Genomic DNA, 141,410 nt, shown 5'->3' with positions numbered 1-141,410 from the left:
CTAATTGCAATTTCACCATGTGCCACAGGCAGTAGTGACGGGTCCTCCTGGGGTGAGGGGAGGGGGGGCATCCTGGAGCCTTTCCCTCTGCCCCTGTGCCTTTGACGCCAGGGCCCGGGCTCTAAGGCCTTCCTCCCGTCTCATCTCCACGGGATCCACCTGCTCCTGGGGTCACCCCCTCGGAGGGGGGGGTGTCTTGTAGAAACAACTTTAAAAAGCCACGTGGATTCTAGGTGGTGAGCCGTGTTGCTGTGTCTAAAGCGGGGGGCCTGCTGCGGCTGCACCCATTTTATTCCTAAATAATTTAACTATATTCAAAGATAATCTGATGTTATTGTAGGAAAGTGTATTTCTAATAAATTCCACTTGATCTGGCTGAATCAATTCAGGCAGTGCATAATTGAGTCTGTTAGCAAGGACTTTAGCAAGAATTTCACAATCAGTGTTAATTAAGAAGATGGGACAATAATTTGTGCATAATTCCGGATCTTTTCTTGGCTTGTGAATCAAAGTAATAAGAGCGGCGCTCAGGCTGGTGGTGGGATAGTGTCATTAGGTGCTGATTTATAAGTACTTAGAAAGGTTTAATTTCATTTTGCTCCAAGCAGGGCCTCCCTGCCCCCACTCTCTCCGGCCGGGTGAGGCGCGGAATTGGCCCTCGTCTCCGCTTCCTGGCTGCCGGGGCTGACCTCCTGCTTCTCCTGTCTCCTTCCATCCTCCAGATGAGCACCTTACACTCATTTGTCCATGCTTCTTTTTTTCCTCTTCTAATCCTTTCTGAATTATTTGAAGCCGAGGACTCTAGGCTACTGATACTGTCTGTGCATGCACGCAAGCGTGAGTGCCCATCTTTGTGCACACGTGCATGTGCGTGGGAATGTTCAGGACGTCAGCACACAGGGCCGCGGGAAGCGTCTCCACCGGCCTTGCACGACGCCTCCGGGTGGGTGTGCAGCGACGGCCCTGGCCGCCCTGCTCCGTGCTCTGCTCCTGCTTGGCGATCGACCAGTACGGAACACACGCGCGTGTCAGGGTGACACACAGCCACAGGACGGGCCACAGGCGGCACGGAGCACTGGGAAGACCCTGGGTTGATGTCACCTGTCGGCTGTTGGATGTCAGGTGCGCCGCTGAGCTTCTCTGAGCCTCATCTTCCCCTGCGGGCGCGGCAGGAGATGCTCTTGACCCGCAGAGGGAATTGCAGGTCCTTGGCTCCGTGAAAGGCTCACCCAGGCCTAAGGCTCCTGCTCCGGCGGGCTTGCTCGGCCTAAGCCCGAGGCCAGCTCCGGCTTGTTCTCCACCGCCTGCTGACCGGAGGCCCGCCATCCAGGGGCGCCTACCCCGCGGGCAAGGCCGTCTGCACCGGCTCCGGAGGCTGAGCTGCCAGGGGTGGGGGTAGGGGTGGGGAGGCAGCGGGACTGGAAGGGAGGGCTGCTGTCTTCTTCCTGTCCCTCTTCAAACCCCAATGTGTCCAATGTGTAGATACCCTTGGGGATGGTCCAGAACAATCTCATGCTTTTTTCCCAAGGGGAAATGAAGGTTCGGAGGTGACCTCACAGGTTCAAGGCCACGTGGGCAGTGCCAGAGCTGGGGTCACCTCGGTGTCAGAGCCGTGCCCTTCCCGGTGCCTTGTGCATCGCAGGCTCCGGTCACTGGCTTGGGGTGTGACTGCTTGACGTCAGGAGCCGGGCTCGCTGGGCATGCACCCCCTCCTTCTCCCCCCCCCCCCGCCCGCACAGGGGCGGGAGATGACCCCCGGGCTGTGGCCGGGGTCCTGGCATCATGGCGAGATGATTCCACATGGAGATCCCACTTGCACGCGTGTGTGTGCGTGCACATGTCCAATGTGTGTTTACACACTCGTTCCCACCTATACATGCTGCTGCGAGACCTCTTAATAAAAACCCAATTAGTCTTTCTTTAACTTCCCTCCGGATGCTTAAATACCACCTCCCCAAGCACAATACAAGGCCTCTGGTTGTCTGTTTCAATCAGGCATTCAAGTAGCATCTTGACTTGTATACGATCTCGCATCATAGAATGCTGACATCCTTAATAATAGCAATTAGTAATCAGTTGTTTCTTAAGTAGTTTGATTACACGAGTTACCAAATGGTACCGTTGCTGCATGTGGGGGCAAGATGGGTCTGCCAGCCCTCCCCCGGGCCGCGCGTTCCCCCCTCTCTGGGCTCCGGGTGGCTCGTGAGCCAACTGGGGAGGAAAGACGCGAGGACACAGCGCCGCCGTCACTGATGCGATCCGCGAGCGGCTCTGGCGGGAAGCGGAACGAGCTCATTCTTTGCAGAGGAGACCACGCCGTCGGCAGCAGTGTCGTCTGTGCTCTGTGCCGACCCCGAGGCGTGAACAGCCGCAGCCAGGCCTGCTGGGGGATGAGGCTCCCGCGGGACTCTGGGTACCGAGGGGTGCGGGGCCGGGTCCCGCCTCGGGGAGGCGCGCGTGGCTTTGAATGTCTGATGGGCAACACCTCCTGCCCCCGAGGCCGCTGTGGCCTCCGGAGATGTGTGCTGCACATGGGGGTGGGGGGGTGGGGGTGGGGGGGCCCTCAGATCAGGAATCGGATCACTGGGGTGGACGCTCTGAAGGGATTCATGGGGGCCTCACACGGCCCACGGTAGAACCTACCAGAAGGGTTGTTTGAAACGCATTGCCAGTCTGTGGCTTCCTTTATTTCCTTTGTCGAGTGTGGGGCTTGAACTCGGGGCCAGCGTCTCCTCACGACAAGCGTGCCAGGGCCTTGGGGTGCCCTCACCCACAGCAGGACGGACTCCTGGGGCGCCCGTGGCTCCGTTAGAATGCCAGCACCCAGCCCGGTGCCCGTGCCGCCCCCAGCCCCCTCGGTGCTCGCTCCCGGGCGCTGCCCCCCCGCAGGGCGGGGTCCCCGAGCGGACACACCTGTCACCGCCCGGCAGTGCTGCGTGGAGCAGGGACGGCGTGGACGACAGTGACTCGCGGTGTTCACAGAGGGAATCGGGGTGTCCAACCCCGTCCCTCCGCTTGCCGGGCGGGTGCGTGGCGGGACATGGGGACGGGGCGCTGCCCCACACAGCGCGGCGGAGGGGGGCGGGGGGCAGGGCCGCAGGCTGGGGGGGACGGGGCGTCAGCAGGAGGCGCCCTACCCCGTCCCTGAAGGGGCCAGAGGGGCGGCGGGGTGCAGACGGGTGCCGGGCCACGGCGGGGCGGGGGGGACGTGGCCAAACCACAGAAGCCATTGGGGAGGAAGCAGGTGAAGACCCCGTCTTCTCTTTCCCTTCTAGCACTTTCCACGCGCTCTAGCCGGTTAACCAGCGCGATGTGAGGCACGGCAGGGAGCGTGGCCAGCCCCGCGAGGGGGGCGCAGGGTGGGGCCCGGGACGGGCGTGGAGAGCACAGCCCCGCGCTCCACGGCGGGTCTCCGGCCGCCTCCCACGTGTGCATGGGTACACGCGCACACGACGTTCACACGGGCACACGCATACATGCGCATCTGCACAGGCGTGCCATGCAGGTGTGCGAGTGTGTGCGTGTGTAAAGCACATCTGCATGTATCTGCGTGGCTGAGGAGAGCCCCAGTGTGCGCCTAGCAGTACGCGTGTGCGCACACACGCAGACGTGTGTGCGTGTGTCAGCCTCTGCGTCTGGACACGGTGGGGCGCGCCGGTGACAGGAAGCCCGAGGTGGCGACTGCAGTCCAGGCGGATGGGTGGGAAGCAAGACCCTGTCCTAAAACGGGAGGTGTGGCTCACAGGCAGCACAGGCCCCGAGTTCAAGCCCCGGCGCCGCCCCGTGGGTCCCGCAACCTCACAGAGGTGGCCCAAAGCCCCAGAGCCACGCCCACGACGCCTGCCGACGCACAGCACCTACGCTGATGGCTGACACGCCAGGGCCGGGTCGCCCTGTCAGCCTGTGCACAAGCAGCCATCGCCGTGTCTCCAGAACGCCCACGGGCGTGGCGCAAGCACCCCCATCCCGCTCCCCACCCCCAGGTCCTCTTGGTTCTGTTTCCCTGGAGGACCCCAACTGAGGACTTTGCAGGTTCTGTTCCACCCACCGTGGTGGCCCCAGGCCCTGCGGCTCTTTCTGGCGTCCATTCTTCCTCCGCCAGTGCAGCAACGCCAGGCCTTTCGTAGCCATGGCGATGGCCACGGCTGCGGGTGAATCCTGTTGGTTCTTTGTATTTGTCTCCATTGTTGCCTGCTTGATTTCCCAGCCTCCCTTGCAACACAGTTCTGTCCAGGGAGAGTGGGTCTGGGGTTGGGGTGGGCAGGGAGAGGGACAAGGCCTAACTATGCAGCCCAAGCTGTCCTTGAGCTTTGGAATGTTCTTCCCAGGGCTGGGACTACAGGCATGTACCGCCATGCTCAGCTGACCTCTGGTGGTTTCTTTGGCTGAAGGCTTAGGGTTTCCAGTGAGGTGTTTAGAATTTGGATTTTCAAGCCCAGTGAGGTGCAGCACCCAATGCTTTCTCGATTTCAGAAGAAATCCAGCACATTTTGTAAACCCCAAGAGCGGGAGAGTAGTGACCGCAGGAAAATAGCCACAATTGGGGTGAGGGGGTTTGAAGGAATACAATGAGCATTATTGGAGCCCGCTTCCAAACTCCAAATCAGAAGGGAGGAAAAGACGCAGAAGCTCTTGTTAGGCAGATAATAAGATGACAAAGCCTCGCTGATCTTAATTACCACGCTATCTGCTGGGTGTTCAATCAGCGGCACATACCCTATGCTAATTATTCCGGCTAATTTTGTTATAATGTAATTCTTTATCAACCCTGCTATGTATAAATTAGGAATTGAAATGTAACTAACACAAATTATATTTAGGGCAACATGAATTTCTTTATTTCAGTACAAAATCTCTTATCTCTGGTTCCTTTCTTTCCTTTTTTGGGGGGTGATTATTTCCCTGGCCCCTTTCTCCTGGATTCCCCGCCCCCCCCCGCCCGCCTGAGCCCCGCATCTGAGAGAAAGGAACCCCAGTACCCATTCCTCTCCCTTCCCTGCCTGCAAATTACAGATTTGACTTTCTCCTCCAGCAATTGTCCTTGAGAGAGGCAAAATCCATTTAAGCAATCAATGCAGACAGATTCTGGCTGTCTCCGAGTCAGACAGAGGTCCCTTCATTGTTCTGTCTTAGGGGTCTGTTTTGGCAGTCCTGGGGTTTGAACTCGGGGTCTCACAGGTGTGAGGAGCGCCGCCACTCAGCCAGCCCTGTTTCGAATCCCTGCACCGGCAACCTCCACGTGGGGACGGGGCCTTCCCTCTCAGCAGATGCCGAGACCCCAGCAGGCCCCACTGGCTGCCATCCCGGCTACTCAGGAGGCTGGCATTTGAGGACCACAGTCCAAAGCCAGCCTGGCCAGCAAAGTCCCGCAGCCCCTGATCTCTAATTCACCACCGAAAAAGTGGATCTGTGGCTCAAGTGGCAGAGCGCCGGCCTTGAGCAAGAAAAGCTCAGGGACAGCGCCCAGGCCCTGAGTTCAAACCCCAGGACAGGCACAAAAACCAAATCAAACCAAACAAAGGGAATCCGGAAGGGGCTAAGCTGTGTAGGCAGGTTCTGTCTCCTAAGGTGCAGTGAAGGTTCCGAGGAGGCGGGGCTTAGAGCGCAGAGCGAAGCCGGGGCGTCCGGGAAACGCAGCTCTTTCCACAGGGGATCTCGAGGCGAGGGGGCCCCGGCCGCATTCGACACCCGTGGAGTTCCAGCCACTGTGACAGGGCAGGAGAAAGAAACAAGAACAGAACAAATCCCCAGAAACCCCACAAAAACCAAATGATCTATTATTTCAATAGATGGCTACAGCTATTTAGAAAAAATAAGCAGACCAACCAGATACAACGGGGGGGGGGGGTGTCATTGTGACAAGTCCACACATGTATAGAAGACATCAAAAATCAGCTCCGCCCCCCCACCCACTCTCTTATTCCTTCCTTCTTAAAATGGTTCCAACAGGTCTCACTGTTTTATTTTCATACATGCAGACAAACTTCTTCAATGGTATCCATCCTCATTCACCCTCCTGAGCTACAATGGGGGTTTTTCTTTTGTGGTTCTAAGGTTGGAACCCAGAACCTCATGATGCTTATTTGTTTGGTTGGCACTCTACCATGTGAGCCACACCGCCAGCCCAGCTTTTTGCGGGTAGAATCTGACAGACTTTTCTGCCCCAGCTGGCTTTGAGCCATGACCCTTGGGGTCCTAGGACTCTGAGTCGCTGGGGTGACATGTGTACCGTCCTAGGAGAGCTACAGTAATCCTTAAAGTAGAAGGTGGCAAGAGAATTCTGGGAAAAGGGACCAAAGACACTTACAGTTTATTGTGAAACAAAATATCAAGAACTCTGTCCGAGGAATACTAGGAAATGCAGACAGAGAGAAGATACCGAGCTACAGCTGCAGTCGCGGGGGGCAGCGTGCTGAGGGGGTCCGGGGAAGGGGGGTTTGTACCCCTTTGGCGGGTAGGAATTTCTGGAGAGCAGAATGTATAATAGGATTTTGCTTTTGGTAAAGCATATGAAATTATGTGGCGAGAAAGATGGGAAGGACAAATCTAAACTATGAGCAACGGCTCCGGTTAAGTGAGCACCGGGATTTTGTCTGCGTGTGACAGGAACATCGTGTGAATTTTGTGATCACGTTATTTGTTCAGGATTGGGACTTGAACCCAGGGACTTGGACATGCCCGCCCCGTGTCCTCCCCCAGAACCATAGCCCCGTGACTGTAATAGTTGTTTATTCTAAATTAATTTGTTTTGGCAGTACTGGGGTTGTGTTTGTGAGGCAGGCACTGCACCGCTCGAGTCACGCCCGCTGTTCTTTTTTGCTTTCATTATTTTTCAGATAGGCTCTTGCATTTTGGCCCTCAACTGGCCTCGGCTCATGGCCTTCTTACCTATGACTCCTGCCTGGCTGGAATTACAGGCGTAAGTGACTATAGCCAGTTCCTGTCGTGAGATGGGGGTCTGGCTAAGCTTTTGCTTGGACTGACTGATTCAAACCTTGATCTTGGGATTCTCGACTTGCGATGGTTCTAAAAAGTGATATAATCCGGCTGGGCATGGTGGGTTACACCTGCCGTTCCAGCCACACAGGAAGTGTAGGAAGCAATCACAGCCCGGAGCAAGCCTCAGGCAAACACAACACCTTATTTGAAAAAAAAAATAAAGCAAAAGGAAAAAGACTGAGGGTGTGGTTCAAGTAGTAGAACACTTCTCTAGCAAGCAGGAGGTCCTGAGTTCAAATCCCAGCACTGCCACCCTCAAATGAGTTTCTTTCTTTGTTTAATAATTTACTTCTGCTTGTGATTCGGCCGAATGCCTGTCACTTGTGGAGCACTGGCTGTGATACTGTATTGATTACTTTTCTTACCACCTACAACACACCTGACAGGAAGCTGGAATGTCGGGGTCTTTAGCGCCCCGCGCTCCCCCGACCTGTGGGAGAGACGGGGAAGGCACGCCCCGACCAGATGAGCCAAGCAAGGAAAGGGCCAGCAGGCCGCCCGCACCCAGCCCTCCCTCACCGGAGGACAATCGGACGGCCTGGGAGTCAAGTCGAACCAAGATCTCGTTTATTGGGGAAGTGCGTGCCACTAATATAAGGCACAGGAGCCGATCAGGTCTAAGATCGGCAGGAAGGGGAGGGGTGAGCTGTCCATCAAGGGCGGAAGAGCCGGGGGGGCGTCACCGCCCACAGAACCGCCTCCGGGTTATCACCAAAGACGCTTGCAGCAGCTGCGCGTTGTTGTGGGGCGCCGCCATCTTAGCCACACGTGGCCCCAAGACTGAGAAACAGGCGGGGCCGGCTCGTTGACTTCCAAGGGTGCCCCACACTGGAAGGGAGGAGTTATTTATTTTAGCTTAGGGCATTTACTTTGGCTCTGTGGAGAGCAGAGCATCATGGAGGCAGGAGGAGGTGCCTGCTGGCTGGGTCCTGGCTGGCTGTGTTAAGGGGGCGTGGGGGGAGGAGAAAGGGGGGAGGACAACTGTGCTGATTCAGAAGAGACAATGATTCAAAACTGGCCTGGGTAGACAGGGTCTTAGGATTATCGAGACTAGACACCCACCATTTGGATCACTGTGAGCTCTTTCTCTCATGAGATTTTTCCTGGGAGGGGGCCACTGGAGCCCATTCAAGACACCCACAAGAGGGAATGGATGGGGGCTCCCCCCCTGTCATCGTGGCTACTCAGGCAGCTGAGATCTGAGGATCAAGGTTCAAAGTCAGCCTGGGCAGGAAAGTCTGTGAGACTCTTATCTACAATGAGCCACAGAAAAGCCAGAAGTGGAGCTGTGGTTCAAGTGGTAGAGTGCCAACCCTGAGCAGAAACGTTCAGGGATAGCATCCAGGCCCTGAGTTCAAGCCCTAGGACCGGCACAAAAACAAAAACAGACAAAAACTGGAATCACATCAAGAGGGACTGGCTGGGTCAGGAACGAGGCGCTGGGCGGCGGGCACTGCGGAGCCCGGGAAAGCTTCCGGCGGTGGAACATTTCACAGCGTGGACGTTTGTTCGGTTGGCAGTGAAGCAGAAATCTTGTTGCGAGGCTGAGCCCCCATGGTGATCAAGCTTTGGGAAACAGCGCGTGTTTATTAGGAAAAACATAGGAGAGCCTGTATTTAATTCTATCCTGTTAACTCACCTGCACTGATCTCTTCCATAGGGGCGCGCGGGGCGGGTGGAGACGCGTCCAGTGTGTGCGCAGTGCAGGAAGGAGAGACGGCTTGGTGGTGGCGAGGCTGGGCGCCGCACGGCTGACGCACCCGATGCGCCGAGAGAGCCCCGGGCAGAAGGGCTGCAGCCTCCCAAACCTCTCCATGGGGCCGGCGGTGAGCCTTTGACCCTTTGACCCTTTGACCCTTTGACCCAAATCAGAGCCACCCACGGGCAAAAGAGACCACTCCTTTGTGCAACAGAAGCTGGAGGCCGGCCTCCCCCGCCCCGGTGCCCTGTGACACTGGCACGGGCGGTCTGGACGACCAGGGGTGGAAGAGAAACGACCGCTGGCCACAGCAAGAGGCTTGAGGGGTGGGAGGAGGCTTTCGATCCGGGTCTCAAGGGATGCGCAGAGGTTTGGAAGGGAGCAAAGATGTGCGTGGGGAGGGTGTCTGGAGGTGCTGGGATTACAGGTGTGTGCCACCACCCCCGGCAGGTAGGAATGCTTTGGTTCAGATGGAGGGAAGAGTGGCTGGTAGGATGTGGAGGAGAGCAGGTGTGCAGACCAGGCCGGTGGAGTGGAAGGCCCCACGCCTCACGCCCGTGTCAGTCTGCAGCTCTTCAACTCTTCAGCTCCGTGGGGGGAAAGTTCGTGGGATGAGCAGTGCGTGTGCGTGTGCGCGCGCTCGTGCGTGTGCTTGGGAAGGTTAATCTGACCGATTTATTGGCAGGAGAGGAGAGAGGACTCGGGGAATAGAAGACTCCCACGTCCCAGCCATCTAGAGAAAGCAGCCAGCAAGTGGCAAAACAATGGGATTAAACAATCCATGTGATTATGCATTTAAACTTCTAATTTTAAATCCAGCACCCTAATTAAGCATAAATTATTTTGCCATTCAAATGTATTCTGGCTGCCGGGCTGGGGTGAGGAGGGCGGAGGGAAGTCACCGTGGGGAACCGTCAGAACGGCCTGCACTTGCAGCGGGAGGATTCCCGGGCCCTGCCACATCCTGGGCCTCCACCTCCAGATGCGTGCTCTTCTGGAAAGTTCTGCCGTCTGAGAGGTGTCGTGATTTTCAGGCTGTGGTCAGGTCTCGACGGAGGCCCGTCCTCCCTCCTTGCATCTCCAGCTTGCCGAGGGCGGCTGGGCGAGCAGGAGGAGGCCGCGTCTGTGGCTGGAGCAGTGACGGCCCGTGTGTCGCCCTGGGGTCTCCCAAGTGCCAACAAGGCTATGCAGGGCACACAGCGGGTCCTCGGCCGCTCAGGAGGGGGCACCGCGCCCCCCTGGGCAGGAGGGGGCGCCGCAGCACCAGCCGCCAGTCCAGAGCTGTGCAGGGGAGGCTAGATAGAGCCGGGGAGGGAGCACGGGAGGAGAGGGCACGGGAGGAGGGGGCACGAGAGGAGGGAGCATGGGAGGAAGAAGGGGAAGCACAGAAAGAGGGGGATCACAGGAGGAGGGGGAGGAGGAGGGACACAGAAGGGAGAACACAGGAGGAGGGGGAGCTCAGGAGGAGGGTGCTCCCCTGCTGTGTGTCTGGGACTCGTGGTCTGCAGAGCTGCCCTGTGGGCCGCCCAGTTCTCTCACCCATCCTCTGTGGCACCCAAGGCCCCATCGAGGTGGGTGACAGGGCCTGGCGCACTGGGTGGGGGTGGGAGGGAGCTGGATGCCCCGGGAGGGATGTCCCCAGCGTCTCCTGAGGATGGATGCTGGAGCAAAGTGGTTACCGTTGCACGGGACAAGTGTGCGCATGTGCCTTTCTGGTTCTGGGCAGTGTAAGGATGGGCAGGTGGAGACTCTGGGGTACCCAGCCTTCCCCTGGGGCTTGCAGTGAAGCCAGGGGACTCCTGGACAGCCTGGAATCCAGACAGCACTGAGGGCACTCCTGGAGGGGCCGGGGTAGTGGAGAGGTCACAGAGCCCGGTGGAGAGGTCACAGAGCCCGGTGGAAAGGTCACAGAGCCCGGTGGAGAGGTCACAGAGCCCGGTGGAAAGGTCACAGAACGCAGTAGAGAGGTCACAGAGTGCGTTGTGGGCTTGTGGTCTATTCCAGAGAGCAGGGAGGAGCCGCGCCCAGCAGGGCAAGGACAGAGGGCGCAGCACACGGCGGGAAACGCAGTCAACCATCTTCTGCCCATGCAGCAGTGAATGAGTGCGAATGCCGCGCGTGCTCATGGAGTGTGCGCCGGTGTGGGAGACAGAAAGCACACCTGCCCGAGGAGACGTGTGCCAAAAGGACAGAAGGGCACGGAGGGGACCCGAGGCCGGTGGCCGTGGTTTGGTGAGGGTTGGCAAGGACGCCTGTGGTTGGGGGACACGGGAGCCAACGCTGAGGGGAGGGGGGAAGGCAGCGGTGCGGGGCTGAGGGCGGAGCCCAGAAGAACATTCTGGGAAGAAATGACTCTGGAAGGTGAAAGTGCTGGACCAGCGCGGACCAAGGCTTTGGGGGAGACGGTGTCCCTGAGAATCACGAAGCTCTGGGGTTCTGGGCATCTAAGGGGAAAGGGAGGGAGGGAAATCTTTGCTGTTGTGAGCGTATATAGTCTTGAAAACATCTTCCTGCCAAAATGAAAGCGATATGAGCGCATTGAATCAGTGTGTCCTGATCCGACACCTTCAGCGAGATCAGGCAGTAGAAGCAGTAGAAACGGAAGCACAGGAGGAAAGCGCGAGGCCCCAGGCAGGTGCCAGCCCCTCTGCTATTCCGTGGCCGTCACGGCAGCGTCTGCGAGCAGAGCCAGGAAGGAAGCAGAGGTTGTGCAAGGGTTGGGTCACCCACCATTCATGGAGGGCCAGACCATGGTGTCCCCCTGAACTGCCCTTTGAGGACCTCGGTTAACGCACAGGAGAGACTTGGAGAATGGTGCTGGTGCAGATCACTCCAGTCTTGTTAAAGTTGCTTAGGATATCTTGCTAATTGGATTAAAAAAAAAGAGACTACAATAAACAATGAACCACCATCATATGTATCTACACAAACACACAGAACCCCAAAATTCTAATGTGGGTAAAAATGTGGTGCCCGGCATACACATACTTGGCTGACTGAGTTTAAATTGGAATTGCCCTGGATATTTGCTAATGCTGAAACCACAAGCTTTAGGATGTGGAAAGAGCCTTTGGCTCTTGAGCCATTTTGCACCCACCCATGTTTATTTGTATGTGCGTCGCCTCCATTATTAAGTTTTAAGTGTTATTTGCTTTTATGTAATTCTGAGTCTCCTATCAGACAATGCATAAAAATGTTTTCTTCTCTCTGTGGGCTATCTTTTCACTCCCCTACTGTGTGTGTGTGTGTGTGTGTGTGTGTGTGTGTGCGCGTGCGCGTGTGTGCACACATGCCCTGGTTCTGGGGCTTGAATTCAGGGTCTGGGCGCTGTTCCTGAGCTTTAGTGCTCAAGGCTTGTGCTCTACCACTTGAGCCAAAGCTCCATTTCCGATTTTTGGCAGTTAATTGGAAATAAGAGTCTCATGGACTTTCTTGCCTGGACTGGCTTTGAACCACGATCCTCAGATCTCAGTCTTCTGAGTAGCTAGGATTACAGGCGTGAGCCACTGGCACCCGGCTACCGTTGCTTTTTAAAAGTGATATCCTAACCATGATTGTTGACTACTTTGAAATGACAGGAAAAATGTATACAGTAGTGAAGCCATAAAGTCTGGAAAATGAGAATTCAGGCGTGGACTGGTGAGACGCTCTGTGGTAGAGAGAAGCCAGCTTTGTGCAAACCAAGGCCTGCTAGGGTCTGCTCACAGTGCACAGCTAGGCTTTCTTCTCTTAGGCCTCTTTCTGGCCTTTCATGCTGGCTTACTTGGGCTGCAATGCGTCCATGTTCATTTCTCACTAGTCTAAGGCATTCTGCCTCACCAAGGGTTTCAGTCAGGAAAACTGACATCTGTATTTCTTTCTGTATCTTTGTTCCTCTCCCCAAAGATTCAAGCAACCACTTGCTTCCTCCAAGGTAAAAAATACATCAGAGCTCCTGAGTGTTCACCTTTCTAATGAAGTGTCTTATTTGCCTAATTGCACACACACACACACACACACACACACACACACACACACACACACAACGGGTGAGAATGAACTCCTGGAACGCAGTGTCTCTGCCTTCCAGGAAAGGTGACTTGATCAAAGGACAATCTGGTTTGTTGCTGTTTCATCTTTGAGTTTCTGAGCCTGCCACACCGACTTCGCAAGCCAGCTGTGTCCGGCTGTGTCCAGCTGTGTCTGGCTGTGTCCGGTTGTGACAGGACGCATGAGCCTGGCTGAGGGCTGGGTTGTGCTGTCCACTTGGCCTGATGGATCGCTGCCATGGCGTCTGACATTTGGTCCCTTGAGATCGTGCATGGCAGAGAACAGGGGATGAGCGTCGCTTGCTGGCTCCGACCACAGTGTTTTCTCAATGCTCAGTGACTCATGCGTGACTCTGGTCTTTGACCCTTGATCGTCAGAGACATAGGCGGAGTAAGGGAGGAGACACGGACTTGGAGCAGCACTTGATGGACACACGAGCTGGAGCAGGTCATTGTTCTCCAGCAAGGTGGACGAGAGGTCACCAAACGTGGACGTGGTTCACACACCGCTCCACGCTCCCCGAGCTGGAGCTGGGCAGTTCCCAAGGCCACCTGCCAATCGTGCAAATGCGTGGCATAATGCAAACCCACGGCCTCGCCTGCCAGCCTGGTTGTGAGTGGGCGTGGGGCCCGTGGGGTCCTTGTCCCCATCACGGAGCTGTGTCCCCACACCGTCCCCATCACAGAGCCGTGTCCTTGCTCACACCACCTGTGTGTAAATCACCACCAAAGCGGAAAGAGGCTCTGCTCCTCCTCATTCCAGAACGTCCTCCCATTCTCACGCCCCGTCATACAGTAGGGGACCCCTAAGAGCATGGGGGGAGTGAGGCTGCGGTGGGATTGATCATGGGGGGGCTGTCTCAAGTCGAGTCCTATCCTCTGAAGGAGAGCCCGTCCGTCCAGTGCATGCGGCCCTGACCTTGGACGGCTCAGGACGCCAGGAGAAGACATGTAGACAGATCCATCTACTGGACTCTCGCTGGGTGCTGTGGCTCGTCATCTTCAGCACCCCGCATGAGGAACCCCTACAGAAGGCCCTGTCCTGTGTCCCCGCTTCCCACAGGGCCCGGGGCTTTCACCTGTGGGAAGGGAGACTGAAAACAGCACCACCCTGGAGAATGGGAGGGCTTGGGGAGGAACAGGGTGGAAGCCAGCCATGGAAGCTCTCCGCTCCAAGGCAGCTCTGTTTGCAGGGTGCCATGAAGGGGCTCCTAGAAGGGGGACCCGTTCTATTCTAGCTCCTATTTCCAGGCCTCTCAGTGGTTGTGGAGAGGGCGTCTCCGAGCGCCTTCCGTTTGTCACCCTGTCTGTGCGTGCGTCATTAAGAACGCTTCCTGTTACTGAGTGTCTCCTCTGGTCAGTCCTGCTCATTGCAGGACTGTCTGCCTGGACCACTGTCCTGAGAGACATCACGCTTTCTCACAGGTGTGGACATGTGAAGAACACACAGAGTCAGGGGTGTGGGAGCGGTAGACGCCCCCGAGTAGGCTACCACCGACTTCACTTACATGTCCAGCCGGTTCTCCTCTTCATGACTGAATGTGCTTATCTAGAATGGCTCCATCACCTTTGCACTTCGAACAGATGTCTGCCAAGCCGGCCACACGAGTGCCTGCTCCTCCCCGGGCAGTGCTTGCACACGTCCACTTGGGGGCACTGTGGTGCAGAGGTTGGCCATGTCCGGGGGCAGGTGGGCTGCCCACCACCTCCTCTGAGCTCCTTCCTGGAGGACTGAGCGCAGGGCGTGCTCGCGGCAAGCTTGCTGCTGGCTTTAGGAAGCCAGGCCCAGGGAGTGGCAGCAGAGATTCTCCAAGGTCCGTGTGCCCTTAGCACTGGTCGATCTCCGAGGGCCCCATTGTTCCCCTCTCTTGCCCAGGAGAGAAGGCAGCTCCGGGCGCAACGTGGCCGACGGCCGCCTCGGCCCACGCGGGCCACGCTCCTGGCAGTCCTGAAGGTCTTCCCTCCCCGCACTCGGCGCCACCCCGCTGCAGGGACAGGCACGGGACCGTGATGGCTGTGGTTTCACCAGCTCATTAATATAAGCATTATTTAATCCCGGCGGTGCAGGAAGCCTTTCTGTGGAAGAGAATGTGTTCTGCACCATTCAAAGGCCCTTGATGCCAACAGGAAGGTAAAAAGACTCTGCATAGGGCAGAAATAATTTGCAAGACCAACTTGGGGTAGAGTGCTCTCGAATGAACTCCAGTGGTCCCACACGCTCAGAGGGCCGGACGGGCAGCTCCATGGAAGGGCTGCGTGACAAAAGGCCCTGGTTGGGGGCATTATAATTTGCTCGAGTCAGTTGTCAAGTCTTCATATTTTCAACTATGTGAAGAGAAATACTGATGTGGCAGGACTGGGCATTGTGTTTAAGTTAAATACACACAAAAGCAGCGTGAGGTGATTTGGGATGTCTTGTGGGGGAGAATGTAATTAAAAGCACTTTCCAGAAGCCTTTGAAGTGTGGGGCTAACTGTTTTACAGAAAGGTGAAGTCCCCATCAGCTGCTCGGCCGGTCGGGACGCCGGTGCATTGAGAAAGTTGCGGCGGCAGAATCAATTACTTTGCACCCGGAGTAGAAGCTGTCTTTCGGGAGGGCGGGCGGCGTCTCAGCTCTGGCTGCTCGAGTCACCCGAGCCTCACGCACGGGTGGGGCCGAGCGCCGCGGAAGCGGGTCGTAGGAAGCCCGTGCCCTGGAGAGCCCTCGTGGTTGGTGGGGAACCACGCCAGCACAGCTCTGCCCGACGGCTACGCAGTGAGGCCACCCCGCCCCCGCACACAGGAGGCCTCCGCTCGCTGCGTGGACGTGGACCGTCAGCTGGGGCCACGCCGGGCCTTTGTCCTTGGGGTTCCCCGGGGAGCAGTGGGCCTCCCCCTCCCCCCTTGTGTCCCCGGGACCTGCGGGTGTGTGCGTCAGCTTTTCCTGCTGCAGCCGGGGCGTCCCCTGACTCGCCGGGCGCAGGAACAGGATGTTTTCAGGGAGCACACAGTCAGCAGGCGGGGAGCACCTGCCCTCGAGACTCCACATCTGCTGTAGCCCCAAGGGGTGGCTGCAGGCCCAGGGCCACGCGGGCCCGGGCTCCTGCCACCTGCCCACCGAGGCCGTGGAGGCTCAGGACCGTGGGATACCTGCACGTGTGTGTGTGTGCTGCCGTGTAGACACAAACCTGCGTGTGTGTGGTGTGTGTATGCGTGTGCACGTCTGAGATGTGTGTATCTGTGCTTTCTTTTACTCATGTAAGCACATGCGCGTCTGTGGTGTTGGATGTGTGTGGTGTGTGTGTGTGTAGCATGTGGTTTGTGGTGTATGTGCGTGTGTGTGTAGCATGTGGTTTGTGGTGTATATGTGTGTGTGTGGCATGTGGTTTGTGGTGTGTGTGTGTAGCATGTGGTTTGTGGTGTGTGTGTAGCATGTGGTTTGTGGTATATGTGTGTGTAGCATGTGGTTTGTGGTGTATGTGTGTGTGTGTGTAGCATGTGGTTTGTGGTGTATGTGTGTGTGTAGCATGTGGTTTGTGGTGTATGTGTGTGTGTAGCATGTGGTTTGTGGTGTATGTGCGTGTGTGTGGCATGTGGTTTGTGGTGTGTGTGTAGCATGTGGTTTGTGGTGTGTGTGTGTAGCATGTGGTTTGTGGTGTATGTGTGTGTGTAGCATGTGGTTTGTGGTGTATGTGCGTGTGTGTGTGGCATGTGGTTTGTGGTGTATGTGCGTGTGTGTGTAGCATGTGGGTTGTGGTGTGTGTGTGTGTGTGGCATGTGGTTTGTGGTGTATGTGCGTGTGTGTAGCATGTGGTTTGTGGTGTGTGTGTGTAGCATGTGGTTTGTGGTGTGTGTGTGTGTAGCATGTGGTTTGTGGTGTATGTGTGTGTGTGTAGCATGTGGTTTGTGGTGTATGTGTGTGTGTAGCATGTGGTTTGTGGTGTATGTGCGTGTGTGTGTGGCATGTGGTTTGTGGTGTGTGTGTAGCATGTGGTTTGTGGTGTGTGTGTGTAGCATGTGGTTTGTGGTGTATGTGTGTGTGTAGCATGTGGTTTGTGGTGTATGTGCGTGTGTGTGTGGCATGTGGTTTGTGGTGTATGTGCGTGTGTGTGTAGCATGTGGTTTGTGGTGTGTGTGTGTAGCATGTGGTTTGTGGTGTATGTGTGTGTGTAGCATGTGGTTTGTGGTGTATGTGTGTGTGTAGCATGTGGTTTGTGGTGTGTGTGCGTGTGTGTGTAGCATGTGGTTTGTGGTGTATGTGCGTGTGTGTGTGGCATGTGGTTTGTGGTGTGTGTGTGTAGCATGTGGTTTGTGGTGTATGTGTGTGTGTAGCATGTGGTTTGTGGTGTATGTGCGTGTGTGTGTGGCATGTGGTTTGTGGTGTATGTGCGTGTGTGTGTAGCATGTGGGTTGTGGTGTGTGTGTGTGTGTGGCATGTGGTTTGTGGTGTATGTGCGTGTGTGTAGCATGTGGTTTGTGGTGTGTGTGTGTAGCATGTGGTTTGTGGTGTGTGTGTGTGTAGCATGTGGTTTGTGGTGTATGTGTGTGTGTGTAGCATGTGGTTTGTGGTGTATGTGTGTGTGTAGCATGTGGTTTGTGGTGTATGTGCGTGTGTGTGTGGCATGTGGTTTGTGGTGTGTGTGTAGCATGTGGTTTGTGGTGTGTGTGTGTAGCATGTGGTTTGTGGTGTATGTGTGTGTGTAGCATGTGGTTTGTGGTGTATGTGCGTGTGTGTGTGGCATGTGGTTTGTGGTGTATGTGCGTGTGTGTGTAGCATGTGGTTTGTGGTGTGTGTGTGTAGCATGTGGTTTGTGGTGTATGTGTGTGTGTAGCATGTGGTTTGTGGTGTATGTGTGTGTGTAGCATGTGGTTTGTGGTGTGTGTGCGTGTGTGTGTAGCATGTGGTTTGTGGTGTATGTGCGTGTGTGTGTGGCATGTGGTTTGTGGTGTGTGTGTGTAGCATGTGGTTTGTGGTGTGTGTGTAGCATGTGGTTTGTGGTGTATGTGCGTGTGTGTGTAGCATGTGGTTTGTGGTGTATGTGCGTGTGTGTGTAGCATGTGGTTTGTGGTGTATGTGCGTGTGTGTAGAATGTGGTTTGTGGTGTATGTGTGTGTGTGTGGCATGTGGTTTGTGGTGTATGTGTGTGTGTGTAGCATGTGGTTTGTGGTGTATGTGTGTGTGTAGCATGTGGTTTGTGGTGTATGCGTGTGTGTAGCATGTGGTTTGTGGTGTGTGTGTGTGTAGCATGTGGTTTGTGGTGTGTGTGTGTAGCATGTGGTTTGTGGTGTATGTGCGTGTGTGTGTAGCATGTGGTTTGTGGTGTATGTGTGTGTGTAGCATGTGGTTTGTGGTGTATGTGCGTGTGTGTGTGGCATGTGGTTTGTGGTGTATGTGCGTGTGTGTGTGTAGCATGTGGTTTGTGGTGTATGCGTGTGTGTGTGTAGCATGTGGTTTGTGGTGTATGTGTGTGTGTGTAGCATGTGGTTTGTGGTGTGTGTGTGTATAGCATGTGGTTTGTGGTGTATGTGCGTGTGTGTGTAGCATGTGGTTTGTGGTGTGTGTGTGTGTGTGTGCGCGCGTGTGTGTTGCTGTGGCTCAGTTACTCAGCCTGGCCCACGGTGCTTCCCGGCAGTCTGCTGGGTGCTCTCGAGGCGGCCTGCTCGGGAGGCCGGAGCTGGACTGGGCCGGGCCTGCAGAGAGGGGGCGGGCTTTCCAGGCCCACGCATGCGGGGGCACGTGGGACCCCCGAGTGGCCCTCGAGGGGCGGAGAGCTGCCCCGACTCCCTCCCCTCCCCCCCCCCCCGCACTTGGCATCTTCGTTTTCTGCGTGCAGGGATCTTGCTGTGGCTTCTGCTCTGCGGGGCGGCGCCTGCTTTTGTGGCTCAGGCATCAACCACGGGACGGTGAACGGCAGAGCGAGGTCCAGCGCCCACGGGGCCCCGAGGGTGGAGCACGGCCTGCCCGGCACGCGCGAGGCCCCGGGTGTGAGTGTGTGTGGAGCACTGCCTGCCCGGCACGCGCGGGGCCCCGAGTGTGTGGAGCACTGCCTGCCCGGCACGCGCGAGGCCCCGGGTGTGAGTGTGTGTGGAGCACTGCCTGCCTGGCACGCGCGGGGCCCCGAGTGTGAGTGTGTGTGGAGCACGGCCTGCCCGGCACGCGCGGGGCCCCGAGGGTGGAGCACGGCCTGCCCGGCACGCGCGGGGCCCCGAGTGTGTGGAGCACGGCCTGCCCGGCACGCGCGGGGGTCCGGGTTTGATTCCTGCACTGCGGGGGAAGACGCACTCAACACCACAGCCCCGCGTGTGCGCCTGGTGGGCCGGCTAGCGTGGGGCTCTGAGCGTGGGTCCGCGACAGCCCCTGCTCCACCCCACGGGGCCCGGCGGCGCGGGGCGGGACACTGTGTGGAAAGTGAAGCACACAGCGTGTGGGCAGGGGCGGAAGGGCGCGCCCGGGAGGGGGAGGGAGGGGTGACGGGGCTCAAGATTGCGCTCGTCACCTGACGCTCGTCCCTGGGTCCCCTCTGTGCGTCACCTTCGCAGTGAGCATGGAACACTGGGAACACTGGCTGCGGACCTGGAAGGGCTTCGTCCTCGGCCCGCGCTCGCAGGAAGAGGAAGCGGTTGGTTGCGTTTAGCCGTGTCGGGTGGATCGCTGGGTAATGGGTCCGTCACGTGACCACAAGGCCGGGGTGCAGGGAGATGTGACTGCCCCGCTCTTCCGAGTGACTGCTCCCCAAAGCTCCCCCACCCCACCCCCGCCGGAAAGGCCCTCGCTGGACGTCCGTGGGGCGCCAAGCTCTCCTCGGCGGCACGCTACCCACTAGGGGCCTGCGGCCCACGCCCCACGTCCGGCCGTGCAGAGGCGCTGGGGCGTGGGCAGACCCGCCACTGGGGCGGGATCGCCCTCCTCCTCCTCCTCCTCCGTGTGGGATGAAGGTGGGGGCAAGTGACCTTCAGGCCGGGTCAGGCACCACGGCGGGATCGGACTTTGCAACTTGCAAGAGACCATTAGTGTGTGTGTGTGTGTGTGTGTGTGTGTGTGTGTGTAACAGTGTGCATGGCAGCTTTCACACTGCGTAGCATTGTGCAGTGTCGGTGTGATCGTGTGCTCACATCTTGGGAGGCTGAGATGCAGACACCGGTGTGTGTGCCCAAGGGTGTGTGTGTGTGTGTCTGTGTGGTGTGTGTGTGTCACAGAACCCAGCAGCCTGCGCGGGCCTGCCGCGGGGCATCGTGGGAGCAGGCGCTCGCCATCCTCGTCGCCTGGGGGGGGGGTGCAGCTGTCAGGCAGGGCTCACCCAGAGCCACTGTGCACAGCACTTCCCCGGGGAGGCGGGGGGCCGCAGCGGGGCACAGCCGGGCGGGCGCAGCACAGCGGGAAGCGAGAGCCCGGGCCTGGGCGGAGACCGGGCCCACGGGACGGCGGCTCCGAAGCTGCCGCAGTTCCCGTTCCCTCCCGTGAGGACGGGCGTCAGCCCTCCCGGCCTGGGGGTCCAGCCCCGGGTGTGAACTCGGCGCCCCGCCTCTGAGCCGCCGCTGCCCCTGAGCCCCTTGGGGAGGGGGGAGCCCCGGAGGCTCTCAGAGGCGGCGTCTCGAGCGGTGCTGCTTCCTCCTCCTCTCCTCCGTCTCTGCGCTAGCGCTCTGCCACGTGAGCCGCAGCTCCGCTTCGGGCTTTTGGTGATTAATTGGAGATCAGTCTCAACACTTCGTTGCCAGGGCTGGCTGTGAATCCCGACACTCAGACCTCAGCCTCCCGAGTACCCAGGATGACGGCGGGAGCCACCAGTGCCACTTTTCATTTCTTTATCTGAGCTTTTTATACTTTGCATCGAACCCATGGTTTGTTGCCAGTCCTGGGGCTTGAACTCGGGGCCTGGGCGCTGTCCCTGAGCTTTTGTGCTCAAGGCTAGCGCTCTACCACGTGAGCCACAGCTCCGCTTCTGGCTTTTGGTGATTAATCGGAGAGATGGGGTCATGGACTTTTCTGTCTGGTTGGCTTCACATCTCAGCCTCCTGAGTAGCTGGGATTACAGGCGTGAGCCACTGGTGCCGGCACACTGAGCCCACTTATGGTTTTCATAGGGTCCTTGTCCTGCCAACGGTTGGGTGTTAACCCAGCTAGTGACTGGGTGCTCCTGTCACCTGTCCCCAGCATTGCGCACATTACTGGAGGGCTCTGGACTTCCCGAGTGCTGGCGTCAACGTTAGGAGGTCGGAACAGCTCAGATAAGCCATCACTGAGTCGGTCTAAGGACAACAGCTTTATTCCATTATAAAACATATCTTACTAGGGCAGAGAATTAATGTGTTAAAACATGTGCGAGGTAATGTACAGTGTGGAGCCCCGATGACGGACTCACGGCTTACTAGCTGTCAAATGCGAAGACTTCCTACCAGGTTCTAGATTTGACACTAGTGCTGATGAGCGTCGAACTCGAAAAGTGTGTGTGTGTGTGTGTGGGGGGGTGTGGGTGTGTAAAAAAGTGAATTTCAGTTCTAGACAAACCTGACGTGGATCCAGGAGCCATCCCGCAGGGGAGGCGGTTGCTGTGGACGCGGGCTCGGTGCGCGGCCGCTGCAGGGGGGGGGCGGGGCCGGGGGCCAGCGGGCCGCGCTTTCCCGCGTCTCGGGCGGCGTGGAGGGCGGGGCCGCACCAGTCCCAGGCTCTCAAAGGCCGCGTCTCGGAGAGGCACTACTTCCTCTTCTTCTCCTTCTTTCCTTTCTTCTTCCCTTTGCCCTTCTCTTTCTCCTTGCCAGCCAAGTTCAAGGCCGACAGGCGTCTCTTCCCCAGAGGGGTCTTCGCATACCAGTTCTGAGAAGAAAGACACGGTTGGGGAAGGATGAGCAAGGAGCCCCCTTCCAAAGCGAAGGCAGGCCCCGGGGAGGCGGCGCGGGCAGCTGTCCACGCGGGCCATCGCGCCGCACGCCAGCTCCGCCTACCCGACTTCCTGCTCTAGATTTCCGCAGGACCTGAAACTTTACCCAGGGGCTCTGTCGTTTCAGAGAATCACAGAGAACCACTGGGGTCCACACTTCTGCTTCCTGGGCACACGGCTGTGTCCCCGGGGGATGCATCTCCTCCGAGTGTGACAGGGCCGTGTGGTGGATGCACTGTGCAGTTACCGCGTCTCCCGAGGGGACTGCACTGCGCTACGGGTCAGTGGGTGTGCAGGGGAGCCTCAGTGTCCGTGTTTGCACGGCCCCGTGGGTCTGTGAGAGGGAACCTCAGGGCTTACGGACTCTGAGAATCTTCTGTCTAGTGTGACCTGTCCAGTTGCTTCGTGAAGTGCCCACCATTTGCTTCCTCTTGTCTTCTGGGTGCTCTTTAGCTGGATATAAAGACTGCAAGGGTAGTTTATTTCTCCTCAGTACTTTCCAGGTACTGGCATCTGTTGCTGTCAAAGGAGATGGCTGACTGTCCAGCTGCTCTTTCTTTTCTTTTCTTTGTTTTTTTTGCCAGTCCTGGGGCTTGGATTTAGGGCCTGGGCTCTGTCCCTAAGCCTCGCTGCGCTCAAGGCTAGCACTCTACCTCTTGAGCCACAGCGCCACTTCTGGCCTTTTCTGTGTATGCGGGTGCTGAGGAATCGAACCCAGGGCTTCATGCACGCTAGGCAAGCACTCTACCGCTAGGCCACATTCCCAGCCCAGCTGCTATTTCTTTGCAGGTAATCTGGGCGTTTCTAAGCTGGGTGACCTTATGATTTCCTGTAACATACCTGGGTAATGGATTTATTTTTAATGTGTTACCTCAGGAAAATCCTAGCATACATTTCTTCAAATAATTGTTGTTCTGCTATTTTTTTTTCTTTTCTTCTGTCTAGAACGTCTGTTAGTTGAATGCTGTTGTCTTCAAGCTTGTGTTCTGGGGAGCTGAATTTTACATCTGTGGATTCTGTTTTCCTATATGGTTTTCTGAGGGGTGTCCTAGACTGTCCTGTAGCCCACTGGCATGTTCTCCGGTCATGTCCATCTAGAACCCTCTAGGCCACTGGCGAGCTCTCCGGTCATGTCCATCTGGAGCTCATTACTCTCGCTTTTTCCCCCTGAAAGTTAACTACTGTAATATTTATTATTCAGCGTCTGTGTGCCTTTGTTTAAAACTCTGTACATTTCTGATGGAAGTCCCGTATTCACTTAATTTCTTGACAGTCTTAATTATGCTCATGTAAACACTGTTTTGTCTACTTGTACTTTACATTAGATTTTCAAAGTTCTGATTTTTCACATTCACTTTGAGTGTAAAGCTTCATTTTGTCTCTCTCACACTCCTTTTTCCTTCCCCAGCAATTCTGCAATTCCTTCTCAAGGACTTCACTAGGGTAACTCAGGACGACCTGCCTAGCTCGAGGCCAGGAGACCGGCAAGCTCACCGCAACGCTGCTACACAAGGTAACGCAGTTATGGGCTCCGTGTAGGGACTAGGATGTGGGCATCTTTGAGGGGCCACTATTCTGCCTCCTCTACCTCTCTGTAGCTCAAGCTCCTTACTTCAAAACGGAGGGCTGTGGGAGCCATGAGAATTATGATTACACGATTAACACTCAATAGTTCCGTCTTGCCATTTCTCCGGGGTAACTGTGTTTAGTCACAAGCAACTACAGTAGTGCATGGGGCTCACGTAACTCAGAAAATGGATGGCGCTCTTGCATCCATCCGTCTCTGCTCTATAAATGTATCACTTAGCAAATCTATTCGACATAAGCAGTGGTGGAGGGTCACTTCCTGTCTCTGAGAAATGAGGAGAAAAAAGAAAAAAGGAGAAAAATGAAGAGAGCGATGCAGTTTTGGAAGAATGTATGTCAGGAGTGTATGTTCTCTCACTCCGAGGTAAGAGCTCCTCTTCTTCTTGAACAGTTAACTCAGCCCTCAAACACCGGCCAAAGATGAAGAAACCCCCAGAGGTCCCTCAAAACATAAAAAAAACTTACATCGAGGTTTTAATACCTGAAACCTAATTCCCCAAAACCAGGAGGAAAAGCAATAGTTTAGGAGAGAGAATGTAATGGAGAATTTCAGAAAATAATATGATCCTTCACTGTAAGAGGATACATATTAGCAATTAATACAAACACAGCCTTAAGCCAGAAATTGCACAGAATGCTAAATACTAATTAAACAGAATATTCATTCAAACACTTGGCAAACACTTGGTTGGAGTTAAAAATGTTCCCCCCCCCCCACCTTGGCTTTTCTTGTTTGATTAGAGCTGAGTTCGGAAAAATATGGCCGATGGGACGAGCCTCTCCTGTGATCTGTTTTTGCAAATAAGGTTTCATTGGAGCCAAACCGGAAGCGCTGCTTCACGTAGCCCGCAAAGCTGCTCTCGGAACGTGCCGCGGAGTCGGGCAGCTACGGCAGAGGCTGGGCGGCCCTCAGGGCCTGACCTGCAGCCCAACCCACTGGGGTCCCCACGACTCTCACCGTCCCCAGAGGCGTCCGGGGAAGAGTGGAGAAGCCACGCAGTGAGAAGGGGAGTTTCCTGATGTGGAGCGGGCTCTGAGAGGCGACAGCTGGTGAGAACCGAGGAGCCAGCCCAAAGGCAGACCTCAAGGCTCCTGTAGGTCTGAAATGTTTGGCGAGAACATGCCAGAATGTGCTCGAGAACCAGCACCGCAGGGCTTTCTGAGTTCCCATGTAGTTTTCCACTACAAGGACACAGAAAACTGAGCCGTGAAGTCTTTCGTGGCAAATACGGGGCCCAATAGCATTAGCATGAGCGTAGACTAAAGCGACTTCGTGTTTACTATCCGGACCCTCTCCCAAATAGGAAACTCTTGTTCCCTGATGAGAGAAGGCCGGGGCAAGTGTGTGTGTGTGTGTGTGTGTGTGTGTGTGTGTGTGTGTGTGTGTCACAGAGAGAGAGAGAAGAAGGTAGGGAGAGAGAGATTGCTACCTCAAAGCCATTTCGCTCTTCAATTTGATAATCTACGATCTGTCAGCCTGTAAGGTTATGGGCTATGGTTTTTCTAAAAATTGGAAGATGAGTGCTTTATTGCCGAGGCTTAAAGGCTTTTGTGATTAAAAACGGCCCACATGCTGAAATTTCATCGTACGCGGCTGAGTTCAAATTCACGGAGCGCGGGTGCGAGGCCAGGCAGTCCTGGGGCGGGGGTGTGCGGCGGGGGTCCCCCCTCCAGGGGTCCGGCTTACCTTGAAGCTCTCCTCCTCCTCTCTGTACACGGGGCTCATGCTGGCCATGGCTGTGATGAACTCCACCGCGGTCAGCGGCTTGCGGCTTTGCTGCCGGACCCTGCGGTCGGTGAGCACGGTCTTGACCACCTCCACTATGTGTCCCTGGGTGAAGCCGTCGGTGACCTTGGCTAGGCAGCTGATGTTCAGGGCGTTGCTGAGGACCCCCCCGCTGCGCTGAATGATCTTCTTCCACAGCACTGGTGCGGCAGGATGGCAGAAGCGGGAGAAGGGTTAGACACCCCGGGCAGCACGGAGCGCGCAGCCATTCCCGCAGTCACCGCGTACCGGAGCGAGCGCACTGCCTAACGCCCCGCCCCGCCCCGTCCGTCCGTCCGTCCGTCCGTCCCGCCCGTGCTCCGCGCTGAGCTCGGGCTCCACGTGGTCTCCTCTGTAAAGCGCGGGTGGGAAGACTCGCCACACAGCGCCCGAGGACGGTGCAGCCCGGGTGGGAAGACTCGCCACACAGCGCCCGAGGACGGTGCAGCCCGCGCAGGGCAGGTCTCCTGCACCTCGTGAGGCCGCAAAACGTGCCAGGGAGAGGCCGGGCGTGACGACCCAGAACAACGATGACAACAGGGACAGCACGGGGGGGGGGGCACAGCCGCTACAGGACAAGGGCTCAGCCTCCTCTCCTGTGGGGGGTGTGTCCTATGGTGGGTGTGTCCTGTGGTAGGTGTGTACTATGGTGGGTGTGTCCTGTGGTAGGTGTGTCCTATGGTGGGTATGTCCTATGGTGGGTATGTCCTATGGTGGGTATGTCCTATGGTGGGTGTGTCCTGTGGTAGGTGTGTCCTATGGTGAGTGTATCCTCCTGTGGTGGGTGTGTCTTGTGGTAGGTGTGTCCTATGGTGGGTGTGTCCTCCTGTGGTGTGTAAGGTCCTCTCCCTGAGGGCTCCATGTAGAAGCCCCCACCTCACTAAGTCTCCACCCAGTTACCTGGGTAACCTGCAGACCTGGAGGCAGTTACCTCCCCTTTCCCTGAGGTCACCTCCTAATCCACCTGGTCACTAGATATAAGGCAGGGCTGGGTGGGGGTCGCTCGCTCTCTCCCTTCTCTCCGGCCATGGATCATCTTGGCCACAGGCCAGCAGTTCGGTAATAAACTTTCTCTCCTGCCTGAATACCGTGTGGTGTTCTCCTTTACTGGCTACCTACTTTAAAAACCTAACATGGTGGGTGTGTCCTATGGTGGGTGTGTCCTCCTGTGGTAGGTGTGTCCTATGGTAGGTGTGTCCTGTGGTGGGTGTGTCCTATGGTGGGTGTGTCATGTGGTGGGTGTGTCCTATGATGGGTGTGTTCTCCTGTGGTAGGTGTGTCCTATGGTGGGTGTGTCCTGTGGTGGGTGTGTCCTCCTGTGGTAGGTGTGTCCTATGGTGGGTGTGTCCTGTGGTAGGCGTGTCCTCCTGTGGTGGGTGTGTTTTTCTCTGTACTGCTACCATTTCAGTCAGTTACTGGTCATCATGTCTTGTAATTTCCTAGCACTGAAACATGAGCACAGAATGAGAACAGAATATCTGTAAGCACATTTGTATGGCAGATTACAGCAGACCAGGAGGATTCTTACTTAAACACGGAGCTAGAAACTAGACACCCCAGGAAAAGCAGCAAAAGGCAACAGCAAGTAGAGCGCACCGTCCCTAGCAAACACTACTTCTGTCCAAACTTGTAACATCTACAGAAAGGACTCACAAGTCTGAGTGGAGACCTGGCAGCTGAAAGGGGACATGGAGAGGGAGGGGGAGAGCGAGAGAGCGAGCGAGCGCACACACATGCCTGGTGAAGTGCCCAAAGCCAGGGTGCCCCGAGATGCAGAGGCAAGGACTCAGAGCATGGATGTGCATGGGTGGAGTTCCCAATGCGGCACGAGACAGGACCCTCGGTGAGGGCTCACCGCTGCCCGGAGGCCCTCTCTCCCTCTTCACCACTAGGTTGTAATGACCACAGCCTTGAAATTCCCTGCCCAGCCATTCTGCCCCCCCTGCCAGGAGTCTCTGAACCCGACGGCTCATCCGTGCCGGAATCCGGGCAAGTACCCACCGGTGTAGGGGAGGGTGCAGCACCCACCGTCCACATGTACGGTGCTGGGTGTTCCCGTAGTTTGGGTCGCGACTCCTCAACGCATAGAAATCACTGATTTCTTTGAGGAGGTGCAGGAAGAGCGGAGCAGGGGGGTCCCAGCTGGGGAGGGAATGGCAGCCGGCAGAGGAGGGCAGGGGCAGGGGCTGGCGTCCTCCTGTGGAGGACGAGCTTCGTGAAGCAGCTTTTGTAGGAACGGCACCCATGGCTTTCTCAAAGCTCCCCCCTCCCCCCCCCCCCCCCCGTTGGGAGCAGACATGATTTCCTAGAATCAAACCGTGTCCGAGGGGGAAGACGGGAGTTAGGGCCGTCTTCTCAAGCCAGAAGGAAGCGGGGCGGGGAGGGAAGGATCCGTGCCTAACCGACGTGAGGACGTGAGGACCTGGGGTCTGCCGAAGGCCGACGCGTCTCCAGTGTAAGCTGAGCAGCGTGATGTGACCAAGGAGCCAAGCACGGGGGCGTCCCCGACGGCTGTGCGCCCTGGGCATGCGCAGAGCAGCGCTGACGGCGCCGTGCGCATCCCGGCGTGCGCAGTGCAGCACCGAAGGCTGTGCGCCCTGGACATGCGCAGAGCAGCGCCGACGGCGCCGTGCGCATCCCGGCGTGCGCAGTGCAGCACCGAAGGCTGTGCGCCCTGGGCATGCGCAGAGCAGCGCTGACGGCGCCGTGCGCATCCCGGCGTGCGCAGTGCAGCACCGAAGGCTGCGTCCTGGGCATGCGCAGAGCAGCGCCGACGGCGCCGTGAGCATCCCGGCGTGCGCAGTGCATCACCGAAGGCTGCGCCCTGGGCATGCGCAGAGCAGCGCCGACGGCGCCGTGAGCATCCCGGCGTGCGCAGTGCAGCACCGAAGGCTGCGCCCTGGGCATGCGCAGAGCAGCGCTGACGGCGCCGTGCGCATCCCGGCGTGCGCAGTGCAGCACCGAAGGCTGTGCGCCCTGGGCATGCGCAGAGCAGCGCCGACGGCGCCGTGAGCATCCCGGCGTGTGCAGTGCAGCACCGAAGGCTGTGCGCCCTGGACATGCGCAGAGCAGCGCCGACGGCGCCGTGCGCATCCCGGCGTGCGCAGTGCAGCACCGAAGGCTGTGCGCCCTGGACATGCGCAGAGCAGCGCCGACGGCGCCGTGCGCATCCCGGCGTGTGCAGTGCAGCACCGAAGGCTGTGCGCCCTGGACATGCGCAGAGCAGCGCCGACGGCGCCGTGAGCATCCCGGCGTGCGCAGTGCAGCACCGAAGGCTGTGCGCCCTGGGCATGCGCAGAGCAGCGCTGACGGCGCCGTGCGCATCCCGGCGTGCGCAGTGCAGCACCGAAGGCTGTGCGCCCTGGGCATGCGCAGAGCAGCGCCGACGGCGCCGTGCGCATCCCGGCGTGCGCAGTGCAGCACCGAAGGCTGCGTCCTGGGCGTGCCGTGGGCAGCCCCGAGCCCCGTGCACGCTGAGCACGCGCAGACCTCATGGTGTTTCCTCGAGGGCGGGCTCCTGGGAACCAGGCGCTGGTGGCTGCCAAGGGCTAGGCGCACACACACCGAGGTTCTGCAGCCTGCGTGTGTGTGCATGTGTGGGTGCTGCCACGATGCGAGAGTTGCCCAGCTGTGAGGGCCCCTTGGTGGGGGGCTCTATCGGGTGGGAAGGCCCCCTGCGTTCCTCTTTGCTTTCCCGGCCTGGGCTCCCCTCATCGCCTGGATGTCCCCAGCTGGCTCCCGCCGGCCGGCTCACGGGACGGAGGCTCCGAGCATTTCCCAGAAGGGGGAGAGGTGAGTAAGACAATCTGGGTGATCTTCTGACTCATAGCAGCCTTGAGTTCCAGACAGTTCTGAAGACACAACGGGGACCCAACCCATCCAACGCTGGGCCCGGTGGGGCCGGTGATGAATTGGGTCATTAGCCAGACAGACCCCAGGGAAGAGAGGCCAGCGGAGGGGACCATTAGGACTGTGGAGAGGAGGCTTCTGGGCACCAGGCAAGACATTAATCAACTGGGGGTGGGGGGGGGTTCTTTGCAGAGCTAGCTTGATTCGGAGGCTATGAGGGAGGAAGACACGGGCTTGTGTTTGGTAAGCCTTGAGGGCTATGCACCCTCAGGCTGGGCCCCCGGTCTTCACACCGGCACTCCCCCACCCAGCACTTGATGAGTGGGGTCGTGACTGGCTCCACACCTCCGGAGCTCGGCTGCTGGTGGACGGATGGCCCAGCAATGGCTCAGCCATGGATCGACAGCCCTTAAATGACGGGCAGGAAGAGACCATTCTGATCACAGCCAGGCAGCAGTAGTCCTTTTTCAAGATGGATGCCCAGCCACTGTGGCTATGAAAGCTGGGGAGCATTCATGATGTCAGCAAGAGCGGCAGCTGGACAGATCACCACCCGGAGAAAAAAATAGGTCCGGAGCACGTGGCTTAGCAGACAGGGCCTTTGGCTGATGGGAGGTGATTTCTGCCAGGTTCTCAGCTGCCCACGGGAAAAGGGCTGCTTCTCCTTCCTCTCTCAGGATGATGTGACACGGGGCAGAGGCCCAGGAAGGAACCCATAGCACAACTGAGTCTTTAAAGTGCCCAGCATTGATCAAGAGAACAAAACAGCCCACACCAACGGCTTCATCTCCAAAGGGCCGAGAATTTCATCACAGAACAGAAAGAAACCACTCAACCCACAGTCAAGAGTAATGCCCTAGCCTCCTCAAATCAATATCATCTTACCTCGATTCATTAAAGTCACTTACAATGTGTGCGATAAAAAAGGATAGGAGAGAGAGAGAGACTGACAGAGGGGGAGGGGGAGAGGGAGGGGGAGGGGGAGGGAGGGGGAGAGGGAAGCGGAGAGGGAGGGGGAGGGAGGATGAATGGCATATGGGAAGGAGAGTGGGAACGTCCTGCCGGGCCAGGGCATCCTTAGTGGCAGAAGCAATGGCCCTGCCAGGGGCCGCAGCTTCCCTGTACTGCCTCTCCACTGTCCCCATCCCTGTGCCATCTTGCCGTAGCCCCTCTCCATTGCTTTGTTGCCTTACTAACGCCCTCACTGGCCTCTCCGAGCTGGGTGGGAGCAGTGGTCCTCAGGGCCATTGAGACTCAGGCGGCACAAGTGTCGGCTCTTTTAGGTCTCGTCCCTAAGATCTCCAACGACACGCTCCAAGCCTTCTTCCTCCAGTGGCCGACTACAGAACCCAGCGTGGGCTTGCGTGGCCCTCCCCTGTGGCCAGGCCCTGGATGGAGGGACACAATGGGGCCCAAAGCCTCCTGTGCTTTCTGTAGGGCACGGATTTGCCGAGCCCAGAGCACGGTTTATCAAGACAGAAGGAGCACCCATTGCAGGCAGAGGGGGTAACAAGCAGGCAGTACGCAGTGTGTGGGGTGGAGGGTTGTTCTCTAAGCAAGTCACGGTGACCAGAACTCAAAGGCACAGAGGGCCACGTATCCCTTTTGTTTTGGTGGTGCCGCTGTGGTTGGAGAAGGAGCATGAGAATCTGAGACTGAGCTCGTGGTTTGCCTTGCCACCATGGATCATAGCCACGACTGCCACGGAGACGCCATTGATCATAACCACTACTGCCACGGAGACACCATTGATCACAGCCACTACTGCCACGGAGACGCCATTGATCATAACCACTACTGCCATGGAGACGCCATTGATCATAGCCACGACTGCCACGGAGACGCCATTGATCACAGCCACTACTGCCACGGAGACACCACTGATCATAGCCACTACTGCCACGGAGACCGTACCATCTCCCGCATTGACGTGTGGCCCCCGCTGTGGCTGCCTCTCTCTGCACTGTCACCCCCAGAGTGTTCGCACTGCCCCACCACCTCTACGAAGCCCCTCAGCGTGGCCACAGCCATCTCCACGCCCCCCCCCAGCACTACCCCTCAGCACTACCACTGCCACTGTGCGGCCCATGAGGGGCCTTGCAGGAGCCACGGTCGTGGCCTCACATCCTGTGTCCTCGGCTGTCGGTGAAGGTGGCTGGCCCTGTCCTTCTCCTCGACCACAGAGAGGAGGGACGCCGTGGGGCGAGACCACAGAGCCTCGTGGGCCTCAGTCTCCCGAGGCTTCTTGCGTGCTCAGGAGGCGTGCCCTCTTGGAGCCCGGCCGCTGGGTGTGCAAAGCTGTGTGGTGAACGAGGGCGGGGCGGTCCACGGTCGTGTTCGGGGCCCCCGGTGGCCAGTACCACTCCCGACACGAGCGCGTGCTACCCCCACGCCCCGCCCTGTGCCGTGCTCGGGAGGCTGCAGCCCCGGCTGGGGACGAGCTCGGCTCGGGCGCTCGACCCTCTGCTCCGCCGGGCAGGGAGTGGCAGCAAACGGCCGCCAGCAGCCCCCGCTCGCCACTCCCCACCCGCCATTCTCGTCTCGTCTCCGTCACCTCCCCCACAGTGCCAACGCGCATGTCCTCGAGGGGGCCCGTGTGGAGCTGACATAGGGCCACGACAGCGCTGCGGAGCTCGTCGAGAGGGGAGGTTTACACGGTCCCCACACTTCCTACTTCAGAGCTGAAAAGAGGGGGGCTCAGGTCAACCTGGTGAGGGCAAACGGGGCTCTATCACCAAATTCTACCACTGTCCAAGCACCGCCTGTCATCTATCACTGTGCTCTATCGCTGTGCTCTACAGCTGTGCTCTCTCGCTGTGCCCTATCACCGTGCTCCATCACTGTGCTCTATCACTGTACCCTATGCTCTATCACTGTTCCCTATCACTATGCTCTATGCTCTATCACTGTGCTCTATTGCTGTGCCCTATCACTGTACCCTATCGCTGTGCTCTATCGCTGTACCCTATCACTGTTCAAGCACCATTCTTCGTGTGGCTTCACCCCTGTTTTGTGGCACTAGATGAGTGATACTCATCTATCTGTCAAAAGAAAAACCAGGACTGGGCACGGCGACTGGCGCTGTAACCTCCGCTGTGTGGGAAGCGGGGACAGGGAGGTTTGCTCTGAAGCCACCTTGGGCAAACAAGTTAGCAAGACCTCGTGTTGCATCGTGCAAGCTGTTGTGGAAGTGTGCGTCTGTGTGATCCCAGCTGTGTGGGAGGCATCAGTTTGAGAACAGCTTGAGGAAAACGTGGGTGACCCCATCTGCAAAATAACCAAAGCTCCGCAGGGCCGAGGCCGGGCCCAGCAGTGCAGTCCCTGCCTGGCAAGAAAGGACGGGAGCGGTCAGCCCCCACGGGCCTTCTGTCACTACCAGAGCCAAGTGTCATAACCCTAGCCAGTTCCCTTCACCTCGGGTAAAGAAAACGTGTCCACACAGCCGAGATTTCCCCTTCACGAGAGCAACCATCCCAGGAATAGCCATTTAGGCCAAGGCCGTCCCTCCCCACGCCCTCCCTCCCCACGCCCGCCCACCTCCGGCAGGGTCTCGGGACACTCACCGTATCTGGAAGCATAGTCTGGCCTGGGAACCAAAATAATTTTTTGGTAAACCTTGCAAAAAGACTGAAGTTCGGCATCAAAGGGGCGCTGTGTGGTCCCCACAATGAGGATCCTGTCGTCGGGTTTCAGGAGCTTCAGGAATTTGGGGAGCTGCTTCTTCAGGCGCTTGGGTTCGTTCTGAGAGGGAGAGAGAGAGAGAGAGAGAATCAGCCCAGGTCGAGGAGAAAGAACGAGAACGAAAGGCAACGCGCCCTTGGGCCTAGCAGGCAGCTGGCGAGGGAACGCGCCGCCCGCACTTCCTAGCCGGGGAGGCCTCGGCTGCGGGCATGGCCCGTCCTCCAGCGCCGGCGCTCGGCGCTGGGCCGGGGAAGGAAGGACGCGCCCGGGGGAGCGCTCAGAGGAAAGCCGGGGCGGAACAATGAGGACCAGAGGTCCCGGGGCTCCTGAAGCCTGTCTCTCCCAAGTGCTTGCAAATGGCTCTGTGGCTCCGGTCATGGGGAAGGGAGCCCTTCCCGCTGGCCCGTGCACCCCAGGGGCCGTCGGCCGGCCGTGTCGCCACAGGCAGCCCCCCCCGGCTTTAAAGGAAGCGCGCACAGACAGGCAAAGAGGAAACGTGGGAAGGAGAATGCGGGGGGCCATGGACTTGGGAGTGCTCGGGAGCACAGTCCTGGCCATCCGTGCTCCCGTGTGGCCGACTGGCTGAGATCCGGTGTATCTTCCTGAGCTTGCCGGCCATGAGGATGTCTCCTCTGGAAAAAGTTATGTATTTAGACCTCCGGCCCATTGGTAAGAGTGGGTTGTCTTTTGAGGACTGAATTGGTACGGTTTAGACGCAAGCCCCTTAGCCGGGCCTGGCGGGTAAATATGTGTTCCATCCTGCGAGTTGGCATTGCACATTCTTGTTATTTTAAATGTTCTTTTGTCTAGTTCTTTGTGCCAAGGAAGAGGAATGTGGAAATGCGCTCTTCTTGGGGTGTCCTCTGGCCCCCTGGGGGCGAGGGCTAGGGAAGGGAGGAGAGTCAGAAATAAGGGACTTGAAGGACAAGATCAGAAGGGAGGCGGGGCCAGTGTCTCCCGTCCCCACATGGTGCCCAGTCACCCATTCACCTCAAGCCCCCTGGTCTTCATTCCTTACGCTCTCCATCCCAATAATTTACTCTTCCCGAGGCAGAATCCCGCTTTACCGCTGACCTCCTGACCTTGCCACCACCAGCGCCAAAAGCCACCCCAGAGCTCCAGTGCCCAGGTGACACTTGAGCAGAGATGGGACCGGGGAAAGTTCCAGCAGAAGACAGTGAGTGCGAAGACGGCGCGGTAGAAAGGCACGTGGCAGGAGTGGATCCGAGGGCAGATCAGCAGGGGCCTCCTGGCTATGCAAAGGCGTTTGCTCCGGAGTGAGCCAGGAGCCAGCCAGAGTGTCTCTTCTTTGATGAAGGGAACGTCTTGGTGTCTTCCTTTGGCAGCGGACGTCCGGGGAAGGAGTCACCGGCTTCAGTGAAGGCCGCACCTCTAATTCTGCACCCTCGGGTGCTTGCTCAGAATTTCCCGCCAGTCGGCACAGGCCCCATCTCATCATGGTGCAGTCGCCCGGGCTTCCGTGCAGACCGCCGCGTTTTATCTTGCTGACGGCCCTTTTGCAGTAAAAAAAAAAAACACAAAACACCCTTCACTTGGATGAGGCGGACACTGTCTTTTGTGGCTGGTGGTTTTGGTGTCACGCTGAGCAGATCATGGCCTAACTCAAGGTCACAAAGATCTACAGATCGATGGCTACCTTTTCCTCTGGTAGCTTGTAAAGGCAGATGCCCTGGGAGCTGGATTTTTCTGTGTGGTGTGAGGTAGGGTTCTTGTTCCTTCTTTCCCAGATGCCTATCTAGGTGTCCTGCACTATTGCCTGAAAAGATAACTTCTGCTTTTTATGGGCCTGGCACCTTTCCTGACAGCCAGTTGTCTGCAAAAGGGCAGGACTCCATTCCGCCTCATGGGCGCGTGTCTCCCGTGTCAGGCCGGCGCTGCTACCATCGCCGCACCGCTGTTGGCTGGGAAGAAAACGGGTGGAAATGGTGGAGACTGTCCTCCGAAGCCGTGTTCCTTTGAAGACTCTTTGGAATTTCCATATGAACTTTAGGGGTTAATGGAGTCTGCTCCCCGGCGTCTCACGGGAGCAGGCCCATCCGAGGGCTCTGGGGAGGTGGGGCGCTCGCTTCCCGGGGGCGGGGGCCCCTCTGCCTGGTGGGAGCGTCTCTTCTGCAGCCCGGTTGCTATGGTGACGGTGCCACAACTCCTCGGGCGGGAGGCCCCGCGGCTGCTCGCATAGCCTGGAGTGGCAGCGGCCCCTGGAATTCATCAGCCCATTTGCATGACGACGGTGGCTCCCGCGTGGCATCCAGAGTGACATCGGGGCGGCGATGGACGCCACGCGCTTGTCTGCTGCCGTTCCCGGCCGTGCACTGCGGGACCCGCCGCCGCCCCCCCCCCCCGCCCGGGCGTCCCCGCAAGCCCCTGCGTGCGGCTGCGCTGCGGCGGGCGCGTCCAAGCGAGCGGTCACACCCGTGCCGCCATTGCCACCGCTGTGCCGCGGCCAGCTCCGCAGCCCTCGCGAAGCCGGCGAGTCCCGGCCGGGCACTCGGGGGACGCGGCGGCTGGAAGTGACCAGGGGTGACCGCAGGAAACGCGGGAGCGGCTGCCGGGTCTCCCGCACCGCCCGCGCCGCGGACGCAGCCACGGACGGGCGGCAGTCTGGGGGAGCCTGGGGGGGAGGCTGGCGCCCCGGGGGAGGAGGGGCGCGGCCCGGGCCTCCGCCAGCCGGCACAGGGCTGTGTTTGCAGGAGTGGCCGGGGCGGGGCCCTCAGGGTTGGACTTGTCTGGAGATCCAGAAGCATCCAGGCTTCTCTAGAGCTCTGGAGTGACATGGAGTAGGCAGGATTGTGTGTGTGTGTGTGTGTGTGTGTGTGTTACAGCGCCATGCACCTGTGTCTCCGAAAGGTCCCCACGGGCCCCTCTCAGGGGAGGCTTGTTGGCCGAGGAGGGTGGGGGGCAGGCCTCGTGGACGAGCAGGCTGCTCCGACGGGCACCGTTGGACGCGGTAGTTAAAGCAATGGAAGCATGGGGAGGTGAGTTACCTGCTCAAGGACCCGCAGTCAGCCAAGCTGGAAGGCAGAGCAAGCCTGCCTTGGGGAGCCCCGTCTCCCCAGGTGCCATGCCAGTGTCTTCCCGTCACCCACCCCGCTGAGCGGCCCCTGCCCCAGGACTTGAGGAGCAGTCATTTCTGCGTCTGGTGAGGACGCGCCGGTGAGGACTTTCTCCCTCAGTGTCCAGCAGGGGGCGCTCGCCATTGGCCTCCCGGATTAAATAATAAACTTCTAAAGAGTTCCTGAAATGACAGGGCAATCAAAGCTCATTTGGAGAAGAGGGGGGAAAAAAAAAATTGAGCTTTCATTCTTTATCCAAATCATCTCTAACCTTCTAAAAGTGATGTATAATACATAAGGTTCAAAAGTGATTAAAATCCTTAGGAATTTAATCAGAAATTCACAGTTAACCACTATTTGCTTTGGTGCAAATTGATGTGGAATAACAATCATGTGTATCTGAATTCTTTTTTTTTTTTAACTTGTGGGAAATTTGCCGGTGATTTGCGGGTGGGAAGTGCGGGGGAGGGGAGCCATTGAAAGGAGAGAAAAGGAGGAAGGAAGCAATTGGCCCCCAGTCCCCCCCCCCTCCCGAGTCCCCCCGGAGGCCCCGAGTGCAAGCCACTCAGCAATGCTGTCCGCGATCTTTTGTTCATCGATTTCAGGCCTTTTGCTATTTATTATTAGGAACAATAGGAAATCCTAATAATAACCCCTGTAACCAACCGAGCAGAGGTCTTCAAATCGTTCCTTTCCTCGGCGTTTGGGTTGAAAATTCTCCCTCCTCCCTTCTCTCCATTTTGGATCATTTTCTTCTCAATGATACCTCATCAAATCAGAACCCCCCCCCCCCCCCGGATCCCTTCAAACACAGACAAGCTCTGAGGCCGGAGAAAGCTTACTGCAGAATATGTGGAACCCCCCCCCCCCCACACACTTCAAGTTTGTCTTTCTTGAAGAGGCAGATTTCCTTACACGGTCAAGGGAGTTCCTGGTAACCCCCCCCCACACACACACACATTCCTGTGGAGGAGAGCAAGGGCCAGAAGGCGAAATGAAATGATGGGGAAATCCTCACCATCTTCTCTGCGTTCGGAACTTTCTTGTAGAAGGTTTTCTCTGTGTCTTGGATCCACACTACCGAGGGCTGGAGCTGCTGGGCCACCTGCAGAGGAGAGGAGAGAATGAAGCCCCCCCTGGGTGGACATGGGGTGGACATTGCTCTCTGGGCCACCCGGCTCCCCCCCCCCGCCCCGCCCCGGCCCCAGGGACCGTAGGGCTTTGGGGCTGGTCCCACACAAGTGGCTGCAAGCAGAGCAGAGCCTTGCAGCTCCGACCCCGCCCCGGGGCGGCACGAGGTCCCGGCCCCTCCACCCGAGGGCCTTCTCACTTCCGGACCCCAGGACGGTGAGCCAAGCGCAGTTTGGTTTGAACTCAACAGCTGTTTTCTGCCGAGAGTGCCGGGAACTGGGCCACAGTTTGAATCAGAGTTTACTCGCCATTCCCAGGCTTATTCAGGTTCGCGTATCAGGAGGAAACTGGTTTTAGCACGGGCCCCTGCCATGCTATTTATCCATCTCTCCTCGGCGGGGCCTTTGTGGCCGAGGCTCCCCGGGACGGAGGCTCTGAGCCCCTCCACGGTGAGCCGGGCTTTGTGGCCGAGTGGGGACAAGACTGAGCGTGGCCCCTCGATAATTGCCACACACCTCACAATCTCTTCAAAGACCCCCGTGTCGGCCGAGTTCAGGTATTGTTGCAACAGTTTGTGCTTTGTGTGAAATTGGGGCAGATGAAAGCGGTTTCAGCCACAGCGAGCGTGTTGTTATGTGTCCCTATTTATACATTTCTTAAAGCATCATTAAGGCCGCGGGCACGGTTTTACACCGAGGCAGTCCTTCTGCGACCGAGGCAAAGATCCAGGGAGACAAGATGGCAGCCCTGTCTGTGTCCCCGGCGTTATTTACGGGCACGTCGGGGCTGGAGAGCGGATTATGCGCATTCGGAGGCGGAAGCGGAGCAGGTGCTGCCGACTCCCACCTCAAACCCTAGGTACTCGGGAGGCCGAGAGTTGGAGGATGGGGGTTTGAGGCCAGCCCAGGCGGACAAGTGCTCAACTCGTGGCTGGGCCCAGGGGCCTCCGATTGTCTGGGAGGATCACTGTGAGGCCGGACAATCTCAAAAGTCCACGAGACGCCATCTCCACAGAGGGAGGCTGGGCAAGGTGGCGTGCCCCGTGACCACGGAACCACGGGAGGTCTAAAGCAGGCTGATGAAAATCAGGGCTGGGGTGTGGCTCAAGTGGTAGAGCACCAGCCTAGGAAGCATGAGGCCTTGAGTTTAAACCACAGTACATGATGCAGACAGCCATACACCCACCTACACACCCACGTGTACACACAGACACATGCTACGCACGAACACATATACCACTTGCATACAGACACACACACAGACACACGAGAAGCTCAAGTAGATACTGACTGAACTTGGTCCTTGTACAGTCCAGCTCCTGGCTGTGTGTGCGGTCCCCAACACAAGACTTTCAACAAGAAAGCAGCGGTCGCCAGGCACCGTGGGGGCGTGTCAAGGACACAGAGTTTCAGAATTCGGAGTCCCCAGTTTTGATCCCCGTCCCCCAGGCAGAACGGGGTGATAGCTTGAGACCGGGCATGCGTCCGGCGTTGCACACGTCTGTGCTCGCTGGCCCCCCTCTCCACAACCGCAGGGATCCACGGCACAGTTCACGTCCTGCTTGCCACGGGGGACACCGAGGCGTGAGGACGGGAAGGGACGGCCACGTGGCCTCAGAGCCCAGGCCACGCTCACGGTTCTGCCTGCTCCTCTCGAGAGCACCGGGGCAGGCGGAGCGATGCCTCGGAGCAGGGAGAGGCCAGGGAGAGGGGGCGGAGGGCCCGCAGCCCCCCCCCCCCCCCCCGCGGCTCACCCGGGCTCCTGCTGGGCGGGGCGGATGGCGCCTGCCAGGGCTCTTCTCTGTCCCGGTCCCGCGGAGTCCATCACTGGCACCCGCGTCCCACGACAACGGTTTCTTTGTCCGACGTCCAGGCTGGGGATCGTCCCTTCCCTGGATTCCGATCCCCAGGGAGAAGGGCGACGGTCAAGGTCAATTCAGGCGGACCGTGGCGGTCATGGATGAAAGCGTCTCCCGGCGCTGTCCCCGCCGACTGGGTGCCGCGTCACATGGTCTCCTGGGTGCGGTGTCTGGCGGGCGCCGAGCGCTGGGCCGCCCGAGGTCAGGTGGGTAACGAACGCGCTGCAGGCCACAGTGATGGCCGCCAACGCCTCTCTCCGTCACCCGCGATCTCTCATTTACTCAAACCGGCACTCTGATGTGTCCACGCAACTCAGGAGGCGACGCCCCGGCTTAAACGTCCCGCGAGTCTCCAAGCAAGTCTGGGGGTGCAGTGGGGAGTGCAGGTCCCGGCGCGGAGCCACGGCGATCCCGCCGAGGGCCCGAGCGCTCTGCCGGCGTGGCGACCCCGCAGCCAGGCCCGGGAGGGCGGGAGATGGCGGCTCTGTCCACCACCATCGCCCGACAGGGAAGCCGCGGGGTCACCTGTGTCACAGTGGGCTTCCGTGTGGGGAGCTGAGGCCTTCCCCTCTACCCTTCCGAGGGCCGGGACTGCAGGTGCGCTCGCCGACGCCGTCTCTCGCAGCCTTCTCACAGGACGCGTCCCTCTCGCCGCAGTGAGCGGAGCTGAGCGCGCGCGGCTCCGGGGCTCGGCTTCCGGCCTCGAGGGCCACGGGACACCCGCCGAGCCACACCCCCGCCATGCCTCCCCCCCCAACACACGGAAGAGGCCACTGAGACGCGGCACAAAGCCCCGGAAGAGCATTAGGGTCTGAGACCAGATTCTGCCTGACCCCCAAGCCCGGGGGGGGCCCGGCGTTGTCGTGGCAACGAGACGCCCCTTGCAAAGCGTCCGCGCCCTGGGCCCCGTCCTCCCCGCCACCTTTCATCCCAGCGGGGAGACCTGAAGACCCATCCCCGCCCCCCCGCGCCGTCTTCTGGGGCGAGGACCTCTGTGTCCCGTCCTCCGGCCCAGCACAGGCTGGGGGGGGGGCAGCCGCGAAGGAGGACGTGACACGCGGGGCCGAGGGTGGCAGGGACACGCGGGGGGGGGGGGGCAGATGGGGGCTGCGGCGAAGGCTCAAGGTGAGAGGTCTCCAGGAAGTCAGACGCGGAGGGGGAAACGCCTGCCGCGCTCGGGGCAGGAGGCCGGGTGCCGGCTCGGGGGGCGCGGGGCAGAGGGGCTGTAGCCCCGTGGTGAGGTTTCCCTGCGCCCCGGGAAGGCGTGGTGCGGGCCTCCGCCCCGCTGGCGTGGAAAGGGAATCGAGGTTCTGCGGATCGGCGGGCCCTGGGTGCCGAGGAGGAGGAGGAGGAGGAGGAGGCCGCAGGCCGGGGACGGGCGGGAGGGATGGGACGGGAGGGGCGCTTCCGGTGGGGGGAGGGCGGGGCTGCTGACCGGGGCCTGGAGGGCCAGAGGACGGCGAAGCCAGAGAGGGGGCCGCGTGAGGGAGGGAGTGACCGGGTCAGCTCAGGTAACGGGGAGCCCCAGGGAGGGTGGTTGGGTAGGGAGGACTGCCAGGCCCAGGGGAGAGGCGAGAGAGAACACCCTGGAAGGGAAGCCGGGCAAGGATGTAGGTGGGGACAGTAGGGCAGTCGAGGTGGTGGGTAGTATGGGGGCATGGGGGCGATGTGGTAGAGGCGGTGGGCAGTATGGGGGTATGGGGGGGAATGTGGTAGAGGCGGTGGGCAGTACCAGCCAGGAGGGGGTTGATAACAGACCACTGGCGGCCTGGCGGGGTTGGATGGACAGTGGCAGGTGACAAGCCGAGGGGGGAAGGGACAGCGGCTGTCCCGGACAGTGCTGAGACGGCGAGCGCGGAGCAGGAGCTGCGGGCCGTTCCGGGCTCTGGGCGGGGAGCTGGGTGGAATGGGAGGGAGGGGCAGCCCCTGAGGAGGTGCCCGGAAGGAGGGAAGGAGGGAGGAAAGGGAAGGAGGGCTGGGGACAGGGTGGGACGCGTCGGGCAGGCGTCGGGGCCGGGGAGAAGGGCTTTGCTTGTTGTTAGTGCAAAAGCAGTGTTGCGGCGTGGAAGGTTCCAGGCGCCCCGGCGGGCCCCGAGGGCGGCTCTCCTCCCTCCACCTGACGCCCGGCACCCAAGGCCCCGTCCACAGCGCAGTGATGGCAGCGGGACCTCCTGTGCTCATAATTTTCATTTTGCTATGAAGAGGCTTTATCCAGAATGCCCACCGACAGTTAGAGGTCACGGACGACCGGATATAATGCAATCCTAACGGAACAGTCCAGAAGGTGACGCGGCACGGCCAGCAGAGGGCTCTTCAGACCCACCAAATCACCATGGGCGCCGGGCGCTCTTGTCAGTTAGGGGGTGAGGCCGATTTCCGCCCAGGTAAGCCATCTCACACCCCGGGACGCACACACAGACCATTTAAGGGCGTCCTTTGGGGATCGGCTCTCTTGTGTCCCCCAAGGGACACTGTCCAATGAGCCCCGCTGCCATTAGCTCTCAGGGCACAGCGGCAGAGCAGTCGGAACCCGCTTCGTGTTCAGCACACGAGTTGCTGTCATGATCTGGGGTTCCCCCAGTGGCTTGAGGATCGTCCGTCCGTCCGTCCGACCGTCCGCTGGATCGTCACACGGGTTGAAGCATACCTGCCCGTCTGGGGCCGGAGGCTGGAGATGAGGACCCCCCTGGGGCTGGGGGGGAGGGGCGCACAGTATTTTTCGGGTTGCTCACGAGTTTATTTGGACACTGACTCTGCGAGTGTGTTTCATTTCACACTCCCTGCTCTTGAAAAATATTGTACATCCCTTGGAATCTGTGGGTTTTTGTTTTTTTTTGCGTCTGATCATAGACACGATTTCAAGCTGTTGCCGGAGGTCAGCTTGATCAATTAATCTGAAAACCCTAAGCGATAACAGAAGTGTCCTAGAGCCAGGACCCTTGCTGGCTGCACAGGAAGGTAAACTGAGGCAGAGGAGAGGAGCAGAGAGAGCTAGGGGCACAGGGCCTCATGGAAAAGGCTAAGTCGCTGTGACAGGGACCGTGCTGTGGACGGGGCCTCGCCAGCACCCCAGTCCCCGGCCGCCGGCCCGGGGGGGGGGCCTCTCACTCCGTGCCAGTGCCTCCATGCAGAAGCTCACCCCTCCTGCTCTCTCTTTCTTGGAGACTCCTTCCCACCACAGCTGGCTTCGTGGCCCCTTACCCAAGGGGCCTTCCCCCCACTCTGGGGCCTTCCCCCCCGCTCCCCAATCTTCTCTTTCCTACTTTCTTTCTTTTCAGGTAACGGGTCTCAGATGTGAGCATCTCCTGCAGGGCTCCTCCGCGGGGTCCCCTCTGCCTCCTGGGCTCCCCCCCCCACAGCCTTCTCATCATTTCCCCCCAGTGCTCCCAGGACTGGTGAGTGGGTGAAGGCTGCCGCGGGGCCCCTGCACCCCGGTAGGTCTGAGGGAGTGTGGCCTTCTGTCGCAGCAGCTCTACCCTGGGGCACTGAGAAATGGCAGACGCCCTGCGTTGTCTGGCCAGGAGCCTTCACCCGCTCTGAACGCTAAGGTCCAGGATGAGGAAGAGGGCTTGGGGGCCTTCCCACCGACTCTCACACTCTCAATCTGACTTTGTCAGACGGTGGGAGAGACCACGGCCCTCGACCACGGCCCTCTCGTGGGAGACCACCCGCAACCCAGCCACCGAGATGTCCCCGTCTCCGTCTCTCCTCTCCTCCTCCTCCGGTTTAGCCGGCCGTGGGTTTGGCGCGAACACTGTTCAATGTCACCGTGGAAATCAGGGGCGCGCTTGAGTATCATGACCGCTGCATGGCTCAGGGTTTCGTCCTAAGCCATCTGCAGGCGTATGGGTTGTTAGCGGCAGCGAGGACAGGCCGGCACTGCCCGGGTCTCCCTCCCTTCCCCCCACGCCAGCCGTGCGTGGTGGCCCAGCTGGGCCTGGTCCCTTGGGGCGCTGAGGAAGATCAGCCTGCGAACCCCACGAGGAGCCCAGTGGGTGCTGCCCCAGGAGCCCGTGGGTCCCTCTTGCCCGGGGGCTGCCGTGAGTGTGGCCCCGGAGCCTGGCTGAGCAGCGACGTCGGCCTGGCTCCCCTCGGCCCGCTCTCCAGTGCTGGACCCTGGTGGTGAGGTCACCGAGGCGAGGACAGGGAAGGGCCCAGGTCCGCTCGGAAGAGGGAGACCTCCTCCCCGGGCCCGGGTGGGAGGCGGTGAGCTCGCTCTCGGTCCGGCCTCCGCGCTGGGCTCTGCTGCTCGTGGTCGCTTAGACCCTAAGCCTCGGAGTCTGCAGGGAGGCCTGGGGGACGCCGGGAGGGGCTTCCGGAGGAGGAGGGAGAATTCCCCTGATGGAGCACGGGAACGTTCTCAGCCAACACGGAGCACGTCGGTCCAGGAGCCCCGACGAAGGAGCCTCCTCTGCCCCAGGGTCACGAACACATGCCTTATTTCTGGGGAGCCCACAAAAGCCTTCCAGCTCCCCAGTTTACTGTGAGGAACGCCCGGGGCGGGGGGTGCTGATGCCGGGTGAGTTACAGCCCCGCTGTGTAACTTAATGTGTCCACAAAACGCTAGATGTCCACCGAATGCTAAACATCTCCTAAGTGGTCTGATAAACACTTTTCTAGTGTTTCTAAGGTATCTTTTCTTCTCTACATATAGCTTCAGCCATGTAGAAAACTTGGAAGGACAAAGGTACAGGTTGTTTCCGTGCACACACCGAACACATTCCTTAAAGACCTTCTGCCCCTTGGCTTGCTATTCAAGTTATTATGTATAAAACACAGGCGTCTTCCACAAGCAGCCATCACAATACGAGCTCGAATTTACCATTATGAAACAAAACCGAACTAGTGACTCATTTTCCCAGGGTGCTTTTAGGGCACTGCGGGAGAGAGGAATGCCCCCACTCGGGGGTGAAATCCCAAAGGGCCTCTGGTAGGTGCATTCTCCCTCCCTACCCCCGGACTAGTCAGAACGAACTCTTTATAAGAAGAATGACCAGGCATCAGGCCCGGCTGTCACTTTACCTTCTCTAGCAAATTCCACAGACCCGGCTCTGCTGCACGCGCGAGCCACGACCTGCACACTTTGATTTGCACAACACTGCCACCCACTGGGTTCCCTGCACTGGTCTTAGCCATACGACATCCCACTTTATCAATGAAGAGCAAAGGCCTCTCTGCAATGCCGAGAGTGGCTCTGTCATGCTCACCAGGGCCTCACCGCACGCAGCTTTTAACTGAATGACTCCCACTGCAGAGGCCTCTGGGTCTTCTATTAATCAGCTGCATACACAACAAAGGTGAAGTGTAACGAGATGAGCGTATTACAGGCTCCGACACGGAGCAGCCTAGAGGGGCGAGTGCGTTCCACATTTCACTAGCACCACGTCCACCATTTTGTTGCCTACTGCATGCCAGCCGGTTCAGGGTGATTTTAATAAGTGCAGCGGCAACTTAGATGATTTCAAGACAAAGGCAGCAGGAGCAAGTCATCTCCTGGAGCAAGGAGGAGATGGTCAGACCATTGGCTCTGTCCTAGCCTCACGCCAGGAGCCACCCCACCAGGGCGGGAGTGAGGGAAGGGGTACTCAGAGCAGCTCTGCTTCAGGCGGAGGCTGGGACATGAACCTGGGGGCTCTGCAGCTGGGCTGCGGGGATCTAGAGCAGCATCACAGCCCGGAAAGTTTCTTAAGCGCTTGGTGCCTTGCTGTTCTTATCAGTAGAGTGAGCATAGTGACATCTGTCTCTATCTCACTTGTGCAATCATTCATTATTATGACGTGATGATGATGTGTGTGTGTGTGTGTGTATCTCACTTGTGCATCCTCTTTCTAGCTCTTTAGGTTATAGTATAATATCTATTATCTATATAATTATATAATCACATAGTATATAATCACATAGTATATATAATAGATAATTCTATTATATAGATAAAAAGTATCTGAGGTGTTTAGATGCTTGCTAATGTTTTCATACTCTGTTACTTAAAAATGTTAAATATCAACAAAAGTTGATGTTTTTCATGAACAACTGTAGGTGAGCTTCGTTTACTTTTCCTCCAAAACCTTGGTGCTTAGTTGAGGGCCTCAAGTCAGGCTGACTGGCTTCAAATTCCAGTTCACCCTCAAATCATCCACTGACCTCTGTAGTGGGCAGGCAGAGGAAGGATCCTGAGAAGTGCAGGGAAGAGCAGTGCCCGACAACTGAAAGAACGGAGCACGCACCTCAGTGCTGCCAAGCTAGAGGAGTGGGATACACACCTCAGTACTGCCAGGCTAGAGGGGCATACGCCTCAGTATTGCCAGGCTAGAGGGGCGGGGCAAACACCTCAGTACTGCCAGGCTAGAGGGGCGGGGCAAATCGCTCTCTTTCCTGCAGCCCTGGGGTAAAGGCCGCCTCACAGGACAAGTGGATCAGCCAGCAATTTAACTGCCTGCTTTCTCCAAAGCTCCCTGCAGTACCTCTCCCTCTCCTTGTCTAATACACAGCAAAGAATGAGAAAGAAGAATGTGATACATGGTTAAGACAAAAAGCCCAACAATAGGGATTCCATGATTATCCAGTGTTGGAATAGCGGATATGGACTAAGAGGCAACTATCAAGTTCAAACAAAAAGGAAAAGACGGCCATAGTGAAGAAACAGAGACTTGAGCAGAGCAACACAAAACGCAACAACAAGCAAATTCTAGAATCAGAAAGCAAAATGTAAGAGATAAACACCCGTCCTTCCCCCAGATGTAGTTAAAATTGGAAAGGGATAAAAGAAAGGATAGGTAAATTTGAACAAAGATTAGAGGAGACTACTTATTTACTTATTTAGCCTGTTATGGGGCTCACACTCAGGGACTGGGCATTATCCCTGAGCTTTTTCACTCAAGGCTTAGTGCTTTACTACTCTGAGCCACAGCATCACGTCCAGCGGAAACTACTTAATGAAGGAAGTACAAAGAGTACTTGTGGAATAATAACCAAGAGTAAGATGCATATGGGTAGGAGCATTAGAAAGAGAGATGAGGAGGGAAGTCAAATTAATGAAAACTAATAAAGGGATAAACTTATAATCACTCAGAGGATAATGACATGTCTCACACAGGACATAAGTAGTTCAAATACTTTGAAACGCATCCAAAACCACAAGTTCAGAGGGCAATGGAACGATGTCTTCAAATTGTAGGAAAAAAAACGGCTACATGGAATTCTATACCCAGCAAAAATATCCTTTAAAAATTAGAGTCAATGTAAGCACATCTTAAGGTAAATGAGTGAAAGGTCAGAAAATTGGCTGTGGTACCCCTGTACTAAAGGAAATGCCAAGATAACTTCTTTGCTTGAGGGGCCGTGACCCCAGCTGGACAGAAGGGAAGGGCAGGGCCGATGCAGTCAGTGCTCAGACAGAACAGGCCATTTCTTCCTCTCTTAATTTTTTAAAAGGGCAAATCCCTAGTGCAAAAAAAAAAAAAAAAAGGAAGAGTTGTTGTTGTTTTTTTGTAGTCCATTATGGCACTGGCGGATCTGGATGTAAAAAGTGTGATAACAAAAACATAAAGAACTGGATGATACGTGAATCACGTTGATGTAAGGTCCCTGAGTTTGTATACGGTGGTGCAATATTGATTCTACATGAACTGTACTTAGTGAAGAGTGAGTACGGTAATCCACAGAAACACCACTAAGAAATCAAAGGAGAGGAGTGGCTAATGGGATAATGGAGGGACTTACATGAGACTCAGGGCCTGGGTGCCATTCCTGAGCCTTTGCCCTCAAGGCTAGCTCTCTACCACTTGAGCCACAACTACACCTCCAGCTTTTCAGTGGATAAATGGAGACAAGCGTCTCTCAGATTTTCCTGCCCAGGCTGGCTTTGAACCTTGATCCTCAGACCTTGGCCTCCTGAGTAGCTGGGACTGCAGGCGTGAGCCCCAGGTGACTCGACGCAGGGAGGGGAATGGGAAAGCAGGACACAGGAGGCGTACCTTGAAGACGACGTGCAGCATGACCTGGAGGCCGTTCTTGCCCGGGTACTTCCCGGCGATGTTCGCTGCCGACAGGTTGAACAGGTTGGCTCCTGTTTCCGTGCAGATGGCGTGGACCAGCATTTTCTTCCCTACTCCAGACGGCCCAGCCAACAGCAGTGATTTCACCAGCGGGGCTTTCTCGTGCACAGCCGCCGACCCTGGAAAAGGCAGAGGCTGAGTCCTGCCAAGAAAGCCGTTGGCTCTTACGCTAAGGAACCCCAGGCTGCGACTGTATTGAGAGGCTCCAGGCCACCTCTGCCCTACGGGCTCACGGTGCCTGTGGCGTGTGTGTGTGTGTGTGTGTGTGTGTGTGTGTGTGTGTGTGTGTGTGTGTGAGAGAGAGAGAGAGAGAGAGAGAGAGAGAGACTGTAGGAAGACTTGAACTCAGGGCTTGGGTGCAGTCCCTTAACTTCTTTTGCCCAGGGCTAGAGTTCTAACATTTGAGCCACAGTGCTACATCTGGATGTTTGGTGGCTAACTGGAACCAGGAATTTCACGGACTTTCTGTCTGGGCTGGCTTCACACCTTGATCCTCACGAGATCTCAGCCTCTTGGGTAGTGAGGATTACAGGCCTGTGTCACCAGCACCCAGAAACTCTGGCGTTTGGTGTTTTCCTTGTTTGTTGATGGCACTGAGTACTCTGAAAGGAGTATGGAGACAAGGACAATAGGCTGGCCAAGAAGATGTTGTTTTTCCAGAAGCCTCTCTCCTTGAACTTAGCAAGTCTTAAGAGGAAAAGCACGACCTGCAGGGCAGAAAGCCTGGGCTTTTCTCCTGCCCCGCTTTGTGGACAGGAGCAGCAGAGACTCTGACACTTTTTGCAAGGAAGCAGCTTTGGTTGGGGTCAGTCAGAGAGCTGTGCCCCAGGGTCTCCCCCCACGCCATCCAGCCCTGGGGGCTGGGCCTTCTCTATGGCAGAGAGAGGGCAGAGCTCAAATCAGGCCCCAAGCTATTACATATCTCACAGTCATTGATGATTACAAGGCCGTTTTCCTGAAGTCCTTGGGGAGGGTGTTTGTCAGAATCACTATTACCAGGTTAGTTTACTTTCGGCCAACAACTGGGCTCCTTTCAATCAGCTGTTAATGTCACCATTTTTGTGTTTTCCTTTTCCTCCTCTCTGGCGAAACTGAAGAGAGTCAGGACACGATGTGACAGATGAAAACGTCATTGTTTGCACTGTCCACACACCTAGAAAGCTGGTCTGGGCAAGCTCTCCTTGGAGTGACCTTCAGCAGGGCTGCTTTCTCGGGGTTAGCGTGGATGCTTCAAGGCGACGATGGGACCAGGGGGAGGGGGAAGACGCCATTCGCTCCCGGCCCATTCCGCATCCAGCGTGAAGGCTGCTCCGTGCAGGGCCCTGGCTGAGGGCTCTGGGTGTGTACGTGTGGCACGGGGGTTCAAGCGTGCGAAGTCTCAGGATTTGATTGGCTCTCTTTTCTTTCTTTAGTGGCACTGAGTGTTGAACTCAGAGTCTCCCCCACCTCCAGGCACACTTGACTATAGTTACTTTTCAACTAGGGACTCGCTTTTGGCCCAGGCTGACCTGCACTGTGGTCCTTCTGTTTATGCTCCTCGTGTGGTGGGGATGACAGGCATGAACCCCCACACTCAGCTTTACTGGCTGACATGGGGGGTCTCGCTAACTCTTTGCCTAGGATGGTCTCAAACTACGATCTTCCCAGACTCTGCTCCCGGGTCATCTGGATTACATTCGCCAGGTCTGCTCGGCCTTTGGTTGGCCAAGAGTTTCTGGCTAGACGGAGGACACAGCCCCAAGGAGGGGGCTCAGCACAAGGTGCTCACACGGAGGCCTGAGAAGCAGAGTCCAGAGCCAGCCTGGAGAGAACGGGAGTGAAGGAGCCAGGGGCCACACCTAGACTTGAAGTGAGAAGTCGGCCTGCTTTGGGGGGAACGGTGAGTAATTTTGATGGTTGGGGCGTCAGAGGACAGGCAGCAGGGAGCGGGGACGGACGGGGCTACCAGTTGTTGAGGTCCCCGAAAGGTGTTTGGAAATGGCTGCGGCCAGGGGCTGGGAGAGAGGGCTGGGGAGGGAGGGAGGCAAGACCAGTGGAGGATGGACTCCGGAGGCCAGGGGCGAGGGCAGCAGGGGGAGGAAGTACTATCAAAGCCAGTGGGCGGCGCCTCCCCTGCTTCCAGAAAACACAGGCCAGCGCTTACCCAACGGCAGGATTCCGTACAGCGTGACGAGCTGTCTGACGTCCAGGAGGGAAGGCATGGGCTCTATGGCTACCTGGCGGAGGGTGGTCCCCAGGTAGCTGTACTCACCTAGGGGAGAATGAAACCCGGGTGAGGCGGGGGAGACCGGGAGCGTGCGAAACCAGCACAGAATACAACCGGAACGTCTCCAAGCAGTTACAATCAGATCGTGGAAGGCTGTGACGAAGAACAGACCTCTCCTCAGAGGAAGAGCGGAAGGAAAGCCACCGGGCAGCAAGAGTACTGCCCTCTAGTTGGGTAAACTGGGAGTTATGTTGGCTATTCGTTAACTTAATGTCCTAAAAAAAAAACTGAGCATTGGGTTATGCGAAATGAGATAAATGTTTTAAAGTGAGAGACGTACAGCTATTGTGAGCTCTGCTTTATATTCTATTCTCTCTACGTCTGTGGGAGCGCGCACCCACCTTCCCCCCCACCCCCTCCCCCCGCCACAGGTCACGCACACTTCCCAGATAAATTATTGAGGGTGCATGTGGAATTTGTATGGGAGCAGAATAAAACTGAGTCTCAAATGCCGTCATCTGAGAAGGCCCTGAGTCTAATTTATAATAAACAGAAACATCTCCTTTTGAGGATTATATTCATTTACATTTTTATCATTTTTAAAGGGTTACCAGAGGAATAATACAGAAATAAATCTCCATAGGTTTAATTAGAAGATATCAAAGGGCTTAATTGTAACTAGCCATAAATCTGAAGTGTTATTTTCTAACTAATTTAGATAAGGTCACCAAGAAAATTAGTTTGGCTGTCTCCATTTGTCACGAGGCTGGACCTTTACGCGCTCTTATGATTCCCTTGATTTGTATCTGAATCTGGGGTAGAAGTAGTCACGGAGGGAATACGAAGGGAATCACGGTGTCTTGACATTTTTTTTCCCTGATGCTTTCTTCCCGCAGCAAGCATTGATTGTATGGAGCTCCGAGGCGATCTGTGGATGAAGCCTACACTGTGTACACTCGTGTGTACATGAGATACGGAAAATGTCAAAAGCTTATAGCCATCTTCAACCGCTCGGGAAGCGAGAGTTGAGATTCAGCGCGCGCGTGCTGTCTTGTTGTGGCGGGGACTTCCAAAGCCGTTGTCCTTGGCAAGGACAATGGCGTGGTTTGGGGAAATGAGTGATAACGAAGGCTTCTATTATGGCTTCAGATACCTTCGCTTTTTAATGAGCAGGTAATAAATACCAGAGTGGCTCATTTAGCCTCCACTAGGATAGAAAGAGGTCCTGCAGCAACCATTAAACCCAGCGGTGATTGCCAGTAAACAGGGCACTAGAGGGGAGGTGAAAGCGACCTCTATTTTCCTCCATGTTAATGGATCCGGACAAGCCCTATTTTCTAGCACGCAACCGATTTTAGTTGAACAAATTAGATTCAGTTGGATTAGTGGGTGTTGGTTCTGAGAAGCACGAAGGAGCCGAGGAGCCTGGCCGCGTGCCAGGTCGCGGGGCGCACGCTGAACGCACGCTCACTGCGGTTCGAGCGGCTCCGTGTGGGAGCCACCTCACCCACTCACTTGGAGCTGAGAAAGTTCTGGATTCCTCCTGTGCCTCCTGTGGTCGGCCGTGCCCAAGGCCTTCTCCCCGTGGGCACGGCCCGCGGCTGCACTCGGACCTGCTCGTTTACGTGAGACTGTCACCGCGGGCCCCAAATCCCACGTAAGGACCCGCGTTCTTACACGACAGGGATCTCTGGACACAGAGGAAGACACGGCACGTGGGGGTGGAGGTGGAGCCTCGTCTCTGGGACGCCCGAGGCCGGCGACCAGCCGAAGCCAGCAGCAGAGAGGCCGGGGCAGCTTCTCACCCCGCCCCAGCGCACGCGGCCTCACGCTTCCCGTCTCCGCTTCTGTGCTTTGACCCGCTTGGCGTGATGTGCGCGGGGGCAGGGTGGATCGGGCAGGGCGGATCGGCCACCGGCACAGACCGAGGAAACTCTGGCACAAAGGATACACAGAAACCCAGCAGCTGTCCTAGAAAAATTCTTACACCATTAGGAAATGTGAAGGCTCCCGAAAACCCCATGGTGTGTGTGTGTGTGTGTGTGTGTGTGTGTGTGTGTGTGTGTGTGTGTGTGTGTGTTGCTGGGGATAATGTCCACTGCACTACTTCCTCAGACCTTGTTTCTGTTTGTTTGTTTTGCTTTTGTTTGAGACAATTCTTTTCCTCAAGTCAGATTATGCCAGAAAGACTGGAGCAAGGGATTTTATTAGCAGATTACTTAACAAAAAAAAAAAAAAAAAAACAAGCACCAACTCTGGCTTTTACCAATTAGGGGAGAGAACAGAGCCCATTTTACTAAAGAACTTACTAGATCTTACTTTATGTGCATCCTCTTAGCTTACTTAACTCAATCAGACCCACGCTGACCAGCAGTCCCCACGGGCGGGGCTTTGGTGTGGACGAGGCATAAATGACGTATGTATATTCCAGCCACTGGACCTCAGAGCCCACGGGGTCAAGGACACAGGCACGCTAGGTTCTTTGTGTACATTACCAATGTAATCAGAGAGGTTGACCTTCCGCGCCTGGATCAGCAAGCCTTCTTCCACCAGCTCCTTGTACAGAGACTCCATGCTCCTGGGGACGAAGCACAGGCCCCTCCGTTAGCCGTTCCTCAGCTGGTACGCCGGGAACTTAAACCACATCCACCGACAGCATGTGTGCGTGGACGCAAATCAACAGGTCTGGGGAGTGTTTCTACAATTTAGGGATGAGCTAGGATTAAAAAAAGTCTGTATGTTCACTTAACATGTGCATAGTAGATGTTTCCCATTAATTAGAATGATACCTTGGGGTATCTGGTAACAGCTATGGCTCTACCAGTCTTTTCCATGGCACAAATAGGAATTAGACATTATCCAGTCATAGTAACGCAACTGGCCTATAATTATGTACTCAGCATTTGCAAGCTGTAGATGATGAATCCTTCATGAAATTTATTTTTCCTTTTAATTCAATAGCATAATGACTCAAAAAATATCTACAAGGAACAAAGGCTTATACTGGAGGTGATTTTGTGTGTGTGTGTGTGTGTGTGTGTGTAGGTACTGGGGCTTGAACTCAGGGCCTCATGTTCACAAATGGCTTTTTCCCCTAAAAGCTGGCACTCTACCACCTGAGCCACACCTCCACTTCTGTGGGTTTTTTGTTGTTGGTTAATTGGAGATAAGAGTCACACCAACTTTTCTGCCCTGGCTGGCACCAAACATGATCCTCAGATCTGTCTCCTAAGTAGCTAGGATTACAGGCTTGGTCTACTATGCCCGGCTGGAGGCGTCTACAGCTGCGTGCGTCATAATGTTGATGAACAGTGCGTATGAAGAGTGTATATGCTCTTCTCTCCCGGCCCACCCCCCCTATTTTTTTCTTTTGCCAGTCCTGGGGTGTGGACTGAGGGCCTGAGCACTGTCATTGGTTTCCTTTTTGCTCTTGGCTAGCACTCTGCCACTTGAGCCACAGCGCCACTTCCGGCTTTTCCTGTGTATGCGGTGCTGAGGAACCGAACCCAGGGCTTCGTGCATGCGAGGCAAGCACTCAACCACTAAGCCACCTTCCCAGCCCCTTCTATAGTGTGTTAACATGCCCAAACCACTTCTTACTGAGGGCTTGGGCACGGAGCCAGCACTCTGGTAAGTCACGCCACCTGGAAGGAACGAATGAGATCCCACTGGTGATAGGTGGGGCTTGGTAACAGGAACTCACAGTATGGAGCTCAGGTATTACTCATTGTACTACTTTCAGATGTTTTGTCTGCCGCTTTTCTTTATTCTTTCTGTCCTAACTTTGTCTTCCTTTAGGCTAGGAACTGTAGACAGAACTAAATTTAAATAGGTCCCACTTGATTGAGAGAGAGTCAAGAATGTCAGACTTGAGCCAAATACTCTTGGGATGAACGTTAATCCACTCATCCCCGTCCTTGGGTTTCTGAAACTCTATTCCATCACATACATTTAGCATACAGTGCTCCAGCTGAAAGCTAAGGAAGATTTGATTACAGTGGAATTTGAGATGACAACGTCTGACCTCTATCAAGGAAATATCCACCGGATTGTTGAAGCTCAAATACTTATTTAATGTACACCATATAACACGGACATAATCTATTCACATAAACTAAAGATAATTCTCTAAAATAATCAAAACATTTAGGGAGCCAAGTCTAAATGTATTTTTTTGCATTTTTTCCCTAGTGAAATGAGTTGTTTGTTATGGGATAAAGAATTTTCAACTTGGAGATGAACTTAAACTACGGTGAGGAAGTTGTGTCAGGCGGACGAGAGAAGCAGAGGCATATGTCTAGAGATATGCTGTATTTACAATGAGAATGGAAAGTTACAGGTATTTCTCTAACTCTGGGGAACGAAATGAACACAAAGCACCGGTCTCTGGCCCCTCCGCTAGAGACGCGCCTCCGTGTCAGGCTGCCGCCCAGCTGTCGGGAAGCCGGGCCAGGCAGACGCCGGTGTCCAGCAGTCCGTGCTTGCCCGTGAGCGCATTGTTTTAGCTTAGTGATAGGGTTACGCTGGTAGCTGTGGCGTTTAGCTCTTGGTTTGTTCTTTTTGATCTCTGTTTTGAGACTAATACTTGAACACAGGTGACGTGGCTTCAGAGCTATAAAGACCACCTGTGGCACTGTGCGTTTGTCCCTAAGAAAGGGCCAGGAAGGGCCAGGGTGCCCTGTTGTCCCAGGAGCTGCTCCGAGGGTCACCAGTGCTTATGCACAGATCGATGACTGTTTCTCCTTGAACGAGGGCACCCGAGCCTCAAAATGGTGCCTAGGCCCATCTTAGGCCTTAGCGTCTTGCCTTCTCCAAACAACGGAGACTCTGTGGTCCTGTCTGCTGTGGACGTACTAGAAGAAGCTCTTCTCCCCTCCCACGCCCTCCACAGTCCCCCCCAAGGCTGCCTGCTGGGACCCCGGCACGCCCCTGCCCTGCCTCCGTGGAGGGGTATGCACAGGGCCTGGAGCTGCCCCTGCTTGTCAAGGCAGGCTTCCTCTTCCTGCAATACTTGGGGAAGAACACACTTCCGGAACAGGAATGGGGGCAACACACGTCCATTTGTGAGCAAAACCCACGGTAAGAAAGGGCCACTTGCCAACTCCACTTGTAATAGCTTCAAAAACAACAACAAAACAAACACCTAGGAATTAACGTAACCAAAGAAAACTCTATGGTGAAAACTTCAAAAACCTGAAAAACGAAATGAAAGCAGATTCAAGGAAGTGGAATAACCTCCCCTGCTCCTTGATTGGGAGGCTTAATATCATGAAAATGGTAATATCGCTAAAAGACAGCTACCAACTCAATACCTATTAACATCCCAACATTCTTTAATGAAATAGAAGTAATCTAAAAATTCATATGGAATAAAAGAAGACCCTGAATAGCAAAAACAATCCTTGGCAGGAAAAACAGTGCAGAAGGAATATCAACACCAAACTTTAAACTCTATTACAAAGCCATAGTAATAAAAACAGCTTGGTACTGGCACATGAACAGACCCGAGGACCAATAGAATAGAACTGAAGACCCAGAAATGATCCCACAGGCCTATGGCCACCTAATCTTTGATAAGGGGGATAAAATTATCATGGAAGAAAGACAGCCTCTTCACAAATGGTGCTGGCAGAACTGGCTGTACGCATGTAGAAAACTGAAGTTAGATCCTTGAATATCACCTTGCACTGGAATCAACTCCAAATGGATCAAAGACCTCAAGGTAAGAGCAAATACCTTGAAAATATTACAGGAAGGAGTAGGAGAAACACTAGGGCTCCTTAACACAGGCCAAAACTTCCTAAACAAAGATCCAGAAATACAACAAGTCAAAGAAAGGCTGGGTAAATGGGATTGCATTAAACTGCAGAGCTCCTGCATGGCAAAGGACATAGCTTGCAAGATAAACAGAAAGCTCACAGATTGAGAGAAGATCTTCACTGGCCATCCAACAGACAAGGGCCTCATATCAAAAATAGACCTAGAGCTAAAAAAAATTAATCCCCCTAATAACAAGTCCTCAAAGAAACAATCACCCCATTAAAAATGTGCTAAAGAATTAAAAAGAGACTGCTCTGGAGAGGAAATAAGAATAGCCAATAAACACGAAGAAATGTTCAACATCTCCAGCCATAAAAGAAACGCACCTCATCCCAGTTAGAATGGCTACTAGCAAGAAAACAAATAACAACAGACAGGGCCTGTGATTTGAACTCTCACTGGGATCGTGTTTCCTAAACAATTTGTAGTGAATTTTCAGTCCCTTATCCTCGCATAGATGGAACCTCCTCCCCCACTGGAAATCTCGGGAACTCCGATGTAAGTGGTACTCAGGGTTGTCTCTGGCTGGTGCTCTCCCGGTGCGTCTTTCTTTCTTTCTTTTTTTTTTTGGCAGTCCTGGGGTTTGAACTCAGGGCCTGAGCACTGTCCCTGGCTTCTTTTTTTTGCTCAAAGCCAGCACTCTGCCACTTGAGCCACAGCGCCGCTTCTGGCCATTTTCTGTATATGTGGTGCTGGGGAATTGAACCCAGGGCTTCATGTATACGAAGCAAGCACTCTTGCCACTAGGCCATATCCCCAGCCCCCCGGTGCGTCTTTCTAATGCAGGAAATATGTGGCCAGCACCGTCCCCTGGCCCGACCCCCCCCCCTCCCCCCGTTAAGGATGGAGGGGTATAGTCTAACAGAGAGGGGAGTGTCACCGGGAAACCAGCCCCGCCTTACCTGTCAGCCGTCAGGTCTTTATCCTTCTTCCGTTTCCCTTTCTTGCCTTTCTTTTCTTTCTTGTGTTGAAATGGAAATAACCAACAGTTTAGTAAAGGCAAACACACAGATGAGCGCTACAAATTAGCTAAGCAACGTGTGCTTGGAGCGGTGGGGACGGGGAGGGAGGAGGTGGTGGCACACTGAACCCCCTGGGGACCCGGGGCTCTTCTGACACAAGCTAGGACAAGCTGGATACGCTGTGTGGGTCCTTGGGACCTGCTCTGGGCTCATGCCTTTGTCTCCTCCCAAGTCCCTCTGAAGGTGATGGGGGTCAGAAGTGGGGCCTTTGGAAGGTGATTGTGTCAGGAGGCGGGGCCCTTATAAAGAGGGCACGGGAGTGTGCTCATTCTTTCCATCGTGTAAAGACACCGATGAAAGGGGCCGTCAGTGAAGCAGAGAGCAGCTGTCATGCACACCTGTCTGCCCATGCCTCCATCTTGGATGCCCCGCCTTCAGACTGCGGTCCATGTCTGCCCGTTATCAATTTCCCACCACGAATGCACAAGGCGGTCCCCCTGACACCTCGCTGTTAGCACCCGGTCCCCCATCAGGAGCCCTCAGGAGTTGGTCCTGGGGCTTGAACTCTGAGCCTGGGGGCTGTCCCTGAGCTCTTCAGGCTCAAGGTTTGCGTTCTACCACTTGAGCCACAGTGCCACTTACGATTTTCTGGTGATTTTTTTTTTGGACAAAAGAGTCTCACAGATTTTCCTTCCTGGGCTGGCTCTGAACCGAGATCCTCAGATCTCAGCCTCCTGAGTAGCTAGGATTATAGGCATGAGCCACCAGTGCCCGGCTATTACTTTTTTCTCTTGAGATAGCAGTAGGCTCATATACAGTTGTAAGACAAAATGCAGAGTTCCTGTGGACATTCATAGGTTTTTTCCAATAGCAAGAGAGTGGTCTTACAGGCTCACAGGAAGGATATAGGCCAGGACTTACTTAGTCAAATTCAGAACATTTCCATCTGCATGAGGTCCCTCATGGACCTTTCTAGCCCACCCCATCTTCCTTGCCAAGATACCTATCCTTCACTCCCTCAAACTACTAATCTGGTCCATTTCTCTAATTTTGTCTTTTCAGGACTGCCATGACAACGAACGTGTAGCGTGTGACCTTCTGTATAACTATCGCATGCCAACCGACCGTGTCACTGGAGCTCCAGTGCGTGACCTTCAGAGTCGGCCTTTCCCCATGCGGATAACTCTCAAGGAATTCACTTAGGTTGTTTGGTCAGCAGTTGGACGATGTGTTCCGTTTGGAGCCACTTTTCAATTTAGTAAACAGTTATAAGTGTGTGTGTGTGTGTGTGTGTGAGAGAGAGAGAGAGAATGGGGAAGACAGAGTAAGAAAGATAGAGAAAGTGCTAGAGTTGTGATTTCCTGATTTGATCTTGAGGCGCCCTCTCTCTGGAGGGTGGCTACGGATTCCGGCCTTCCCCCGATGGGGCCCTCGGGAGGGTGGTCCTGGGCACTAACATGTGGGTTTTAAAGAGTTTTCTTTTATGCTGGCGGAGAGCCTGATATCGGAGTGTCTGACCCGGGACCAGAAGACTCCCAGAGGCCCTGTGTATACTGGCAGGCTCTTGTCTGACTAGTACCGAGCTTACTCCTGCAAGGAGAGCCCTGAGAAAGAAAAACAGGCTGGGCGTTGGTCAAGTGAGGAAACCTGGAGGCAACTGAACGAAACATGAAAGAGCAGAGGCAGATGAATCACTCCAGCAGCTCAGAGAGCAGGTGGCAGCTGGCCTGGTAGAACCAGTGGAAAGAGAAGAACCGTCTGGGGTGCACACTCAGTCCAGCAGAGGAGAGCGTGAAGGACCCACTGTGTGAGGAATTCACCGGTGTACGGGCGTTAACCCACGCGGGCTTCCAGAAAGTTCTAACTGGGGGTTAATGTGGGCGGCTCCAAGGGTGACCGAGGCAGTGTCACGGTCCGTGAGGGGGGGCACGTGGGCTTGGGGCTGCTGCATCGGGAGGTCGTGTGCGCCTGTCGTGCAGGACGGGGTCACCAGGAGGCACTTTGGGGGTGCCTGCGGCCGGCTTCCGGCATCATCGCCGTGAGCACCAGGCTCCGTTTCCGGCGTCCGGCCGCTGCGGCCGTCGCGCGCCTTGCGTGCTTGTTTTCGTCCGCCCGTGGGCCGTCACGCGGGGTGGCTGGCTGTCCCCCAGCGAGCGGGCGCGGGCCGTGGTCTGGCCGCCGCCCCGGTGGGCGTGGAACGCTCGCTCACGGGGGATCCCAGGGCTTCCCGAGGGTCACCTGCGCGTGCTCTCCACGCCCGCCGTGGGGGTCGGATGCCCACTGCGCGGGGTGGGGCAGCTCTTCCTCAGTCCCGGTTACTAGTTTCTTGTCAGGTACGTGGCTTACAGATATTTTTCTTTCTAACTTGTAGCTTGTCTTTTAAATTCTTTTAATATCCTTAGACTTTGGTGAAATCTGATGTCTTATTTATTATTATTATTATTAAGGTAATGTACAGAGGGATTACCATTTTGTAAGCTGGGTAGTGAGTACCTTTCCTTTTGGGCCATGTGACCCCTTCCTTCGCTCTCTCCCAGTTTTTCTCTCCCACAAGTTGTGTAGTTTATTTTTAACAGTTTCCTTCCTAAATTGCGCTTCTGGGATCAATTCTAAGAAATCCTTAGATCTCAAATTTTTACTATCTTTTTTTTTCTAAAAGCTTTATGGTTTCACATTTAAGTTCTGTAGCGACGGCCCATTTTTAAGATTTAGGTCTCTATAGGTTTACTTATTTATTCATTTATTGATTTGTCTATGTATGTACAATTGCCCAGTACTACTCATTCAAAGATACTCTTGCATATTTGGCAAAAATTGGTTTGGCATGTTTATATGGGCCTATTTCTGGATTCTCTGTCCTATTTCATAGATGTATGTATGCCATCTATGTATCTATGTATCTATGTACCTACCTACCTATCTATTTCATAGATGTATGTATGTATGTATGTATGTATGTATGCATGCATGCATCTATCTATCTACCTCCCTATCTATGGAAAAGTGATACGATTACCTGGCCTCCTGAGGCTCCCAGACACCCATGGTGACCTAGCTTGAGCCACGTCATGGAGAGGACACGTCAAGACTTCAAGAAAGAAGGGTGACATTGGGAAGGGCGAGGAAGGCCGGTGTGATCTGGGCTGGGCCTGTGATCAGTCTGTTGGGGACTACTGGGGTACAGTCACCCCCCCCCGTGTTCCCTTCCTGCTCAGCTCGGCATCCTTTCCACGCTCAGCCCGCTAGGCGCGGGGCGTTGGTGGGCAGCCCGCACACCGGACGGCTCCCCGGGGACCGAGGACTGTGCGGGCCGAGCGGCTGTGTGGGGTTCGACTGCAATCCCAGCGCGACGCGGACCCGCCCGGGCAGTCATCTTAAGACCACGTGGCCCGGAGTGGGAGACCAGACACCGGGGTGTCAGGCTGAACGACACACTCTCAGCAGTGACGCGGGAGTCCCCCAAGGTGCCCGCGCCAGCCCTGACTTCCTCTCGCGACAGGAAGTCTCAGCGCTGCCCCATGAGTGTCCTGGGGCAGACAGGGAAGCGTGAGCCTGGGGAAGTGAACTGAAGAGTCGGCTCGCCCAACATCCTTTTGCTCATCCCCATGGGCAGAAGCCTGCCGACGGCCAGGGTCCCCTCAAGGGACCTGTGCACAGGTGGACGCGCGGACAGGGAGGACGGGGGGGGGGGGGGGGGAGGCTGCTGCGGTCAGGTGGTCTCACCTCGTGGACCGCCCTTCGGGTGGGGGCTTCCGCCTCTGGCGTCTGCCACGCGCCCCCCTCCCCGCCGCTGTTGTTTGTGACTCACCTTCTTCGCTTTCTTGGCTTTGATTGGAAGTTCCTTTTCTCTGTTCACAACAAGTTTTAAGTTTTTGAGCTCTTGTCTCATCAACTCATCAACCTGGTCATGAATACAGAAGAACGTTTAGGTACCTTTGCATGCTTCCCCTTTTTCTTTCCTTTTCCCTTTCTCCCTCCCTCCTTCCCTCCCTCCCTCCCTCCCTCCCTCCCTCCCTCCCTCCTTTCCTTTTTTTCTTGTCCTGAACTCAGGGTTTGGGTGCTGTCCTTGAGCTTCTTTGTGCTCAAGGCCAGTGCGCTACATTTGAGCCACAGCACCACTTGTAGCTTTTTCTGAGTAGCTGATTGGAGATCAGTCTCAAGGACTTCTTTCCTGCCCCAGCTGGCTTCAAACCGTGATCCTCCAATTTCAGCCTCCAGAGTAGCTAGGATTACAGGTGTGAACCACCAGCACTGGGCTCTTCTCTCTCTCTCTCTTTGAAGGTAAATACGGCTTGAATTCCGGGGTAGACACAAGCACTGCCACAAACGCTTGTTTTACTACTATAGACAAATGTAACTTTACCTGAAGCCTTATTTCTGCCTCTAATTCTTTCCGCTTCTCCTGTTTGATTATTTCTGGGTCATAGTCCTGAACAAAATTCCAAGATTCATCTTTATTCATCCATGTGTCTATATCCCAGAAGAACCAAGAAAAAGAAAAGGGGAAAAAGAAATTCAACATTCAGGTTAACCAAAGCAATTGTCGTATTGACAGAAGTCAGCCTGTATCCTTGGAAATTCAAGAGATGGTTCCATATGCAATAACGTGCTTGAAGAATTGCGTGCTACCCTCTCCCCGGTAGAGGGGCTCAATCCATGACAGCTAACCTTACCTATGGCATTAAGGAGTCTTAAAGCAAAGCAGTTTCATGATTTAGGGGGAGCCACTAGGCCTTTTCCTTTTCCTTTTTTTTTTTTTTTTTGCTAGAGAGTTACTACAAGCAGAGAAGAAAGCACTTGGTGGTAACAGGAGTTCAAAGTACTTAAGAGAAAGGAGACCGCGCCATGATTATTTATGTAAAGGCAGTTACAGGAAGCCGTTCTCACGCCACCGCAGCAGCTATGCTGGACAAGCCAGCCTTGCCGGCTACGCGGCCTTCCCCTCGCCCCCGTTTCAAAGGGCCGAGCCGGGCACCGAAACGGCGCTTTCTCATGACACGGGTGCGCGGGGCACTTCTCAATCCCTTCTGGAATTTCATGGGCATTTGTGACTGCAGGAAGCTGCTTGCCACCCTCAGGGGGCAGCCAATGCCCCCGGTGGCTCTGAGAGCCAGAGCCAGCTTTTATCCCAAGGACGTGAAAAGCAGGCGAGGGCCCTTTCACAGGAGGGGGAGGGAGGAGAGGGGAAGAGGGGCTGGGGGAAGGGGTTAATCTCAGCGATTAAAATGCTAATGCCTCATTTGTAAAGGAAAACCTTTGATTTTAAGTAGAGGATTGTGGGGTGAAGAGGTTCATTTCTTGAGTTTCTAAGGACCTAGTAGATGACGCATTCACTGCCAGGGCCCTTAACCAGGGAAATGGCCCTAGATGGGTCCCTCTGGGGACAAAGCTGGCTGCCTTGGCCATAGATGATACTAGAGAAGAGAAGAGGATATTTCTAGAGCTTTCCTGTGGGGTTCAGCAGGTTATAAATCCTGGTCTCCCATCAACACATCAGACTTTCCCCCCAAATCTGCCCAAACAATTCCCCTATGCTGTTTTGTCTTTTGCTGCGGTTGCAGAAAGCTACCCTACTCCCTTGCAGGGCCCCTGCCGGTGGCGGCGTTGATTCCTGTTTGCGCCTCCTTTCCACTGAGGAGCGCAGGGAGGACGTCCACGTGGAGCTGTGACTCTGCTGCCCCTGGCCAGGGAGCAGGTGGGAAATGGGTGCTTTGCCTTTGGGGGCCCGGACCTCCTGGTAGAAGGCGGCAGGACACAGGCTCCCGCCTCTGGGATGGCGCGTCCCCTGTGGGCGGCGCTGCCCTGGGCCTTCTCTCACGTTCCTCCTTTCTGTTTTTGTACCAGTCCAGGGGCTCGAACTCCAGGCTTTGTGCTCTGGCTTGGCTCTTTACGACGCTCTTCCACTCGAGCCACAGCTCTACTTCCAGCGTTTTGCTGGTTATTTGGAGATTAGAGTTGCATGGACTTTTCTGCCTGGGCTGGCTTTGAACTTCATTCTCGGGTCTCAGCCTCCTGGGTAGCTGGGATGACAGGCGTGAGCCCCCAGTGCCTGGCCTATGCTTCCTTCCTCTGTATGAGTTCCAGACATCCTGGTTCAGCACAGGGGGCCTGCGCTGTCTGCCCTCCTCCTGTGGCCTCGGGTTCTGGGCGCAGGTGTAGCGGGAGGGAAGGGGGCCGGGCCGTTCAGGTTCTCAGTGCCCGCAGTGCCCTAGGCCACCCCACCCCACCCGAGGGTGGGAGCACCCACGCTCGACTCCCTCTCCCCGGTTCTCCCCACTGCCGCAGCCTCACCCAGCACGCCAGCCTCGGGTCACCGGGTCACCGCCTGCGGGCCCCGGACGGATTCTGCCAGTGCTCGAAGGCGGCCAGGGAGTCCTGACCCCGCAGCCTCAGAGCTGCGTGGGGCCCGGCCTCCCGGGGTCCCCGGCGGGACGGCGCTGGGCTCCTTCCCTGACTCTCGTGGAGACTGATTGAAGCCCGGGACTCGGGCACGTAGTAGATGTGAGCCGAGCCCTCCCGGTGCCAGGTGCCAGCCCCACCCACGTCACCCTAGCCCCCTGGGCTTTAATTCCGCGTCCTGGCAGTGCGAGACACTCCTTCGTGCAGCGTGAAATTCGCTTACAGACAACGGTCTAGTCAGGAATACTCTCCGATTTGTAGACAGTGGTCTAGAAATGCATGGAAGGTAACACGCGGACATTTTTATCTTGTGTAATTAGCATCACACCCCTCTAAGAATATGGCTATTTGTTGTTCGAGATGAGATTCAATTTATTAGGGTGAACACCTTGAATCAGCCCTAAACGTTCCCTCTTTAGCTGGATGCCAGTGGCTTACATCTACAATCCTAACTACTTAGGGAGCTGAACTCTGTGGACTGAGGTTCAAAGCCAGCCCAGGCAGGGAAGTTCATGAGTCTTTTATCTCTAGCTAATCACCAAAAAGCTGGAGAGGGGCTATGGCTCAAGTAGTAGAGTGCTAACTTTGAGCAAAAAGCTCAGGGACAAAGACCATGCCCCTAGTTCAAGACCTAGGACTCTCTCTCTCTGTCTCTCTCTCTCTCTCTCTGACATTGTTAATAAAAGCAGGGCTGTCCAGATTAGACCACAGTTGGGAAAGAGGCCCCTGACAAACCAATATTTGGACATTTTCTTGTGCTTGCCATCATCGTATTTTACAAGAATTTCCACAAGAGCACTAAGGACCAGGTTGATGATGTTGGCTGGTCATCTGGCGTTGGAATTTATCCCAAGAGCGGGGTACTGCTAAAGGAAATGAATAAAAGCTCTAGCAAATTGTAATGGAAATATCTGGAAGATCGGCTCATAGTCTCACAGATCTGGCTCGATTACGCCTCTGCGAATGATGTTGAACAACTGACAGGAGGATTGTGTGTCAGAACTCAGGCACACATCTTAGCCTAACAGGATTAAGACATTGTACTGCACATGTGGTACGGATTTTCTTAATGTAAATAATCTGGGGGATGCCTTTCCTCTGGCAGCTCAGCAAGAGCACGGGCAGCTGAAGTCTTTGGGGTTCCGAAGGTGGGACGGGCGTTTGAGTTGGTTCTCCTCCTGGGTGTGCCCCAAGTCTCCAGGAGAATTGGGGGAGGACAGGGAGTCCTGGCTGGGATGGGACCTGCAGCCTCCGACGGCCAAGCACTGGAGTTTCCCAGGCCGTGCTGGGGCTTGCGGGGGTGGGGGTGGGGGGTGGGGGTGGGGGTGGGGAATGGGGGGTGGGATCGGGCGACGGGGACACAGCGACGCCTTGGCTAACACGGATGTTCTCCTGAACTGACCTTTGTATAAGTTATTTCCTTCCTCCATCGAATGAAGGAAAACACTCGGTGACATTTTCCACTCCTCTTCTTCTTCCTGTTGAGAGCAGAACAATGTTTTCGTTAATCACGGGCGTAGTTTATCTGTCAACACTGGGCAGTGGAAGGAGCATGAACTGTAGCCAGCCGCCAGGACTTCGGTTGTGCTTTTGGTGGCTCTGGGGATTCAAACTTGCTGGGCAAGCATCCTCCCGTTTTTGCCACGTGTTGGGCTCTTTAGATGGGGCTGCTTTCCAGATTATGACCCTCCACCTCTGCCGCGGAGCGGCGGGGACTACAGGCCTGTGCTGCCGTGCTCAGTCCTAGGACCGTAGGACATCGAGGCCCCATCCCATCCCGTCCAGCAACCTGCTAGAGGTCTGAGGAGAGCCCGCCCTGGCCACCAGGGGCGTAGGGGGCAGCTCCCTGAGGTGTGCCCAGATACAACACTCTCTCTGCTGTGGCTGCGCCACAACACACAGCTGCCGCCTGTTGCGGGGGGCCTGGCTGTCTTCCTGGAGAAGCCCGGGGAGGCTCAGTGTGGAGAGCCGGACCGCCGCCCCCTCGGCTCCTGCCGGTGGCTCCGTGCTCGGTGACAGGGGACGGAGGTGCACCTGCCACCCGCACGGGGTCCGCTCTGCTCCCCGCTCTGGAAAAGCACCCTGGGGTTCCGCACTGACGGCGCTGCCTTGCACGCCCGTAAGCTCCGGGCAATGGAGTTCACGTGGTATCGGCGGTGTCCCAAGCCCGAGGCCGTGGTGCCCGCCGGACTCGGGAGGGCGGCGGGCGCGGGGCGGGCCTTCCCTCGGCCCGAGGACCCTCCGGGAGCTCCGCTGCCCCCCGGCAGGGCGCTGGGCCGAGCGGGAAGGTGAGCGGCTCTCCCCCAGGACCGTGGGATCCGGGGCGGTGGGGCCGCGCTGCCCGCCGCTTTCGGGCGTGTTTGCTTTCTCTGTCCTGCCGGGAGGGGCTGGCTCCGACCTCACGACCTTCACGCCAGCCCCGCGGACACGCCGGCCTTGGAGCTCCCTCTGCGGGCTCCTTCCTCGCCCGGCGAGGTCCAAGCCCTTTGGTCCAGCCCTCCGGGATGCGGCCCCAGGCCTGGTGCCCCCCTCGTCAGGGCCCCCAGGTCTGTGCAGCCCTCGCCGGTGTCCCCCTTGCTACGGAGCTTCCTTCCCGACTGTCCATCACGCCCCTGCGCGATCACGCGCGATCATCCGTGACGTGTGCCAGGCGCCCCCTCTCCCCCACGGGCGGGGGTGCCCCGCTCGCCGCACCCCGCTGGGCACCGAGGGGGATCACAGGCGGCACCTGAGGGGTGCGGGCGACACCCAGGCAGACGCGGGGTGGAGAGGCGAGCGCCGGGCCCGGGAGGCCGGCAGCGGGGCTCCTGCGGGAGAGGCGGCGGCTGCGCGCGAGTCCACGCCGTGGGGAAGCGGGCGAGGCGGCCTTCCGGGTGGGGGGGGGGGCGAGGGGGGGACGGCGGGCGGGTGCGTGAGGCTAAGGTGGCGGCGTGGTGTGTGGGATGAAGCTCCCGATGTGCATTCCGACGAGACGCGACGGGCGGACCCCGCATTCGGAGCCGCGCGGCTCCCGATCGCCTCGTGCCGCTGGCCGCCATTCCCGTCTCCATCACGTCTCTCGGCAGCCTCCCGTCGTCCTGGCCGGGCTGTCTCTGGCACACCTCGCACACTCAGTGGCAGTGTGCCCGCCATGGCGGTTATCGGCCCAGCACGGTGGGTCCCCGAGACCCGCGCTCGGCTGTCCCTTCCGCGGCCGCGGCCGGGGCCTCCTGGCTCGCTTTCCCACTTCCTGCGCGTGTGAAGCGCGTCTATCGGGAGCAGCCGCTGGGGGGGGGGTGTTTCCGGCATTTCCTTTCCTGAGCCGATGTGGAGCGCGGGGCGGTGCAGGGTGGGGTGCGGAGATGCTTCTAGAACCTGCCCCTCCCCACGAGCTGGCCATCGCAGGAATTTCCTGCCCGTGTAAGGGCAGGCTCAGAGAAACAGGTTCTACTGGAGTGGGAACTCCTTCTCCTCTCCTCTCCCCTCCCCTCCCCTCCCCTCCCCTCCCCTCCCCTCCCCTCCCTCCCTCCCTCCCTTTCTTCCTTCCTGGGTTTGAACTCCATGTCTCCCACTTGCCAGGCAGGCACTAGACCACTTGAGAATCCCCGCCGGCCCTTTCTGTGTTGTTCTCTTGAGACAGGGTCTCACTCCACGCCGGGGCGGGCCTAGACAGCCGTCCTTCCATCCGTGCTTCCCTGCTTTGCTGGGGTGACAGGTACGCATCATCGTGCCCCGTCATTGGTCAAGATGGAGTCTTGGGAGGGTCTTTTTGTCCAGGCTGTTCTCAAACCACGACCCCCCGATTTCCGCCTTCCAGGTAGTTAGGATTACAGGCTTGAGACACGGTGCCTGGCTGTGTACCTGCTGGGCGTGGCAAAGGTCAAACAGGGCCCCACACAGTTACCCCGCAGAGCCATGCATTCCGGCGTCTCTCTGTCGGCACACACGCTCAGATGTCACAGCGCCCCCTCCGCGCGTGTTTGCTGCGGGCCTCCGGCGTCCGCGCGATGGGGCAGAGGCGGCTCTACCCGTCACCCGGGAGGACTGAGCATTTCCAGCCTCGCTGTAACGGCGTGAGGTCATGAGGCCTCGGCGCAGGTCTGGAAGTGGAAATCACAGCGAGGAACCGTGTTATAAAATAAAAACGCACCAAAACAAATGGCTGGCTTGTGCAATTTAACTTGCAAAAAAAAAAAAATGGAGCATCTCGTGACTTTCTGAGTTCGCGCTGAGTTTTGTCGCTCTGCTGCGTGGCTCACACATTTCCGTCTGTGCTGGAGATTCCGCATTATCCACGCCTGTCGGGGGGTCGGAGGGCTGCTCTCTCCCTCCCAGAGGAGGAACGGCGCTGAGAATCCACAGTGCCACTAGAAACGTGTTGTTATGTCCTACCTACGTCTGTCTCAGCTTCCACTCTTCTCTACTGGAGATTGAACTCGGAGCCTTGAGCTCGGTAGGTAAGTGCTTTACCATTTGGGCCATGCCCCCAGCCGTAAGGTTGTTTGTGTCAGATAGGGTCTTGCACAGTTCCCAGGCCCAGCCCTGGACTGTGATCCTCTTATCTGTTCCCGGAGAGGCTGGGATTGGGGATAGTCACCCATGTCCAGTGTTTACTTCTCTCTGTGGTAACTGAACCCTGTGAATATGCATCTTACGTGTTGATTTGACTCGGTCAGGAGCGAGCCAGCCCCCTGGTGAGACACTGTTTCTTCTGAGTGGGTCTGTGAGGGTGTCAGCCTTTAGATCAGCGGGCAAGGATGCTGAGTGGCATCTTCCCAGGTAGACGGAGTGACTTCAGAGAAGATTTGTGAATTCCCGAATTCTCACGGTGATCTGTTATGTTCAGGCCAAAGCCACTTCCAACCATTCCTGATGGTTTCCTGATGATTCTGGATGGCGTAATAAATAACGAAGAGAAAATAGAAGAACGGGCCGTCATCGCGCTCTGTTCTGCTCTTTTTATGTCTAAGGCCAGGGCGAGGCCCACCTCACCTGGCGGGAAGGCTGATGAGCTGGCTCCCATGGACATGCATTTCCAGAGGCCGCTGCGGGGGGGCAGGCATGTTCCCTCCCATACCCGCCCCCCCTCCCCGCATGAAAGTCCTCTGACAGGGCCGGCAAACCTCAAGAGTGCTGACCAAAGCCAAGGAGACAACGGGAGCTATTACTCTATTATTATTATTATTATTATTTGCTGTGAGGATGTGAGAATTCTTTATATATTCTGGGTACTAGTCCTTTGTCAGACAGATAGTTGGCAAATATTCTCTCTCCCAATCTATGACTTGTCTTTTGGTTCTCTTCTGTGGGTCATTTATGGGGTGAACTTTTAAACTTGAGATGAGATCCCGTTTGTCTAGTTTTCCTTTTATGGATTATACTTTCGATGTCAAGTCTAAAGAGGGTCCTAAAGATTTTCCTCATCGTTTTAACCTCAAGGTCTCGCAGATTCATGTTCAAGGCAATGCCCACAATTTTGTAAGTCCACTGAAAAGATCATCTTATTTCCCTCCAAAAAAGTATAGTACCATTTTATTGGAGATTGCCATTTCCTCTTTTAACAACCACACTGCCACTCTGCCAAGCTGAACTTTTTATGAACAAATTAATTTTTAAGTAATTCTGAAGGATTTCCCCTTTAGTTTTAAGTTCTTCCTAGATGTCATAAATGCCGATGATCTTAGACTTCATTTTTTGTTCAAAACTTCCATCATTGAGTGATTCTTTAATAGTTAATAAAACACTTTTTCCCAATGCTAGATTACATGGCTGATAATTTCAGATTTTTAACGGGACAAGCCCCGCTAGCATTGAGTTTTTAAGTTCTAAGTGTAAAACTTCCTCATGCATATTTAGAGGGAGATATGCTTACAGTAAAATTAAAATTCTTCCAATTCTCTTTATTCATAGGTGCGTTGCAGTTATCTCACAGGGAAGAAGATTAAAAATTAACTCCACTGAGTGAGACTTCTTTTTCCTCCTGGATCAAGTTAGAACTCTTTGGTGCTGGGAGAAGCGAGGATTGCGGGCGGTTCACACCTGTAATCCCAGCAACTCAGGAGGCTGAGATCCGAGGATTGTGATTTGAACTCAGCCCAGGCAGGAAAAACCTTTGAGACTCTCCTCTCAAATGTTACAGCACTAGCCTTGAGCAAAAAGGCGGCCAGGGACAGAGCCCAGGCCCCGAGTTTAAGACCCAGGATCAGTGTGTGCATACATAGACAGACAGACACAGACACAGACACAGACAGACAGACAGATACACACACCCAGGATCACTGGGTATCCCTGGGCACGTCTGAGAATGGTCGTCCTGGGTGGGGGGGGGAAGCTCTGGGACAAAGAGAAGCTGAACTTCCGCAGTTCCCAGAGAGCGGCTGGCAAACCCTGCAGGGAGCCTGGCCAAGGAGGCGCCCGGATGGAGAGTTGCCCCGGTGGCATTCCGGAAGGCTGGCCTTCCCTCTTACCACACACCTGTCCTTGAGCGCACCCTTAACTGCGAGGGACCTGAGCGGCCAGCAGGGGCGCTGTAGGTCGTGGGGGGGGGTTGAACGCCTTGGTCCCAAGCAGCACCCAAGGGGCTCAGCACGTGGCACCGCCGGCTTGAAGGGCGCGGCGTGCAGGACCAGGCCTCACCTCTGTCTGTCCTGCCGCAGCTCCCCAAAACGGGGTTTCCAGGGACGGGGGCTCTCTCACCAGCACCTGCCTCACCCTGGTGCGGATTCCGAGCGCGGCTGGCCGAGGGTGAGCATACGCCTTCCCCTGGCGCTGACAAAGCCGGCTCCTCGGCCCTACAGCCCGCTTCCTTCCCCGCGGTCACACGGCTCCGGCACCCCCAGGCCCCTGGGCCGCTTCTCTGGCTGGAACTGCGCGCGTTCCAGGAGGAAGGGCCATGGCCAGCGCTCCTCGAGCCAGCGCCGGGTCTCGGGCTCCACGAGGAGGGTTTGGGGACCCACCCCGGAGGTCACAGGGGTGCTGTCACCGTGGGGAGAGCTGAATCGGTCGCGCTTGGGTCAGCCGTGAAGCAGGCCCCCCAACGCTATGGCCCGTTTTAGGGCGGCGCGGCTTTCAAACCCGAAGAGCGCCGTTTCCCGCGGAGGCGTGCATGGTAGGAGCACACGGCAGTCCTGGGGTGCCCCTGTCCCCCCACGCCTTACGATGGAGACCTCAACGACCGAGTCAGGACGAGAGCACCGGCGGACCGCCCGCCCCACCAGCATGCCAATGCCGGGCTGCACACGGCCCTGCGCCATCGCTGATTCCTCTCGGGGAGGAAGACACAAACGCGGCCTCCGTTCAAATGCATCCAAGACGTCGACGCTAAGGACACATCTGAACCCAGGTGTCTGGGTTGAATTAGGTGCCATTATTTGGACTTCTCAGTGGTTCCTCAGTTGGGCAGGCGCTTTGCCTTCTCTCTTCTCTTGAGGACGGGAAAGTGGGGGTGGCTTATTTTGAGGAATCAAAACTCAAAGCTCTGTGAAGTATCTGAGTTGTTAAAAACATTTCTCTCACTATATACTTATAAGTCATAGAGAAGAGGGCAACTAAGTGTCAGTCAACATAAAACAAAGTGACAATCTTCTGGCAACTGGGGGCGGTTTTCTTAGGAAACAAGTGACTGTAATCTCAACGGATTTTTAGATTATCCCACTGACTGAAAGTCAACAAAAGAACCACAGAAAGACAGGATCCAATTTCTACAAGTCCACGCAAAGACTTTACCTTAGCTCTTTCCTTTGTGCTTTTCTGGATCTTGTCTCTTTTCTTTTCTTTCTTTTCCTTCTTTCCCTGATTCTGCTTTTTCTTCTTACTCTTTTCCTCCTCTTCTTGGTTGGCAATGATGTCATCAATAACCTGGAAAAAACACCCAAAATAATATTCTCCTTACATTTAGAAATTGTCGTTTAAAAATTCTCCCTCCCCCATAGGACAGGGAGCGTCGGAGAAGAGTAGATTTGTTAAGAGAAAGCACGTCACCAGGCTCGGTTTACGGAGTAGTCACATTGCCACTCGAGCTGTGGGCTCGGGGAGACTGGAGGATGACAATGACGGGGCGCGCCGCCCCCAGGGCTGGGCTCGTCAGGAAACCTGCCACCAGCCGCCGGGACACGCTGCACCGATTCTGCCCGTCACTTAGGGAGCGAGGATGTCCTAGTAGGGTTTGTGCTTCCAACCCACCAACCCAGCCTGTTTTATTCACGCATTTGTGTCTTCCGCTCCTTTTCTCCGATGAGTTCGCTGCCAGTGTGTGTATAGAAATGCCACTGTTTTTGCACCTTGAATTTCTGCGTCCTGTGACTTTACGGAATGCGTTAGTTTTGACAGTCTTATGTCAGATCACGTCCTCAGTGGGGAGATTGTCCCCCTCTTTTTCTTTCCTGTTTGGATGCCTTCTGTTTCCTTGTCTTGGTTAACTGCTCTAGCTAGGCCTTCAGGCCCATGCTGAGGAGAAGTGACCCAAGGCCGGACCTGGCCAGGTCCTGAACTTAGAGGAAAGTCTTTGCCCGTTGACAGCGCTGTTGGTTGTGTGTGCTTTTCACTGCATGGAGGTACGTTATCTCCAGTCCATTTGCTGGATATGTGTCTCATGAGAGAACGTTACCTTGTCAAATGCTTTCCGCCTCCATGAAGAAAATTATCTTTCTTGTTAGTTTGATGTGCCCTACTGATTAATTTTCATACGTCCAACCATCTTTGCATTCCAGGGATAGATCCTATGTGATTTTAGTAAATGATACTTTTTAAAAATTGGTATCGACTTAAATTTAGGACCCTGTGCCGTCTTTGTTGCTCTGATGGTACTCTACCATTTGAGACATGCCTCTAGACAAGCTTGTTTTGTGCCAGTCCTTTAGGGCCTGGGCCTGGACAATGTCCCTGAGTGTGTTTGCTCAAGGCTAGCACTCTACTACTTGAGCCACAGCGCCACTTCTGGCTTTTTGGTGGAGATAAGTCTTTTGGACGTTCCTGCATAGGCTGGCTTCAAACTGTAATCCTCAAATCTTAGCCTCCTGAGTAGCTAGGATTACAGGGACGAGCCTGTGGTGCCTGATTACTAGCTTTTTAAAAAATTTTATTTTATTGCTGGTTATTTTGCAGATGGGGTTTTGCTGACTTTTCTGCCCAGGCTGGCTTTGGACTGCTAGCCTCCAAATGTCAGTCTTCTGAGTATCTAGGATGAAAGATGTGAGCCGTTCTGTCACTTTCTTCTTAACTTATGCATACCAGTTCTCTTGATGGAATTTCATAGATTCCACAGATTTTCTTCATTCCTTCCCCAATCTTTTGTTCTCTGACTAGACGATTTCAAGTGATGTGTCTTAAGAGTTTGATTATTCTTCCTTTTCCGAGTCTGCTACTAATACTGTACATTAAAAATATTGCTATAATAAAGGTGATGCACACAAGTCAGGTAACGAGAGTATTTCCTTGTCCACAGTCACCCCTTCCCTGGTGCGCTCTCTCTCTCTCTCTCTCTCTCTTTTTCTCTCTATTGTATTTTATAAACTCTAGTTACTATATCCTTCTCTCCCAAAATTTTGGTTGATTTTAATGTTTTTCATCTCTCCTTAGGGTTTTTTTTTTTTTTTGGCCAGTTCTGGGGCTTGAACTCAGAGCCTGAGCACTATCCCTGGATTCTTTTTTGCTCAAGGCTAGCACTCTACCACTTGAGCCACAGCGCCTTCTGGCCTTTTCTATACATGTAGTGCTGAGGAATCGAACCCAGGGCTTCATGTACAGGAGGCGAGCACTCTGCCACTAGGCCATATTCCCAGCCCCCATCTCTGTTTAGTTTTTAATTTTGTTCTTGCATGGTTCTTCTGATTTTATTTTTGCTTTTTGTAATTCACTGAGCCTGTTTAGGACAACTGTTTTGAATTCTTCATCAGTCTGTGGGTCTCCACTTCTTTTTCACGGGTGTATGGTGTTCCTCTGGTGATTCCTTGCGGTGCTCACGGTCCCCTGGGTGCCTGTGCATTTGAGGAAGCCATCCCTTCTTCCAGCCTCGTGGACTGGCGTTGGTAAGGCCCACCGGCCACGCAGGCCACGGCTCCTGACGCTGGTTGCCACAGTGTGCTGCTTGCTGCCTGCCAATCGTGTGGCCGAAAAGTTGACACGTCACGATGGTTGTTGTCATTTTTTGAGAAGTCAATGTCGAGTTAATTTTGCTCATGCTCTTTAACTGTATAGCAAAACCTTCAAAAATTAGATGTGCGCGTCACTGCCGATTAGGTCAGCCATTGCTGTGTTTGGCTGGAAGCCTACATCTAGCCACCTGCTTATTTTATTAAACATAATTTTATTGAGGGATATTTTCCATACTACGCACTCACCATTCCAAGGGCAAAATTCAATCCATTTTTATTAACGGTATCAAGTTGTCCAACTATCACCATCAACGAGTTTTAGAACATTTCTGTCACCCCAGTATGGTCCCCTGGTGTCCCACTATTGATGCCTCCCCTCCCCCGGCCCCACGACAAGAGCCAGCCTCCTTTCTGTCTCGTCTCTACGGCTCTACTTTTGCTGGATGTTTCATGTAAATGGAATCACACACACACTCTATGGGATCATCCACGTCGCCTCCATCACTGTCAGCTCCTCTTTACTATCAGGTGATAGTCCAGTACATGGATATGTCAGATTTTGCCTACCTGTTCTTTCATTGATGGGCACTCGATGGGTACTTAAATCACTGAAAAATTCTGGCCTCATGTACAATGCTGCTATAAATACTGGGGCAATCTATCATCTCTCTGTCTGTCTGACTATCTAATATATCTATGTCTGTCTGTCTGTCTGTCTGTCTGTCTGTCTGTCTGTCTGTCTCTCTCTCTCTCTCTCACTGTCTGTGTGTGCCAGTACTGGAGCTTGAACTCAGGGCCTGGGTGATCTACTTAGCTTTTTCGCACAAAGTTGGCGCTCGAGTCACAGGTCCATTTCTGGCTCTTTTGCTAGTTAGTTGAAGATAAGAGTCTTAAAGACTTTCCTGTCTGGACTAGACTTGAACTACAATCCTCAGATCTCAGCCTCCGGAGTATCTAAGATAACAGGCATGAGGCATGAGTGTCTGGTGTGTGTGTGTGTGTGTGTGTGTGTGTGTGTGTGTGTGTGTGTGTGTTTGGGGCTTGAACTTAGGGCCAAGGTGCTGTCCCTGAGCTTTTGTGCTCTAGCACATGAGCCACAGCTCCACTTTCAGCTTTATTTTCTATAGTTAATTGGAGATGAGAGTCTTACAGACTTCCTGCTGGACTAGTTTTGAACTGCTCTTCTCAGATCTCAGCCTCCTGAGTGGCTAGGATTACAGGCGTGAGCTACCAGCACCTGGTGTGGTACACAAGTTTTACATGAACATGCTTTCATTTATCTTAGAGCTGTCGGGGCATTATGTTTTACTCGTAGGAAACAATCAAACTGTTCTCCTACGTGGCTGTACTGTTTTACGTTCTGCCCAGCCATGTCTGAGGGTTCTTCTGATGTGGTATTCAACATTTGATATTTTTGAAAATATTTTTTTGATTATAACTGGTAGTGAGTGTGAAATGGTATCATGTGGTTTTAATTTTCATTCCACACATGACTAATAATGTTGAACATCGTTAATATTCTTATTAGGTAGGCTTTCTTTGGCTACTGCTTTTTCAAGTATGTGCTCCTTTTTGATTGGATCTGTCTTATTATTGAAGTATGATCTGTAGGTACTTTCTCTCAGTCTATTGCGTGTGTGTGTGTGTGTGTGTGTGTGTGTGTGTGTGTGTGTGTGTGTATGCTGATATTGGGGCTTGAACTCATGGCCTTGAGCTCTTGCTTGCTTTTCACTCAAGGCTGGTGCTCTGCCATTAGGGCTACACCTCCCCTTCTCACTTTCTGCGATGAAATGGAGGTAAGAATCTCACAGACTCTTCTGAACTGAGATCCTTAGTCCTCGGCCTCCTGAGTGGCTAGGATTGCAGGCGTGAGCCACCAGCACCTGGCGGTTCCTTTTCACATTCTTGGTGGTGAGCTTTAATGTGCAGAAGTTTGAATTTTGATCATAATATCTTTATCAATTTTGTCTGGTAGTATGATTTCAACGTGCATCTCATGCGGGTGAGGCTGGTTTCACATCCACCTGGTTTTTCTTTTCTCTCAGTGATCTTTCCATAACTTCTGCGGTTTTTTTAAATTGGGTTGTTGACCTTTCTCTTTTAGAGCTCTAGGTATCCTTTAAGTATTAGAAAAATAATCTCATCTGTGATACTGCAATTAATTCTCCAGTGAGTGAGTTGCCCCTTCGTGTCATTTATTTTTTCCATGCAGGTTTAAAAAATTATATAGTTAAATTTATTAAATTTTTTTTTCTATGACTCTTGGGGAGTTCTCCCCAGTCTCGGGTCATGATAGATTCTTCTTGGCTTGTTCTGTGTTACATATAAATCCCTGGTTTACTTGGAATCATTCTGGAGTCAAGGACAAAGTGGTAGGGCTTTAATTTTCTCTCATAGGTGACAACCTGGTATTCTGATACCATTTATTTCATTTTCTCTCATCCATTGGAGATTTCTAATTTCCATGTATATTTGAGTATATGTCTTGGCTTTCTAACTGATCTGTATTAAATGTGCATTTTTAGTCATCGCTCATTTTCCTGTTATCAACAGGCACTTAATCAATAGTATTTTTAAAATTAATTAAGTAATTAATTATTTTGTTCCAGTACTGAGACTTGAACTGAGGGCCTTGTGCTGGTTTTTTTTTTCAATCACAGTTGGCCCTCTACCATCTGAACCACGCCTTCAGCTCTATATTGTATGTTTTAATACATGGCCAGTTCCTCCCACTTCGTACTGCATTTTCAGAATTTTCCTGGCTATCCTTAATTATTTGCTTTGTATCCCAAGTTTAGGGTGGCCACCCACCCTCCCTCCCTCCCTCTCCTCTCCTCTCCTGTAATGTAATGCCACTGGTATTTGTATTTAGCTTGTATTGTATTTTTGGATGACACTTGGGAGATGACACTTGTGGGGTTTACAAGGTCGAGTCGTCCTACCTAAGAACATGTCTGCACCTGTTTCTTCATTCGCGGCCCTCAGTGGTGTTTCCAACATTTCTCCATGTGGAACACGCATGTTATTGCTTCGTTTACTCCCGGGCGTTGCATTTCAATGGTGGTGCCGTTGTTGTAAATGGATTTCTGTCCCACTATTACATTTCCTATCTACCTGATGTTTGCATCTACAAGCCCATTGCTTTCTGTAGACTAATTTTGTAACTTCCCGCTCCTCCTTCTCACATTATTTATTATTGATTCTTCAGTTTATTCTCTCCGCTTTTCTATGTGAGGAACACACCTGCAATAAACGATCATTCTATTTTCTGTGCTCTGTGCTGTGTTTCTTGTCTAATAGCACACAGCGGTGTGTGTGAGGCCATGTTTGGTAATAGCAGTGGTAATGACCATTCTCTCCATTTTTCCTGCCATTAGTGGAAATGTTTCTGGAGAATTTAATTAAGCATGATATTGGGTTTTGAACTAAGAGAGGCTCTGTCATGTTGACGAAGTGTCTATATGTTTCTACTTCTGTTGGGCTTTTATTTATTTATTTTTTGATATCAGGAGTGGAGGCTGAATTTGTACACACCCTTCCTGCACCCGCAATGCAGAGTGTAAAGCCTTCCTTCCTGGATGTCCTTCTCTCATGCAGTGCATCGATGCACAACCCAAACACAAACTGTTCTTGCATTGTATTGTTTTCAGTGCCTGTACTGGGGATATTGCACTTAGGGCCTCGGGCTCTTGCTTAGCTTTGTAAAACAAGGATGGTGCTTTACTTCTTGAGATATACCTTTACTTCTGGTATTTTGCTGGTTAACTGGAGTTAAGAGTCTCTCAGAAACCTGAGAGACTGTTCAGGCTGGCTTTGAACTGTGATTCCCAGATCTCAGGCTCCCGAGTAGCTAACAGCGCAAGCCATGAGACTCCAGCTGTTCTTGCATTTTGAAATAGTTGCCATTCACCGTGGCACTGTATTCCATGTGCTGCTGGGTGTAGTGTACTGGATTTAGCATTAGTGCTCATAAGCAGTACTGCTGTGGTATTATTTGTAGGCCATATTGGCGGGGGGGGGGGGATTGGTGTCAATGCTATGCTCCTTTCATGCAGGTATTAGTGTGTGCCTTTGGAGCATGTATTTAACTAGTTGGGTGTACGTGACGCTTGGTCATGTGGTTGCAGGAGGCCCTGCTGCCATGCCCAGGCTCCTGGCAAGGGAAACGGCTGCGTGCTCTCCACCTAGGTCCAGCCAGGAGGCAGTGCTTCCGTCTGCATGAGGAGAGCAAACCCAGGAGGCCAGGGAGGCCCTGACAGGGGCTGCGGACCCGGTGTGCGGAGGGCAGGATGTGGTTTCTAATCACGGGGCAGTCGTCTGCCTTTCACTATGAAGTTGCTCGTGTGTGTGTGTGTGTGTGTGTGTGTGTGTGTGTTGCTCGTATTCCCAGCAGTTTGGGAACTTCGATTAGGAGGAGCACAGTATGAGGGCAGTCTAGGTATACTTGTAAAGAAACACTCCCTCCCCAAGTCAATAACAGGGCTGGTAATAACACGAGAGGGTAAGATTGGGAGGATGGAACTTCCAGGCCAGTCCCGGCAGCAAAGCCCACCAGACCCCATGTGAATGGAAGAGCCAGGTGTGGCAGTGCACGCATGTCATCCCCGCTATAATGGAAGGCACAGAACAGGCGGGTCACAGTGCAAGCATTGGCTCTGCAAAAAGTGAGACCCCATCTCCAAATAACCCCTGTGAAAAGGAGTGAGAGGCACAGCTCAGCGGTAGAGAACCTGCTTCACAAGCATGAGGCCCAGAGTCCAAACCCCAGTACTGCCAAGAAAAGAACAACGAAGCTCTCCTGTGGTCCCCTTTCCCTATCACAAGGCATTAAGCAAACAACCCTGGCTTTGTTTTTAGTTGGACTGGGGTTAACTCCTGTTCTTCATGCTTCCTGTGGACAACTTTGACATTCCATGACATTCTTAAGCCTATAATTGCTACCTTTCTAAACAATCATGAGCGAGTTTGGCTGCTTGCCATGGTCTGGTTTTCAAGACACAACTTGTACCTGAGGACCCAGTGGTTAAGAACAAGACCCAAACACATAAAGCAAAGCCAAGGCAATGGCAAATGACAGCCCTGGGGCAGGGCTGGCAGAGCTGAGCACAGAGTTCGGGGAGAGGCTGGGGGGAGGACCTGGGGGAGGGTAGCTCTGGCAGGGAAGGGAGCAAGAGAACTTCTGGGCCTGACCCCTGGTGTCACGCGGGGGTGCAAGGGGTCTGGGGCAGGCGGGGGGTGGGGTGGGGCAGGGAGGGGGAGGGGATAGGTGTGTGCAATCCCCAACCTGCAGCCCCAGTTTTCCTGCTGCCCAGAGCGTCACGCACCTGAGTCCTTATCCCGGAACAGAGGGACGGAGCGGGTCCTCCGGGCCAGGGCTGTGGAAAGGGGCGGGGCCGGGAACTGCTTTGGAAATCTATGGCTGGGTCGGGGACGCTACGGGCGTGCGTGGGACAAACTTGGCCCGCTGTCACTCTATCAGATTTTGGCAGGAACCCGGGCTCAATTGCCCCCTTGTTTGCGGTCGGTGGCTTCTCTCAGGGTGGCGAGGCAGAGTCGGGGAGATCTGTGCCCTCCGTGACTAAAATGCGGACTACTGGGCTCTATGGGGGCGGGGAAAAACGGACCTGGAACCTATGGCAGTTTGTCTTATTATGTGCTTCAGTTTCAATCCTTCCAACGGCATTCATGCGGTCAAGGGTGGCCACACTGAAACGTGGGTCAAAGTAGGAAAGGGGCTTTTGCCACATGCTCATCAGTGTGTTATTGCTCTGATTTAAAATGTGTACCAATTGCCTAGGTAAACAGGCAGAGCAAAACTATTTTATGTTGAAACGACTTTGCTAGTGAACTTAAAAATACTTCAAAGTACACTTTGTGCACGTATGGAAATGTCACAACGAAATGCTTTTGTATAATTAGCACACGCTAACAAAAGATTAGAAAGTCATTTTCGTATCCTGATTCTGTTCTACATGAATGTGCGGATTGTTCTGTTTTCTAAATATGAATGGCAAATTTGTCCTCATGTCCCATGTTGCCAGTGATATCCTGATCTTATGTGACTTCCATTTCATTTATTTATTTATTTTTGCCATTTGAGTTTTATGTACCCAGAAATACCAGTATATTTTCTCACTGATTTCTGCGGATGGCAAATTGGCTCTAAAATGATTTTCTATCCTCTGATTATTAAATATTCTAATAGTTTCCTTAGTCTTTCGGTCTAATATTTTTGCATGTAAATATTTGGTGAAAAAATTACTGTTACTAGTTTTTTTTTTGTGTGTGTGTGCTGGTCCTAGACTTTGAACCTGGGGCCTGGGTGCTGTGCCTGAGTTATTATTTATTTATCATTTTGTTCAAGGCTAGCGCTCTACCACGTCACACTCCCGGCATTTTGTGTGTGTGTGTGGTTAATTGGAGATGAGAGTGCCGTAGACCTTCCTGCCTGGGGCTGGCTTCCAAGTGTGATCCTCAGATCTCAGCCTCCTTAGTAGCTAGGGTTACAGGCTTGAGCCGTCCCTGCTAAGGGAGCAAATGGGTTTACGTGATTTTTAAGATGAGCTGGAAACCCCAACACTATTTGTTACTCCATTATTTAACCATACATTATTCCTTCCGTTGTTTTTGGAAGTTCTGGGGACTGAAGCCAGGGGTTCCTTCTTTCCAGGGAAGCACACTACCACTTGGACCACGCCCCAGACCTTTTGTGGTAACTTCACTGTTGTGACGGGCGGGGCGGGGTCCCTCCCTCCCTCTGCCGAGGCTGGCCTCCAGCTTGTGCTCTCCTCCCTCTGCCCCCCCGGCAGCTGGGGTCACCCACCTGCACAGCCGCGCTCAGCTCCATCCTGCTCCACTGCCCGCAGTGACACTGTGCTCCCGAGCGCCAGTTCATAGTAGAACTGGGCTCAGGATTCTAACGTCAGTCTACTTGGGTTTTAAGTTTAGCTCTGTAGCTCACTAACTGTGCATCTGTCCAGGTTGCTCCATCTTCATAACGTCATGCGCATAAGGCGTTTTGCAGGTGCTTGGCATGGAGTATTTGCTCCATACCCATTACCTGTTGTTTTTGTCGTTGCTGTTCCAAAACTGCGGTATTTAATTACTTTTAAAAAAATTAGGGGCTGGGGATATGGCCTACTGGCAAGAGTGCTTGCCTCCTACACATGAAGCTCTCGGTTCGATTCCCCAGCACCACATATATGGAAAACGGCCAGAAGGGGCGCTGTGGCTCAGGTGGCAGAGTGCTAGCCTTGAGCGGGAAGAAGCCAGGGACAGTGCTCAGGCCCTGAGTCCAAGGCCCAGGACTGGCCAAAAAAAAAAAAAAAAAATTAGATGTGTATCTACAACACAAAGCCCCCATCATTATAGTTATTAAAGAAATCTTTTTGTATATTTCGGTAGATACTTTTCCCGATAAACTTGAAAATAAATTTGTTAATACAAAATTACTTTGATTATTATGATTTGATTATTATGACTACTATGATGAAGTTATTTTGATTGAACTGCAATCACTTCAGGGAGTAATAGGAAGACAGTATGTATTTGTACTTAATTGAGTCTTTCTATCCAGGAAAATGATCCATCATTATTCTATTTGAATCAAATCTTTTCTTCAGTGAAGTTTTGACAGTTAATTCTGGACAATTACTCAATTTGTCAATAACATTTCTTAAGTCTTCTAGGATGGAAACTCACATTCTGAAGTGATACAAGTATCTCTTCAAAAGTGGAACTCCCTTCTGGTTCTTATCTTACTGCAGCTAGCGTTTTCAAGGAGATGCTAGCCGCTCGTTCTGACAGAAGTTCCTGAGAGCGAGGGGAGCGCAGGCCATGTGCAAAGGTGAGACCTGGGGACAGGTAAGTGGTTGGCTGGGGTTGCATTGGTGGTGGGGTCGGGGGAAGGAGAAAGACCCAAAGACAGGCAGGAACCAGGGCATCGTGAGCTCCCAGAGGCAAGCTGCGTAGAATTTGCCACGGAAATGAGCTTTATACTCAGCATATCTTTTTCAAAGTCCAGGCAGGAAGAAGGAAAAGTTAGCTCATCTTCAAAGAAACCTGAAAGAATTATGTATTGAGATACACCATAGAACAGGTCCATGCAAATGATGGTAGGGAAATAAGGCCTAGAAGATACCATGGGCCTGTTAACATTAAGGTCTAAAGAAATGGGATTATGATCTATTCACATCTTACTTCTCCATCACGCCTGTACCTGTTCCGGGGTCTTGTCAGAAAAGATAATGGCTGAGCCTCCTTCTTCTACTTCAGGGTAGTCAGGAAATGTGCCGGTCAAATTCCTGTGGAGGGAAAGAAGGCGCATCAAAACGGGAAGGAGGCGAGGTACCCAGGGCCCCTCACTATCGGGGATGGGGGTGGGGCGGGGTTCCCTGTGGAGGGAGCTGAACGCCCTGTTTCCAGCAGGCTTCCGTCCTCCAGGACGGCTTCATTTGAGATGAAACATCTCTTTTTGGGACAGATTGTCCTTTTCTTACTTCTCTTTCCCTTGTATGTTTTCCCCCTAAAAAGCATGTTGAGAGGTACTTTGCTTGAGTTACAAATGAAGACAGAAGCACAAATGCACTGACTTTATATTGAACAAAAATCCCAAGTTGGGCACGGGTGGCTCAGGCTGACAATCTTAGCTCCTCCGGAGGCTGAGACTAGAAGGATCATGGTTCAAGGCCAGCCTGGGAAGAAAAGTCCACAAGACTCTATTACGAAAATTATCACCACCAACCACAACAACACAGAGCTGTAGGGCTGTAGGTTAACTCAGGTGGTACAGCACCATTCTAGCAAGTATGAGGCCCTGAGTTCAAATGTCAGCACCCCCCCCCTCCTCAGAAACAACCCTCACCCCAAATAAAATCCCTAAAGAGGAGCGTGGTGGTTGAAATCTGCAGTCCTAATGACGTGGGAGGGGGAGACTGGGGTGTTCCAGTCTGTGAGACTCTTGGTAAGAGCCGGGTGTGGCCCAGCCACAGGGAAGGCCGAGTGCGGTACCAAGAGCACAACCCCTAAGACGAAACGTTACCTTGAAAATAACCAGTGGGAAAAGGGGCTGGAGGCATGGCTCAAGTGGTGGAGAACCTAAGTTCAACCCTGGTACTTCCAGAGAAACAAAAACCCACCCTAACCGCGGCATCTAATTTGAACATGGAGTTCTTATGGAAACACATCAGTTTTCCGACTGATTCAATACCATTTCATTTCCCAGTACCTTTTATAGAACATTAAGCTCATTGCCTTTTCATAGATGAATGAACATATTTGCTCAATTGTGTTCCTGTCTGTAAGTTCATATAACTTATTTTATGTAAGCTGAGATTGATTTTTCTTTGACATAGTGAAGTTTATTGTCAATGGTTCTTATGAATATTATTTTTATTATTTTGTCGGTTGTGGGGCTTGAACTCGGGGCCTGGGCTCTGTCCCTGAGCCTCTCTGTGCTCAAGGCTAGCACTCTACCACTGAGCCACAGCGCCACTTCTGGTTTTTCTTTTCTCCGTTTTTTTTATGGTCAAGATGATGCACATGGGGGTTACAGTTACATGCTTAAGGCAGTGAACACACACACATTTCTGGTCATACCTGTTATTCCCTTCCTCATTCATCTCCCTCCTTCCCTCCCCCGCCCCTCACCCCGCCCCACCCTTGCATTCTTCATTCTTTTTCCAAAAACAAACAAAATCTTACCCTTAATCTACATTGTCGCTCTAGTTTACAATGCTTATATCCTCTATGATTGTTAATTGTAAAACAATTCCTTCCAGATTGGCGATATATACATATACATCTCTTTTCTTTTGCTTGGCATAATCTGCTCCTTCTTTTTCTCTAATTTTCCCCCCTCCCGGCTGCCCTTGAGTTGCTCGGTTTGTTCTCATCCAATTTTTTTTTTAATAGGTTGTGGGGCTTGAACTCAGGGCCTGGGTGCTGTCTCTGAGCTCTTTTGCTCAAGGCTAGTGCTCTACCACTTTGAGCCAGGGCTCCACTTCTGGTTTTCGGGTTGCAGATAAGAATCTCATGGACTTTCCTGCCCGGGCTGGCTTTGAACTGTGATTCTTAGATCTCAGCCTCTTGAGCGGCTAGGATTACAGGTGTGAGCTATTGGTGCCTGGCTGAATTACTCTTAAGAATCTGACAACTGGTGTTGGATATATACTTAAAAGTATATTTAAAAAACTTCCCAAATCCCCAGCATGACAACAGCCTTCTACGTAAAAGGTGACAGTGCAGGCTCATAGACAGACAGACAGACAGGGCTGGAAAAGTGCTAGCGGTAAAGTGCTCGCCTCGTATACATGAGGCCCTGGGTTCGATTCCTCAGCACCACATATACAGAAAACGGCCAGAAGTGGCGCTGTGGCTCAAGTGGCAGAGTGCTAGCCTTGAGCAAGAAGAAGCCAGGGACGGTGCTCAGGCCCTGAGTCCAAGGCCCAGGACTGGCAAAAAACAAAACAAATAGACAGACAGAGACACACACACACACGCCCTCCCCCCCCCACTTCACCCTCTCCTGAAGTGGCCGGGCACCTCAGTAGTGGGGCATTCCCATGTGCGGGCACCTCAGTAGTGGGGCATTCCCATGTGCGGGCACCTCAGTAGTGGGGCACTCCCATGTGCGGGGGCCGCTCCCAGCGGCCGGCCCCCTCCACACCCGGCAGGGCTCTGGCTGCGCCCGTGGGCCTGGCCGAGGCCCGAGCGTCACCCGCCTTGGCTCCGCTCCCCGCGGGAGGTGCCGACGGCTGATAACCAGGCATGGGGGAAACAACACACATGTGATTTGGGCTCCTCTGGCGTTTCCGGCATGGACAGCTGGGCCTGACAGCCGTGACTGCAGGGGACACCCGCCTGGGGGCTCTGGGGGACCCCAAATTACACGGTGTCAGGATGATGGCACTTTGGATGAAGCGCAGGAACCGGAGCATCTGCTTCCCGTGGAATCGGACCCCCTCTGCGTCCCAGGACCGTCCCTGAGCAGAGAGCCGCCTTCCCCGGGACGTCACCCACGTGGCCACCACCCAAGGAGCCCGGGGGGCCCCCCTCTCCCCCCCTCCCCCGGCCAAGTGCATGCTGGGCGCCCCGTGGCGTGCACAGCCCACGTAGGGAGCAGCCGGGTTATTTAAACAGCGGGGCCGGCCAAATGCTGCGCCGCCGTCAGCCCAAGGCCCCCCCCCAGCTGAGGGGGTCTGCGGCCTCGGCCGGCAGGGCCTGGGGAGCCTCCGGGGCCCCAAGCCCGTCCCTCCCTCCGTCTGGCTTCTCCCCTCCGGCCAAGGGTCGGGCTTGGGTCTTTTTGGTTCACGTCTCCTCAAGTCTCGCTCTCCTTTGTTCCCTTCTCCTTCCTGCCTGCCTCCCCAGATCCTCCCTCGCGCACCTGGGAGTGGCTGGGCCCCCCTCCTGCCCGCACGAGACCCCCCGTCCTGCCCCGACCGCTCCCCCTGGCTCCCGCCGCTCCCCCCTCACTGTTGCTCCCCGGTCCTCCTGACCTGGGTCCTCGTGACCTTGCTACCTCGGGGTGTGACCTGGCCTGGACCCTGATTCACCATGCGGGTCACAGTGGGCCTGCCTGGAGTCCTCACAAGGAGAGTGCGGGCCCGGTCAGCCGCAGAGGGGGGACGAGGAAGACACGCGGCGAGCCGAGGGCTCTTTACAAGCCGAGGAGGAGGGCCGTGGGCTTCCAACCACGAGGACGGAGAGGAGACATCACTGCTATAACCCCGCCTGGGCGGAGGGACTCAATTATGGTGGCCCCAGCACCCAAGTACAGAGTCCAGCACCAAGCTCGGAAGTCTCCGGACCAGCGGCTCCCAAGTCAGTACCAGTGTCCCCTTCATCCCTGCAGTGGTTCTGGGAGCCTTCTGCCCTTCCAGTTCCCCATTTTCTTCTCTTACTTATGTGTTGGTTCTACAAGGGGATCACAACGTAACATGTCCACCTAAGAGATCAGTGCTTCCTGATCGGAGTCGCCCCTCCCGTCGTCCTCCCCCTTCTAGATCATTCCCTCCCTGCAGACTTGTTTCCCATTTCCTCCTTCCCTCACCACACTTGTTGGCTGAGCTGGATCTGGCTGGATCCGTCCTGTTGTCTTCTTGAGCACTGATTCCGCTTACAGCGCCTCCCCGACCCCGCGACTCTCCGGTCACCCCGACTGTCTCCACCGCTTTCTCTTTGTCAGATCAGACCCACCGCCCTCCCCCCCCTCTGGCGCCCATTCCATCTCCAGCCCCTCCTCCAAGGCTTGGCCCCTGAGTAGAGAAATGAAATGTTTTGAGTGGTCGAATACACTTGCCTTCATGTTTTACCTGAATGTCAAAGTATCAGAGAGCTCCTTTCTAACCACCATGTATGAATTCTTTTTTTTTTAACCCAATAGAGTAATTTCTCTCTTTACATTTATTTATTTATTCATTCATTCATTCATTCATTCATTGCATGCCAGTACCAGGACTGAAACTCAGTGGCCTGGGCATTTGTTCCTTAGCTTTTTCGCTCGAGATTAGTGCTCTTCCACTTGAGCCACAGGTTTGCTTTCAGCCTTTCGGTGGTTAACTGTAGATCGGGGTCTCACAGACTTCCCTGCCTGGGCGGGCTTTCAACCAAGATCCTCAGGTCTCGGCCTCCCGAGTAGGTAGGATGACAGACCTGAGCCCCTGGTGTCTGGTCATCATTTCCCTCTTCCAGCTCAACCAAAGCGCCTCCTGAGGTGGGCCCTCTGGGGTGGGGAGGAAGGCCACCGCGAGGCTGTTTTGGGGTGATAAGCACAGTTTCCCTTTGCAGCCTGGATAGTGATTTAATTGATGCTTGGGCTTTTTCTATTTAAAGCACATTTCAATGCAAAAATCCTCTGCACAATCACTAAGTGTTAAACACGCTGCCTTTGTGCCTAATCATTATTCAAATTACAGCTTTCCCTCGATTATAATTCCAAAGCCACCCAATTAGCTCCAAACTTGCACAGTTTTTCCTGATTTAGCGTGTGCCAGGATGTCATTCCAAGGCCCCCCGCCCCCGCCTCCTCCACTTCCCACCACCCAGTGTTCATCAGTTCTCAAACTGCTGAGAGAGGAAGAGTGAAAGCAGGTTCATCCCTCGGGGCCTCAGAACCCCCAAACGCCACACAGGACGCGGGAAGGCGGGGCAGGGGCTTGGACACACGAGGCCTGAGGAGAGGACACGTCAGTGCCCCTGCGCATCGGCGTCCCGCCCCCCACCTGCACGGCCGCTCACCTCCTGCACCAGCTCATCTCAACGGGGGCGGGGGGGGGGGGGACACTGTCTAGAGGAAACGGGCAGCTTTGTGGAACAATACTGAGTTTGTATGAAACAAGGTATGAATCCCCAGCAGACACGACTTCAAAGGATTCTCCAGTTCTCCTCCCTGAGGGAAGACTTGCTTTGCCTACTGCGTCTTAGAGAGATTGATATTTTAAAAATACAATCGATATTCCCTTATCACAAAGTCCAGACCAACGCTAGACTATTTGGGGGGGGGCGGGGAGAAGCAGGAAAGGGAGGAGGGAAAAAAGAAAAGAGAGAGGAAAAGAGGAAAGGAAGGAGGAAAACAGAGAGAAAAGGAGGGAGGGAGGGAAGAAGGGAGGAAGAAAGGAAAAACAGGAAGGAAGGAAAGAAGAGAGGGAGGAAGGGAGGAAAAAAGAAGGGAAAATGGGAGGGAAGGAGGGAGGGAGGAAGAAAAACAGGAAAGAAGGAAATGAGGAAGGTAGAGAGGGATGAAGGAACGAAGGGAGGAAGAAAGAAAAAGAAAAGGAGGAAAAATGGGAGGGAGAGTAGTCAAGAAGAGAGGGAGGGAGGGAGGGAGGGGGGAGGGAGGAAGGGAGGAAGGGAGGGAGGTAGGGAGGGAGGGAAGAAGGAAGGAAAGGAGGGAGGAAGGGAGGAAGGAGGAGGAAAGGAGGGAGGGAGGTAGGAAGGGAGGGAGAAAGGAAGGGAAGGAGGGAGGAAGGAAGGGAGGGAGGGAGGGAGGAAGGAAGGGAGGGAGGGAGGGAGGGAGAAAGGAAGGAAGGGAGGGAGGTAGGGAGGGAGGGAGGGGGTGGGGGGAGGATGTCTGGGTATCTTCCTCCCTGTGAGATCCTGTGTTTCTTTTCCCTGAGTGGCAATGCCTCCTGCCCCTGCTGCCCCCCAACCCCTGCAGCCCCCCCTAGCCCCTGCAGCTCCGCACCCCCTGAGCCTCTTCTGCCGCCCCCAGGTGGCCGGGTCTAGGGTAAGGACTGGGCTGGACCCGTCCCCTGTGGCTGGGCTGTGCGCGGGGACCCAGCTCCAGCTCCGACGTCAACCTGTCCTCACCAGGCCGTCCGCTCCTCCCCATCCGCCTCTGCAACTCAGGACTCAGCTTCCAATCGCTGCCTGACGCTGTGCGGATGACAGTGCCCGCCCCGAGCCCGCCTCAGCCTCAGAAAGCAGCCCTAGCCAGGCCCCGCGGAGCCCAGGGGCCCCTGCAGCCCCAGCCAGGGGAACCCAGGGGCCACTGTTCATCTCCTGCCGTCTCTGCTTGGCAGCACCGAGGCTCACAGGCAGAGCCCCCCACCCCCCGCCGTTCACGTGACTACCCGCCCACAGCCGGTGCTCTCCTACGCGTGCCAGACCCCCCAGCCAAGCTGTTTGCTGGGAACATGGGACTCCTGGAGTCTTATCTGCCCGGGGCTGGCCTTGAACCTCTCAGTCCTTGGGACCTCAGCGTCCTGAGTAGCTACCACAGCCCAGATCTGCTCATCCATTTTTTATTCGTTTCCGTCCCGGTTTCCCCAGCCGGAGCAAATGGGAATTATGCATCTAATTAAATTAACAAGAAAGTAAAAAAAATGAAAGTGACCGTAAAATTGTATTTGCTCGTGTCCTCTTAAATTTTAGAAGTTTTGGAAACTGATTATTAAATAGACTTTATCATTTTCTTTTTGGCAGTAGAGTTAGTCCCGTTTTATTTTTAAATACTTTGGCTTCAATAGTTAGGAAATTCTGGCTTCTCCGAGGGAATTCGGTTCTCCATTCTGCTTCCTGCTACTTTTTGGCCTTGACAATTATACCAATTAGTGGTTGAAATTGTCCTTTTTTTTTTTTTTTTTAGATTATTACTTTTCTCTTTACTCCATTTATCACACAGCACTTAATTCTATTTTTGTCAGCTCCTGGGTTATCTACTTTGTTTCATTGATCTACATTTGTGCTTTTATATTAATAAAAGCATTTACCTTATTTTTCTTTATAATATACTTAAGATATAGTGCCATTTGTCCTTCCTATTGTTCTTATTTTCTTATTTTAATCCTAATGACTTTGATAATTATATTTTCAGGTTCAATAAATAATCCTGTTGGGATTTTAATTGAAATCGTGTTATCTCGATAAATCACTTAAAGCAGATCCATCATCTTTCGATTTAACCAGAAGCAAGGCAACCCCCCCATTTATTGAAGCAGCTTTTGTTCACAGGCCTCTTACATCTTCTCCCCGCTCTCAGATTTCCCTTCCATAGCTAAACACCATTGATTTAAAAGATACATTCCCCCACTTCCTTTAGAATATTAATGACTGTTATTTCTCCTTTTATATCCACATTAACACCAATTCCTACCGGGGTTTCCACTATCATCAAGGACGAAGGTCACCCCTGGTGTCCTTTTGTGAGCCAAGCCTCTCCATTCAGGAGAAGCTTTCTTGTGTGAAAGAATTCTTGATCATTCATTCATTCCCTGACCTTCCTGAACCTGGGTACTCAGTACTAGGTACTGGGTACTGTTCAGGCTTTCAAAAAAAATCCACGAACTGAAGATATAAAAAAATCCTTCCCTGCTGAATTTGAATTTTATTTTATTTTTTACCAGTCCTGGGGCTTGAACTCAGGGCCTGGGTACTGTCCCTGAGCCTCTTTTTGCTCAAGGCTAGAGCTCTACCACTTGAGCCACAGCGCCACTTCTTGCTTTTTCTGCTTATATGACACTAAGGAATGGAACCCAGGGCTTCATGCATGCTTGTCTAGCACTCTACCACTAAGCCACATTCCCAGCTCCGAATTTGTATTTTATCATGCCAAAATTAATTATTTTTTGTCTTTTCCTCCTTTTTCCTTCCTTTTCCTCCTTTCCTCCCTCCTTTCTTTTTCTCTCTCCCTCCCTCCCTCTTCGGCCCCTCCCCCCCCCAGTACCAGGGCTTGAACTCAGCCTCATGGTCTTGCTTGGCCCTCCTCCCCCAAGGCTGGGTGGGCACTCTACTACTCGAGCCACTGCTCCATTTCTGGACATGAGAGCCTTACAGACTCTTCTTTGCAGCACAGCTTCAAACTGTGATCCTCAGATCTGAGTGAGCCCCGAGTGGCTAGGATTATAGGCGTGAGCCACCCGCACCTGGCTTGTTTGTTAACTTTTTGAATAAGGAAAGGTGTGGCATTGATCAAGATGCCTTGTGTTCTTAAACTGCTCTGTTGAATGGCAAGTGCTTTGTGCAACTACTCACAGATAATAAAATATATTTAAAAATGAAGAACTGATATTTGATTTTCTGCACAAGCAGAAGTGATCAAAGTTCTTTTTTTTCTAATTTATTGCCAAAGTGATGCACAGAGGGGTTACAGTTTCATACGTAAGGCAGTGAGTACATTTCTTATCAAATTTGTTATCTCCTCTCACATTTTTCTCCCACCCTCCCTTCTCCCCAATTCCCCCACCCCCAAGTTGTAGAGTTGGTTTATAGCATGTTTTCTTGTAAGTAATTGCTGTTGCATTGGTTCGCCTTTTGCCCTTCATCTCTCCATTTTGATGTTCCCCTTTCCCTTCCCCAATTCCGCCAAATGTATATACAATGCCCAGGGCACCAAAATCAGTTACAGTGACATCAGGGGTAAAACCATAGGGAAGAACAACAAAAGAAAAAGGAATCATTTCATATATTACATTGAAAATAACAACAACAAAGGTAAACTGCTTATTTCCATAACTTGGAGTTCATTTTGCTTAGCATCATCTTATGTGATCCTATGTACATAGCTATTGAGCTATTGTGATCATCTGCTTGGGCTATCCTAGACATGCACTAATCATTATCAATGAGGGAAACCATAGAGCCTATGTTTCTTGATCAAAGTTCTCTGAGGCATATAACATTCATGTCTCCTACCATTTAATGACCTATATTTGTGGATGTAAGCACTTGAACCGCTTGGCGATGTAAATGAGCTTTTTGAAATAACTGAATGAATGAATCAGAGAAAATGATGCGAGCACAAACATATTGGAAATTGATCAAAGCAAACACGGATGCCTACAATTTCCTCTTCCTTTTTGGTACTGGGGTTTAGACTCAGGGCCTCATGCGTGCTAGGCAGGCGCTCTACTTTTGAGCCATGCACCCTTTTTGCTTTTCATTTGTTTTTCAGACAGGGCCTTCCCTTTGTAATGACATTCACCCACTAGTAGGAGCCTGGCAGCCCGGTCTCATCGGATCCTTCTAGGGGCCGCACGATCTGGTGTTACTGGTGCTGACAACTTGCAGAGGAGGAAATGGCTTCACAGGCCTTGCCCAGGCAGGGCAGAGCGGCTCTAAGAATCTGCCAGGTGGGCTTCCACCATGGCGTCTCCACAAGGCTCACAGAAGAGCTCAGCTGACCAGCGAGGGGACAGTGCCCTCTGGGTAGGCTCTGATACATAAAGCCGAACGTACCCTTCATAAGGTGAAAGGAGCAGTTGGGAGACTTGATGTAAAGGGAACGTGGGATCGGAGGGGCGAGGAAGAAACTCAGGGCAGTGTTGCTAATGAGTTCGGTGGCTCACCCCTGTGAGTTACAGGGAAAGCAGCCCCATGCCTGCGAGACCAGTTTCCTACCCCCTCTGAGCTCTCGAATCTCCGCAAGTTTTGTGTGGGGAGAGACAGTGTTGACTTCTTACAGGGTTTATTGAATAACTAATGTTCCTCTCTTAATAAAAAATCCATCCGGCATGGCAAACTGCTTTCTTCCTCTTCTGTTGGAGGAGGTTTGGGAAGGAGAACATGGTGCCTTAAATTTTTTTCGGCGAAGAGATGGGAGACACAGAGCGTTTGGTAAAGTTAGGGCCTATTAAGAATTTATGCACATTGTCAAAGATTCTCGCACCAATGTGAAAATGGCCAGCGCTGGAGTTGGCGGTGATTTAGAAAGCAGAGCTACTCCAATGATAAATTTCTCCCCAAGGTCTGCCACGGGCCCTCGACGGGCCTCACCACTTCAGACTCACCGGACAGAGATTTATCTGTGTTTCATCAAGTATGAAAAATATATGGATGGGGGGGTTTCCGGCCGAGCCCTCGCAGTCACCCAGACACCTCCATTAACGTCAGCAGGCCCATAAATTCACCCTGGGTTCCCGGGCAAGCCGCTCTGCCACTGCACGGGAGCTTCCCGAGGTGTCGCTTGCCGCCTATAAATTCCCTGACACTCCATAAAGGCAACGGGCAGCACATGGATTTAATTACAAGGGCCTCCTTGGAAAAGCGGTGTGTGTGTGTGTGTGTGTGTGTGTGTGTGTGTGCGTGTGTGTGACACCCATTCTCAAAAGAGAGAAGGGTGCCACTTGCACAGCCACGTGGTCTCTTAGTGGGTGCAGTGTGCGATCTGAGTCACCTGGTCACGTCTGTCTCTTAGTGGGTGCAGTGTGCGATCTGAGTCACCTGGTCACGTCTGTCTCTTGGTGGGTGCAGTGTGCGATCTGAGTCACCTGGTCACGTCTGTCTCTTGGTGGCAGACACTATTGGCAGCTACAAAGCTTCCTTTTCGGCCTGCTAGTGTTGTCTTGAATTCTGTTCATGACTGGAAGGGATAGGAACCACCCTGGCCAACCCAGCCTTCTGTTTTAAATTCAGTAAGTTCATTAATTCATTTATTTTGGGGAGTCCTGGGGTCTGAACTCATGGCCTCATGCTTGCTAGGTTAAGTGCTCTACCACTTGAGCCACCGCATGCCCCAACCTTTACAGTTTTATGAAGTGAAACAATGTGTTACAGATGGCCTATTTTGACTACTGTTCTGCTGAGGAAATGGTATGTGGGTCTATATCTCACACGTTTATTCGTGCAGACAATTAAGTCTCCAGGCCAGAGCCGGGCCGCTTTAGAAAGGAGCGAGAAGGCCTGTCCAGCGCAGAGAGCACCGCCCTTCCGTCCTTCCGCGCCTCACCCTTTTCCAGTCCCAGATCCGGAGAGCTCGGGAAAGCCGTCCAGGGAAGAGAGGCGGCAAAGCAAGCGGGGCTGTCACCCGTCTTCTAAACTCCCATGTGTGAGATGCTTTTGAAAGAGTAGGGAATCTTCTTTTTTTCTTTCCCCAAATCTAAAATTTATCTTTAAACAGTTGTACAAAGGGGTTTCCATTCCAGAAGGCAGTTTACGAACAGCACCTATCTTGATCGAGAGAGCGTTCACAGGGAGCCGGAGGTGTGGCCGGGGGGTAGAATGCCTGCCTAGCAAACGCCCCGAGTTCAAACTCCAGTCCGGAAAGAGCTAGTTCAGCAAAGGGCAGCTTCGGAGCCCGGAGGCAAACTCTGAAGAGCAGGAGTCCAGTGACGACTCACCTGGGTCGTCATGAAGGTGCAGAATCTCGCTTGCACTGTGGTGGCGCGTGTACAGAGAGAGGATGCACGCGCGAGCGGACCCGGGTCCCGTGAGCCAGCTGCAGGCCGTTGGCCTGTGGTGCCGTCAAGGGCGGGGCTCTGCCTCCGGTCATTCCCATCTGCCCGGACCTGAGGCACTCTGCGCTGCTGGCCTAGGCCACCCGTGTCCCCCAGAGGCCCTGGAGGAGCTCACATGCAGAGGGCGGGGGGGGGGGCGGGGGGTACAGCCCCTCCCCCGGCTGCCGGCGATGCGGGGGGGGGGGGGGGGGCACGTCTGATGCTCACAAGCGCTCTGTGGCACGGGGCGGGGGGGCGGGGGGCCGGGTGAGGCCTGGATCCGTCCCCGTGCTGGCCCCGGAGCCCCCGCGTCTGTCTTTCATCAAGGCCCGGCGCCTGGATCCGCCCCAAGAGCCTCGAGCTCCTGGGGGCTCTGGATGCGATTCGACCGTGAGGGCAGGCCGCGCACCTGTCCCCGAGGCCCCGGTCGCACACCCCCGCCCCCCCCCCCACGTTCCTCACCACGACCCCGTGTATTTCCCACGTGAGCAGCGCCGGGGAGGAAGGCGCCGTCCACCTTCCCGCGGGAGCGACGGGCACCAGGTTCCCGCGCCCTCCGCCGCCGCCCGGCAAACGGCCCCGCGCCGACCCGGCTCCCCTCTCCGTGAGCGAGCGTCCATCTCGCTAACGTTGCCCTCTCACCCTGAAAGCAGCTGGGCGCCCGGCCCCGACTTGGAAGGTCGAGGGAAAAGGTCGAGCCGTCGTCATCAGGCCGCTCGAGCCTGGCGGGGGCTTCGCCCGGAGGCCCCTGGGGGTCTGCGGGGCCAGCCGGCTTCTCCGCCCGCCCCCAGATCGCCACGCCCACCCTGCCAGTCGCAGGGAAGAGTGGGGGTGCCCACGGCTGGGCGACGGGCCGCGCCATGTTTACAGCCACAGGGACGGGGCACCCGCCGTCTTCCTCCTCCGCGCTCCCCCCTTTTCTCTTCCCTGCCTCTCTTTCTGTCTGCGCCTCCCCTTCCCTTTGAACGACACACAGACCCCACGGTGCTGCGCACGGAGACGCGAGGGTGTCGGGAGAGGAGGAGCCTCGGGAGTCGGGTGAGACCCGGCCGGGGAGCGCCGCCCGCGGATGCCCGAGCCCCTCGGGACAAGGTTCCTGCCGCCGGACCCTCCGCAGACAAAGACGGGGCTGAGGGGTGAGCGGGAAGTCCTGCCCTGCCTCCTGGGGGCCCCCGAAAGCTGCGCCTTCCCCAGACTCTTGGGCGTGCCGGCCCGGGGGTCCCCACTCCCTGCAGCCCCCCCCCACCCCCTGGGACCCCTCCCTCTGGCTCCGTGTGTGTGTGCGCATGTGCTTGTGGCATCCCTGGTGTCTGCACCGTGGACTCGCAGGACACACCGTCCCCTCGCGCGACTGGAAGGCAGGGGCCGTGGCTACGCCCCGGCGAGGCTCTCGGCTGGGGCCCAGGGATCTCCGAAGGCGGGAGCCGCTTCCCGCCTCTGCCCACGCGCTGGCCGACGCGGAGCGCAGGCTGCCTGGCCCGGGGCCCCGGCAGGTGCCTGCGGCCTGCAAGGCCACCGGGCCACTCCTGGTGCTGCCGCCCCTGCGGGGGCGGCCCCTTCCCTGTGCCCGGAGGAGGAGCTGGGAGTCAGGCATCGGGACGGAGGAGGAGGTGGAGCAATGGCCGCGCCCACCGCAAGACGTGCTGCATGCACGCGGGAGCGGGCGGCTCGCGCCCCCCGGGGCTCACCCGCGCTGCGCACGCGGCGCCCTGGCCATCCCTCTGACTTGCGGAACAAGGCGGAAACGCCTTCCTATGGCGAGTGGCGACGTGACGCAGCGGGCGTGACGCAGCGGGCGTGACGCAGCGGACGTGACGCAGCAGCCGACGGAAGCCGGCGCACAAAGCATGCTGGGCGCAGGATAAAGGCTCAGCATGGCGTAGCTCCCGCGGCTGGGGCTCGGGGCGGGAAGGAGGCCCAGGGAGTTACTGTTTGCTCGACGCACGGCAGGCGCATCCACCAATGGAATTTGCCTTCCCCGCACTGCAGCTCTGTGGCCGGCATCGGCCGCCGTGAACGGCTTACACTGGACTAAGGATAAGGACACGGGGCCACCCTGTCCCGGCCATTCCCCTCTCCCGCGGGGTTTGGGAACCAGGGAGGGACAGCAGGGCAGAGGCGGGAGAGGAGCCTGACGGGGGGACGGCGCTTCCCCACTGGGCAGGGCCGGACGTCTCGGAAAATTCCAGACGCCACTGGGAAACCGAGACCTAGTAGGCGACGACACCAATTACACCGAGTGTGCAACTAAGACAGGCGAGAAAACATCGCCCAAGATAGAAAGTACATATATATATGTATTTATGCATATATGTGTGTATATATATATATATATATATATATATATATATATATATATATATATATATATATATATATATATATATATGGGCAGCCGTAATCCCAGCACTCCTAATCCCAGCACTCCGGAGGCTGAGATGGAAGGATTGCAAATCCAAGCACAACTTGGACCATGCAGTGAGACCGTGTCTCAAAAACAAACAAACCCCCAAACCCTGGAAAATTACGTGGAAAATTCGTAGCATCAACAGGAAACTTGTCAGCTCCATAGAATATTTTCCTTAGTCTCCACAGCCACCTTGGATGGCAGGTACGTCTGCCAGCCCCTTCCAGACAGCAGGCTGAAACTGGGGCCGGGATCAACAAAGACTCACGGCCAACAAGGGCACAGCTGGGCAGAAAGTGGCCAGCGAGCTCCAGGACTGGATTGCTTCTTTCTCTCCTTCCTTCCTTCCTTCCTTCCTTCCTTCCTTCCTTCCTTCCTTCCTTCCTTCCTTCCCTTCTTTCCTTCTTCCTTCCCTTCTTTCCTTCTTCCTTCCTTCTCTTTTTTCCAGCCTTACATAGGCCAGTCATAATAAATAAAAGGCAAATGATAACCTGGGAAGTAGGACTGCAGGAATCCGTCAGGAAGCTTGGGATCTGTGATCATACAATCCTGTTCAGCGATCACTTGAGGAAGAAGGACCCATCATAAAGGGACAACGATAGCACTCATAATGCTGATGTCTATGCATTTTAAGTGGTTCAAGTTATCTTTCCTAAACTCATCTGACGGATTTCTTCAAGAGAGCCTATGTTATTTTTAACCTAGGGAAAATATTTCATGTGGAGTAACTTAAAATTTGACTTCACAAATCACTCCCTTTGGTAGCCACTTGTACTGACAAAATGAGCTGAGGCTAGGGATTCTGGGCGTGGGAGTACTTATTGCTTGTAACTCCTCCTAATGTATTGAGTTATCATCCTTGAGTGTGTGACTGGAATTCACCCTGAGGACTTGATCACGGGTCACGTTTCAAAAGACAATATTTTCTTTTCATTGGCCTTTGATTTGAAAAAACAAGGGGGAGGTTTGATCAAAGTCAATCAGATAAATGTAATCCAATTACGAAAATAAATTCACCCTTGGCCTTCTATTACTTTTTTTTTCAAGAAGGAATTTTTATAGCTTTGCAAATTCCTCGCGGTGCGCGCTGGAGGCCGCCTCTGACTGGTCTCCAGACCCGAGGTCAGCAGGAAGAAGTGTCCTCCGGGGACAGCTGCCTCTTCACAGGGCACCCAGGAGCCACGAGGGGCATCCCAGGAAGACGCTGGGCAAGCCCCGGGCTCCCATGATCCTCTGGGACCTCAGGTCAGGACAGAAACTCACAGAAACCACTGGCTTCCTGCCTGCCCATGCCTGTGCTGAAGGATGATGCCCAAGACCCACCTGTCCCCCTTCCTTCCTTCCCCTTCCTTCCTTCCTTCCTTCCTTCCTTCCTTCCTTCCTTCCTTCCTTCCTCCCTCCCTCCCTCCCTCCCTCCCTTCTTTCCCTTCTGTTTTCCTAAACTAATACTTATTGGAGTGAAAGGTCCCTCACAGTGGTGGAGGATATGCAGTGACACGTGACCACGCAGCCCAGCGCACTCTACTCTTGTCTCTTACGGCGGTCGGGCTGGTAAGCCTCTGGCGGATCCTTCCAGAGGTTTCCATGCATGCATGTACAAGCAGGTATTTAAGAGTGTGTTGTGAACACAGCAGTCCCTGGTTATCTGCAGCTTCTCTTTCTGTGGTTTTGGTTTCAGTTTCTTGCTGTCAACTATGGTCTGAAAATATTAAGTGCAAAATTCCAGAAATAAACAGTTCCTTGTGTTTCCGGCTGCATGCTGTCGGGAGAAGCGTGGCGGCCCCTTGGGGTCTGCGAGCCCGCTATGAGGGCCGGCTAGGATGGGGTTGCCCCTTTGTCCGGGGTATCCATGCGGGATATGCTGCCTGCCTGTTGGTTGGTTATTTAGCAGCCGCCTTGGCTATGAGACCAACTACCACAGTACCAGAGTGCTTGTAATTAACCCTTATTTAGTAATTAATAAGGGCCCCAAACATAAGCATGGTGATATGCGGCATACTCATTCTATCTTACTGTAAGGCACTGCTGTTTATCTCTTTGGGTGCCTAGTTGATAGAAAGAAGCACTGCATGTATCAGGTTCTGTTCTATCTGTGCTGTCTGGCAGGCACTGGGGTCCTAGAGCAGAAGGGACACGGCTGTGTGGATGTATCCGTGCAAATGTATGCACATGTGTATGTACATTTAAACGTATCTGGGTTTTAATTGTACATAGGGCTTTCAACCTGGTTTTGTCACTCAACACTGTGCGGGATTGTTAAATGTCTTTATAAAAATAAACTGCCATTTCATTGCTACAGAACATGTTTTTGCAAAGCTATTCTCTGACACACGGAGAAGGGAAGGAAGGCCCTGATGATGAAGTTGGTGAGTACAGGGAATATAATAAGCATCAATCATAGTAATACAGGTTTTTAATTAAGTCAGAGAAAATTAGTCACCAGACTCGGTTCTCCTGGAAAACTGGCTTTCTAACTAAACTTCTGCGATTACCGTTGGACAAGATTGTCCCACGCATATTTCCTCCAGACAGTTAGTTATACGTGGTTGGTTGAGAGTGGAAGACTAGCTGGATACCAGTGGCTCACGCCCGTAACCTTAGTTACTCAGGAGGCTGTGACCTGAGAATTGCGGTTCAAAGTTAGCTGGTCGTAAGGGTCCCTGAATTTCATATCTCCAGTTAATCAGCAGAAAGCTAGGAGTGGAGGAAGGGCTCAAGCCATTAAGTGACAGCCTTAAGCCAAAAAGCCAAGCAATGATAGCACAAGACCCCGAGTTCAAGCCCCAGTACTCCTACCAAAAAACAAACAAACACCAACATAAGATCATAACACTACTAGCCTGCTACATTCACTGCTTCCTGGTGGAATTTCCAGAATTCCCATCCTAGTAGCAGACCCATTGCTAATGGAAGAAGGCGTGTATGAGGGAGGGAGCAGAGGAAACTACCGGCTGGCCCACAGAGACACAAGCACTCTGCCTGGAATAGGGCTCTTGGAATCCCAGACGACAGAGCTAACCCACTGGGAAAGGAGGTGGGGAACCAGAGTCGCATGGACGTCGGACATCTCGTGGGAAGTAAGGACCCCGGCTTGCTACAGCTCCTTAATCGTTATGCAAAACCGGGTGGAGACCGGGAGGAGGCTGCTGGGAAGGGGCGGAGAGCCACTCTCAACTTGAAGAAAGGCGGTGAGGCCAGTGGGGGAGGGCGAGTGGGTGGGGACACCGCGAAGGATCTCAGTCAGAGGGGAGCGCGTGCCCAGACGGCAGCATGCCGGCAGCTCAGAGTGTCCAGGGAGGGCCGTGAACTGCTAGGTGGGGGTGAGGAGATCCCTGAACACAGGAGAACCCCACTGCATGGCTGGCAATGAGGAGGGCCACGGAAGGCAGGAGGTCCCGAGAGAGCCAGTACCCCAGAGTACGGGCTAGGGCCCGGAAGCTAGAACCGGGGCTCCTGCGACTGGGTGCGTGTGGCACCCCCAAAGGTCAGGCAGGCTGAAAGCCAAGTCCCGAGCCTTCCTCAACATGGAAACCAGCACAGGCACAGGCACAGGCACAGCACAGGCGTGAGTTTTGGGGCGGATTGTGAGATCGCACTGAGTGATGTCGCAGCTACGGTGGTGACTGCCCAGTGATGTCGCAGCTACGGTGGTGACTGCCCCAGTGATGTTGCAGCTATGGTGGTGACTGCCCAGTGATGTCATAGCTCCGGTGGTGACTGCCCAGTGATGTCATTGCTCCGGTGGTGACTGCCCAGTGATGTCATAGCTATGGTGGTGACTGCCCCAGTGATGTTGCAGCTACGGTGGTGACTGCCCAGTGATGTCATTGCTCCGGTGGTGACTGCCCAGTGATGTCATAGCTATGGTGGTGACTGCCCCAGTCATGTCGCAGCTACGGTGGTGACTGCCCAGTGATGTCGCAGCTACGGTGGTGACTGCCCCAGTGATGTCGCAGCTATGGTGGTGACTGCCCAGTGATGTCGTAGCTACGGTGGTGACTGCCCAGTGATGTCATTGCTCCGGTGGTGACTGCCCAGTGATGTCGTAGCTACGGTGATGACTGCCCAGTGATGTCATAGCTATGGTGGTGACTGCCCCAGTGATGTTGCAGCTACGGTGATGACTTCCCAGTGATGTCATAGCTACGGTGGTGACTGCCCAGTGATGTCATAGCTATGGTGGTGACTACCCAGTGATGTCATAGCTCCAGTGGTGACTGCCCAATGATGTCGTAGCTATGGTGGTGACTGCCCAGTGATGTCGTAGCTCCGGTGGTGACTGCCCAGTGATGTCACAGCTACAGTGATAGTTTGGGTGGTGCTGGAGTAAACACACTGCCAGCCACGTGCAAGGACAGCCACACAGCCTCGGACAGTACGTGGCACTTGAGGGTGGCACTGCACGACACCGTACGTTTTACCACTGTGTTTACACTGCATTACACGGGCGGCAGTTTCGCTGGACTTCACTGCAGTCTCCTGAGCTCGACTTAATCTCACCTTGTGTTTGTTCGGCATGGTCCTGGGAGCAACAAGCTATACGACGCGTATGTGTATGGGCGTGCATGTGCATCTGTGTGTGCATACATGTGCATGTGTATGGGTATGTACACAGGCATCGTGCAGCCTGTGCGCGTAACGGTTACGCCATCCAGGCTGGCGTAGGTTCTTCTGGGACATACGTACAGCCACTCATTGGCCTCACGCTCGGGATGTGCTGGTTGTGAAGTGACACACGCTTGTATGAGCCGGGCCGCTGTGCTCTCTGCCCCCCCCTTCCCCCCCCAGCAGTCGGTGGGAGGGTTTGGACCCCCACCCCCAGGCAGAGGCATGGGAGAAGAACAAGGGGGCAAGATTCTCGAGAGGGAGGTGCCTGGATTGCCTCTAAATCTACTCAGAAGAGACGGCTGACCCCAACAGACTACTCGGAAGCCAAAGAGACAGCCGGTTAGAGCCGGCGAATGCCGGTTCTTTAGGCGGTGAGCGAGAGCGGGAGGGGAAGCCAGGCTGGCATCTGGGAAGCAGGCCTGGTAGGCGCGTAGCCCGGCGCGTTGCTGATATCTATCACCACCGTGGCACACTCTGCCAGCCCGACTGGAGCATAACTGGTATGCAGTCAACTGCTGCTCCTATTTCACGGGTACAATTTGGTACATTTTGACAAATGTGTCCATTCATGGCGACCTACACCCAAGGACAGGCTGAGAGGAGGCAAACAGGAGGGGCCCTGCACCGCGCATGGCGGGACCTTCCTCCTCCCTGACCACCGTGCTGTGTTCTCATGATCACAGTGGCATCCTCACGTACACACCCCTTGCTATAGGGCATCCTCCTCCAGAGACAGCAGACGGGGCCATTCATCTCATCGCACGACCCTGAGAAATACCACTAAATATTATCAAAATGCTATCTATCTGTAGGCAAGGGCAGAGCGCTCTCATCGGACGTACATGGCCGTCATACCCAACTTCCAGAGAGACACCGCTACGTTTTAAGCCTGGTTAAGCTTTGACTGTTCCTGAGGGAATGGGAGCGCTAGAGCCGCAGGGGAGGGGAATCTGAGCTTCAGATGGGCAGAAAGCTCGCGAGGTAACGGACACGGGCAAGTCCCTCCCCCGCAGGGCCAGTGCCGTGGCCTGGTGTGACTCGCACACTCGAGCCGGAATGTAAATGTCGCTGGGATGGCGAGGAGAGGCGGGACCTTTAGGTCACGAGGTCGAGAGAGTTCTGCCCCCACCGTGGACTAACGCCATGACCAACAGAGCAGGTGACTTGCTTTGAGGGCGGGCTAGTTGCTGTGGGGTCCGTTGGAGAAAGGGGGAGCTTGGGCCCCAGGTGCCTCCGGTGTGGCCATCTGGCGTTGTGATGTTATGACAAGGCTCACACCAGCTACGGCCTCTCGATGGCGGGCTTTCCCAGCTCTAGAATGAGCTAAGGAAACGGTCATTGTTTTCAAACAAACCCATCTGCGGTATTCTATTAGAGAAGCAGAAACTGGATTAAGGCAACGCTACCCCCCAAATCCAGCGCCTGGTACCCACACACGTTCCCTTCGTTCAGGAACGAGATAGATGAGGCTCGGCTGGGCACCTCTGTCTCATCACCTCCCACGGGGCTGCAGCCCACGTAGCCCCCGGGGGAGGACCCATTTCCCAGCGCACCTGGGTGGGTGTGGGCTGGAATTAGCTCTCAGCTTCCCGCTCCTCATGGCCCGGTAGCCCCCCGCAGGCCCATGCCCTGAGAGCCCCTGCGCGGGGCACTGACAATGGGGATGCCCACTTCCCCCAGCCATCAGAAAGGAGGGACACACGGGGAGACCGGACAGCGCTTCTGCCACGTTGTTTTCTTCAGAACTGAGTTACTAGGTTTAAACTGCACCAAAGGGAAGATCTCTGAAGGCCAGCTCGGAGCCTGCCCACCACGGACATCAAATAACATCAAGTATCAAAGACTGTTTTGTGAAGGAAAGTGTGGCCTTTCTGCTGTAAGCGATGCCATCCACTGGGCTTGGCGAGTTAAGCTTAACCAGCGCTGGTGTCTGGGCATCTTGGGAGCGGATAGGATGGGACACAATGCCCGCTTGTGGGAAGAATGACCCAGTCAGCCTTTCTCAGCACCCAGAAGCCACCAGGGCTCCTGGCCCTCTCGTCTCCCTTTATGAAACGAAATGGACTTGAAAGCCATCTACAGGGTTTCTACTGTGCAAAACAAAGGAAACCCTTGAAGACCCGAGTCCTGCAAACAAATGCACAATTATTTAGCATCACAGTTAACATCAACAAGAGGACTCTGAATGCCTGAACAGGCCAGGGGCTCTGTGCCCCTTCATTTCGGGGAGCCCTGGGGTCAGGGCCAAGTCCCGAGGCCCGCAAGCCCTTCGTAAGCATGGCGGGCAGTTCCGGGACGGAGAACCCGGGGCCTCTCACAAGCGTGGAGACCTGCCAGGAGGGCCCCGAATAGTGGGAAGGTTTCTGGTTGTTGCTGGAACCTTCAGTCTGGGGACAGACCTGGCTATAAACTCCTACTTCAAGTGGCTTATACGTTTGTTTGTTTTTTTAAAGAAGACAAGAAGACATTTCCCTTACGCCGAACTCATCTCTGAATTCCTCGCCTTGGAATCTCACTTTTCCCAGGTGAAGCCCGGGGGCCACGCGCTTCCGTGGCGGCCCGAGGGACCCGACGGCAGCCCCACGCCGCAGACCCCAGCGGGAGCCGAACGCGCGGGGTCCCTGCGCCCCCCTCCCCCACCCCCCGCCCCGCGCCGCTCACCGACACTCGATGAGCCACTGGCGGATCTGGTCCTGGAGGCTCTCCTTGAGGTCCTGGCCTTCGATCAGCTTCAGGTCCTCCTTGATGGTGGCCATGGCTTCCCGGTAGTTCTCCTCGTGCTTGGTCTGCACGTCGCTCCGCAGGCGGTTCACCTTCTCCGCCTGGATGGTGGCGGCGCTGACTTCGTTGAAGAGCGGAGGCGGGTTCTGAAAGGGGAGGACCGAGAGCTGGAGAGGGTGGGGCGGCTGAGGGCCGGGGGAAATGACGGGAAGGGGGTCTAGAACGCCAGTGGCTCCCGGGGGGGGGGGCGGGGGGGCGGTGGCGGTGCTGCGCACAGGCGCTCTACGCGGACGGCCGAGGACGGCTCCGGCACGCGCCGGGCAGGGGCTGCTTCCCCGGCAAGGGGGGGGCCTGAGCCTCTCCCGACACCGTTCTCCACACTCGGCCTCACGCGCGTGGGCCCAGGACAACGGTCTTCCCGCTGAATGCTCGTCAGGGCCCGTGAGTGAAGGCTTGGTCCCCAGGGTGGAGCCGCTGGGAGGTGGCGGGAGCTTAAGGAGGCCAGGACTAGTGGAAAGGGTGATAGGTCACTGGGGGGGCCCTTTGAGAGGAGTAATGGGACTCCATTCCTCCCCTTCCTCCTCCTTCTCCTCCCCCTTCTCCTCCTCCTCCCCCTTCTCCTCCTCCTCCCCTTCTCCTCCTCCCCCTCCTCCTCCTTCTTCTCCTCCTCCTCCTTTTAATAATTCTTAGCTACAAGGCGAGTGGTTTTTCTCTGCCACACATGTTCACTAGGATGTACCGCCAGGCCACAAGCCCGAAGCAGCCTGGCCAGCCGACTGTGGACCGGAAATCCAAAAATCTCCGCTTAAGCCAACCTGTTCTCTTTTGTAAGTTGATCGTCTCGGGCATTTTGTTATTGTGACAGAAGGCTGACCAACACATTCAATAAACCTTAAAAAGATCCCTTCCCACTACAGACAGTAAAAGCGTTGCCAATTTTTCCCGGACAATGGCACACAGACGAAGTATTTGAAGCCAGAACTGGCGACAAGAGGTTTTTGGACAGAACGACACCAAAAACTTTGAAAGCGTTTGGTTTCCCTGCTACAGACCTCCAGAGGAGGGGAACCTAGAGCTGGGAGCAGACCCCCACCCAGACACTGAGCCTTATTGTTGGAGTGCTCCCCCAAACCCTGCAGTCAGCTCTGCGTTGACTACCACCCCCACCAAGTGCAGAGCAACCCCTCAGCTTCTGCAGACAGAGCGGAGGAGAAGATGCCAGGTCACTCTAAGACAGAACGCCTGTTTCCAAAAGAATCCCAAGGAAATGAGCAAGATGCTCATGCAACCATCAGGCACTGGGTCGAGCCCTTCGTCTGCGGGCTTCGATGAGGACCGGCACAGGGACTGGAAAAGGAAGATTCCGCCAGGTCACCTCGCACACCACTGGGTGAGAAATTCACCGGTGTGCCTGTCACGGCTTCTGAGAGTCAAGTTTTCAGGAATTTTGCAAGCCATTCGTTAAACATGTCCATGTTTAGATCTGAAACTATCTACATTTGCTGGCATACACAACATTGGAAACAGACGATATCGATATTCAGAACTCATCCGTTCTGAATGTCCCTGGTGTGTCTGCCTGCTCTCGCTGTTACGTACGTGTGCTGCATCTGTGATGCTACAGCGCGGAGCTCCTGCAACTCCCCACCTGGATTTGGCTTTGTGACGAGCAAGTAGCCACACTGGGGAAGTTTACAGCATGGAAGCTGGCCAGGGCTGCCACTAAGAGCCTGGTGTCCTCATTTGAAGGCCTCCAAGTATGACAGGAGGAATGTGAACAACACCGACAAGCACAAAAGCACACTGCGTACCCGTCACCCGGAGGCTCGAACAAAACATCGCAAAACCGTCCTTGGCACCGATCGTGAAAAAGACTGATCCCAGTCTAGCAAAGAACTTGCTCATTTGGAGAACAAGAACGGGTGATGTTCTGATGCGCACCCTTGAATTCCATCTCATCTTACTCAAACACAAGTGCGAACATCAGCAACACCCAAAGCAGAAGTGTATGTGTAGACCCCAATTCCAGGTTGACAGCAGACATACAGGCTCAGTTAGAATCGGGACAGGTCCTGGCCTGTGAGAATCAATGGCTAGACAGAACTTGCGGCAGAGAAATGACAGGTTTTATTCGTGTCAGTTGTGTTTATGACACATGCATGTCAACATTGGAGCAAACTGACTTGAAAATGTGTCCCAGAGAGCCATGTTTAAACAACCTCAGCACAGTGCTGGGCCCAAGACCAGGCCCGGGTGTGGTGAAAATCCCTTCCAGTCACCCTCTGAGCGCCTGTCTGCCTGCCAGGCCCGGGTGTGGACCATCTTTTCTACAAAAGACATCGGCTAAACTACATCTGTAAGTCAACTGGATTTATGTCATATATGGAAATAAATTCCAGAGATGAAATATTAAATGTAATACACATGTATGTACGAATGCTTTCACTCTCTCTCTCTGAACCTCAGGGAACAGAGCTGTCACTAGGGAGATGGTAGTGAATACAGCCCACTTCGGCCCAAAGAGTTAGGTGAAGGAAAGAAAGGAAATCACATATGTAATATGTCACAAATACACACATCAGAAAACTCAAGAAAATTAGCCTATTTCCTAAGGTTAGCATGAAAACATACAGCTCTGACGCAAAGCAGAAAAAAATCCTAAAAGATGTCAAAAGTGAATACAGAGTGAGAATTGTAAAATCACTGTAAAGAACCGTGATAAACTCAAATAATCTAGCTAGGCACTGGTGGCTCACGCCTGTCATCCTGTAATTCTCAACCGGAGGCTGAGATCTGAGTGAGGATCACGGTTCAAAGCCAGCCCAGGCAGAAGAGTCCATGAGATTCCTGTCTTCAACCTAAATCTCAGATTATCACCAAAAAGCCGCAAGTGGAGCTGTGGTGCAGGTGGTAGAACAACAGCCTTCCTTAATCAATAAGCTAAGGGACAACACTTAGGTTGTGAGTTCAAGCCTCCGTACTGGCACAAAAACAAAACAAAAGAGATGAGTTAAATCCCCACCCTGTTCAGATCCGTAGAGTCTAGAAGCGTTGAGGGCAGGGCCAGCACTTCCCTTCCTGAACCACTGAGAAGGCCGGTGCCCTTACCTAACAGCTTCTACTTTTTCATTCCCGGGTGACGTGCTGAAGGCATGGGATAGGAGTCTCTCCTCCTCTAACCTCACCACGGCTACGCGGCAGTCCGTGTTTCCACACAGATGTGGAAAGGAGACCCCCATCTGTGTGTTCCCGTGAGCCGGGCCTCTCCTGCCTCCGTTCCCAAAGCAGACTCGCCGAGCGGAGGCTCCGCTCCGCGCCCGGCAGGCCACGCAGGCGGAGGGGCTCACCGGGCAGGAGCGTGGCGCTAGCGCCTGCCCGGCGCGTCTGTGTCCCGATGTCATTCCCGATGCCTCCCCCCCCCCCCCCCCCCCCCGGCAGGTAGACGTGGAGGGGAAGGAGATGGGCGGCGGCGAGGGGCGGTTCTCCGTCTCCCACCCCACCGCCACGCGGCGTTAATGGCGGGCGTCCGGGCGTGCATGTTGATGTAGACTTCCTCAGACAAAAACACATTTAGGTCACTCGGCGTGGCGGCCCGCTCCGGTTGTTTCTGAATTTAAAGCGTGTAGTACATGTCGGACCCCTGCTAATGAGCAGCCTTTCCTCTGGGCTAAGACATCTCTTCCTCGTTAACAGCGTTGGTCATATGGAATTCAAATTTGTTAACTCACCACGTAAACCGCAACTCATTTAAAAATAAATTACAAACAAAGGGAGCTGAAGAACATGATAATATACCACATATCGAAACGCATCAGCTGGAGAATAATGCATCTTAATGAAGGCTTCCCATGTGAATAAACCATTATATTTACAAGCTTTCCAGGGTAAATGACCCAGAACGGGATAACGAAACCTACATTTATAGCAGGGTCCTCTGTCAGCAAAAATATACATATTAATAATTGATGTTGCTGAAAAGAAAAAAAAAACCCCACCAGGACTCAGTAGGATGCTTCCTGGGTTCGTGGAGAAATAGGACTCACGGTCCATTAAGTTAAAATGCTTATCTAATGTTTGATGGGCTCTCTCTTTAAAACTCCTTGTTCAAATTAGTAAGAGAAAATGGACATTTGGCCAAATAAAAGTTTGTTCAATTTATCAGTCCCAAATAGACTTGCAAACAAAGGCTGCCGGCTTGCAGGAGGAGCATTTGGCTTGGGGAGGGGGGGAATGTTTGCCCCCCCCACCCCCCGAGGCAAGGCTGGAGTGGGAGGGGAGGGGGGAGCTCGGCCTCCTCGCTGGCAGGAGGCTCCGCCCGGGGTGGGCCGCCCACTACGGAAGGCCGGGCGCCCCTCAGAGCGTCAGAACACGCCGCCTGCCCGATCGTTCCACGTCACCTGTCTGTGTGTGTGGACTCGTGTTTCTACAGACACACTCAGTTCCCCGGCCACAGAGTCGCCGTGGAGCACGAGGCCGGCGCGGAGGGCGAGCCGCCTGGCCCCTCTCACCGGCTGGGCCAGAGCAAGTCAGTGCCGGTCCGTATGTCCTCGTCCACGGTGTCTGCAGATATCAGAGTGCTAAGGGGTAAGACAAGTTTGTAGCCCACAGAAGTAAATTAAAAAAAACAAACAAACAGTATTTGAGAATTTGCTTACAAGCTGGATGCTGGTGTCTCATCACTGTAACCCCAGCTATGCAGGAGGCTGAGACCTGGGGATCCTGGTTCGAAGCCAGCCTCAGTACACAGATCGGAGAGACACCGACTTCCAATGAACCAGCACAAAGCAGCCAGAAGTGGAGCTGTGGGTCAGTAGTAGAGTGCCAGCCTTGAGCAAGAGGGCCAAAGGGGAACTTGATGTCCTGAGTTTAAGCAGGCTGTGATCTGAGGATCAAAGCGTGAGGCCAGCCACGGCAGAAAAGTCCAGGAGACTTTTATCTTCAATTAGTGACACAAGAAAAGCTAGAAGTGCAGCTGTGGCTCAATGGCAGAGCTCTAGCTTTGAGCACAAAAGCGCAGGGACAGCGCCCAAGCCCGAGTTCAAGTCCCATGACCAACAACCACAAAAAAAAATGTGATTTTGACATGTCCGTGTGTGTGTGTGCAATCTAATTCGATCACACTCCCCCATGCCATACTTCTTGAGAGCTTTCTATTAAATAAGTCGTTCAGTGAGTCTGACTTTATAGTGTCATTTTCCAAGGTGGCTTCAGCCGCTGTTACTCGTAGGTATCTTCTACCTCATGCTCCAAAAGTCCTGAGATCCTGCTCCACGGGTAGCGGCGTGGCTTCGCGGAGGAGGAAACTGAGGCACACGGGGGGAGAGGGTGTCAGAGTGGAAGCGGCCTCTCCTCTCCTCTCATTCCTCTCCTCCTAAGAGAAAGCTCGTCATTTAGGTCTTCTGCCCCCTTGACCTTGCCAACATCCCCTGAAGAGGATCCTGGGGGCGCCAGGGCGGCTGCACCCCAGCAGTGTGAGCACAGAGCTCTCCCCGGGGGGGGCCCAGGAAGAGGTCTGCTCCCGGGGTGACCCCAGCAGTGTGCTCTCCCCGGGGGGGGGGGGGCGGCCAGGAAGAGGTCGTGCTCACAGGACAGACACCCCAGCCTGGGCTGGAGTTTAAAGTAGCCAGGGGTGCAGTCCGGTCCCCGGTAGAATCTGGAGGTGCACAGGGCTCCCCGGCTTGGGGACTCCCCGGCAGCGGCAGTGCCGGCGTCCTCTCTGAGGGTGCGCTCTTCGTGACGGCGCTCAGGGAACCACGATGGCCACGCGGCTGTTCCCACTGCGCTGCCTTGAACACCCGTGACTCCACTGACTGCCAGGTGAAATCACTGCTTGCGCTTTCTACAGCGCTTTTATTCTGCTTTGACGATGTGGGAGGGTTTAAGATGGCAGCTGGGACGACAGGCATACGCCCCCAGTGCCCAGAGGGGAAAACGAAAATTTAGAATAGAAGGGAAATAATCAACGGCGTGGTACGAAACATTTCAGCCGACGGCATTTCTCGGCATTGGGGTCATGGCTTCGGGGGTGGTCATCAGCCACTGAGTAGCAGATCTGACTCTCTAAGAAAAACGGAACCCATATCTTCCTCAACCACGCGAAGCTTCGAGAGAACACGTAGTCGACGTTCTCAGGGGAAAAGCACACTGGGGAGGTGGAACAGACACATTGTTCTATTTCACCATCCAAACTGCATCGCTGAGGAATGACTACAAACAGCTGTCACTGCAGCGGGGGACACGCAAACTCCCAAGTCAGCTTACGGAGCCGAGGGTGCAAGCAGGCGAGTAGAGCTTTGCACGGCGCAGGGGTGCTACTGAGACTTCCTCAGGGCATAGAGGACCACGCATGGCACGGCCAGTCTCAGCCTGTGGCACACAGCAGCTGCCCAGGATGAAACGGAAATTTACATGAAGAGAAGTTGCTGAGTCAAAACGCCTCATGTAAAATTCTGTTTTAAGCTTAGAGTATTCTTGATTGAACCTGCTAATGTTTAAAGTGAGAAAGTGGGTGTAACTATTTTGGGGGGAGAGGGGACAGTCCTGGGCCTTGGACTCAGGGCCTGAGCACTGTCCCTGGCTTCTTTGTGCTCAAAGCCAGCACTCTGCCACTTGAGCCACAGCGCCCCTTCTGGCTGTTTTCTGTATATGTGGTGCTGGGGAACCGAACCCAGGGCTTCATGTATACAAGGCGAGCACTCTTGCCACTAGGCCATATTCCCAGCCCTGGTGTAACTATTTTTATCATGGAAATATATCCTTTATCTAGGTGTCCCCAACACCCCCCCCCCCTCCCCACTCGCAACTTGACAGTACTGGGGCTTAAACTAAGGGCCCTGCATTCTTGTATGGCTCTTTTTCTTAAGGCTGGTGCTTTACCACTTGAGCAACACCTCTATTTAATGGGAATAAGAGCCTCTTGCACTTTTCTATTCAGCCTGGCTTTGGACCTTCATCTTGAAATCTCAGCCTCTTAAGTAGCTAGGATTACAGGTGTGAGCCACCGTGACCAGCCCAAGCCTCCCTTAAAAATGCCAAACAAACAGTGTGGCATCATTATTCATCTGCCTATTCGTATACACAGAAAGTACTGATTGTAGGAGACTATTGATAATAACTAAATGACATTTGCTTTTAATTTAAAACACAGTTTTTCAAATCAACCAAGTAAAATCTGACCATTATAGAAAACAACAATACAATCTCCTGAAGTTCACCCATGAAAACACAAGCTCTCTTCAAGCTTTGCATTTCTGCTTTCTTTCTGTAAATGTGTAAATGTATGCCTCTATTTAGAGTTATATCAATACCACATCCTGAACTTTCATCGAGATTGATCATAAACACCTTTCCGTTACTGGCACGTCACTGTCTTACACCTAAGGCCACCATTCATGATTTCACCACAGACCTTCTTGAGCACAGAAGTGGTTACTTCTAACTTTCCATTATTAAATACTGTAGACAACTCGCACGCACCGAAGTCTTCATTCCTGACGATCCACTGGGATGGAAATGGAAGTGGATTCTGACCACCGGTTTGAGAGGCACGTTTTTGTGGTTTAACACTTGTGATGACATAAACTGGACTTATTTCGGCGGGCGCTGGGCCACCGGCGCTCCCTGTGCCGCGGTTGGTTCTTCTTTTAAACCGTGCAGACTTGAAATAGAGACGTGAACTTCAGACACCCGCCCAGGCTGCTCCTCCGTGCCCGTTTCCCTGTGTGACGTCTCTGGGCTGCCGCCCCTTCCCTCTGCCCTGTCCTTTGCCGACATCGTCCTAGTAGCTCTCTCGAACGTTCCCACTCCCCTGTGACTGCTGTGTCTCACCAGAACCCGACTGAGCCGGGGCCTTGGAAGTCCGCCTGCACTTGCTGCGGCACTCGGCCCCTTCCGGCTCCTTGCTGCCTCACGAGCTGTGGTGTTTGGACTTCCGTAGCCAATCTCCAGATGTTCCCATCTATCGCCACCGCTCTTTACGATGCCACCTCCCGGCTTCCCTCGGCTTGTCTGCGTCTCGTGATGGATGGCGTATTTGTATTTCCTTTTCTTTTCGTGTTCTGTAGTCCTGAGGTTTGAACTCAGGGCCTCACACTGGCTAGGCAGCTACTCTACCACTTGAAGTGCACCTCTAGCCCACGTTTGCCTTTATTTTTTGGGTAAGGTCTTGAATTCTTTCCTTGGGCTGGCCCGAGTCCACAATCCTCATATCTATCCCTTCTATACAGGTGGAATCACTGCGCATGCCCACCTGTTCTGTTGAGGTTTTGCTTGGGCTGGCCTCCAATCATGATGTCCCCAATCTCCGCCTCCTGAGTCACTGGGATCATAGCCAAGAACCAAGCACCTGGTCTTCTTTACTCTGATGAGCTCATGAGAGCATAGTACCCATTTCTTAAAATTTGTGATTATAAAGGTGACCTACAGAGGAGTTACTGTTTCCTAAGTCAGGATGCGTCAGTATTTTCAAAGATAGTCCTTATATGTACCAACGATACTGTTTAAATATCTTTTATCTGGGAAATCTCAAAGCAATGTAGCTCAGAGCATCCCATCTTGAGTCACTGTTGAGACAAGCCCCCCAGATTTCTTCTCTTCTTGCGCTTTAATGAAAATTGAGTCCGTCACAGACAGGGCTCCACCAGTAAGGGCCATGACCTCCTATAACTAGCACTGTGACAACCTGACTCTTAGGAACTCAAGAACCACCTCCAAACACTGAAAGGGTTGTCGTGTGAAAAGGAAAGATACTCTCTTAGTCCTTATCCAAGTCCCAAGGTCATTCTTAGCAGAAACAGAAAAAGAGATCCCACTATTCACATGAAAGCATAATAGATCCTAAACAGCCAAAGTAATCCTGAGCAAAAAGAGCAATGCTGGAGGGATCACCATGCCAGACTTCAAATAATACTACAGAGCCATAGTAACAAGACCAGCATGGTACTGCCATGCTGAAAACCAGGAGAACAGAGTAGAAGACCCAGAAAGAAAACCATATCAATACAGCCATCTGATTGTTGACAAAAGAGTCCAAAACACATCTTGAACAAGAGACATCCTCTTCAACAAATGGTGCTGGGGAAACTGGATATCCACATGCAGAAAACTGAAGGAGAAAGTGTATCTCACCCTGCACAAAAAGTTAATCAAACTGGTTCAAAGGGAATTGGGTTGTGGATCAAGTGGTAGAGCACCAGCCTTGAGGGAAAAAGTAGATTAAAGATCTCACACAAGACAGGAAACTATGAAACTCCTAAGAGGAAAACGTTAGAGAAACACTTGAAGAGACAACGTAGACAGTAACTTTCGGAAGAGGACTCCCAACTTTTGAGGAAACATGAGAAAGGACCGACAAATGGGATGGCACAGAGCTGTGCAGAGGCTCTGTGATCATGCGAGGCAGTGCTTCTTGTCAACCTGTGTCAATACACAGCTCTCCCCACTGGCTTGGACGGAGGGAGCTGGGGCTGGCAGAGGCCCTGCGGTGCTTCTGACAGCCACCGGACTGGAATTCTGTCAGCAGCCACTCTGCCTTGGAGGCAGCTCCTTCCCCCACTGGTCCCACCGACACCCTGACTGCAGTCACGTGAGGCCTCAGGAAGAAGGTCCAGGTATGTGGGCCGGATTCCTGGCCTACAGAAGCTGACCTAACAAGTGAGTTCTGTTCCACATGGCCATGTTCCTGGCCACAGGGAAGAAGTCTATTTTCTCAGCTCTGATTAGTAATCACCACGGAGATAACCCCTCCAAAGCCAGCTGCACGGGAGCAAATCTGTTCTCCTGACAGCCAATAGGGGTGTCACGTGTGACGTGGCACAGAGCTGTGCAAAGAGGCGCCACACCGGCCTCTCCCCACCCCCGGGCAGGCTTATGCAGGACACAGGCCTCTCCTTTCTCCCAAGCCGCCTGCGAGGCCGTCAGTTCCTCCCCTAAAAACCCTCCAGACAAGACACATGTCTCGCACAGGCATTCATTTAACAGACCAGCTTCGGGGTGAAGTAAACTTACCATACCCAGGAATATCATCTCTCTTCTCGCTCTCTCTCGGTTTTCTTCCACTGATGGAAACCTCTCCAAACCTGGAAGCGAAGGCCAGTGTGTTTGCTTGTTTGTGCGTTCACATACAGCCTTGCGGTCGCACATGCCACCGTGTGTTCCCCCTGCTCTCACGGAACCACCCAAAGGCTACAACCACGGAGTCCAGGGTGTGTGCAGGTGGGTTCCTGGAATAGCTTCTCTGTTATGATCACGGACCACTTTAGTTAAAGGAAGGACGAATCCTAGAACTAACCAACCGCCCTCGTTTGTGAAGTTACCCCACGGAGGATTCTGTAAGAGAAACTTGCAGAGGGCAGAAGAAGTGCAAGGCTAGATCTAAGGGTGGCACTCCATCGTTTTACAAGACAAATTCGCATAGTGATGTAGGGAACTACGGCACAGGAACTCTAGACTAGAAACGTAAAAGGAGATCCCGTCTCTCCCTTTCACGGCTTCCCCACCCCCAATCAAGCAAAACGAGGAGCTGACTCGGGCGGCCCCCTTGCCTGCTTTATGTCTGGATACTGACCATCTGTCTGTCAAACCTGATCCTAACAGTAGCCTGTTAGCAGCCCCACCCCCAGCCCAGAAGGGAATGCGCGTGTCGGTGGAGTTCACCCGGCGAGAAGAGAGGAGGCCCTGCAAGGGTCGCCTCCAGAAAGAGCGTCAGTGCTCTCTGGTCATTCGTGAACTTCTAAAACAGATTACTCTTCTCATCCCTCCCTCTATACGTTTATGTCTGTGCATGAAACTGTTTATTTTTTAATCTTTTTGTGCTGGTTCTGAGGCTTGAACTCAGGGCCTGGGCACTGTCCCTGAGCTGTTTTGCTCAAGCCACATTGCCACTTCCAGCTTTTTGGAAGTTCGTTGGAGATAAAAGTATCGTGGACTTTCTTGCCCAGGCTGGCTTCGAACCACAATCCTCAGATCCTAGCCCCCAGTAGCTAGGATTATAGGCATGAGCCACCAGCACCTGGAAATATTTTTTAAAAAAACATTCCTTAAGGATTTATATCCTCACTGAATTTTTGCATTTTTTCTAACAATTAGCAACATTCTTTCATACTATTTGAGTAAACAAAAACAACAACACAAAAACCCTCCCTATCTATCTAGAGTAAAAAAATTAAAATATGGCCAAGTTCAGTTAATGGTTTCTCCAGCCCTGAAGCAGGAAGGCATCCCCCCCCCCCACCGCGCTGTGTGAGGTGCATCCCTTCTCACCCCAGCTGTGGGGGGGGGCAAGGGGGGAAATCCCCCCTCCTCTACCCCAGCAGTGCCCACGCCCACCTTCTGAATCCGGAGGGCCGCCAGGCTGGTGTCTGCTTTCTCGCCCAGCAGCTTGGCTTGTCTCGCTCTGTATTCTTGGAGGTAGATTTGCTTCATGAACAGGGCTCTCAGCCGGCCCTGCCGCGCGCGCTCGGCCACCTGGACGAATTTAATCGCCTCTTCCAAGGGCAAACCCTTCAGGAATTTCTGCAAAGGGAAACAGGGACAGATCAATGTTTACACACGGGAACTACACACGTGGGTTCCAGAAACATCGCTCAGCCGCTGTGACACGCTGCTGAGACGCCCCGGGTGGCGTGGAGCGTGCCACGCCTCCCAGTGGGGGGCTTGTCCCCAGCGGTTTGCACACACTTTCATTCTCTGCCACGCTCGTGCCGTCATCTCGGATTTAACCTCTGCCCTTCCAGTGAAAAAGGAACGAGCACCCGTCTACTTCAGCTGGGCATTTATAGCGGAGATCTCAATCGAAGAGCTTCAGTACAGTGTGACACTGCCACTCACGCTTCCTAAGAGGGTTTGCACCGACAATGGTTGGGGGTGGGGGCGGGGGATTGTGCCATTGGGGCACGCGGGGCGGGGATGCGGAAGCCAGGGCTCTGAGGGCACTGAGGGGCCCACGCGAGCTGTGTGTGGGCTCGGGGATGAGGGGCCGCTGCGGTCTGAAGGCGAGCGAGAAGAACGACCATCTCTACGTGACTGGGTAAGGGTCCTGAGGGACCCCATTTGCTGGGAACCCGGGGGAGCCAAGCGCTCTTCAGGCATGGTATACCCACCAAACTCACAACAGCAGCTTCCGAGGAAAGTGCTGCCGTGACCACGTGTGAGTCTGGAAAGCAAGCGTGAGGCCCAATGTACACACACTCCCGCGTGCAGCAGGGCGTTGGGAGGAGTCTGGCCTTCCTCTCCCTGAACCACCCACTGCCTCTGCCCCGATAGGGCGTCAGAACATGGCTGCCAGGAGCCTGGAGGGGGGGCGGGGCAGAGGGAGAGAGGTCACCTTGAGTCAAGTGGGTCAGAAGAGGTTTCTAGAAGGATGCTGTATCAAGCTGAACTCCATTTGGAGGGAAAGTACGTTAAGAGGGAAAAACCCGCCTTCTCTCCAGCCTGGAGCCTTTGTGTAGAAGACACAGGCAGTGCTGGGCTGGCAGATACAGCTGTGCTTCATTCACCTGGGCCGAGGCCCGCAGGCGGGCAGAAAGGCTGCCCTGGTCCCTGCCATGCTGGCGTGTACTTGCAATCTTCCTTCCAGCATGGCCCAGGGGTCCCGATGGGCCCGTCTGTAGCTGGGGCTCCTCTGCCGGCCACGGCCGGGCACCCGGCCTGCGCCCGCACCCTCAGCCCGGGCACCGCAGTGTCCTTCACACCCGAGGGTCCGGGGTGGAGGACCAAGGGTACCGTCAGTGAAACCATCGAGTCACGGAAACGCATACGCAGACCTGCCAGACCGACAGGGCTGTGGCAGGTATGGAAAGGACCAGAAGAAACGAGGGCCCCGCTCCTCCCTCCAGGGAGACTTCCTGGGAGATAGCTACAGGAACCCAGGAAGAGGGAACAGGAGTCAAGGGCTGGGGGACCGGGGGGGGGGGGCGGATCTGCACCGGGGCTGGGGACGAGGAGGGTGGAGCTGGAGAACAGGGCCAGGCCTGCTCCTGCCAGGCATGTATGTAGGTGTGCATGTGCGCACGTGAGCACGCATGCGTGTGTGTGCATGATTTCCTTTCTCCTTCTTCACAGGTAGTTCACCCCACACGTCCAAGAGTCACACAAATGGGAGTTACAAACGGCCAGCAAGAAAACATGCTGATTTTTTCGAGTTCCCAGTAAGTTAGGTCGACCCTCAATCATTTCCGATGAATGACATTTAACTAGAATTAAGCTAGGGTGAATTTGGAGTAAAAAAAATTCAACCCAGTTGATAATCAAGTCAGCTTTAGAGTTCCCGACTGAATCAACAAAGCATTATGTTTGGATCGCTGCTTCAAAGCTCTGGCCAAGTAGTGCTTAGGTCTCACTAGAAACACAACCCGGACCGCACCTAGCAAGGTGGGAGGGCTGGGTCCCTCCTCAAGGTGAGCCCCATCTGGGTCACACAGACGACGAGAGGGAGTTGTCAGAACTGCACCCACCACATCTGGAATATCCAATCCGCTGTCAGCTAATATCTGAGCCAGGATCTTCTCTCTCGCTCTTATCACTTCCAGCCGCTCCTTCAAAAAATACTTGGGTATAGGAATATCCAACTGTTGCTAGAGAAGAGAAAGAACAAGCAAAAGAACATCTCCGTCATGATTCCAGGATTCCAGACCATTGAAAACATATCGTCATGACAGACATATCACAAGGACTTGTTTTATCTCCTATTCTTATTTCAGGGTTGCCCAGGCCCATGAAGGCAGAGAGCCCATTACCACCGGTATGACCCAGATCACCCAAAAGAAAATTACTGGGGCTGGGGATATAGCCTAGTGGCAAGAGTGCCTGCCTCGGATACACGAGGCCCTAGGTTTGATTCCCCAGCACCACATATACAGAAAACGGCCAGAAGTGGCGCTGTGGCTCAAGTGGCAGAGTGCTAGCCTTGAGCGGGAAGAAGCCAGGGACAGTGCTCAGGCCCTGAGTCCAAGGCCCAGGACTGGCCAAAAAAAAGAAAAAAAAATTACTATTATACCCTTGATCATTATAGTAAAACTTCAGGAATTCAGATCAATACGTCCTACATTAACTCACGATTGCTTGATGAATTTTTTTGAGGGAATACAGTGTTACCTCAATAAAATAATGATACAAGCAAGGATAGCAAAGTATCTTTGAATTAAATAATTTATCACGAGCACCACCAACTCATGTGGATATAAATGTTCACGATCTTAATTATCTGGCTTCATTTTTTTACCCAGATTATCTCATCATAAAAATTATCCACAAAATTAATTAATTGGCTTTATTAGGTAACTTTATTGCTACACAATAAATGCAAACAACCTTTCCCCACCCACGTGTTACAAACAACTTCAAACGCGCAGAAAGAACATAAATATTTATCAGTCTAAGTTAAAAAAATCAGGAGCAAAGAGATGCTTTTCAGGGTGCGGTAGGTCCTCGCTGTGAAGACATATTATTCCAGACACTACCAGACGGGCCGGATGCTTCCTGGGGGCCCGGTCCACGGAGGACGCAAAGGTGGCGGCCTTCGGGTCGGCTTCCCTTTGCCCACCTCAGGATGGGCAGTCTCCCCAGAAGGCCCCGAAGCGTCAAACAGTGCCATTTTAGACCTGGAGGGACAGGGTCCCCAGGGCTTCTGGGAGGTGGTACTTTGGGATTCCAAATCTCTCTTTCTCAGTCAGTACTGGGGTTTGAACTCAGGACCTTGCGTTCAGTAGACACGCTCTAAATACGTGTCCCCTCGCCCCTACCCCACCTCCACCCCAATTTCCAACTTATGTAAGACAACCCGCGTCTGCCTTGGCTTCATCCGGCCCCTCTGGGCGAGGTGTCCCGCGGGATCCCAATGGTCCCTAAAGGGTGAGGTGTCCGCGGCCCCCGGCGTGGCTCCGTCACGCCGAGCCTCCGAAGGGATCTCCGCCAGCTGTCTGGCAGCCCAGGGCAGTGGCCCGCAGGAAGGTGCTGGCGCCACCAGCCGCCAGACAGCAGGGCTTCTATTTGGTATTTAAAGTCCGCAGCCATCAATCCACCAAGCCAACACTGACCCAAGGCAAAGGAGAAGAGGCGCCTGCCGGGCACAGAGGCTGCCGGCTAGAAGGGGGGGGCGGGGAGGGGGGAGCAGACCCTCGAGGAGGGGGGCGTGACCCACGAGCCGGAAGGCTCTGTGCAGCAGGGTACGCATGACAGGTCAGTCTGCAGCGATCCGACCCCGCCGGCAGACGCCACCCAGGCCGGCCAGGCCAAACCGCACGCGAGGCCCGGGGACTGGGATGGAAAAGGAAAGGAAATTCAAGGGAAGGGAAACCTAACAGCAGTGTTTCCAAGTTGTCAGTGGAGGGGTCTGTGAAGTCTGTCGAGGCGGGATGCTGGGCTATCTGCCTTGTTTATGACAAAAAGGAAGGACGGGACAGGGACCATCCAAGTACTCACCGGTGCCAACTTGAGGTCCTGCAAAATATCATCAAAATAATGAAACTCAGTTAATTCCAATTCTACCATCTCATTCTTCAGCTCCAGAATGCGACCCATCACGCCATCCAGAATCTTCCGGATGAGTATTCGTTTCTGCGGGTGGACTATCTGGTCATAGACGTTCTCCAGGTTTCTGAAGATCTGCACGTACTTTATGTAGAAGGTGGCCAGCATTTGGAAGATGAAGACTTTGTTTTTCGGTGGCTCCGTCATCTTCTGAGACTCTTTATCAAGCAAAGAATTGAGGGCTTCTTGGGTCTGGTACCACATTTTATTGTACATTCTGAGGGAAGACACAGAGTTCAGACAACTTAGCAAATAAAATTTACCATGACAGGCACACACGTGGAACAGTGGCATCGCAAAACTGAACGCACAGTCCAGGGTAAGCTAAAACACTGCAAGAACCGGCCAGGTTCCTTAGACCATCAGCACCCTGTTTCATGTCTGTGTGGCTTCGAAATGACCCCTGGTATTATTAACAAATCCACGGCCAGGTGCTGCCTACAATCTTAACTGCTCAAGAGGCTGACGTCTACGGATCTTGGCTTGAAGCCAGCGCAGGCAGGAAAGTCTGTAAGACTCTTCCATCCAATGAACCATAAGAAATCGGGGAGCAGAGATATGGTTCAAGTGATAGAGTGCTAGCCTTGAGTGAAAAAGCTAAAAGACAGTTCCCAGGCCCTGAGTTCAAGCCCCAGCACCAGTACCAAAACCAGTAATAATAAAATAGCTTAAAAAGCATCTTCCTAAATGATACAACTATCCCTCACCATACCTATGATGCCAGTATTATTATAATCCCATATACAAGAAAGTAATTGGTGTGCGGCGTACGTGACTAACTTGTTAATAGGTACGGTGGTGAGTGTGACCTGGAGCCACCGTTTTTGATAGTACTCTGACGTCATCGGGTAAAGTCTCACGTGGGAATACTCCACGAATGTGCCGCCACATCCTAGAGACACCCATGCGAGTGCACCAAGGGTGATTGTGGCAGCACCGTTGAAATCGAATGGACAGAAACCTAGCGCTGAGCCCAGCGTCCTCCCGCAGAGGACCGGGGATCACGTGTTCACCGGGGGCTGCCGACTCCCCGGCACGGCAAGGGTGTGCGCGAGCGACAGCGGGGGGTGCCAGCTCTTCTCCTCAGGCCGGACGGAGGCCTGGCGGGCGGGGGGGGGGGGCGGTGTCGGTCTGCCCCTCATCCTGCCTTGCTGGGCTCCCTGCCTCATCCCAGTGGGTTGAGTGTGCAGAGCCCAGGACGGGGAGGGGGAGGGTGGGGAGAGCCTGTGAGGTGAGGTCCTCTCCTACCCCTCCCGGGCAGCCTGGAGGGGGGTTGGCGGGAGGGAGGGAGGGAGGTGGGTAAGGGCCCATCCGTGCTGCCCTGGACGCCCCGCCCCCCATGCTTTGCCGCCCCCTGTCCTGCAAGGACCTTGATCGGCACGTTGGGAGCGGGCACTTCCCCCTTTCCCCGGTGCTGGATGGGCTTTGGCTCTTTTATAGTTAAGATCCAGGGCTGAAGGCAGAGCTGCCCAGTCCGGTGTGTCTGGGCGGGGGCTTCCCGTGGGGTTGGGAGCCAGGCTCTGCCCGCTGCGTTTCCACTCTCGGGAAGGTCTGTTCCCCGTGCTCTGACTGAGAAGCCTGCGGGCCGAGCGGCCGAGGGCTCCCGGGGCCCCCGACTTCCCGCACACGTCCGTCCTCTTCTCCTAAGCAGGAAGCGCTCTGGCCACCTGCTGACCAGGCTGTGTAAGGGCCCAGTGGCCTAGCGCCTCCCTCCGTGGGGATCTACGGCACTCTTGCATCTTCAGCCCCGCTGGGAACACAGGGCCCCCCTCTTCCAGCCCGCCCAGGTTCTTTGGCTCCGGGGTGCTCTTAGTCCTGATGAGCTCGTAGCTCATAGCTTGGAGAGCGAGAGGCAGTTCAGGGGAAGTGGAGACAAACACAGATGATGATGACGGTGGTGAGCATGGCTTACACTGAAATGCCTTAAGCCACTCTCCTGAGTGCTTTACATACAACAGTGCGCCCATCCTCGCCATACCCTTATAAGGCAGATCCAGTGACGGCCCTGGCTTATAGATGGGGAGACTGAGGCTCAGGGGAGTGCTGTCCAAAGCTGTAAGGCATCGGTGCCGGATCTGTGCCTCAGTGGTCCACCCGCAGGCTTACACTCTCACCACCACCACATCCTACCCCTTCCTGTTCATCAGGAAGAAAGCAGAGGAGGGACAAAAGCCACAAGCTCAGATGTGACATCACCGACAACGTGACAATGGCCGAGGGATCCAAACGGCAAAGTCTTCTTCCCAGTGTCTATCGCACCTCAGTTAATTCACTTGTGACCGCTTGCACGCCGGCAAGCGCCACAGAAAAAGCTTCTGCCAGGTGCTGGGGACTCACACCAATATTCCAGATACACAGGAGGCTGAGGCCTGAGAACCTCCATTCGGGTCGATTTGGAGGCAGCCCAGACAGACGAGTCCGTGAGGCTCTCATCTCCAATTAATCAGCAAAAAGCCCCAAGTGGAAATGCGGCTCAAGCGGGAGAGCACCGGACTTGAGAAAAGAGCTGAGAGAGAGCTTGAGGTCCTGGGTCCAAGCCCCAACACTGGCTTGCGGATGCACACGCGTGTACGCGCGTGCGCACACACACACACAGCAGCAGCAGCAGCAGCTTATGCTGGTTCAAGACACCTGGAACATTCTGGCACTCTGCACAGCATGCCTCATAAAGACAGGTGAAGAGTGGCAGGCGGGAGGAAGCAAGCAGAAATGAACAGGCCGCGCCCGCCATCAGCCTGTAGCAAGCAAGGAAGGGAGGGGCACCGGGGGGCGCCCCGAGTTCCGCTGCCTAGGCAGGGGCAGGGTCCGTGTCTCCTGAGGCTACACACCCACGAGCAGGGGGCACAGACACAGGGCTGCATCTGTTCTGCAGGCCGAGCTGGGCTGGGGCCTAACCCCGCAGGGTGACCAGGGTGACGGGAAAGAAGAAAAGCACAGGCTGATTCTGCTTAGCATGGAGTTGTGACATCCCACTCACAGCCGGGGACAGGTCAAAAGCACTGCTCCCTCCCAGCGAGGGGGGGCCCCAGCACGCAGGAAAGCCTCCCCCAGACACAACACCAAAGCTCACCTTAAGGTGCTGACCCTGACAGCCCACGTCTGAGTGGAAATGCCCCAGGCACGCCAAGGGGCAACGGTGACATCCGCCACACGCTAAAGCCACAGACAAATGCGTTCTCACCAGACACACTGGAAACGGGTCCTCAAAAATAGGGGCAAATCCAGCGCCGTGGGCTCGAACCTATAACCAGCGACTCAAGAGGCAGAGATCTGAGGGTTGGGGTTTGGAGCCAGCCTGGGCAGCAAGGTCTGTGAGACTCTTCAGCTGGAACTAACCAGCAAAAAGCCGCACCTGGAACTGTGGTTCAAGTGGTAAATCTCTAGCCTTGAGCAAAGAAGCTTAGGGACAGTGCCCAGGCCCTGACTTCAAACCCCAACAATGGCGCACGCGCATCACACACAGACACACAGACACACACAGGGTAAAGCTGGGCGGCGTGTATTATGCCTATAACTCTAGCCACCTGGGATGCTGAGATTGGAAAGCAAGTGGTTTGAGACCAGCCTGGAAAACCATTAGCAGGATTCCGTTTGGATCAATCGGCCGGGCATGTGCAGTGTCCTCAGCCACCAGGCCTTCACCTGCTGGGCTGCGGGGGGCCTGGCCACCGCTCCTGGCTTCCTGTCGTGGGGCTCTCCCCAGGGGCTCCGCCCAGCGGGCCGCTCGGTGCGTGCCTTGCCTGAGCCCGTCCTGTGTCAGCGCCACCGGGCGGACGGGGCCAGGGACTTGGGACTCCCCGCCGGGTCCGCGAGATCGGAGTCGCACACGGCCACAGGCAAGTGTGCAGCCCGGCCGCCTGGGGTATTCAGAGCGCCACGCTACCGTCATACATAAGCACGGAGCTGAGAGCATCTTCAGCACCCCAGCAAGGCCACACCCACCCGGCAGTCCCTCCCAGGCCCCGGCCATCCCTAATCTCACTTCTGCCTCCGTTTGCCCGTTGCAGACACTTCCCAGGCTGCTGAGCCTCGGTTTGCCACGGGGCTCTGTCCCGGCAAACACGCCTTACACTGAAAGGCCAGTTAGTAAGAAGGCACTGAACACGGCTCGAGTGCCACCGGACCCCAGCCCTGTCACGCGTGGTGGCGGGTGGGACTGGCCCTGCCCTGACCACAAGGGATCAACGGTCACAGCGCCCAAACGTCAGTTTCCTGCTGCGTGTGTGCTGAGGGGCCGTGTGGAAGTGGGGAGGACGGGGGCAGGGGGTGTCTTTAGGCACGGGCTTGTCCACGTTGCAGTGAGACCCGGCAGGAGGTTTCTTTGTCTCCTCAGAGCACCTCCTCTGCGTGGACATGCCACGCGGGGCTTGAACACCCTCCGTGCCTCCGCAGGTGACGAGCAGGTGCCCGGTCAGGGCCATATTTCTTCTGTGAGTCTGGTTTAGGACTGTAAGATTTGTTCCGGACTTGGCCGTGTGCCCTGGAAATGGGAATGGGTTCCGAGGTCGGGTGGTGGTGCTGTGTTGTGGGGGGAAAGACCAGGGGGTTCCACGGGGTTCCGCAGCTTTGTGCTTCTCTTGCCCCTGGGGCAATGGAGAGGGAAGGGCTCCGTGTTCCCTGTGGAAATCCCAATGCCACAGAACAGGGATGCTCTCTCCAAATCCCCCTCCTCCGTCTTGCTCTCCCCGGCTGGGGCTCCCTCCGCTGGCCTCCAGTGCGGGCTGTGGATGGGGCCAGGGCCACCCGCAGGCCGCCCTCCCCAGCAGCCCTCCTCCTGCACTGTGGTCTACCACCTTCCACGGCCTCCCCGGAGCCCAGGGACTCTCTCCATGAAGAGGAGCCTTGCTTCGGCCTGCGCCCCTGGTCCTGAGGTGAAACACAGACCCCCCTCCCTCCTCTACCCCAGGCGCACGCTCTCTCAAAGGCAGCACACTCCTACCCCCGAGTCTTGATTTTCCTACTGCCGGGGCCGTTCCACACGCTGCTTTCCCTGAGCTAGAACCCCCTGGCCTCCGTGGGCTCCGCCACCGGCACAGGTCCTCGCCTCGGCAGGGCAACTCGGGTACGCGCTGCCGGCGCTCGCCCTCCTCGCCTCGGCCACCCCACGGGCTCAGCTCTGTCTAGGTCCCGCTGGGCAGGGCAGGTGTGTCAACTCAGCGGTCAGATCCGGGTTCTCCTCCAGGGCCATCCGGCAGTACCGGGGAGAGTCTGACCCACCCTCGTTCTAGAAGCAGCTCTTCGCCACTCGGCCGCCAAGTCACGATGCTCCCTTGGTTTGGGTTCGATTCCCTGGCTGGTGTCTGCTCTGCTGTGCGTCACTCACGCCGTGGCGAGTCAGGGCGAGCTCCGGCCCTTCCGTGCCCGCCCTCCATGCTGCAGCTCCTATGCCCGCTCTGTTCAGTTCACCGCTGCTCGAATGAAGCCAAGGCCTGGAGCCCTACGGGGCAGCTGCGGGGTTTCCCTACACAGCAGGCTCCACTCTGAGCACCTGATCCCCTCCACCTGGTGTTCTCAAGCACATGGTAAGGGCGTGAGCCGCTGCCCCTCGCCTCCTTGTCCACGCAAGGGCAATCGCAGTACCCGGTGCCTGAGCACTACACGGCGGGCCTCTCTCTCGGGGCAGGCCCCGTGAGGAAGGACTCAGATCCGTGCCCTGCTGCCTGCAGCGCCTGCAGTGACCTGCGCTCCACCTTCCTGCTTTGAGGGTCAATGCAGGGAACAGTAAAAATGCCGTGACTGCGGGGGGGGGGGGGGCGGGGGTCGGGGTCCTGCCAAGGGGGGGGGTCTCTTCAGCACCACGGGGCTGGGGTCCTCAGGGGGAACCCGAGTTAACGATGCTCCAGGGCTGGGATGGAGGAAGAAGAGCTTCCTCTGCCGCCTTGCATCCTCACTGGGGAGGGATGGGGGGGAGGCCGGGGGGAGGCCGGGGGGGAGGAGGGCGCCAGCCACCGTGGGCTCCGAGGTCCCACCTCCCGCGCGTCACTTACGCGTGCGACATGCTGGCGGCTTTTCCTCTCCCCTCCCACGGGTGGCGGGCGGCGGGGGTCCGGGCGCCGGGGGGGGGGGTGGGGGGGCGCCCTCCGGCTTGGGGGTTCCTCTGGAGGGGGCGACCGACACTGGGGGCAGCCTCTCACTCGGGCAGGACCAGGCGACCGGGGTGAGCGGGCGGCGCGGCGCGGGCTCCGGGCGGGGCGCAGGCACAGCGAGCGGCCCCGGGGCTCCGGGACCTCACGGCGGCCACGGGGAAGGGCGGGAAGCGGCCCTAGCAACCGGACGCAGCGGCCCTAGCAACCCGACGCGGCGCCTGCGCAGTGCCGCGCGCGTGCGCGCGCCCGCTTCCTGCGCGCCACGCGCCTGCGCAGCCGGCCCCGCCCCCCCCGTTTCCGCGGCAACCGCGCGGCATGCTGGGGGCGGGGCTGCCGAGCAGGCTCCACCCCGCGCTCTCCGCGCCCGGCGCCCGCCCGCCCTGCTCGGGACCCTGCGCTCGGGGCTGGGAGCCTCGCTGGGCCCCGGGCCGCGGGCGCGGTCTGTCCGTGTGCGGAGCGGGCGGCCGCCTCTCTGCCTGAGGCGGGGCGCGGGGCCTGGGGCGGGGCGCGGGGCCTGGGGCGGGGCGCGGGGCCTGGGGCCTGGGGGAGGCCGCGGGGCCTGGAGGGGGCGCGGGGCCTGGGGGAGGCCGGGGGGGGGGGCGCGGGGGACAAGGCCTGGGGGAGGCCACGGGGCCTGGGGCCTGGGGCGGGGCGCGGGGCCTGGAGGGGACCACGGGGTGCGGGGGACAAGGCCTGAGGGAGGCCACGGGGTGCGGGGCCTGGGGGAGGCCGGGGGGGCGCGGGGGACAAGGCCTGGGGGAGGCTACGGGGCGCGGGGCCTGGGGCGGGGTGCGGGGTCTGGACGGGGCCACGGGGCGCGGGGGACAAGGCCTGGGTGAGTCCAGGGGTCGCGGGCCCTGGGGGAGGTCGCGGGGCGGGGGCTCCTCAGCCCCGGCTCCGGCCTCAGGTGGGAGGAAAGCAGAAGGCCCTGCGGCTCCCCACATCTCCCCCCGGGCAGTGGGAAGGGTGTCCAGGAGAGACAGGCCGCGTTGCATTTGAACATATGGAAGATTTGCCTAGAGCAGCCGGTGATGGCCGCACACCCTCCATCCAAACCCAGAACTACACTGCAAAGACCAAGCCAGAAGCTAAGTAAGCAAACAGAAAGGACTGCAGCAGGGCCAAGACATAAAGAGACACATCTAGAACAAGAACCACAAACAACCAAATAGAGAACGCAATTCTCACATGGGCTCCATATCATACAGTCTGCAATGCAATTGGGCTGGGAGAGACAACAAAACAGTAACACGAGATAACACAGCTCTGGAGAACAAAGGAAACCCACAAGTAGCTGGGTACCGACCCTAGCAAGAGGTCCGCTAGGACACAATTCGGCAGACTTGCGGGCAGAGGGAACGTGCAAATCAGTGGTTGTGAATGTAGAGGGAAAAGAGGGGGACATCTCAGCAGTTTAAGAAGGTTTGGTTGATGTTCCTGTAAGAGCGAACTTCAGTATCAAGGACCTCCCCCAGAAGTGTAAGGCACCTTTTCTGAGACACAAAGAACTAAGTTTGCAGATCAAAAACATTTTTTTTTTTTTATCATAGCCATGCACCGGTGCCTCACACCTGTCATTCTAGCTACTCAGGAGTCAGATCTGAGGAAAGCAGTGCGACGCCATCCCTGGCAGACAAGTCCGTGAGACTCTTACCTCCAATTAACCAGCAAAAAAGAGTGGAGGCATGACACCTCCACTTCCAGGTGGTAGGGGGAGCAAAAAACTCAAGTGGAATTGAAAGGCCCTGAGTTCAAGCTCCAGTACCAGCACACAAAAGATCCGTTTCAGAAAAACGGATGGGGACCAGTCAACAGAAGGAGCTATCTTGAATGGTGATTGGGTGTCAGAGCAAGGTGTTGGGGAGGAGGGGCCGGCAGCCCGCAGTAGCTTCCGGTGTCTGGTAGAAAGGAAGCAGTGTTTAGTTGCAAGTTATTGAATGGACTTGTTACTCAAGAACATTTCTTTCTTAAGATAATATTTCCAAATATGAAATCCCTAAGGAAGCTGACACTCATGCCTAATGTAGCCCGTGAACAGATGCAAATGGAACATAGAAAGTCGACTGGCTTAGCCAGTCAGAGGACTTAGAGCCTCCGTAGATGCCAGGGGTAGAGCTGGAGGCCTCAGAGATGATGTCTCCGTGGTAAGGATCAGCCCGAGATGCTCCCTCCATCTCCTGGGTCTGTCTTACCAAAGATGGCGAAAATGCTTCCCTTCGTGGTCGTCATTGGCTGTAGGATGAACTCCAGAGAGAAGGGCCTGCTGGGAAATGGGGCTGCCGTGCCGGCCTGGCCTGACAGTGAATTCCCAGGCAGGGAGGCGGCTGGGAGACCCCAGGCACGGCTGAGCCAGGGGGCAGCAGTGTAGACGATAAGACGTTCCCATCTCTGCAACAGGCTGCTTGGCCGTAAAGTCCAGACACGCAAAGGACACACGTGGTGTTAGACAGAGCAGTGCGGCGCCCCTTAACGAGGAGCCACTGGCAGGAGGTCTGAGCTCCGCCAGGACCGGCGTGCCCTGGCTCCGGCTGCTTCCCGTCAGCTGTGCAAGACCCGGCCGTGAGCTGTTCGGTCCGTCCAGGACCCGTGTGCAGCCAGGCCTATGTTCATCCACTCGGTCTCCTTAGCTTCAGGAGGTGGGGGGCCATTTCCGTCCCCACTTTACGCAATGTGGGCATGAGCCTAGAGAAGATAAGCAACCGCGTGTCCAAGACCGCGCTCAGGGTGACTGTGGGGTCGGTGCAAGCCACACAGTGCTCTGGCTTCAAGGCCCCATCCCTAACTGTCGTCTTTTTGTTGCTCATCTATGAAGGTAGTGCTGGGGTTTGAACATACGGCCTTGTAGGTGGGCATCCTACTTCATGAGCTGTGCCTCAGGCCTTACCCCGTGCCTGCTAACGTGGTGCTTTGGAATAACCTAAAGGCTTATGAGTCTTTCTGACTTTAGTTCATTTTACACATAGGGTCCTTTGGTTTTGCCCAGGGCCATCCTTAGACCTTTAGCATCCGACCTAAGGTGAGTGTGTTTGCTTCAAACTAAGATCTCCCTGCGTCTGCCTCCCACCCAGCTGGGATTCAGATGTGTGCTGCCACACTTGGCCGGCTTGTTTAACACTGTTATTCTTGTGGGTTTCTGTGAGACAAAAATAGCCACACAGAGTGTTCCCCAGCCGCTTGTCCTTCAGGAGGATGCAGGGCTACCTGGCGGGGTGGCTGCTGTAGGGGAGGTAACTTCATCCTCCGCGTCTGAGTCAGCTATAAGCCTCGTGACTGGACCGCCAGGCCCTGGGGACGGGCTCTTCCAGGCCTCTCCATCTGTGTGAAGTCACTGCGCCAAACATGGGTCGATGCCTGCCCTGAGAAGATCGGCTGCTTTGGTGGAGTGGGAAAGGAGCCCCGGAGGCTGGGGGAACCCAGGCTGTTCCCAGAAGGACATCTGCCTGGGAAGTCACAGAAGAGCCCTGCTAGCGGTCCAGCCACTCCTGCATCTACTCCAAGCTCCCGGGCCGCCCTGCCCTCCGCAGCGGCATCCTTTCCTCCCGGGCCAGTCTGGCCCCGCAGGAAACCTGGCTCTGTTCGGCATCCCAAGATGGCGGCCCTTGGGGACTGCTGCTCCCTCTCCCCAAACCCTAGACGTCATGCCACGGTCTGGTGTCAAAGGAAGGGCTCAGGCGTGAGGCCTGACCTGAGTGTTTCAGTGAGGCCCGAGTCACTCAGAGCCACAGGTTCTCTGTGAGAACTGTTTCTGCTGCCCAAGTCAGGTTCCGCCTTCCAGTCCCTGAGGCCGGAAACGGTGCTCAGAGAGCACAGGGCCAGGGACCACTCAGGCCGCAGGGACTCTTCCTGCCGCCAGGTGGCGCACACAGCTCTACCCAGCCCCGGGGGCCTCACCAGGGGCCCGTGTCCTCCCACTCCAGGGCCAGCTGCCCTTGGTCCTCCTCCCCCAACGGCCCCTGCCCACCTTCCCGGCTAGGGAAGGAATGAACATCCCACAGGAGGAGGACATTCTGCTCTGCCAGAAGACCAAACTCCGGCCCCGCGGACACCTGCACCAAGGCCGCCCAGGGAAGACCCCGGAGAGGGTGAGGGGCTCGGCCCAGGCAGGAGAGCGGCCACCCAAGGAAGCAGAGCCATTTCTGGTCTTCTGGGGAGGCTGGGCTCTGTTCTGTCCTGTCTGGCGCGTGTCCAGGATCCATCCCAAAGGCCCCTCCATCCCTTCCCCCGGCTCCATCAGCACCACTCGCTCTCCTTCTGGGTACCCAGCCCTGGAGAAGCCGGGGCCAACTGTGAGTATACCTACAAATGATAGTCTCGGGAGCTGATGGCTTGTCTTCATCCTTAACCTCGAATCCTAGAGGTCTAGTTCGTAGGCCTTCCCTCCTCCTCCTCCTCCTTCTCCTTCTCCTCCTTCTCCTCCTCCTCCTCCTCCTCTTCCTCCTCTTTATCTCCCCTCTTCCTCTTTTTCTCTCTCTTCTCCCTTTCGTTTTTCTTCCTCTTATAAGAGCCATGAAATATGCAACTCCGTGTGTGTGTGCGTGTGTGTGTGCGTGTGCGTGCGTGTGTCTGCATGCGTGCATGTGTGTGTGCGTATGTGCATGCGTGCGTGTTCGTGTGTGTGTGCATGTGTACTGAAGGATTGAGGAGCTGGAGCAAGCTATGAAGTACAGCTGCTCCATAACGCTTGGCGATGACAAGAAGCCAGCAGACCGGCCCAGGAGGGTGACGGGGACCTGACAGGGTTGTCCAGACAGCTCCTGGCTTTCCTGGGCTAAGTGGGAAGCAAGGACTGGAAGTGCACCCCGCCGCTTCACGCACTTGGTTTCCAAGCCGCGCCCGCCCCGGAAGTGCTCTGTACTCAGCACCCTTCTCTCCTTTCCAGAGGTCTCAACTCTCTTCCTGTGTTCTCACAGCCCACGGAGCCCCTTCCTGAGCGCCAGCGACGTGATTTGGCCTTGAAGGAAGCGGCCGGCATAAGCGGCAGGATGCACTTTTGGTAAGAGCCTGCAGGTTTTCTGTAATCGCCCACTGGGTGACTCACAGACGGCAGTAGAAAGTCACCCACTGCCCCCTACGTCTCTTCCTCCCTTCATCCAGTACAGGTTTCCCACCCACCAGTCCCCCCCCCCACCCCCAGCATGGATTGTGCTTCCGAGTCCACAGGACGCGGAAGGCTGCCCTTCCCCATAACACTCTACCCTCTTTCTCGGCGTCTGAAAAGCGGCCACGCGGTCATGAGGTGGGTCACACGTGGGGTTCACTTGAGAACAAAATGGGGTGTTTGATTGCTGTGGGGTTAGGCAATGTGGGGTCACGATCCCCCCCCATCCTTCCATGATCTTAAATCACCCCTGGCTGGAGCCTCTAGGAGGTCCCCGAGCCATTCTGAGCATGCTGGGAACTGGGTAGCAGCATGGCATGCTGGGAAGGTGGGTAGCCCCATGGCATGCTGGGAAGCCGGGTAGCCCCATGGCATGCTGGGAAGCTGGGTAGCCCCATGGCATGATGGGAAGGTGGGTAGCCCCATGGCATGCTGGGAAGCTGGATAGCAGCTGGACTTGCGTCACAGGGTCGTGTCTAGCACAGCCACGAAGCCTTTTTCTGAAAGCAGCACCGTTTCCCGCGTGTCCCCCCCCAGACCCTGGGGGGAGGAGCACTGTGGCGTTGGAGCACAGTGTGGTGGCCGGGGGGGGCCCTGCTACGAGGCACTGGGGATCCTAGGGAATCTTCTTAAAATTGACATCACCATTAGCAGTGATTCTTGATTCGGGGGCTGCCCAGGGGGGTCAGAGAGCAAGGGTCATCGGGGTCATCGAGGGGCCAGCAGTGCCAAGGACACCGCTCCCAAGGCCCATGGTGTCAGCTGCCAGCTTTGACCTCTCCCCAGCTGCTACGGTAACGCGGCAAAGCGTAGCTGAGGCCGGAAGGGAGTCTGATTTGGTAGATCGGTTTGGGAAGACATTATTTAGCTGATTCAGAGGGGGATGTGAGCAATCACGGTGTTTCATCCTGCATGGGCTCCCAAAAGAATAGAGCAGAAACACGAGAGAAAGCCATTTTGTGTCAAATGAATGTCACTTCCCCTGGGAAAAATGATGGTTAGGTGTGTGTGTGTGTGTGTGTGTGTGTGTGTGTGTGTGTGTGTGTGTGTGTGTTTCTTATAAGCTGCCTGTTATCTATAAATAAACCCTCCCACTGTGAGAAAAAATGACCAGGAACTGGCCTTGGGCAGGATGTTGGTTTTTTGTTATAATCCTGTTTTTTCACAAACATCGAGGCAGCCTGTGGAACCCAGATGCAAAGGAGGTCACTTCTCATTGTTTTAACACCTGCTGCTCTCTCAAAGGAACCCAGCTTCCACAGGCCATTCATAAATCCAACCCCAAGCCCCCTTCCCCAGTGACCGCCTCCCGGATCTTGATAAATATGGGAGTAAATAACACACGCCCGCCCAGTCCGTTTTGTTTTGTTTGGGTTTTTCGTTTGTCCCCCTCCTTTCTATTCCATGTTCACAATGCTTTTAAGGAAACAATAGTCCGGGGTACCAAAGGGTAGCGATCTAATTGCGAAGAACAGCTGTACTGTTCACAAAACAAAAGTGACATGCCTCCTCACTGGGGGGGGGGGGGGGGCGGGGACACGTGGAGGGGGACGGAACTGCCCACGGCCTGGCCACTCCGGCAAGACCCACGGGACTGCAGGGCACACACACCCCTCCTCCACCGAGTTATCCCTGAACACTGCCAGACACGACGGAAACAGAACCTGGATTTTCAAACAACCCGGTAGGAGGCTCGAAAGAAACTCACATGCTCGAGGCTGGGGCTCCGTCAGCTGAGCCGCAGCTCCGCTTCTAGAGTGTTGGTGGTTCACTGAAGGTGAGAATCTCCAAGTATTTTTTGGACCGTGGTCCTCTGGTCTCAGCCTACGGAGTAGCCCGGGATTACAGGTGTGAGCCCCCAGTGCCTGGCTAAATCCAGGCCTTCAAGATGAACACGTGGTCTACAAACACGCACACGACGCACGCACACGACTCTCCTGAAGGCCGACCGGAGGTCCTGCGTGGCCCCTGGCTTGCGCCTTGCGGAGAGTCACGTGTGCAAAAGGCCAGCGCAGAGAAACAGAGCAGGTGTGAGCACGCATGGGTGTTTGTGTGTGCACAGACAGACGCGTGCAGCCAAGTGACCTGCGTCAGACGCCCCCCCCCCGCGTGCCCCTCCCCCGCCCCACTGAGCTCCTGGCTCCTCCCCCCCCCCCAAACAGGTCCCTGATCTCCCAAGTTCTCCTGGGTTTTATCTGAGTTCCTCATCAGGTCAGGACTTCTCCAGCCGTGGAGTTCAGACTTTAATCACTGCGGTGCATTCAGGTGAGGGGCGTGAATGCATCAGGGGAAAGGGACTCCCTGCTAGTGCCCCTAAGTGTGGTCCCAGGGGAAGGGGGCCGGGGAGGGGGGGGCTGATGTAGGGCCACCCCCCCCCCCCCGTAAGCCGCTCTCTCCTGGTCCTTGGAGGTAGCATTCATCAGAGCCCATAGTCAGTCTAAGAAAATGTCACCAGCATGGGCTCGCCCTGCCTTCTTTGTTGGTGGCACTGGGGATTCAACTCCAGGCCTCCCGCTTGAGAGAGCAGGAGGGGGGCTATTGGGGAGCACTGATCTTCCGGTGGAGGAGTTGTCGGCCACATGCTGACCTTGCGTGAACTGGGCAGGAGCCGGGACGTCCAGGCGCAGGGAGGAGGGGGCCCCGGCCGAAAGGTAAACACGCCAGCCCGGCTTCCCATAACCACTGTCAACCGGGCCCAGCAGAGGGGAGCCAAGCCGCGCCCCCTCCGCCCCCCTTAGGTGTCCTGAAGCTGCACTTCAAAGGCCCAGCCGGCGCCGCCCTCAACTCGAGTCACGTGGGGTTCCTGGAATTCCCAGCTGTTTATCCCACGGGCTCATTCTGATCTTCTCTGAGAAAGGTTAGCCAGTGGGCCACACCGCTCCTCCGCCGTTCCCTCCTGACCCCGACGCCGTTCCTCGGGGACAGCGTCTCGAGTGCCAGGGCCTCACGCCGGCCCGTCATCCTAGCCATTCGGGAGGCCGGGAGCTGAAGATCACGGCTTGAAGCCAGCCCTGGCAAGAAAGCCCATGAGACTCTTATCTACGGTTAACCGCCCAAATAAATAGATAAAGCCAGAGATGGAGCTGTGGCTCAAGTAGGGGTAGTGCTAGCTCGGAGTAGACAAGCTCAGGGACAGCACTCAGCCCTGGGTTCAAGTCCCAGGACACAGACACACATTCTCTCTCTCCCCCCATCCCCCCGACACATTTTTGCTCCCATTCTCCTTTGCCAAGCTGAGACCTGGTATCTAGACCTGTAACACCACGGGGACACGGGGAGAGTCTCCCTCCCTCCACTCCTCTCTGCTTTGCAGCTGTGAGCAGAATCCTGCCCTCACTTCCCCCCTCCCTCCCCATTCCTTCCTGTCAGTCAAAGATCAGGAATGCAACTTTTATTTATTTTTTTTACCCCCTAGCTGCCCACAGTCAGCTCCTTCACCTGAACGACTTGTTGATTTCTGTAGGTTGTCAATGAAGGGGAAAACCACCTCAGCTTAGCTCAGCTCAGCTCAGCTCAGCTCAGCTTAGCTCAGCGAGAGCTGTTTCCTGACTGTGCAGTCCTGGGAGACCTGGAGACAGGCCTGAGCCGGCCTCTGAGACCCCGTATCTGGCCTCTGAGACCCCGTGTGCTCCGTGGCTGGCAAGGCCCCTGCCAGGTGGTGGTCCAGTGTCCCTTCTCTAGCTTGTCTCTACTTGGCGACTTCTGCGTAAAGCAGGCAGTGGAAGGAGGTACAGAACCTACAGTGCTTCCCTTGGAATCACTCTGTCTGTCTGTCTGTCTGTCTATCTGGTTCTACTTGGGGGTTGAACTCAGAGCCTGGCATTTGCTAGGCAGGCCCTCTACCGCTTGAAACGCACCCGTGGGTCTTTCTGGACCTGGCTGTTTTCGAGGCAGGTGCTCAGTGTGTCCTTGGGCCGGTGGGGGCTGTGACCCTCCTGTTCGTGCTCCCCTGGGTGAAGGGGGGCCATGATAGGTGTGCTCTGGGGTGCCCAGCCATTTACTGTGTTGGAATCTCATAAACTCTGATGCCTAGGCTGGCTCTGAAATGTGATTTCCTGAGCAATGCCTTCCAAGTAGCTAGGAAAACAGGAATTTGTAATCCAGCCTGGATTACAGTCTTTTTAAAAAAATTATTCTTGTCGTTATTATAAAGATGATGAACAGAGAGGTTATAGTTATGTGAGTAAGGTAAAGAGTGCATTTTGTTGATTTAATTCTTTTTTTTTTTTTTACTATCAAGGTGGTGTACTGAGGGGTCACAGTTACGTAAGTCAGATGAAGAGTACATCATTTTGGACACTAGCGCCCCTTTCCTCACTCCCAGTTTTTTCCCTCCCACCCACCCACAAGTTCTGTGCTTCATTTTCAACACGGTGTCTAGCGAGCACCACTGCTGCTTCGGTTCACCCTTTTGTTCACACATTTCTGTGTTCTCCTCCCCCCCCCCAAAGACAGACCAACAAACAAGGCAGAGAGAAAAGCAAACAAAAATAGCAAGAAAAAAGAAAAAAAAAAAAAAAGAAAGCTTGTTTCCATGTCCCGGAGTTCATGTTGATGGGTATTATTTCCCATGCACACAGGCATCGAACCTCTGTGTCCCTCCCCTAACAGCGTCCGCCTTTGATCCCAGCCCGGAGTCTCCTGTGATGTCTCACGTCGCAGTGTATTTCAGGTAAGCACACTTCTTTGTGGACCATGTCACCACTTCCCTTGCTCTCTCCCGGGATCATAGTCTTAATTAACTAACAAGTGAACTCACTCAGTGTGTTTGTGTCTGTGTGTGTGAGTGAACAGGACTTGTCCCGTACAGGATCAGGTAGGGCTGAATACGGGGTATCTGCTGGTCTCGGGATCACGACAAACGCTCAAATGGTTCACGTGATCAGTGGCTAGAAAGGTCACCAATGGAGGGACCATGAGCACTCTTTCTTCTCCTATTTCTGACAGTGGGGAAAAAACTGTTTTCCTCCAAGATGGTGACCAGGGTTGCTGGAGGAGTCTGCTTTTCCTCTGGGCTGGCTGACAAAATGAGGGGGTGCTTCTCGCAGCTCCTTGTGTGCTCACTAGCGCCCCACGGCACTGCGGCCCACAAAGTCCTGGTTTGCGGCTTCCCTGGGGCCTGGCCCGGGTGGGGGGGTGCCCCTGGGCCCCTGCACCCCTGGGCCCCTGGACCTCTGCACCACGGGAAACCCCCTCAACTTCCTCTTAGCAGAGGGAATCATCCACTCCGCTGACTTTCTAAAGAAATACTGAGTTTACTGAAATGTGATCAAGATGCGTGGCCCTTCCTAAATAATATTTCCCCGTGCAACCGGAAAAGCAGAGCTGACAGCCAGGATCAGAGCAAATGAAAGCATTCTCTCGACCAAACTGGAAGGCACAACTGGAACCTTACCCAGTAGGCGGAGCGTGACGAAGGACCTGTGCCTGGGGTTCTGTGCTTGTTTATCAGGGCCAAGAAATAAGACACAGCGTCGCAGGTCACTGTCCCCTCCCCGGTCCTGAGCTGGGGAGCCCTTCACGGGGCACCTGTGAGCCCCAGACCTGGCGTGCTCCCCCGAAAGGGGGGGAAGAGGGGGAATGGCACAAAAGGAAGGCAGAAGACATAGGAGACCAAGAGCAGGAGGGCAGACTTAGCCTCTAGCAGTGCGTGATTTCCACAAGAGCAGCGGTGAAAGGCCCATGATGGCAGAGTGAGGACACCCGAGTTGGTGAGGACTCAGAGCTGCTCTGTCACGCAGGCCAGATCAGAAACCAGTATAAAGGTCAAAGGGCATTTCGGTAGTCTAGACTCCTGAGTTGTTCTCGCTACCCGAGGGGGTGCGGGCACGCCGCTTCCTGCCGGGCTTCGAGTCCCACAGGAAGCAGAGAGTGCACCTAGGACTGGCTTGCTCCTTATACGTGGAAGGTGAGTCACTGACGACTGCTGGCAGTCCTCCGCTCCCCCGTCCCCCTTCCCCTGACATCGTTCCTAGAATAATTATCACCCCAGAATGACGTGGCTATAGTTTTGCCCACCTCTCTGGAGTCCTTGTCCTCGTTGCAGCGGAAGTTCCATGACGGTGGAGGTGGTGGTTTATGGTCGCGTGGACTCGTGCTTGGGCGGAGGTAATCATGGACACCCGCCGAGTGACTGCAAGCCTGGAGCCGTGGGTGGCCCATGGATGCGTGAAGAAGGGAGGCACAGGGAGAATGAAGAGGGTGCACGGAGAATGGACGGGCAAAGGACGGAAGCCTGGACGGATCGATGGATGGACGGCTGCATGGATGATGGCCGACGAGAGGTAGGAGGATAGACGGCAGGCTGAGTGGAAGGGTGGTGGGTGGATGACGGGTGGATCATGAAGGCTGTCCGTGTGGATGGACATAAAGACAGACGGAGAGATGGCAGAGGGCCGGATGGGGGGATAAGTGGGTGGAAGGCGGAAGGCTAGACGAATGGGTGGCCGGATGGAAGGATGAAGGACTCATGAGAGCGCTTGCCTGGGCTAAGTGTCCTCGGAAGGAGAGGGAACAGGCCGGAGCTCGGCTCTGGAAAAACTGAAGTGGAGTCTACTCTCCTTGTCCCGGCCAATCCCTCTCTCCTTACCCCCTAGAGGTGGGCACGCGGGGGAACTTGTCTGATGCCTTCCCCGTGGACACACTCGGCAGATAACCTATTCTGAGAGGCCTAGACACGCATCTACCGAAGGCTCCATCTTCTCCGGGAGCCACAGCCTTTCCCACAGTCACTGCGTTGCCCCGAGCACTGGTAAATCGTCCCAGGAATCCTTCCCTCCTCCAGCTGGGGCTGCCCAGATCAGGGGTCCCCAGCTCTGGGACACCTGCTGACAGACATCCCTCTGCCATCGCTGGCTTCTGCTTTCTGGTGTTTAGGGCATTGGCATGCCTACCCTTCCCAGCCCTGCATTTCTTGTGTGTGTGGTTTCCATCTGCTCAGCCCCACCGTGGATATAATGTTCCTTGGGGTGTCACTCAGGGGTCCACCCAAGTCCCCTTGTCCGTGTCCGTGCAGGTCTGCTGCTCAAGTCCCTGTCGCCAGAGCTGAGCCCAGAGGCCGGCGGAAAGCACTTCTCAGGGAAGATTGGGTGGGTGGAATTGCTGTCAGGACTGGCATTTGCGGGGAGACGGCCCCCAGATTTCTCCACGGGGTTGGTTTTTGTGTTTACCTCTTGGGCTCAGAAAGTTCTGAGAACCCAGCAGGTTGAGATTTTACCTTAGGTTTTGGGTGGGTTGGACAAGGCTTGTGACTGAAGAGGACCCTACGGGTTTGGGCACCGTGGCTGTTGTTTGTTATTGATATTGTCAAGGTGATGTACGGAGGGGTTACAGCTACGTACGTCGGGTAGTGAGGACATATTTTTTGGACAATGCCACCCCTTCCCCTGGCTGCCTCTCAGTGTTCCCCTCCTGGCCCTATCCCCAGGTAGTCTAGTTCATTTTCCACCTAGTGCCAGTGAGCACCACTGCCGCATTTGTTCACCCGTTGTCCCTCCATTTCTGTGCCCCCCCCCCTGCCTTCCCAAAGACAAACAAGTGAGATAAAGGAACAAGCAAGACAAACAGGAAAGAAAAGGAAAACAACAGGCCTTCCTGGAACTTGACCTTCATCCACCCCCCCTCTCTGGCTTGGCTTAGGATTCTCCTATAATAGGGGGTCTGCTTAGAATTTAGGGTTCACTCAGTGTGGGGGTAGCCTCTTGGGATGGGGCTGGGACCCCCAACTAAACTGTGGGCTGCTGGTTTCCGGCGGGAGATGATGGGGTGGAGAGCTGAATCCCCGTGGCCCCTCTCCTGGGGAATCGCTAAGCCTGCTGGGACCTCGCTCCTCCTTGACACGCACGTCCCTTCCCCAAGACTCCACACTCGTGTGGCTCCAGGAAGGTCTCCCCAGAAGATGGGGGTTCCTGTGGTCCTCAGTGACAGACGTTACAACCCCTCGATGGGGCTGGCAGGGGAGTCAGGGAGCAGGGATCTGGGGCGGGGGGGAGGGCGGACATGGAGGGGCTCGGCATGAGGCAATACTTTGAGAGTTGAGCCAGTAATACCGAAGTTGTTGTTCACTGTATTATGGCTACGGGTTTGTAGACAAAGCTTGGCAGCGTGCTTGAAATGAAGGCGGCTCTGCTCCGCGTGGCCCAACTGAGGAGGACATCGGTGCCACACTGTCTGGAAACAGCCCAACACTGGGGCTCCCTGAGACAACTGGCCACGGGGACCCAGCTGCCTTTGGTCTGATCGGTCCCAGGCCTTCGTGGCTGGGGTGTCAGGGTGCGCTGTGAACGGTGGGGTGTGGGAGGAGGGACCGGGGAAGCTGAGGAAGGCTGCTGCCTTCGGTGGCATCTCTCACTGGTTGGACAGCGCGGAGTCCCTCGGCGGGAGACCCAGGAACGGTGCTTGCGGCCAGGCACGGTGCTCAGGCCTGCCATCCTGGCTCCTGGGCAGGCAACTCACCTAGAACCCCGTGCAGAGCGGGGCCACAGAACGACGCTGAGGAGCCGCCGAGAGGCCCCTCTCCCACTGGTGTGCTGGCTTCAAACTCCTAACCTCCTGCCTCAGCCTCGCCCACCCTGGATGACAGGCCTGCGCCTCCATGCCCACCTCAGAGGTAGGGCTCACCCTCCTGGGACACAAATCTATCGTGAGGCCAGGCACCAGCGGCTCACACTTGCTACCTGAGAGGCTCGGATCTGAGGATCGTGGTTCAAAGCCAGCTCAGGCAGGAAAGTCCATGAGAGTCTCAACCGCTGAATGCTCTCCGTGGAAGCGTGGCTCACGCGGTAGAATGCTAGCCGTGAGGGAGAAGGCTGAGGAAGCCTGCCGAGTCTCTGAGCTCAAGCCCCCGTAGCCCAGCGTGAAATCAGACCTGTCGTTGGATGGAGACGTGGGCACTCGCCGCACGGTGTAGCAAATGCGTCGCGGACCCTGAAATCGACGCGGGTGTGGTGCTGCGTGGAGGAGGAGGGCCAGGCCTGGTGACGGTTGCTGACGAGGAGGGGGTGGGGGGAGTCTGGAGCCCCGAACCTCAGACCCGGACGGACCGTGCTTTGCGGTGAATAGTTTGGGTGTTGATGCAGACCGGCGTCTTTACTAGCTGACAGCGAGTGGAGCAGCGGACCCCGGCACAGATCCGCGGAGGGCGGGGGGGGGAGGGAGGGAGGGAGGGAGGCAGCGCCCCTCACAGAGCCGCACGCATTTCATGTGGTGGCTATGGAGATGTCCGCAGATGTGTCTGTGTCTGGCGGCCAAGGGCCCGGGATCCAGAGCACTGGGGCTGGAGCTGCAGAGGCAGGCCCCTCCCCCAGGTGTGATGTCATCACACCAGTTGACCCCCCTCCCCCATGTGTGACATCATCACACCAGCTGAACCCCTCCCCCAGGTGTGACAGTGCTCACACCAGCTGACCCCCCTCCCCCAGGTGTGACGTCATCACACCAGCTGACCCCCTCCCCCAGGTGTGATGTCATCACACCAGCTGAACCCCTCCCCCCAGGTGTGATGTCATAACACCAGCTGACCCCCCCTCCCCCATGTGTGACGTCATCACACCAGCTGAACCCCTCCCCCAGGGGTGACCGTGTGAAGGACTCAGCAGCACTGGCTCCGGGGTTCCGGCCCCGCAGCTGGACGGATGGATCGCGGTCTCAGAGCTCAGCAGCGCGAACTCAGAAGGAGGGGCGGAGTGAAGGGGAAGGCGCCCGGCTTGGTCCGGGATTGGAGGGCGTGGAGGAATGAGACAGGCAGGGTAGATCTTGAGGAGAGAGGTCTGGCCTCGATCTGGGAGGAGACGGGGACCCAGGGTGCAGGCGATTCTTCTCAAAAGCTGAAGTATTGAGGATGACACAGTATAGGATCTGATGTTAATTGGAGACATGTGAATGTATTTACGGGGTGTGGGGGGGGGGGCTTGGACCGCTGGTGCTTACCCCAAGGAAGAAAACTCTGTCCCACAGATGGTGGCAGAGAGCCCGAGGGAGGCGGAGGTGAGAGACCAGCCCCCCCCCGCCCCCCCCACCCCCGGGACGCCACTCCTCGCTCGCCACGGGGACTTGTGCCTTCACTTCCCTCGGGTTCCGCGGACACGCGGGGTCCTTCCTGAACCCTGCTCACGGAAGCTCACCTGAACTCGAGAGGGCGTCTGTCTGCCTCCAGCAACAGGTGGGAGCCCATCACCTCATTTCCAACACGTCTGAGGATCAAGTCTGATTCTCGGCTAGGCCCACTCTTGGGGGGACCCCGGGCTGCCCCATGGGTCAGCTGCTAAGGACACACACCGCCACAACCCCGTCGGCACCCCATGACCCCCGCCTGACGTGGCTCTAGGCTTGGACAGACATCTGTGGGAGGATCTTGCCCCCTTCCGTCAGGCCGGTATTAAAGAAGACAGTTACTCAACCCACTGTATACCCTTCGATCCTAGAGACGGGGCGCCATTGGAATAATGAGGTGCGATGAGAGGCGATGAGAAGGGCTGGCGAAACGCGGGTGTCGACAGCAGGGTGGAAAACCCAGGGCACTCGCCACCTGCCCTTCGGTGGGGCTCACCCCAGAGGAGGGGCGGGAAGGCGGCTGGGCAGAAGCGCCTCCCCCTCCCCCCTTTCCCCCTTTGTGCCTGAGCCGCTAGGGAGGGGGGAGGAAGGGAGGGGGGTCCCAGAGCACTCTCAGTCTCCTGGGGGTGGGGTGGGGGTGCTGCACTTTACAACGGGGTAATAAACCATTAGGGTTTCATGGCTGCATTGTGGGCTCTCTTCTCTCTGGGGATGTAAACTAAAACCCCCTGGGTGTATACTTTACAGTCATTACCGAGAGAAACCCGGGGCGTTTCCCAAGCCCAGCCCTTGCGTGCAGATTACTGGAAAGAGCAGCTTTGAGTATTTATTGAATGATTTGCCTAGCTTGGTCCATCCTTGCTGAATCTCACACGTCTGTGCCACAGGCCAGGTTTACAGGTGTGAGAAGAAGGAAGTTGGGACTCTGGGTCCTGGGGTTTCTTCCCCTCTGGGCTAGGAAGGGGGGGTGGAGATCTGACCACAGTGAGTTTTGCTTCCTTTTCAGAGGTTGGTGACCTGCCTGTGGGAGACAGCAGGAGGGGGAGTTTCGTGAATGGCGGAAGAGCTGCACTTTTGCACCAGCGTTGTCCTTGTAGCTCCTCGGTCTCTTGAGAGTGCAGGTAACTGGCTGGGTTTCTTGAATTTGTGATGTCAAGAAGTGTTTTCACTTAGTTGCAGGCAAGATGGCTGCTTTGATGGTTGGCTTCCACCAGGGACCCTTCCAGAAGGACTGTTTTTTAGGACTGACTCTGAGGCCTTTGGCCTTCCTGCTGAGAAAATGAAGCTTCCTCCTTGTCTCCCTCTTCCACCCCAGGTTCAGTGAAACCCGTTGTTGCTTCTTGGGAGCTAAAGTGAGGGGTGAGGGCGTGAAGGGGGGCGGGCGGCATATCCTGAGATGGACAGTACAGAATCTCTGTGGGGAGGGCCACCCGCCCGCCGGGATCTGCCCCTCCCCCTGACTGAGGGGTCACCCCAAAAGGAAGCCAGACCGGGCAGCCTGGACCACCGTCTGGGGCCTGGCCCAGGAGGAGCCTGTGGGGGCCTTCATGGCGGCTGTGCCCTCCACAGGGAATGGACAGGGCCTGAGTCCTCCGGCACCTTCCTGGGGTTCACTCCCAGTGCGGTTCCATCCCTGGTGCTGGTTCGGGGGCACCGGCTGTCTCTGCAGTAAGAGGGTTCCGGAGACTTCTGTCACCCCTGGTCACAAAGACAGACAGACACCCTGTGTACTGACAGGTAGCGGCCAGACCTCAGCAAAGGGGATTCTAGAAAACTCAGGAAACTCTGGGCTCCTCCGCTTCCCAGTTGCTGGGATGACAGGTATGAAAACGACACGGGGCCTGCCGCTCCTTTTTCACGGCTTGTCACCCTGGGTTTGTGTCCCTGGGGACTAGCTCTGGTCCTGCGGCCCGGCTGTGACTGGTCTGTGGCCGCCGCAGAGCCAGCTCGAGTCTCCTGGCCCGGCCTGTGAGGGTCACCTTCCCTTCGGTGGGTCGTGGGGGGTGAGGGGCGGGGGGGGTAAGGGGTAGAAGAGGGTGTGCCGGGAGTGTGGGGGGGGTGCCTTTGCAACCTGTGAAAGTGTTGAGGTCTGTATAGGAATTCGGCCTGAGCTGGCCGTGCTTCCTGAGTCTGAGACTTTTGCATCTTTAATCGGTTCTGGAAAAGTCTGACGAGTAGCATGCCGGCCCCGTTCTCTGAAGACCTTCCTTCTGGAATTTCTCTCAGATGTAGGTCGCACACACCGGACGGCCCTCCCGGGTCCCGAATCTCCTTCCCGCAGCCGGGCCTGTGCCCGGGCCTTGCCCGGGCTTCGCGGACGGGAGTCTCTGCTCAACGTGGAGGGAGAGGAGAGGAGACTTGCGCAGGGCAGAGACCACTTGGGATGGCTTTAGGAGAGTCGTGTCGACTTTTCCTCCCCAAACAGCCAATAAAACCCACACGAGCCCCCGTTCGTTATTTACTTAGGCTGTGATTGATACTCAGGGGATGCGTTTCTTGCCAACGAGGCTGTTAAAAGCTCATCGGCGTGGATTGCAGGTGACAAGGGCACGCATACCCAGTGCTGTTCTTAAAACTTCAGCTTGAGAATCTGTTGGTCAAAATGTGGTTTACTGAAGAGCCGTTCTGGAGGAGACCCGAGGATGCTTCCTTGTGCTACTAAGAAGCACGATCGTCTCATTTCTCTCTTCTTCTCTGGTAAGTGTGAGCTCAGGGCCAGGCGGGGGCCAGCCCACCCCTTGCCTGCGTCCGTCCGTCTGTCCATTCTCCACGGCAGGGCGGGGTCCAGCCTCCTCCCGTCTCTCCACGAGGTGTCCTGGTCCCCTGCAGGTCCGTTGCCACTAGGTTGAGAGGTGACTGAAGTTTGTGCTAAGGATGCCGGAAAGCCGGTGATGACGAAGGCAGAACAGCAGCGGCACCCACCAAGGAGAGCGGGACCCGATCACAGCTCATGCTGGGAGACCTCGACCGGTCCCCGAGTCACCCAACCGAGCCGCGGCCAATCGTGGACACTGACACGACTTCTCCACATCAGCTTCCTAGCTTTCCTCGTGGGAACTGAGTTATTTTGTTATTATTGTTATTATTCCACTACTACTTTTGGTTACAAATCACTTGTAATCGATGGAGGAACCAGGCCGGCTTGAGGGAAGAACCTGGTGAAGGCCTGAGGTGCCGGAGGAAGCCCGGCAGGGAGCAGCTCCAGGGTGGCTGAGGCTGGAGCAGGAGC

General features: G+C 55.2%; 1 protein-coding gene across 1 annotated transcript; it reads right to left on the bottom strand.

The window, feature by feature from the left end:
* Positions 1-21,397: 21,397 nt before the first annotated feature.
* Positions 21,398-122,954, bottom strand: Iqca1 (IQ motif containing with AAA domain 1). Its single transcript, XM_048344139.1, is given in 20 exon segments — positions 21,398-21,517; positions 24,856-25,094; positions 32,346-32,523; positions 36,556-36,642; positions 46,500-46,699; positions 48,724-48,831; positions 51,282-51,364; positions 55,509-55,567; positions 59,377-59,469; positions 59,932-60,038; positions 63,370-63,445; positions 69,672-69,803; positions 80,256-80,340; positions 101,363-101,568; positions 111,428-111,450; positions 111,453-111,498; positions 112,748-112,933; positions 114,877-114,993; positions 116,840-117,164; positions 122,935-122,954. Coding segments are annotated over 20 exon segments (2,481 nt in total). The 5' UTR covers positions 122,946-122,954.
* Between the last annotated feature and the right edge of the window lie 18,456 nt (positions 122,955-141,410).

The sequence above is a fragment of the Perognathus longimembris genome, chromosome 4 (genome assembly GCF_023159225.1).
Source record: "Perognathus longimembris pacificus isolate PPM17 chromosome 4, ASM2315922v1, whole genome shotgun sequence".
Lineage (NCBI taxonomy): Eukaryota > Metazoa > Chordata > Mammalia > Rodentia > Heteromyidae > Perognathus > Perognathus longimembris.
The sequence above is the reverse complement of the archived record's forward strand: the minus strand, read 5'-3'. Positions and strand labels throughout refer to the sequence as shown.